Source organism: Rhinoraja longicauda, chromosome 2, assembly GCF_053455715.1.
Source record: "Rhinoraja longicauda isolate Sanriku21f chromosome 2, sRhiLon1.1, whole genome shotgun sequence".
Taxonomy (NCBI): Eukaryota; Metazoa; Chordata; class Chondrichthyes; order Rajiformes; family Arhynchobatidae; genus Rhinoraja; species Rhinoraja longicauda.
Genome location: NC_135954.1, coordinates 12,701,759 through 12,845,937, shown reverse-complemented (window position 1 = coordinate 12,845,937; position 144,179 = coordinate 12,701,759). Strand labels below are relative to the sequence as shown.

Genomic DNA, 144,179 nt, shown 5'->3' with positions numbered 1-144,179 from the left:
CTATCCTTAAGAGCTCTATCCAGCTCTCTCTTGAAAGCATCCAACGAACTGGCCTCCACTGCCTTCTGAGGCAGAGAATTCCACACCTTCACCACCCTCTGACTGAAAAAGTTCTTCCTCATCTCCGTTCTAAATGGCCTACCCCTTATTCTCAAACTGTGGCCCCTTGTTCTGGACTCCCCCAACATTGGGAACATGTTATCTGCCTCTAATGTGTCCAATCCCCTAATTATCTTATATGTTTCAATAAGATCCCCCCTCATCCTTCTAAATTCCAGTGTATACAAGCCCAATCGCTCCAGCCTTTCAACATACGACAGTCCCACCATTCCGGGAATTAATCTAGTGAACCTACGCTGCACGCCCTCCATAGCAAGAATATCCTTCCTCAAATTTGGAGACCAAAACTGCACACAGTACTCCAGGTGCGGTCTCACCAGGGCCCGGTACAACTGTAGAAGGACCTCTTTGCTCCTATACTCAACTCCTCTTGTTACGAAGGCCAACATTCCATTGGCTTTCTTCACTGCCTGCTGAACCTGCATGCTTCCTTTCATTGACTGATGCACTAGGACACCCAGATCTCGTTGAACTCCCCCTCCTCCTAACTTGACACCATTCAGATAATAATCTGCCTTTCTATTCTTACTTCCAAAGTGAATAACCTCACACTTATCTACATTAAACTGCATCTGCCATGTATCCGCCCACTCACACAACCTGTCCAGGTCACCCTGCAGCCTTATTGCATCTTCCTCACAATTCACACTACCCCCCAACTTAGTATCATCTGCAAATTTGCTAATGGTACTTTTAATCCCTTCGTCTAAGTCATTAATGTATATCGTAAATAGCTGGGGTCCCAGCACCGAACCTTGCGGTACCCCACTGGTCACTGCCTGCCATTCCGAAAGGGACCCATTTATCCCCACTCTTTGCTTTCTGTCTGTTAACCAATTTTCTATCCATGTCAGTACCCTACCCCCAATACCATGTGCCCTAATTTTGCCCACTTATCTCCTATGTGGGACCTTGTCGAAGGCTTTCTGAAAGTCGAGGTACACCACATCCACTGACTCTCCCTTGTCAATTTTCCTAGTTACATCCTCAAAAAATTCCAGTAGATTTGTCAAGCATGATTTCCCCTTCGTAAATCCATGCTGACTCGGAACGATCCCGTTACTGCTATCCAAATGCTCAGCAATTTCGTCTTTTATAATTGACTCCAGCATTTTCCCCACCACTGATGTCAGACTAACTGGTCTATAATTACCCGTTTTCTCTCTCCCTCCTTTCTTAAAAAGTGGGATAACATTTGCTATTCTCCAATCCACAGGAACTGATCCTGAATCTATAGAACATTGAAAAATGATCTCCAATGCTTCCACTATTTCTAGAGCCACCTCCTTAAGTACTCTGGGATGCAGACCATCAGGCCCTGGGGATTTATCAGCCTTCAGTCCCATCAGTCTACCCAAAACCATTTCCTGCCTAATGTGGATTTCCTTCAGTTCCTCCATCACCCTAGGTTCTCCAGCCCCTAGAACATTTGGGAGATTGTGTGTATCTTCCTCAGTGAAGACAGATCCAAAGTAACGGTTTAACTCGTCTGCCATTTCTTTGTTCCCCATAATAAATTCCCCTGCTTCTGTCTTCAAGGGACCCACATTTGCCTTGACTATTTTTTTCCTCTTCACGTACCTAAAAAAACTTTTGCTATCCTCCTTTATATTATTGGCTAGTTTACCCTCGTACCTCATCTTTTCTCCTCGTATTGCCTTTTTAGTTAACTTTTGTTGCTCTTTAAAAGAGTCCCAATCCTCTGTCTTCCCACTCTTCTTTGCTATGTTATACTTCCTCTCCTTAATTTTTATGCTGTCCCTGACTTCCCTTGTCAGCCACAGGTGTCTCTTACTCCCCTTAGAGTCTTTCCACCTCTTTGGAATAAATTGATCCTGCAACCTCTGCATTATTCCCAGGAATACCTGCCATTGCTGTTCTACCGTCTTCCCTGCTAGGGCCTCCTTCCAATCAATTTTGGCCAGCTCCCGCCTCATGCCTCTGTAATCCCCTTTGCTATACTGTAATACCGACACTTCCGATTTTCCCTTCTGCCTTTCCATTTGCAGAGTAAAACTTATCATGTTGTGATCACTGCCTCCTAATGGCTCTTTTACCTCTAGTCCCCTTATCAGATCAGGATCATTACACAACACTAAATCCAGAATTGCCTTCTCCCTGGTAGGCTCCAGTACAAGCTGTTCTAAGAATCCATCTCGAAGGCACTCTACAAACTCTCTTTCCTGGGGTCCATTTCCAACCTGATTTTCCCAGTCTACCTGCATGTTGAAATCTCCCATAACCACCGTAGCATTACATTTTTGACACGCCAATTTTATCTCCTGATTTAACTTGCACCCTAAGTCGAGGCTACTGTTTGGGGGCCTATAGATAACTCCCATTAGGGTCTTTTTACCCTTACAATTTCTCATTTCTATCCATACTGATTCAACATCTCCTGATTCTATGTCACCCCTTGCAAGGGAATGAATATCATTCCTTACCATCAGAGCAACCCCACCCCCTCTGCCCACCTGTCTGTCTTTTCTATACGTTGTGTACCCCTGAATATTCAGTTCCCAGCCCTGGTCCTCTTGTAGCCATGTCTCAGTGATCCTTACAACATCATACTTGCCCATGACTAACTGAGCCTCAAGCTCATCCACTTTATTTTTTATACTACGCGCATTTAAGTACAACACTTTAACTTCTGTATTTACCTCCCCTCTCACATCGTTCACAATTGGCCCTGCCCTTAATTTCTTTTCCGCTCTAGAACTTCTGTTCCCATTCTTCCGAGAGTCTTTTGCAATATCTCCTGTATTCCCTTTTACCTCATCTTCATATTCACAATTTGTTAACCCCTCCCCCCCACTACTTAGTTTAAAGCCACAGGTGTCACACTAGCAAACCTGCCTGCCAGAATGTTTGTCCCCCTGCTGTTAAGATGCAACCCGTCCCTTTTGTACAAGTCACACCTAGCCCAGAAGAGATCCCAGTGGTCCAGAAATCTAAATCCCTGCTCTCTGCACCAGTCCCTCAGCCATAAATTCATACCCTCTATCTCTCTGTTCCTGGCCTCATCAGCACGAGGTACCGGTAGCAGTCCAGAGATAACTACCTTCGACGTCCTACTTCTCAGCGTTTTTCCCAACTCTCTAAACTCCCGCTGTAGCACCTCCTTCCTCTTCCGCCCGACGTCATTCGTGCCCACGTGCACAACGACTTCAGGTTGATCGCCTTCCCTCGCTAGGATTTTCTGAAGCCGGTCTGTGATGTGTTGAACCCTGGCACCAGGGAGGCAACAGACCATCCTCAAGTCCCTCCTGCTGCCACAGAATCTTCTGTCCGTCCCTCGGACTATGGAGTCACCGACCACTACGGCTCTTCCAGACTTCGGTCTCCCCTGTCGTGTATCCTTGCCAACAGGTCCGCCACTCGGACTGGAAACGTCTTCTGCCCCGACAGTTCCCAAGAGGGTATACCTATTTGCAATAGGCACAGCCGCTGGGGTCTCCTGTAGTCCACGTCCACTCCCCCCGGAAACAGTCTCCCACCTTCGCTCGACCTGGACCCTTGGCGTGACAGCCTCACAATAGGTCCTGTCGAGGAAACTCTCGCATTCCCGGATGGCCCTGAGGTCATCCAACTGCCTCTCCAACTCCACCACACGTCCCTTCAGGAGCTGCACCTGGACACAGTTCTTGCAGGTGTAGCTCCCAGAAGCTCCCGCGACGTCCCTGTCTTCCCACATCCTGCAGGAAACACACCGCACCAACTTTTCAGCCATCACCTTGTGCCTATAACCAGCTCTGGCTTAAAGCAATGGTATCCTCCTCACCTCAGCCTCCTCGCCCTTCCCTCACTGGGCACTTCCCTCACTGGGCACTTCCCTCACTGGGCACTTCCCTCACTGGGCACTTCCCTCACTGGGCACTTCCCTCGCTGGGCACTTCCCTCGCTGGGCACTTCCCTCGCTGGGCACTTCCCTCACTGGGCACTTCCCTCACTGGGCACTTCCCTCACTGGGCACTTCCCTCACTGGGCACTTCCCTCACTGGGCACTTCCCTCACTGGGCACTTCCCTCACTGGGCACTTCCCTCACTGGGCACTTCCCTCACTGGGCACTTCCCTCACTGGGCACTTCCCTCACTGGGCACTTCCCTCACTGGGCACTTCCCTCACTGGGCACTTCCCTCACTGGGCACTTCCCTCACTGGGCACTTCCCTCACTGGGCACTTCCCTCACTGGGCTGCACCCTTTTGTGAGCCTTGCTTATATCACCAATTTAAATTGCCTGATTGTCCAATTTACCTGACTTCTCACTTAAACTGCCTGTTGAACTGTGATTAGCACTTACTTTACTGCTCAGCCAACGGGCGTCCTTGCTCTGCTCCCGGACTTTTCAAATTGACTACTACTTCCTTTTGGCGCTCTTTTTAAACTGCCTGTTCAACTGTGATTAGCACTTACTTTACTGCTCAGCCAACGGGCGTCCTTGCTCTGCTCCCGGACTTTTCAAATCTTGGATACACAAAAATCAAGTTAAAAATAGCAACCTCCCACTAACACCAATGCAACCACCAGGTAATCATGACTGGTGTTGTTAATATAATTATGAAAGTGGGATAAACTTTAGCCCAGAGAGAGCCCCTTTGCACCTCTTCAACATAGTGGCATGGGATTTTTACACCCAGCAGGAAGGACATATGAAACCTTGGTTTAATTTAGTTTAGTTTAGTTTAGTTTAGTTTAGATACAGCACGGAGAAAGGCCCTTTGGCCCATCGGGTCCGTGCCGACCAGCAGTTCCCACATATTAACACTATCAATAGACAATAGACAATAGACAATAGGTGCAGGAGTAGGCCATTCGGCCCTTCGAGCCAGCACCGCCATTCAATGTGATCATGGCTGATCATTCACAATCAGTACCCCTATTAGTACCACAATCAGTGTATCCTACACACACTAGGGACAATTTTTACACTTATACCAAGCCAATTAACCTACAAACCTGTACGTCTTTGGAGTGCGGGAGGAAATCGAAGATCTCGGAGAAAACCCACGCAGGTCACGGGGAGAACGTACAAACTCCGTACAGACGGCACCCATAGTGGGGATCGAACCTGGGTCTCCGGCGCTGCAGTCGATGTAAGTTACCTCCGGGCCACCGGTTAACATCTCTGCTGAAGAACGTTGAAGCATTCATCAATGCAACGTGACAGTGTGGTGACCTAGACTTGTGCTCCAGTCGCTAAAATAGCACATGATCCCACAACCATTACTGAACTATTATGTCTAACTCCACAATTCTGAGTCACTCGGTATCAAACTGTTCCTGAAAGCATGACATCATATTACTTTCATGAATCCATGCTGACTTTGTCCATTTGTACGAATACTTTTTAAGCGTTCTATCACCACGACCCCTGTAACAGGCTCCCAACACTCATGATTGATGTTCGTAGACCAGAGAACCTGTAACATAGAACAGTACAACCCAGGTGAGTGGGGCAGGGACGGGGGGGGGGGGGGGGGGGAGAGGGAGGGGAGGGGAGGGTAGGAGGAGTAGTGGGGGGGGGGAGATGGGGAAGGGGGAGGGGAGGGTAGGAGGAGGAGTGGGGAGGGGGAGATGGGGAGGTGGGGAGGGGGGAGAGAGGCTGTGTTGAGGGGGGAGAGAGAGGGGCTGTGTTGAGGGGAGAGAGGGGCTGTGTGAGGGAGAAATAGAGGCTGTGTTGAGAGGAGAGAGGGGCTGTGTTGAGAGGGAGGGAGAGGGGCTGTGTGAGGGAGAGAGAGGGAGACTGTTGAGAGAGAGAGAGAGAGAGAGAGGCTGTGTTGAAGGAGAGGGAGGGTGTGTTGAGGGAGAGAGGGGCTGTGTTGAAGGAGAGGGAGGGTGTGTTGAGGGGATAGAGGGGCTGTGTGAGGGAGAAATAGAGGCTGTGTTGAGAGGAGAGAGGGGCTGTGTTGAGAGGGAGGGAGAGGGGCTGTGTGAGGGAGAGAGAGGGAGACTGTGTTGAGAGAGAGAGAGAGAGGCTGAGGGAGAGGGAGGCTGTGTTGAGGGGGAGAGAGAGGGACTGTGTTGTGGGGGAGAGAGAGGGAGGCTGTGTTGAGAGGGAGGGAGAGGGGCCGTGTTGCACAGGAAAGGGCAGCACGAGGCTTTGGCTCAAGGGGCTTTGGTAAGAGGGCTGAGAAAAGGGTGTTAGCAGGTGAGGGTACAGTCTGCTTTTATGAGTTTCTTCCCAGGTTTTTGGAGTCCTGCACAAGAGGGACAGGTTGCATCTGATCTGCAGAGGGACCAATATCTTTGCAGGGTAGTTTAAACGAGAGAGGTAGGGGGTGCAAACCAGAACAGTGTCGGTAATTGGTAGGAGTGGTGCAAAGATAAAGGTCAGGACCAGCGTCAAAGGGAGAAGAGACAGGGAGAGGTGAAGGAGTATGGTGACGCTAATGGGCTGAAGTGCAAAGAGAATTGTGGAGAACGCAGGTGAACCTAAGGCCTGGATTAGGGCCTGGGACTAAGATGTTGTGGCCATTGGGGAAATGTGGTTGCCCGAAGGACATGGCCGGCAGCTCAGTGTTTCGATATTATTTCTGACGTGATCAAGAGGGAGGCAAAAGAGGCGGCACGGTGGCGCAGCGGTAGAGTTGCTGCCTTACAGTGCTTGCAGCGCCGGAGACCCGGGTTCGATCCCGACCACGGGCGCCGTCTGTACGGAGTTTGTTCGTTCTCCCCGTGACCGCGTGGATTTTCTCCGAGATCTTCGGTTTCCTCCCACACTCCAAAGACGTGCAGGTCTACAGGTAAATTGGCTTGGTATAAGTGCTAAATTGCCCCTAGTGTGTGTAGACAATAGACAATAGATAATAGGTGCAGGAGGAGCCCATTCGGCCCTTCGAGCCAGCACCGTCATTCAATGTGATCATGGCTGATCATTCCCAATCAGTACCCCGTTCCTGCCTTCTCCCCATATCCCCTGACTCCGCTATCCTTAAGGGTAGGGTAGGGATTAGGGCCTGGGACTAAGATGTTGTGGCCATTGGGGAAATGTGGTTGCCCGAAGGACATGGCCGGCAGCTCAGTGTTTCGATATTATTTCTGACGTGATCAAGAGGGAGGCAAAAGAGGCGGCACGGTGGCGCAGCGGTAGAGTTGTTGCCTTACAGCGCTTACAGTGCCAGAGACCCGGGTTCGATTGTGGCTACGGGTTCTGTCCGTACGGAGTTTGTACGTTCTCCCCGTGACCTGCATGGGCTTTCTCTGAGAATTTCGGTTCCCTCCCACACTCCAAAGACGTACAGGTTTGTAGGATAATTGGCTTGGTATAAATGTAAAAATTGTCCCTGGCGTAGGATAGTGTTAATGTGCGGGGATCGCTGGTCGGCGCGGACTCGGTGGGCCGAAGGGCCTGTTTCCGCGCTGTAGGTCAGACTGGAATTGGGAGGGGGGGTTGAGGTACTCAGCCACCGGGAGATCAGGTTGATTAAGGCAGACTAATGTAATGCTGAGGCTCTAGAAGTTACTGGTCAGGCCGTATTTGAAGTACTGTGAGCAAATTTGGGCCCCATATCTAAACTAAAAAACTAAAAGAGGTCGGGGAGTTACACAACTAATCAAGGAGACTGTCATGATGGCACTCAGAGAGGACACAATGGAGCGTTAGTTTGCTGAGGTGTTTGGGTAGAGTGCAAGAACTCTAATGGGAGTGTACTACAGGCCCCCACAAAAGCAAGCGGGAGATAGGGGAACAAATATGTAGGCAGATTACCACAAGATGCCAAAGCAACAAGGTTGCGTTAGTAGGTGATTTTAACTTTCCCGATTTTGACTGGGTCTTGCTCGGTGCCAAAGGCTTAGCTGGGGCAGAATTTGTGAGGTGTATCCACAAAGGTTCCTTGAAACAGTATGTGGACAGCCCAACCCGAGAAGGGAACATACTGAACCTTGTATCACAAAATGCTGGAGTAACTCAGCAGGTCAGGCAGCATCTCAGGAGGGAAGGAATGGGTGACGTTTCGGGTTGAGACCCTTTAGGGATAGTGATCACATCTCTATAAGTTTGAAGAAGGGACCCAACTCGAAACTTCACCCATCCTTTTTCTCCAAAGATGCTGCCTGAGCCGCTGAGTTACGATGTAATGCTGAGGTATCACAAAATGCTGGGGTAACTCAGCAGGTCAGGCAGCATCTAGGAGAGAGGGAATGGGTGACGTTTCGGGTCAAGGCCCTTCTTCAGACTGATGTCAGAGGAGCGGGCAAAGGAAGGATATAGGTGGAGACAGGAAGACAGTGGGAGAACTGGGAAGGGGAGGGGGGAGGGGGGAAAAAGAGAGAGACAGAGGAACTATCTAAAGTTGGGGAAGTCAATGTTCATACCGCTGGGCTGCAAGCTGCCCAAGCGACATATGAGATGCTGTTCCTCCAATTTCCGGTGGGCCTCACTATGGCACTGGAGGAGGCCCGTGACAGAAAGGTCAGACTGGGAGTGGGAGTGGTGCTGAAGTACTCAGCCACCGGGAGATCAGGTTGATTAAGGCGGACTAATGTAATGCTGAGGCTCTATAAGGCACTGGTCAGGCCGTATTTGAAGCACAGTGAGCAAATTTGGGGCCCCTATCTGACGAAGTATGTGCTGCCTCTGGAGAGGGTCCAGAGAAGGTTTACACGAATGATTCCAGGAATGAGTGGGTTAGCATATGATGAGCGTTTAACAGCGATGGGCCTCGACTCGCTGGAGTTTAGAAGGTTGAGGGGGGACCTCATTACAGAATAATGAAAGGCATAGATAGAGTGGATGTGGAGAGGACGTTTCCACTGGTGGGAGAGTCTAGGACCAGAGGTCATAGCCTCAGAATTAAAGGGCGCTCTTTTAGAAAGGAGGTGAGGAGGAACTTCTTTAGTCAGAGGGTAGTTAATCTGTGGAACTCATTGGCACGGAGGGCTGTGGAGGCCAAGTCAGGGAATATTTTAAGGCAGAGATAGACAGATTCTTGGTTAGAGCAGGTGTTAAGGGTTATTGGGGCAAGGCTGGAAAATGGGATTAGGAGGCAGAGATCAGTCATGATTGAATGGTGGAGTAGACTCGATGGGCCGAATGGCCTAATTCTACTCCTATAACTTGTGAACTTGTTACTCCAGGGCTTTGTGGTATATACCAGCATCTGCAGTTCCCTTCTACACACTCCATATACGTTTAAGATTACTTTGAACAGGGAGAAGGTTGGACCTTGCAGGGTGGTGCTGAATTGGAGCAAGACAAACTATAATGTTATTAGGCAAGAGTTTAAAGGAGATGTGTGGGGCAGGTGTTTTACACGGAGGGTGATGGATGTTGGAATGCGCTGCCGAGGTGGTACTTGAGGCAGATAGGTTGATGGGATTTTAAAGACTTTTGGATAGGCATATGGATATGTAGGGGTTGGAGAAATGTGGGTTATGTGCAGGTAGGTAACTGATCATTTGAGGAAGGACATTCTTGCTATTGAGGGAGTGCAGCGTAGGTTCACCAGGTTAATCCCTGAGATGGCGGGACTGTCGTATGTTGAAAGAATGGAGCGACTGGGCTTGTATACACTGGAATTTAGAAGGATGAGAGGGGATCTTATTGAAACATATAAGATTATTAAGGGATTGGACGCGCTAGAGGCAGGAAACATGTTCCCAATGTTGGGGGACATGTCCAGAACAAGGGGCCACAGTTTAAGAATAAGGGGTAGGCCATTTAGAACGGAGATGAGGAAAAACGTTGTCACTCAGAGAGTTGTGAATCTGTGGAATTCTCTGCCTCAGAAGGCAGTGGAGGCCGATTCTCTGGATGTTTTCAAGAGAGAGCTAGATAGAGCTCTTAATGATAGCGGAGTCAAGGGATATGTGGAGAAGGCAGGAACTGATTGTGAATGATAAGCCATGATCACAGTGAATGGCGGTGCTGGCTCGAAGGGCCAAATGGCCTCCTCCTGCACCTATTGTCTATTGTCTATTGATGGGATGGTCTTGATATCATGATTGGAGCGTCTATTGTGGGCTGAAGGGACTGTTCTAATGCTGTGCTGTTCGATGTTGACTCCATTTCTTCGAAGAAGTACTGTGGTTGTTCAGAAGGCAACAGTCTGGGCCAGGTGACTTTTACTTGTAGAGCAGCAAGTAATAATTAAGCCTTCCCAAGCAGCGTTCCAAGAGGTGCCCCAGTTGACGTGGTGTATTTGGGCTTTTCACAAGACCTTCCATAAAGTGCCCCACACAGGAGATTATTAATAACACGTAGAGCACGTGGGAAGCGCGGGCAACACACTGGTTGGAGGATTGGTCCGTTGACAACATGGGAGCTGATGGCTGAGAGCAGGCCACAGTCCATCTAGTTTTGCATCCATGTCCCGGCAATTAGGCACATAAAGATAATGAAGCTGTTGATTAATCAATTAGTGGCTATTGATCAACCTACGGCAGACCTAGCCGCAGCACAGTGAAATATTGCGGGTGGAAAGCTTTGGGAAGTCAATACTAGTTCTTCCTGCCAAACATGTAGTGCCCCTGCCACAAGTCATATATTGAATTACTCATACACCGTGACTCTGGCTTTTACTCCGTAAAAGCAATTTTCTTTGGTTTGGGAACAGTTATTAAATGCTAGCTGTCAGATTAATACATGAGCAACTCGCTCTATTTTGTTTGTTCCCCCCCATTTTGTACCGAACCGTGAAATGTCTGATTCTATTATTCTTTCACTCCCGGCCATTGTCATTACTTATTTTTATGAGCAGGCACACACAATCAAAAAGATCAATTTTCTTTTCGCAACTGTCCAATTGACAAACAGGAGCTGAGAAATGATTTGCCTCCTAGATGTCAGGTTCGTTAGTTTTAGCGAGCGCCAGCGTATTTTGAGACATGAGAGGGGGTGGGTTAACACTTTAGTTTATCAACGGGACCACACAAAAGAAAATGACCTAAGGTGTGGAACATAAATCAACAAGGGATTTGTTGGGGGGAGTCCAGAACCAGAGGCCACAGTCTAAGAATAAAGTGGACGGCCATTTAAAACTGAGGTGAGAAGGAACTTTTTCACCCAGAGAGTTGTGAATTTGTGGAATTCTCTGCCACGGAGGGCAGTGAAGGCCAAATCACTGGATGAATTTAAGAGAGCGTTAGATAGAGCTCTGGGGGCTAGTGGAATCAAGGGATATGGGGAGAGGTTGGGCACAGGTTACTGATTGTGGATGATCAGCCATGATCACGATGAATGGTGGTGCTGGCTCAAAAGGGCCGAATGGCCTCCTCCTGCACCTATTTTCTATGTTTCTATGTTTCTGAGGAAATATCATCTCAGTATTTACAGCCAGCCGAGCTTTATTTGGAAGAGCTTAACACAAAGGATAAAGACCCCCTGTGTCTACTGCCTGATGAATTTAGCTTCACATTTATTGAACCTGTCAGATTCAGTCAGTTTAATTAAACAGGCAATCGTCCATCTGTGAGGCATTTGCCCGACGTTTTGATGTCAGTATTTTTGGAAATGATGTGAAGGCTTTCATCTGATGGAGAAAGCTTATACTGTAATGTTAGCTATCTTGCTCTGACAAATCTTGAGCTTTGCGGATCAGTCACATTGAACACTGCACCCATTGCACCAAATCTGTACTGCCATATAGGGCCAGGAGGTCATAATGCAAAATGACTCATTGTAGACTCTAGAGATACAGCTTTAGGAAACAGGCCCTTCTGCTCACCGAGTCCACGCCGACCAGTGACACTAACTCTATCCAACACACTCGGGATCATTTACAGTTTTACCGAACGAAGCCAATTAACCTGCAAACCTGCACGTCTTTGGAGTGTGGAAGGAAACCGGAGCACCTGGAGAAGACCCACGCGGTCACAGGGAAAACATACAAATTGCGTACACAAAACACCCGTAGTCAGGATCGAGCCCGGGTTTCTGGCGTTGTGAGGCAGCAGCTCTATCATTACGCCAGCTCTGCCCAGGACAGGATGGCCCTGCAGAGAGTAGTGCGTTCGGCAGAACGCACCATGGGAACTACACTCGTCCCCCTGCAGGACCTATACATCAGGAGGTGCAGATCCAGAGCAAGCAAGATCATGAGGGACCCCTGCCACCCCAGTAACGGACTGTTCCAGATGCTACGGTCAGGCAAACGCCTCCGCTGTCACGCTGTGAAAACGGAGAGGATGAGACGGAGTTTCTTCCCACAGGCCATCAGGACTGTCAACTTTTATAACCCCAGAGGCTAAATTTGTGTCTACACTATAGTAACTTATTAACTTTATTTATATGCTGTAACTGTAATTCTTTTTTGTGCACAATCCGCAGGCATTGCCACTTTCATTTCACTGCACATCGTGTATGTGTATGTGACAAATAAACTTGACTTGACTTGACATCGCTGCACTGCCCTAACCAATTGTGGAAAGAACTTAAAGGGAAAAGAGAATGGGAAGGAACAGAAAGCAAAGATCTGATTCACTGTCACCCATTTCAGTCCTTCTCCCAATAACAATTTTGAACCTTCCCTCCAGAAGCAGAATTTCAGGAAACATATCCCGATCTAGTAGCCTCTCTGCGGCCAAACCTTTCTGATTGTCTCCTCCATAACCTACAATTCAGCAGCATTTTAGTTTAGTTTAGTTCAGTTTATTGTCACGTGTACCGAGGTTCAGTGAAAAGCTTTTGTCGCGTGCTAACCAGTCTGTGGAAAGGCAATGCATGATTGCAATCGGACCATTTACAGTGTCTAGATACATGATAAGGGAATAACGTCTGGTGCAAGGTAATGCCTGTGAAGTCTGATCAAAGATAGTCCAAGGGTCATCTGAGAGATAGATGGTAGTTCATCACTGCTCTCTGGTTATGGTAGGATGAGTCAGTTGCCTGATGACAGCTGTGAAGAAACTGTCCTTGAATCTGGGGGTTGTGCGTTTTCACACTTCTATTCTTTTTGCCTGATGGGAGAGGGGAGAAGAGGGAGTGGCCAGGGTGCGACTCGCCCTTGGTTAAGCTGCTGGCTTTGCCGAGGCAGCGTGAGATATAAACAGAGTCGATGGAAGGGAGGTTGGTTTGTGTGATGGTCTGGGCTGCGTCCACAATTCGATACAATTTCTTGCAGTCTTGGATGGAGCTGTTCCCAAACCATGCTGTGATGCATCCCGATAAAATGCTTTCTAGGGTGCATCGGTAGAAGCTTTGGCCCTGAGAATCAGAAGTTCACTGAGTAATGTGCTCAGCTTTCTTATCAAAGAAACTGAAGTGTGGTATTCTGGCATTCTTTCACTGAGACCATTTTCACCCTGCAATCTATCAATTGCCTAGCTCGAGAAAACACATCTTAAATTGTCCCTCAGGATTGAGGCTGCTTTACTCCCACTCCAATTCCGTGAGCTGAATGGTCTAATTCTGCTTCTATGTCTTATGGACTTGTAAAGGAGACACTGAGCCCACCGTTATAAGGCACATTATGCTGTTTAGTAATTTTGATGTGGGGCAGAGGGCCACACTGAGCACCGGTGAGGAATATGAATGGTTGGCAATCACAATTTGTGGATCTTATGATTTCCTTTCACAAATAGCACTTGCTGCTAGAATTCCTGATTGTAATCAACTCTCGCTATGTATCGCTGTGAGCTAGAAATAGTTGGTAAAGGTTAAAGGTTTGGCAACAGATTGGAAAAGGTTACCAACATGCTTATGAGCACCCCTTATAGACAGAACAAGGTAAATTATATGAAGGAACGATTCAGCAGCATTTTAGTTTAGTTTAGTTCAGTTTATTGTCACGTGTACCGAGGTACAGTGAAAAGCTTTTGTCGCGTGCTAACCAGTCTGCGGAGAGGCAATATGTGATTACAATCGGACCATTTACAGTGTATAGATCAGGGGTGGCCAAACCGCGGCTGGCGAGCTACATGCGGCTCTTTGACCTTTAATATGCGGCTCGTGGAAATATGTTGGCTGAGCTCCTTTTTTCATCACAGTTAATATCAAAAAGGTAAATAAGAAAAAATTTCAAGCTTTATAATTAGTTACAGGGTATGAATTGAGACCCCATTGGAATAAAACGTAAGTTTAATGTTCATGGTTAGTAAAAATATTTAAGTTCATGTCTTGCGGCTCTCAAACATCTGAACTTTATCGTATGTGGCTCTTACATTAAGCAAGTTTGGCCACCCCTGGTATAGATGCATGATAAGGGAATAACGTCTAGTGCAAGGTAATGCCTGTGAAGTCTGATCAAAGATAGTCCAAGGGTCATCATCTAAGAGATAGATGGTAGTTCAGGACCGCTCTCTGGTTATGGTAGGATGAGTCAGTTGCCTGATGACAGCTGTGAAGAAACTGTCCTTGAATGTAGAGGTGTGCGTTTTCACACTTCTATACCTTTTGCCTGATGGGAGAGGGGAGAAGAGGGAGTGGCCAGGGTGCGACTCGCCCTTGATTATACTGCTGGCCTTGCCGAGGCAGCGTGAGATATAAATGGAGTCAATGGAAGGGAGGTTGGTTTGTGTGATGGTCTGGGCTGCGTCCACAATTCGATACAATTTCTTGTGGTCTTGGATGGAGCTGTTCCCAAACCAAGCTGTGATGCATCCCGATAAAATGCTTTCTAGGGTGCATCTGTAGAAGCTTTGGCCCTGAGAATCAGAAGTTCACTGAGTAATGTGCTCAGCTTTCTTATCAAAGAAACTGAAGTGTGGTATTCTGGCATTCTTTCACTGAGACCATTTTCACCCTGCAATCTATCAATTGCCTAGCTCGAGAAAACACATCTTAAATTGTCCCTCAGGATTGAGGCTGCCTTACTCCCACTCCAATTCCGTGAGCTGAATGGTCTAATTCTGCTTCTATGTCTTATGGACTTGTAAAGGAGACACTGAGCCCACCGTTATAAGACACATTATGCTGTTTAGTAATTTTGATGTGAGGCAGAGGGCCACACTGAGCACCGGTGAGGAATATGAATGGTTGGCAATCACAATTTGTGGATCTTATGATTTCCTTTCACAAATAGCACTCGCTGTTAGAATTCTCGATTGTAATCAACTCTCGCTATGTATCGCTGTGAGCTAGAAATAGTTGGTAAAGGTTAAAGGTTTGGCAACAGATTGGAAAAGGTTAGCAACATGCCTATGAGCACCCCTTATAGACAGAACAAGGAAAATTATATGAAGGAACTATATACACATTGGTGCAGCGGTAGAATTTAGATTTAGAGAAACAGCGCGGAAACAGGCCCTTCGGCCCACCGAGTCCGCGCCGCCCAGCGATCCCCGCACATTAACACTATCCTACACATACTAGGGACAATTTTTACATTTACCCAGTCAATTAACCTACATACCTGTACGTCTTTGGAGTGTGGGAGGAAACCGAAGATCTCGGAGAAAACCCACACAAGTCACGGGGAGAACGTACAAACTCCGTACCGACGGCGCCTATAGTCAGGATCAAACCTGAGTCTCCGGCGCTGCATTCGCTGTAAGGCAGCAACTCTACCGCTGCGCCACCGTGCCGCCCTATGTTACTGCCTTACAGCGCTTACTGTGCCAGAGACCCGGGTTCGATCCTGGCTACAGGTGCTTATCTGTACGGAGTTTGTATGTTCTCGGCGTGACCTGCGTGGATTTTCTCCGAGAACTTCGGTTTCATCCCAAACTCCTGGGACGTACAGGTTTGTAGGTTAATTGGCTTGGTATAAATGTAAAATTGCCCCTAGTGTAGGATGCTGTTAATGTGCGCAGATTGCTGTTTGGTGCGAACTCAGTGGGCCGAAGGCCCTGTTTCCGCACTGTATCTCTAAACTAAACTAACCAAGGAATAAGGTGGAAAAAAATAAAGCAAACGTAGAAACATAGAACATAGAAAAATAGGTGGAAGAGTAGGCCATTCGGCCCTTCGAGCCAGCACTGCTATTCAATATGATCATGGCTGATCATCTAAAATTAGTACCCCGTACCTGCTTTCCCCCATATCCCTTAATTCCTTTAGCCCGAAGAGCTAAATCTAACTCTCTCTTGAAAACATCCAGTGAATTGGCCTCCACTGCCTTCTGTGGCAGTGAATTCCACAGATTCACAACTCTCTAGGTGAAGAAGTTTTTCATCATCTCAGTTCTAAATGGCCTACCCCTTATTCTTAAACTGTGACCCCTGGTTCTGGACTCCCCCACGTCGCGCACATTTTTCTGCACCTAGCCTGTCCAATCCTTTAAGAATTTTATATGTTTCTATAAGACCCCTCTCATCCCTTTCAATTCCAGTGAATACAAACCCAATCGATCCATTCTTTCATCATACTGTATCTCAGTCCTGCCATCCCAGAGATTAACCTGGTGAACCTGCACTGCACTCCCTCAATAGCAGTAATGTCCTTCCTCAAATTAGGAGACCAAAATTGCGCACAATACTCCAGGTGCGGTCTCACCAGGGCCCTGTATAACTGCAGTAGGACCTCCTTAGTTCTAGGAGCAGAATTAGGCCATTCAGCCCATCAAATATACTCCGCCATTCAATCATGGCTGAACTATCTTTCCCTCTCAGCTCCATTCTCCTGCCTTCGCCCCATTACCCCTGACACCCTACCGAATCAAGAATCTGCCAGTCTCTGCCTTAAACATTGACTTAGCCTCCATCTGTGATCTTATCGAAACGTATAAGATTATTAAGGGGTTGGACATGAAACATGTTCCCAATGTTGGGGGAGTCCAGAACAAGGGGCCACAGTTTAAGAATAAGGGGTAGGCCATTTAGAACGGAGATGAGGAAAAACTTTTTCAGTCAGAGAGTTGTAAATCTGTGGAATTCTCTGCCTCAGAAGGCAGTGGAGGCCAGTTCCCTGAATGCATTCAAGAGAGAGCTAGATAGAGCTCTTAAGGATATCTAGCTCAAGGGGTATGGGGAGAAGACAGGAAAGGGGGAATTGTTTGTGAATGATCAGCCATGATCACATTGAATGGTGATGCTGGCTCGGCCGAATGGCCTCCTCCTGCACCTATTGTCTATTTTCTAATTGATTCCACCGATTCACCACCTTCTGACTAAAGAAATTCCTCCTCATCTCCTTCCTGAAGGGACGTCCTTTTATTCTGAGGCTATGGCCTCTGGTCCTAGACTCTCCCACTAGTGGAAGCATCCTCTCCACATCCACTCTATCCATCTAGGCCTTTCACTATTCGGTAAGTTTCAATGAGGTCCCCCCTCGTCCTTCTAAACTCCAGCAAGTACAGGCCCAGTGCAGGTCAGGTAACATCTGTGGAAAGGGAAACCAAGGTACTGTTTCAGGTTAAAGATCCATTGTCAGAACTGGAAAAATGAGATAGTGGGATAGATTCGTATTACAGAAAGGACCGGGGAGAGATATTTAGGACAAAGAGAATATTTATGATCGTGCGCAAACAGGGCTGCCCTTGTGATATATAATGTTCGGAGCCATCTGGTTAATAGAATGATCAGAGCAGTGAGGGAGGGCAAAAACAAAGGGATACTTTGCAGCGGTGAACTGCAGGTCAGAGATGTGGTGCTGAGGTAGAAGCTCGATCCGAGTCTTTACGAAGCTCAACCTAGGCACGTGTGGTCAAATAGCCTATACTTGCCTCTCTTTAAATATTCTTGTACTCATCCTCAAAACTCATCGTTAAACTAAAGCATCTGGGATTCTCATGTCCTTTAACAAGCACTTGCTAAGTGAAAACAAAATTTGTTTTTTTTGTCTTATAGACAATAGACAATAGGTGCAGGAGGAGGCCATTCGGCCCTTCGAGCCAGCAACGCCATTCAATGTGATCATGGCTGATCATTCTCAATCAGTACCCCGTTCCTGCCTTCTCCCCATACCCCCTGACTCCGCTATCCTTAAGAGATCTCAGGATTGGGAATGTCTTACTCCCACTCCAATTCTTTGGGCTCCGAGGTCAAATGTGGGACCTCCAGACTCTATTTCAGACAAGACGGATGAGTGGGTTGTTGGGGAAGCGATGCGCTCCTTGCTCTATTTATGCTGCCCTTCCACACACTCCTGGTGATGGTCTTGAGGCCCCCAGTGCCACTCAGAAAGCACTGTGGACATTCATGGGCCGGGGGTATCTCGATTCTGCAAGGAAGTCTGAATGCATCCTTCAATGTTTTCCTCTGCTCTCTGTATATATGCTCTATAAACAATATAATAAACGAGAAAAAGAAAGTTCAATATATATATATATAGATATCTATATATATACACATATATATCCAGGGCCGTTTTTACAGCATTATGGGCCCCTGGGCAAAGCAGTGAACTGGGGCCCCTACCGTTACTCTCCCCCACCCCCCTTTCCCTACCAGCCCCCCCCCTGTCGTGCCGGCGAAAAGCACTTACCGAAAAGCACTTAGCGATGGACTTAGGGTGCTACATTGTTGCGAAAAGCACTTACAGATCGCTGTGAGAAGCACTTAGGGACCGAAAATGTTGCGAAAAAAGCACTTATTGAACCTACATTTTTTAAGTAGTATTTATTTATTGCAAGTCACTTAACATACACAGATCAGCATGGGGCCCCTATGCTCATGGGCCCCCGGGCAAGTGCCCATCAGGCCCATGCGTTAAGACGGCCCTGTATATATCCAGGTTGTACCTTGACCTCGGCTGCTGTCTGAGTGGAGTTTGCACGTTCTCTCTGTAACCGCGTGGTTTTCCTCCAGGGATGCTCCGGTTTTCTCCCACATCCTAAAGACGTGCAGGCGGGTTTGTAGGTTAATTCGCCCTCTGTATTTCGGCCTATCATGTCGGGAGTGGATGAGAAAGTGGGATAACATAGAACCAGTGTGGACGTGTGGAGGCCATTTTGTGGAAGCTAACAAAGTTAGCTTCCACAAACGAGTGATCAATGGTTGGCTGGACTCGGTGGTCCAACAGGCTTGTGGGAGCCAGCAGTATTTTCTTCATTAATTTTAGCCAAAAGTGTAGATAAATAGAAAAGTGTAGGAAAATAACTGCAGATGCTGGTACAAATCGAAGGTATTTATTCACAAAATGGCGGCATGGTGGCGCAGCGGTAGAGTTGCTGCCTTACAGAGAATGCAGCGGCGGAGACTCAGGTTCAATCCTGACTACGGGCGCCATCTGTACGGAGTTTGTACGTTCTCCCCGTGACCTGCGTGGGGTTTCTCCGAGATCTTCAGTTTCCTCCCACACACCAAAGACTTACAGGTATGTAGGTTAATTGGCTGGGCAAATGTAAAAATTGTCCCTAGTGTGTGTAGGATAGTGTTAGTGTGCGGGGATCGCTGGGCAGCGCGGACTCGGTGGGCCGAAGGGCCTGTTTCGGCGCTGTATCTAAAAAAAACTCAGCAGGTCAGGCAGCATCTCAGGAGAGAAGGAATGGGTGACGTTTCGGGTCGAGACCCTTCAGTGCCAAGTGCCAATATAGCCGTGTCTTACTTTTCTCTGTAATTCCTCTAAATAGTGATTACAAAAGACAAAGAGAGGGGAAATAAAGGTTCTTGCTTGCTGATTAAAAGTCATGTCAATAAAGTTAACGAATTTAAGCAGGTGTTCACAGCTGCAGTTAACAAATAATGAGCAATTTATTTTACCTTATCTAAATTTAGTGGGGCTAATGAAGGGAAAAACGTCCACAGAATAACGAAGCAGAGAAAGTGTAATGTGGCTGTTCAATCTGAATGCATGGCTGCGGCAATTAACAATGGGTGTGTTGTTGCAAATGAGAAAGTCAACTAACTGCTAGCCGAGAGTGTGGACAGACACAACACCGTGGTGAAGCAAGTTGTTGAGCAAGTTATAACTGATGGGTGGATGCTGGTCCTAGACCGGCTGTAACAGTCATTTCATAGGAGACCCTTCTTCTTGTGGCGTAAGAAAATAGCTGCAGAGGCTGGTACAAATCGAAGGTATTTATTCACAAAATGCTGGAGTAGTTCTGCTGGAGTCAGGCAGCAGACTGGACAGCTCTTCCCCCTTCTGTCGTGGAGTAGACTGAGACTGAGACTGAGACTGAGACTGACTCCACTCCCCCCCTCCCCACCCACTCCCCCCCCCCATCCACTCCCCCCCCCCCATCCACTCCCCCCCCCACCCACTCCCCCCCCCACCCACTCCCCCCCCCCCCACCCACTCCCCCACCCCCCACCCACTCCCCCCCCCCCACCCGCTCCCCCCCCCACCCGCTCCCCCCCCCACCCGCTCCCCCCCCCCACCCGCTCCCCCCACCACCCGCTCCCCACCCACTCCCCCCCCACCCACTCCCCCCCCACCCACTCCCCCCCCACCCACTCCCCCCCCCACCCACTCCCCCCCCACCCACTCCCCCCCCACCCACTCCCCCCCCACCCACTCCCCCCCACCCACTCCCCCCCCACCCACTCCCCCCCCACCCACTCCCCCCCCACCCACTCCCCCCCACCCACTCCCCCCCCACCCACTCCCCCCCCACCCACTCCCCCCCCACCCACTCCCCCCCCACCCACTCCCCCCCCACTCCCCCCCCCCCACTCCCCCCCCACTCCCCCCCACTCCCCCCCCACTCCCCCCCCCACTCCCCCCCCCACTCCCCCCCCCACTCTCCCCCCCACTCCCCCCCACTCCCCCCCCCACTCCCCCCCCCCCACTCCCCCCCCCCACTCCCCCCCCCACTCCCCCCCCCCACTCCCCCCCCACTCCCCCCCCACTCCCCCCCCCCACTCCCCCCCCCCACTCCCCCCCCCCACTCCCCACCCACTCCCCCCCCCCACTCCCCCCCCACTCCCCGCCCCCCACTCCCCACCCCACTCCCCACCCACTCCCCCCCCACTCCCCCCCCACCCACTCCCCACCCCCCCAACCCACTCCCCCCCCCCACCCACTCCCCCCCCCACCCACTCCCCCCCCCACCCACTCCTCCCCCCCACCCACTCCCCCCCCCACCCACTCCCCCCCACCCACTCCCCCCCCACCCACTCCCCACCCACTCCCCCCCCACCCACTCCCCCCCACCCACTCCCCCCCCACCCACTCCCCTCCCACCCACTCCCCCCCCACCCACTCCCCCCCCCACCCACTCCTCCCCCCCACCCACTCCCCCCCCCACCCACTCCCCCCCACCCACTCCCCCCCACCCACTCCCCCCCCACTCCCCCCCCACCCACTCCCCACCCACTCCCCCCCCACCCACTCCCCCCCACCCACTCCCCCCCCACCCACTCCCCTCCCACCCACTCCCCCCCCACCCACTCCCCCCCCACCCACTCCCCCCCCACCCACTCCCCCCCACCCACTCCCCCCCCCACTCCCCCCCCACTCCCCCCCCACTCCCCCCCCACTCCCCCCCCACTCCCCCCACTCCTCCCCCCCCCCCACTCCCCCCCCCCCCACTCCCCCCCCCCCACTCCCCCCCCCCCACTCCCCCCCCCACTCCCCCCCCCACTCCCCCCCCACCCACTCCCCCCCACCCACTCCCCCCCACCCACTCCCCCCCACCCACTCCCCCCCACCCACTCCCCCCCCCACCCACTTTCCCCCCCCCACTCCCCCCCACCCACTCCCCCCCCCCACTCCCCCCCCCACTCCCCCCCCCACTCCCCCCCCACCCACTCCCCCCCCACCCACTCCCCCCCCCACCCACTCCCCCCTCACCCACTCCCCCCCCCCACTCCCCCCCCACCCACTCCCCCCCCCTCCCCCTCACCCACTCCCCCCCCCACTCCCCCCCCACCCACTCCCCCCCCCACCCACTCCCCCCCCCACCACCCCCCCCCACCCCCCCCCACCCACTCCCCCCCACCCCCCCCACCCACTCCCCCCCCCACCCACTCCCCCCCCCACCCACTCCCCCCCCCCCCCACTCCCCCCCACCCCCCCCCCCCCACCCACTCCCCCCCCCACCCACTCCCCACCCCACCACACTCCCCCCCCCACCACCCCACCCCCCCCCACTCCCCCCCACCCACTCCCCCCCCCCACCCACACACTCCCCCCACCCACTCCCCCCCCCACTCCCCCTCCCACCCCCCACCCCCCCACCTCCCCCACCCCACACCCCCCCCCCACACCCCCCACCCACTCCCCCCCCCCCACTCCCCCCCCCACCCACTCCCCCCCCACCACCCACTCCCCCCCCCACCCACTCCCCCCCCCCACCCCCACCCACCCCACCACCCCCCCACCACCCACTCCCCCCCCCACCACCCACCCCCCCCCCCCCACCACCCACTCCCCCCCCCCACCCACTCCCCCCCCACCACCCACTCCCCCCCCCCCACCCACTCCCCCCCCACCCACTCCCCCCCCACCCACTCCCCCCACCCACTCCCCCCCACCCACTCCCCCCCACCCACCCCCCCCCCACCCACCCCCCCCCCCACCTCCCCCCCCCCCACCCCCCCCCACCCACTCCCCCCCCACACCCCCCCCACCACTCCCCCCACCCACTCCCCCCCCACCACTCCCCCCCCAACCCACTCCCCCCCACCACACCCCCCCCCACCCCCGACTCCCCCCCCACCCACTCCCCCCCCCACCCACTCCCCCCCCCACCCACTCCCCCCACCCACTCCCCCCCACCCACTCACCCCCCTACCCACTCCCCCCCACCCACTCCCCCCCCCCACCCACTCCCTTCCCCCCCACCCACTCCCCCACCCACTCCCTTCCCCCCACCCACTCCCCCCACCCACTCCCCCCCACTCCCCCCCCCACCTCCCCCCCACTCCCCCCCCCACTCTCCCCCCCACTCCCCCCACCCACTCCCCCCCCACCCACTCCCCCCCCCACCCACTCCCCCCCACCCACCCACTCCCCCCCCACCACGCACTTCCCCCCCCCACCCCCCACCCCCCCCCACACACCACCCACTCCCCCCCCCACCCACTCCCCCCCCACCCCTCCCTCCCCCCACCCCTCCCTCCCCCCACCCCTCCCTCCCCCACCCCTCCCTCCCCCCACCCCTCCCTCCCCCCACCCCTCCCTCCCCCCACCCCTCCCTCCCCCCACCCCTCCCTCCCCCCACCCCTCCCTCCCCCCACCCCTCCCTCCCCCCACCCCTCCTCCCCACCCCTCCCCCCACCCCTCCCCCCCACCCCTCCTCCCCCCACCCCTCCTCCCCCCCACCCCTCCTCCCCCCACCCCTCCCCCCCCCACACCTCCCCCCCCACACCTCCCCCCCCACCCCTCCCCCCCCCCACACCTCTCCCCCCCACACCTCCTCCCCCACACCTCCTCCCCCCTCCCTCCCCCCTCCCTCCCCTCCCCACCTCCCCCCCCACACCCCCCCCTCCCCCCCCCACTCCCCCCCCCCAAAATGTCACCCATTCCTTCTCTCCCGAGATGCTGCCTGACCTGCTGAGTTACTCCAGCATTTTGTGAATAAATCGATTTGTACCAGCATCTGCAGTTATTTTCTTATAGTATTACCTGTTAAATACCTTCGATTTGTACCAGCATCTGCAGTTATTTTCTTAAACATTTTGGAAATATACTTGTGATTTATTCATGAAAAATGCAAAATGTACAAACATATGAATTCAAAGTAGGAATAAGCCATTTGCTCTTCCATTTAATTTTGAATGTAAACTAAAATCTGAGTCCTTGTCTATCTGTGGTTACTGTTCCAATCCCCTGCTGATCAAGTACTCTGCCTTTAAACATATTCAAAGAGTCTGCTTCCACCACCTTATGTGGAAAATACTTCTAAATAATCTGGTTTATTCTTACTGTCACATGTACTAAGGCACAATGAAAAACTGTGTGTTTCAACCAGGCAGATCATTCAGTTCATCAGTACGTACATACATCAAGTTCATGTGAAAGAAAGTTAAAGCAAGTGTTACCATGGCATTTAGCGTTACCATGATGACTGGCTGAGAGAAAGAAAAGCACGTCTCATCTCCTTCTTAAGTGGAGACCCACGTCCAACCTCACAACTTCACTAAACAACATCCTTGAAAGTGGCGTCACGCTTGGATAGGATGGTCAAAAAGGCTTTTGGCACATTGGTCTTCATCAGTCGGCGTATTGAGTATAGAAATGTGTAGGAAGGAACTGCAGATGCTGATTTAAACAGAAGATAGACACAAAATGCTGGAGTAACTGAACGGGACAGGCAGCATCTCTGGAGAGAAGGAATGGGTGACGTTTCGGGTCGAGGCCCTTCTTCAGACTGATCGACCACAGTTCAGTCTGAGGAAGGGTCTCGACCCGAAACGTTACCCATTCCTTCTCTCCAGAGATGCTGCCAGTCCCACTGAGTTACTCCAGCATTTTGTGTCTATTGAGTACAGATGTTGGGAGGTCATGTTGCAGTTACATAAGACACTGGGGAGACCACATTTAGAAAACTGTGTTCAGTTTTGGGCACCATCTTGTAGGAAAGATGGTGTCAATCCAAAATATATCCAGCCTCTCCTTGTCGCTGAAACTACATTCATTGGCTGGCTTTTCATTTACTTTGTGAATGTTGAACTTTTTGATAGGGCTGGAGAAACGACATGGGAAGTAACTTGCAAGTACTGCCAGATCAAGTCATAGTCTTAGAGTCATAGAGTGATACAGTGTAACATAGAAACATAGAAAATAGGTGCAGGAAGAGGCCATTCGGCCCTTCGAGCCAGCACCGCCATTCATTGTGATCATGGCTGATCGTCCCCAATCAATAACCCGTGCCTGCCTTCTCCCCATATCCCTTGATTCCACTAGCCCCTAGAGTATCTAACTCTCTTTTAAATTCATCCAGTGAATTGGCCTCCACTGCCTTCTGTGGCAGAGAATTCCACAAATTCACAACTCTCTGGGTGAAAAAGTTTTTTCTCACCTCAGTTTTAAATGGCCTCCCCTTTACTCTAAGATTAATCTAAGGACTCGCCCAACATTGGGAACATTGTTCCTGCATCTAGCTTGTCCAGTCCTTTTTTAATTTTATATGTTTCTATAAGATCCCCTCTCATCCTTCTAAACTCCAGTGAATACAAGCCTAGCCTTTTCAATCTTTCCTCATATGACAGTCCCGCCATCCCAGGGATAAACCTCGTGAACCTATGCTGCACTGCCTCAATTACAAGGATGTCCTTCCTCAAATTAGGAGACCAAACCTGTACACAATGCTCCAGATGTGGTCTTACCAGGGCCCTATACAACTGCAGAAGAACCTCTTTACTCCTATACTGAAATCCTCTTGTTGTGAAGGCCAACATTCCATTAGCTTTCTTCGCTGCCTGCTGTACCAACTTTCAGTGACTGGTGTACAAGGACACCCAGGTCTCGCTGCACCTCCCCCTTACCTAACCTAACTCAGTTGAGATAATAATCTGCCTCCTTGTTTCTGCCGCCAAAGTGGATAACCTCACATTTATCTATATTATACTGCATCTGCCCACTCACTCAACCTGCCCAGGTCACCCTGCAACCTCCTAACATCCTCTTCACAGTTTACACTGCCACCCAGCTTTGTGTCACCCGCAAACTTGCTAGTGTTGCTTCTAATTCCCTCTTCCAAATCATTAATATATATGGTAAACAGCTGCGGCCCCAACACCGAGCCTTGCGGCACTCCACTCACCACTGACTGCCATTCTGAAAAGGACCCGTTTACTCCTACTCTTTGCTTCCTGTCTGCCAACCAATTTTCTATCCATGTCAACACCCTACCCCCAATACCATGTGCTCTAATTTTAGTCACCAATCTCCCGTGCGGGACCTTATCAAAGGCTTTCTGAAAGTCTAGATACACTACATCCACTGGCTCCCCTTCATCCATTTTACTTGTCACGCCCTCAAAAAATTCCAGAAGATTAGTCAAGCATGATTTCCCTTTTATAAATCCATGCTGTCTTGGACTTATCCTTTTACTGCTATCCAAATGCATCGTTATTACCTCTTTAATAATGGACTCCAGCATCTTTCCCACCACCGAAGTCAGGCTAACTGGTCTGTAATTCCTCGTTTTCTCTCTCGCTCCTTTCTTGAAAAGTGGGATAACATTAGCTATCCTCCAATCCACAGGAACTGATCCTGCATCTATTGAACATTGGAAAATGATCACCAATGCATCCACTATTTCTAGAGCCACCTCCCTGAGGACCCTGGGATGCAGACCATTAGGCCCAGGGGATTTATCATCCTTCAGTCCCATTAGTCTACCCAATATTATTTCTCGCCTAATGAAAGTTTCTTTCAGTTCCTCTACCCCCCTAGATCCTCTGTCATCTAGTACGTCTGGGAGATTGTTTGTGTCTTCCTTAGTGAAGACAGTTCCGAAGTACCTGTTCAACTCTTCTGCCATTTCCTTGTTACCCATAATAATTTCACCCTTGTCTGCCTTCAAGGGACCCACATTTGACTTTGCTACTCTTTTTCTCTTAACATATCTAAAGAAGCTTTTACTGCCCTTCTATATATTCTTGGCCAGCTTCCCCTCGTACTTCATCTTTTCAGTCCGTATTGACCGTTTTGTTACCTTCTGTTGTCCTATGAAAGTTTCCCAATCCTCTGGCTTCCGGCTACTCTTTGCTGTGTTATACATCTTTTCTTTTAGTTTTAATTCCATCCCTAACTTCCCTTGTCAGCCACGGTTGCCTCCTACTCCCCTTAGAATCTTCCTTCCTTTTTGGAATGAAATGATCCTGCGTCTTCCGGATTATGTCCAGAAATTCCTGCCATTGCTGTTCCACCGTCATTCCTGCTAGGATCCCTTTTCAGTCTACCTTGGCCAGCTCCTCTCTCATGCCTTCATAGTCCCCTTTGTTCAACTGCAACACTGACACTTCCGATTTAACCTTCTCCTTCTCAAATTGCAGATTAAAACTAATCATATTATGATCATTACATCCTAGCGGTTCCTTTACCTCGAGTTCTCTTATCAAATCTGGCTCATTGGACAACACTAAATCCAGAATTGCCTTTTCTCTGGTAGGCTCCATTACAAGCTGCTCTAAGAATCCATCTCGGAGGCACTCTACAAACTCTCTTTCTTGGGGTCCAGAACCAACCTGATTTTCTCAGTCTACCTGCATATTGAAATCGCCCATCACCACAGTGGCATTACCTTTCTTAACCCCTGCTGCATCTTACACCCTACATCCGGGCTACTATTTGGGAGTCTGTAGATAACACCAATTAGTGTCTTCTTGCCTTTACAATTCCTCAACTCAATCCACAGTGACTCTACCTCGTCAGTCCCTACGTCTTCCATCGCAAGGGACTGAATTCCATCCCTCACCAGCAGAGCTACCCCACCGCCTCTGCCCACCTGCCTGTCCTTTCTATAGGATGTATAACCCTGAATATTCAGTTCCCAGTCCCGATCCTCCTGCAGCCTCGTCTCTGTAATCCCCACAATGTCATATCTACCAACCTCTAACTGAGCCTCAAGCTCATCTACTTTACTTCTTATACTTCGCGCATTCATATACAGTACTTTTAATTCCTTACTCATCTCACCCTTCACATCGATCCCTATTACACTTGGCCATCCTCTCCTATCCCTTTGTGAGCTTTCGTTCCCGTTAATTCTGGGGTCATTAACTATCCCTTTACTCTCTTTCCCTTTAACTCCATCCTTGACTATCCCATTTGACAGCCCCCCCTCCTTATTTAGTTTAAAACCACCTGTGTAGCAGTGGCAAACCTGCCTGCCAGAATGCTGGTCCCCCACCTGTTAAGGTGCAATCCATCCCTTTTGTACAATTCCACCTTACCCCAAAACAGATCCCAGTGATCTAAGAATCTAAATCCCTGCCCCCCGCACCATTTCCTCAGCCACACATTCAGGTCGTGTATCTCCCTGTTCCTGCTCTCGCCAGCACGAGGAAATGGAAGCAAACCGGAGATAACCACCCTGGAGGTCCTGCTTTTCAGCATTTTTCCGAGCTCTCTAAAGTCACGCTGCAGAATATCCATCCCCTTCTTTCCGACATCGTTTGTGCCAACATGCACTACCACTTCCGGCTGTTCACCTTCGCCCTTGAAGATTTCCTGCACTCTGTCCGTGACATTCTGGATCCTGGCACCAGGGATGCAGCACGCCATCCTCAAACCCCGTCTGTTGCCGCAGAAACCCCTGTCCGTACCTCTCACAATGGAGTCTCCCACTACCACGGCGTAGAAACAGGCCCTTCGGCGCAACTTGCCCACACCGGCCAACATGTCCCAGCTACACTAGCCCTCTCTGCCTGCGCTTGGTCCATATCCCTCCAAAACCTATCCTATCTGTATACCTGTCTAACTGTTTCTTAAATGTTGGGATAGTCCCAGCCTCAACTACCTCCTCTGGCAGCTTGTTCCATACACCCACCACCCTTTGTGTGAAAAAGTTACCCCTCAGATTCCTATTAAATCGTTTTCCAATCATCTTGAACCTATGTGCTCTGGTCCTCGATTCCCTTCCTCTGGGCAAGAAACTCTGTGCATCTACCCGATCTATTCCTCTCATGAGGGGGGGGGGGGGGGGGCTTGTGGGGCTCTTGTGGTTTTTTAGGTAAATATTTTCCACTTTATTCCACTTTAGTTGCCAACTACTTTACATTCAGTGTAACTGCCCAATCCTTATCATTGCTCATTTATACCATTCCTTCCTCAAATTCCAAATGCAATGTTGAACAGAGAGTTAAGGAGTAGGATAACAAAAAAAGGGGAGAAGTAAGATATTTTGGGCAAGTAAAACATAGCTTCCTGCGTTAAATGGGGGACGTAGGCTATGTAGTTTTGGTCGTGCAGGAAGGAACTGCAGATGCTGGTTTACACCGAAGATAGACACAAAATGCTGGAGTAACTCAACGGGTCAGGCAGCATCTCTGGAGAGAAGGAATGAGAGACATTTCAGGTCGAGACCCTAGTTCTGGTTATAATAATGTAATTGTTGCTTAGAGGCCGCTGGCTCTTTATTTACAGTGTCAGATGGTTCACTGAGATACAACAGTGTTTGCAGAGGTACCACAATCATTACGGAGAAGCAGTTTGAATAAAAGATCACGTTTGTTGGAGCTTCTACATCTTCAAGATTCAAGATTCAAGATTCAAGATAGCTTTATTTGTCATCCAATATTGGACGAAATTCAGTCACCCACAGTCCAACAATAAAAGCATTAAATAGGCATTAAAATTACACAACCCCAAAAACACACAAAAAAAGAAACATCCATCAAGAAAACATCCATCACAGTGAGTCTCCTCCAGTCCTCTCCTCACTGTGATGGAAGGCCACAATGTCTTTCCCTTCTCCTGCCGTCTTCTCCCGCGGTCAGGTTGTTGTGGTTGCAGGCCGTGCCGGACGGTCCGCAGCGGGCCGGCCCAAGGCGAGTCCCAGCCGCTCCCGCAGCCTCCGAAGACGGCCGGCTCCGCCGATGATAAGTCCGATCCGGGCAGGCGAACACGCTGCTGCTGTTGCTGCACGTCGGGGCGGTCGTGGCTCTCGACATTGAAGCCCCCGCCCAGCAGAGAAACATCCCGCGGCATATTTTAGGCCGCGCCGGACGGTGAAATGTCCGCGACCCAAGCCCCGCGATCCGGGGCGGGCGAACCCGCTGCCGCTGCCGGAGCTCCCGATGTCGGCATCCACGCGGCCCGAGCCTAAGGCGAGTTGCAGCCGCTCCCGCAGCCTCCGAGGACGGCCGGCTCCGGTGATGGTAAGTCCGGTCCGCGGGCTCTGCGAACCAGAGCCCTGGAGGCAGCCAGCTCCAGGAGTTGGGCCGATGGTAGGCCGCAGCAGGAACGGAGACAACACCCAGAAAACAAAGGTCTCCGTTCGGAAGGGACACATATTTACAATTTTTACAGTTCCCCCCCTCCCCCCCTCCCCCCCACATACACACATAGTACACAAACACAAAAACACCACATCACAACTACAATTAAGACAAAAAAACAACAAAAACACAAAGACAAATGGACCGCAGGTAAGCCGCAGCTGCTATGGCAGCGCCGCCATTTTGGGCATCTTGGTGAGCTTGTTCACACTATAGTTACGCAGAGAACCCAGATGGAAACATTTGTAAGGATGCACACTATTTTTGCTGATTTGAATATTTATCTTCGCTGTGGCAAAGTAACAGATTGAGGTAAGATTTGTGTTTCTAATTTTGTTCACCAGCCGAGGGATATCAAGCATTAGTCACTGATCAAAAGCAAACCCGACAGATGTTGAATCTGACATGGGAACCGGTCGAATGCTCCCGACTGCATGGAAGGTTAAGTCTTCAGACTTGTACAGTTCCATTTCAAATGATGACAGTCTGAAGAAGGATTCCGACCCGAAACGTCACCTGTCCATGTTCTCCAGAGGTCCATGCTGCCTGACTCGCTGAATTACTCGAGCACTATGTGTCCTTTTGTATATTGCAACTTATGTGCTTTTCGGTGCATGCATATCTGAGGAAGGGTGTGCTGGTTTTGGAGATGGTCCAGAGGAGATTCACGAGAATGATCCCGGGGATTATTGGGTTGATGTATGAGGAACATTTGATGGCTCTGAGCCTGTACTTGGTGGTGTTTAGTAGGATGAGGGGGCATCTCATTGAAACCTACTGAATAATGAAAGGCCTAGATAGAGTGGGAATGGAGAGGATGGTTCCAGTAGTTTGTGGCACCATGGGCAGTGCAGTGGTAGAGTTGCTGCCTCGCAGCACCGGAGACTTGGGTTCGATCCCGATTACGGGCGCTGTCTGTATGGAGTTTGTACGTTCTCCCCGTGACCTGCGTGTGTTTTCTCCAAGATCTTCAGTTTCCTCCCACATTCCAAAGACGTACAGTTTTGTAGATTAATTGGCTTGGTAAACATAAAAATTGTCCCTAGCGTGTGTAGGACAGTGCTAGTGTGCGGGGATCGCTGGCCGGCACGGACCCAGTGGGCCGAAGGGCCTGTTTCCGCGCTGTATCTCTAAACTACACTAAACTAAACTAGTGGGAGAGTCCAGGACCAGAGGGCACAGTCGCAGAATGAAAGGACGTTTCTTTAGAATGGTGTTGAAAGGGAATTTCCTTGGCAAGAAGATGGTGAATGCTAACAGAGGAACTGGAGGAACTCCACATTAGGCAGGAAAAGGTTTTGGGTAGACTAATGGGACTCAAGGCTGATAAATCCCCAGGGCCTGATGGTCTGCATCCCAGGGTGCTTAAGGAGGTGGCTCTAGAAATTGTGGACGCATTAGTAATGATTTTCCAATGTTCTATAGATTCCGGGTCAGTTCCTGTGGATTGGAGGGTAGCTAATGTTATCCCACTTTTCAAGAAAGGAGGGAGAGAGAAAACGGGAAATTATAGACCAGTTAGTCTGACATCAGTGGTGGGGAAGATGCTGGAGTCAATTATAAAAGACGAAATTGCGGAGCATTTGGATCGCAGTAACAGGATCGTTCCGAGTCAGCATGGATTTACGAAGGGGAAATCGTGCTTGACTAATCTACTGGAATTTTTTGAGGATGTAACTAGGAAAATTGACAGGGGCCACAGGGGAGAGTCAGTGGATGTGGTGTACCTCGACTTTCAGAAAGCCTTCGACAAGGTCCCACATAGAAGATTGGTGGGCAAAATTAGAGCACATGGTATTGGAGGTAGGGTACTGACATGGATAGAAAGTTGGTTGACAGACAGAAAGCAAAGAGTGGGGATAAATGGGTCCCTTTCAGAATGGCAGGCAGTGACTAGTGGGGTACCGCAAGGCTCGGTGTTGGGACCGCAGCTATTTACAATATTACATCAATGACATGGATGAAGGGATTAAAAGTACCATTAGCAAATTTGCCGATGATACAAAGCTAGGTGGCAGTGTGAACTGTGAGGAAGATGCTATGAGGTTGCAGGGGGACTTGGACAGGTTGTGTCAGTGGGCGGATGCATGGCAGATGCAGTTTAATGTGGATAAGTGTGAGGTTATCCACTTTGGTGGTAAGAATAGGAAGGCAGATTATTATTTGAATGGTGTCAAGTTAGGAAAAGGGGACGTACAACGTGATCTGGGTGTCTTAGTGCATCAGTCACTGAAAGGAAGCATGCAGGTACAGCAGGCAGTGAAGAAAGCCAATGGAATGTTGGCATTCATAACAAGAGGAGTTGAGTATAGGAGCAAAGAGGTCCTTCTGCTGTTGTACAGGGCCCTAGTGAGACCGCACCTGGAGTACTGTGTGCAGTTTTGGTCTCCAAATTTGAGGAAGGATATTCTTGCTATTGAGGGCGTGCAGCGTAGGTTTACTAGGTTAATTCCCGGAATGGCGGGACTGTCCTATGTTGAAAGACTGGAGCGACTAGGCTTGTATACACTGGAATTTAGAAGGATGAGAGGGGACCTTATCGAAACGTATAAGGTTATTAAGGGGTTGGACATGTTAGAGGCAGGAAACATGTTCCCAATGTTGGGGGAGTCCAGAACCAGGGGCCACAGTTTAAGAATAAGGGGTAGGCCATTTAGAACAGAGATGAGGAAAAACTTTTTTAGTCAGAGAGTTGTGAATCTGTGGAATTCTCTGCCTCAGAGGGCAGTGGAGGCCAATTCTCTGAATACATTCAAGAGAGAGCTAGATAGAGCTCTTAAGGATAGCGGAGTCAGGGGGTATGGGGAGAAAGCAGGAACGGGGTACTGATTGAGAATGATCAGCCATGATCACATTGAATGGCGGTGCTGGCTCGAAGGGCCGAATGGCCTACTCCTGCACCTATTGTCTATTGTCTATTGTCTATTGTCTATTGTGAATCTGTGGAATTCATTGCCACAGACACCGGTGGAGGTTAAGTCTTTGGGTATTTTTAAAGCAAAGGTCGATGGTTCTCGATTAGTAAGGGTGTCGAAGGAGAATGGGGTTAAGAGGAAAACATAGATCTGCCATGATTGAATTGCGGAGTGGACTTGATGGGCCAAATGGCCTAATTCTGGCTTGTGATCTTATAAAAAAATTAACAAGCAAAAAACCAAAAAATTCAAAATAAAATGGAACGACACAAAAATATCGGGAGAAACCAAAGAAGCAATAGACAATAGGTGCAGGAGGAGGCCATTCGGCCCTTCGAGGCAGCACCACCATTCAATGTGATCATGGCTGATCATTCACAATCAGTACCCCGTTCCTGCCTTCTCCCCATACCCCCTGACTCCGCTACCCTTAAGAGCTCTATCTAGCTCTCTCTTGAATGCATTCAGAGAATTGGCCTCCACTGCCTTCTGAGGCAGGGAATTCCACAGATTCACAACTCCCTGACTGTATTCTTCTTTGAGAGTGAAAATGAAAGGGGAACTTTGTGAAAGTGTTCAGAATCATGAAGGATGTTGATAAGATTAAATATGGAGCAAATGTTTCCAGCACCAGATGGGTTCATAACCAGGGGACAAATTTCAAGATCATTTACAAAAATTCCAACAATGCAAATCAGCAGAATGTTATTTTTTAACTCAATGACCTATTATAATGTTGAATGCACCATCTGCAAAAAAAACTTCTAAAGAGGCCTGGATGAATATTTGAAACCAGAAACATAAAATTCAGTGCGGTGATTAAGTAGCGGAATGGGACTCAATGGAATGCTCTTTCAGAAAGCACATGGGGCCAAATGATAACCTTCCTTATGTTCATTTTTGCACTTGGGAAGCAGGCAGCAGCTCACTCAGTATTTTTATTGATAATTTCTCCTGCTGGCCTGATTTACCGAGACATTTGCCATCATTTCTTTCCGCCCATGACTTCTCCTCCATGTAGCTGATGGAAGGTAGTTGCAACATAGCAATGAGCGTTGATTTACAGCTTTGGTGGGAGCAGGGATTCAGGAGAGACTGGCATGCAGCTTCATGCACCATCATCTGAGCAGTGTTCTTCAGAAAATTATCATAAAGCCCATACTGCTCATCAATAATTTAACGTCACAATTCTTTTAATACTTTGTCACGAGCAGCGGATCAGTTTGCGAGCACAAGATCTACCTCATTGGTTTGTGCTGCGTGTGTTCAGATGCTCGTACCAGATTGATCCCTGGGATGGCAGGACTTTCATATGAAGAAAGACTGGATAGACTAGGCTTATACTCGCTGGAATTTAGAAGACTGAGGGGGGATCTTATTGAAACATATAAAATTATTAAAGGGTTAGAGAGGCTAGATGCGGGAAGATTGTTCCCGATGTTGGGGAAGTCCAGAACCAGGGGTCACAGCTTAAGGATAAGGGGGAAGTCTTTTAGGACCGAGATGAGAAAACATTTTTTCACACAGAGAGTGGCGAGTCTGTGGAATTCTCTGCCACAGAAGGTAGTTGAGGCCAGTTCATTGGCTATATTTAAGAGGGAGTTAAATGTGGCCCTTGTGGCTAAAGGGATCAGGGGGTATGGAGAGAAGGCAGGTACAGGTTACTGAGCTGGATGATCAGCCATGATCATATTGAATGGCGGTGCAGGCTCGAAGGGCCGAATGGCCTACTCCTGCACCTATTTTCTATGTTTCTATGTTTCTATGCAGTGAGCAATTTTCCATGCGAGTCTGTGTCTCTTTGCTTCATGCAGTTAGTACAGAATCACAGAGTCATAGAGCAATACGGCCCGGAAACAGGACTCTCGGCCTACCTTGCCTCTGCCGGGGTGGCACATTGGTACAGTGGTAGAGTTGCTGCTTCACAGCACCAGAGACCCGGTAACGCACAGAGCCTGCGCAGAGTTTGCACGTTTCACCCTGTGACCTCGTGGGCTTTCTCCGGGTGCTCCGGTTTCCGCCCACATTCAAGAGACAAGCAGATTTGTAGGTAAATTGGCTTCTGTACATTGCCCCCAGTGTGCAGGATAGAACTAGTATGCGGGTGATCGCTGGTCGACACGGACTTGGTTGGGCCGAAGAGCCCGTTGCCATGCTCTATCTCTAAACTGAACTAAACTAAACTAAATCAAACTAAGCTAAACTAAACACAAGGGGGGAAGGGACTGGTTTGTAGGTTAATAGGGAAGCCATTTAAAACTGAGGTGAGAAGGAACTTTTTCACTCAGAGAGTTGTGAATTTGTGGAATTCTCTGCCACAGAGGGCAGTGGAGGCCAAATCACTGGATGGATTTAAGAGGGAGTTAGATAGAGCTCCAGGGGCTAGTGGAATCAAGGGATATGGGGAGAAGTCAGGCACGGGTTTACTGATTGTGGATGATCAGCCACGACCACAATGAATGGCGGTGCTGGCTCGAAGGGCCGAATGGCCTCCTCCTGCACCTATTTTCTATGTTTCTAAGTATCTATTTAAATTAAGTAATTTAAATTGAAAACTTCCCAAGTATGAAGGAGGTTCTTGGCCCGAAACGTTACCTATCCATCCCCCCCACAGGTGTTGCCTGAGTCACTGGGTTCCTCCAGCCATTTGTGTTTTGCTCAAGTATGCCCTCCTCTGTTGAAAAGGAAACAACTCCAGCATATTGAACCTTCTTGTAGATTTGAACACAAGTTGTGGGATTTTAAACCACAAACGTCTGACTCAGTAGCTATGAAGAAAGCTTATGGGGCCACAATTTCATAACCAGTTCTTGTCCCAGCTCGCAGAAAATGTAATCAACCCAATTGCATTGTGACACGGTGGTGTAGCAGTAGAGATGCTGCCATATCGACCTGGGTTCGATCCCCACTACGGGTGCTGTCTATACGGAGTTTGTACGTTCTCCCCGTGACCTGCATGGATTTTCCCCCAGGTGCTCCGGTTTCCTCCTACACTCCAAAGGCGTACAGGTTTGTAGGTAAATTGGCTCCTGTAATTTGTGAATTGTCCCTAGGATAGTGTTAGTGTGCGGGGATCGCTGGTCGGCGTGGACTCGGTGGGCCGAAGGGCCTGTTTCCGCACCGTATCTCTAAATTAAACGAAGCTATTATTTGCACCAGAGCTTATTTTTTTTCAATCCAACACAAGTTGAAGAGAGAGGTAGGTAGAGAAGCAGGGAGATTTGAAATGGGAATTCCAAAACGTGGAGTCTCGTCGGCAAGGGGCAACTACAGGTATGAAGGAGCAAGGAAGTGGGAATGATCAGGGGCTGGGCTGTAAAATTCCCATGGGTTTGAAGCCTGGAGGTAGTTAAGAAGAATGCATAAGTCAAGTCAAGTCAAGTCAATTTTATTTGAATAGCACATTTAAAAACAACTCACGTTGACCAAAGTGCTGTACATCAGTTCAGGTACTAAGAACGAACATACAATGGCACACAAACATAACAGCACATACATAAGCAGTTCACAGCGCCCCCTCAGAGGGTCTCAAACGCTAGGGAGTAGAAATAGGTTTTGAGCCTGGACTTAAAGGAGTGGATGGAGGGGGCAGTTCTGATGGGGAGAGGGATGCTGTTTCACAGTCTAGGAGCTGCAACCGCAAAAGCGCGGTCACCCCTGAGCTTAAGCCTAGACCGCGGGATAGTGAGTAGCCCCAAGTCGGCCGACCTGAGGGACCTGGAGATAGAGAGGGGGGTTAGAAGATTTTTGATATAGGGGGGGGCAAGCCCGTTTAGGGCTTTGTATGTGAATAGGAGGAGCTTGAAGTTGATTCTGTACCGTACTGAGAGCCAGTGGAGAGAGGCCAGAATCGGGGTGATGTGGTCCCTTTTACGGGTACCCGCCAGGAGTCTCGCTGCGGCGTTTTGGACCAATTGCAGGCGGGACAGGGATGATTGGCTGATCCCAGTGTAGAGGGAGTTGCAGTAGTCTAGGCGGGAGGAAATGAATGCGTGGATGATTTTTTCAATGTCGTCAAATTGGAGGAATGGAGGAAGTGAAACCATGAGGGAGGTCTAGATACAATGGTGAGAAATGTAATTTTGAAGTCCCTTTTCTAGACCGTCTGCCAGTCACCAGAACACAAGATACAGGAGCAGCAGCAGGTATTTGGTCTACTCATGTCTATTCTGCCATTCAATAAGATCACTATTGACTTTATAATCTCAGCGCTACTTTCCTGACTAAACTTTGATTCGCCAATACCAGATCTGACCATCAGTCTCTGACTTGAATATGCTCAGTGACTGATACATAGATACATAGACAATAGGTGCAGGAGTAGGCCATTCGGCCCTTTGAGCCAGCACCGCCATTCAATGTGATTATGGCTGATCATCCACAATCAGTACCCCGTTCCTGCCTTCTCCCCTAGCCCTAAGAGTTCTATCGAACTCTCTTTTGAAAGCATCCAGTGAATTGGCCTCCACTGCCTTCTGAGTCAGAGAATTTCACAAATTCACAACTCTCTGTGTGAAAATGTTTTTCCTCAACTCAGTTCTAAATGGCCTACCCCTTATTCTTAAACTGTGGCCCCTGGTTCTGGGCTCCCCCAACATCGGGAACATGTTTCCTGCCTCTAACGTGTCCAATTCCTTAATAATCTTATACATTTCTGTAAGATCCCCTCTCATCCTTCTAAATTACAGTGAATACAAGCCCAGTTGCTCCATTCTTTCATCATATGACAGTCCCGCCATCCTGGGCATTAACCTCGTGAACATACTCTGCTCTCCCTCAATAGCAAGAATGTCCTTCCTCAAATTAGGAGATCAAGACTGCACACAGTACTCCAGGTGTGGTCTCAGCTGCACCTCTACAGTTCTCTTTGCGTGAGGATTCCAAAGATTTACAGAACTGGATGGAGTGGATGTGAAGAGGGTGTTTCCACCAGTGGGAGAGTCTAGGACCAGAGGGCACAGCCTCAGGATACACGAACAAACCTTTAGAGAAGAGATGAGGAAGAATTTCTTTAGTCAGAGGGTGGTGAATCTGTGGAATTCATTGCCACAGAAGGCTGTGGAGGCCGAGTCAATGGACATTGCAGATTCTTGATTAGTACGGGTGTCAGGGGTTATGGGGAGAAGGCAGGAGAATGGGGTTGAGAGGGAGAGATTGATCAGCCGTGATTGAATGGAAGAGTAGACTTGATGGGCCGAATGGCCTAATTCTGCTCCTACAACTTATGAATGTCTGCATGAAGAAATTTCTTCCCGTCTCCGTGCTGAACGGATGACGCATTGAGGCACTGGTCGTGGCATCCCATCCTCCACCTATCCTGTTCAGCCACGCAACCAGGGGGCACCGCACGATGGCTGCCTCGCCTGCAGTCTGTCTGTCCTTTTCGAACTCTTTTTGTTATTTTGGTAAGTTTGAAAACTATGTGTAAATGTTCTCTGGTCTGTTTTATGTGGGGGGTGGGGGAGGGGGGGGGGGGGGGAGGGGGAAACTTTTTCTCAATCTCTTACCTTGCCGGAGATGCAATTGTTTTCCGGATCGTATCTCCGGTCGCTCTGCGGCCTAACATCGTGGAGCTGGTGGCCCTGCCTGGGACTGACTTTGAGCCCTCACGGGCGTGGAATTACCATCTGAGCGTGCGATCCCTTGCCTGGGATCGACGCTCTAACAGCGGCCTGTGGACTGTAACATCGTGGAGCTCGCAGTCTCGGGTTGAGACCGGTCGGGAGCTCAAAAAGCCGCACGCGGTTCGATAGCCCCGACCCGGGTTCCGATCACCCAGCGCGGGGGAGCTGAAATCCCCCTCCCCCCCCCCCGATGCAGTAGCTGGATCGCCCCGACGAGGAAAGCCCGCCGCCGGCTACGGGACTCAAGATCGTCCCGTCAACGGAAGGTTCGAGGCCCCCGACCGCTGGGGGACAAAGAAGGGAGAGATTGAACTGTTTTTTCGCCTTCCATCACAGTGAGGAATGTGGAGGAGTCACTGTGGTGGATGTTCATGTTAAAATGTATTTTGTGTGCCCTGTTGCATTTTATTATTATGGCAAATGAAGTTCCTTGTTTGTTGCCAAACATACCTGGCTAATAAAGTATTATTGTGATTGTGCTTGTGAAGAACATTAGACATTTTAGTGAGATCGTCTCTCATTTTTCTAAACTTTAGGGCGTGTAGACCAGTTTTAAGCTAAAGAATGTTTAGGTGTTTCTGGAAGAAGCTGAACCCACCAGTCACATCCCACAATTTTAATGGTCTCTTCAAATCGCCATTAAGATCACAGTTGCCGCAGGAACAAGTGACCATTCTGGTCCAGAGTAATTGATTTTCCTTTAGGCAACAGATATAAACATTCTGAGGCAGCTTTCTTTAATTGTCTTTGCCCGTAGAGCAGGAGGCGATAGCCAAATTGTTTGCAAGAGAAACCATTTGCCCCAGGTAAACATTAACCTTCACTGCCCTGGTAGTCCTGATCGAACACCAATATCGACCCACCATTGTAGTGTGGTGTAGCTTTTGACTTTAGATTTTAGAGGTACAGTGCGGAAACAGGCCCCATCGGCCCACCAAGTCCGCGCCGCCGATCACCCCATACACTAGCACTACCCTACACACCACGGATTATTTAACAAAATGTTACTGAAGCCAATTAATCTACAAACCTGTACGTCTTTGGCGTGTAGGAAGAGACCGGAGCATGCAAATAAAACCCACGCGGTCACGGGGGGAACGTACAAACGCCATATAGACAGCGCCCGTGGTCAGGATCGAACCGAGTATCTGCCGCTGAAAGGCAGCAACTCTACCGATGCGCCACCTTGTTGCCCCTATTATTATAAAGGCCTAATATTACTCTTATATTACTCTAATATTACCATTTCACATCCAGATAGATCAAATTAGTAATACTTCTTGTTCACCTAGTTTTGGAATAATTGAAGATTAATGCCACATAATGAGGCCAAAAGTCTGGCTGCATCTGAGGGGAAGTAAAGAGTCAACATTCCAGGGTAGAATTGGCAAATGGTGTGCTGGCCATTATTCAATAGGATCTAAACCAGTCCTTTCCATGTACGTGTCTAAATATTTCTCAAACCCTGCGATAGTACCTGCCCCAACTACCTCCTCTGGCAGCTCGTTCCACACACCCACTACCCTTTGCGTGAAAAAGTTACCCCTCAGATTCTTATTAAATCTTTCCCCCCTCACCTTAAAGGGGTGACAATATATTACAATAAAAGCACCATTGAACCATTTCTCATCCCTCCCCTCTGTGTTCCCATCTGCCACCATCCCTCCTTATTTAGTTCTGTTCTTCGTCTTCTTTTCCTATTAGATTCCAGAACCTGCAACCTTTTTCTCTCTACTTATCACCTTCCAGCCTCTTACAATTTCCACCCTTCCCTACCCCTCCCCAACCCCTCCTCACCTACATCCACCTATGGCTTAGTTTAGTTTAGTTTAGAGATACAGCACGGAAACTGGTCCTTCGGCCCACCGAGTCTACACCGACCATCAATCCACCTTACACTAATTCTATATTATCCCACTTTCGCATCCAATACATACTAGGGGCAATTTACAGAAGTCAATTAACCTACAAACCCCGCACGTCTTTGAAATGTGGCAGAAAACCAGAGCACCCGGAGAAAACCCACGTGGTCACAGGAAGAATGTACAAACTCTGCACAGACAGCACCCGTGGTCAGGATCGAACCTGGGTCTCCGGCGCTGTGAGGCAGCAGCCACTGTGCCACCCACCCTTGTTAGCTCTCCCCTTATCCTTTCCTTCATCTCTTTACATTGGCGACTTCCCACTACTTTGTTTAGTCTAGATGAAGGGTCTCGACCAGAACATTGATTCACCATTTCCCTTCACAGGTGCTGCCTGACCTGTTGAGTTGCTCCAGCTGCTCTCATTTTTATTGCTAAAATACAGGCAACCTCAAATGCACCGCGGATTCATATTAAATTCATAAATAAATTCATAAATAATGTCCATAGATTTGTAGCGCATTTGACAATGGGAAACAGGCTCATGTTATTGATGGTGTTATTGAAGATGGCTTTGCAAAGAAGCAAAGCTTTATGTAGACAGCCTGTTCAGAGAACCGTTACTTAATTTTGGATGAAGAGGGCACAGGGAGAATTGAAATTGATGATAAAAAAAAGGTGATTCAATTGTTCAAACATGCTCTCACAAGCAGTTCAGTTTCATTAAAACAAGGAGCGAAGAATTCTTCCTTCCTCGAGATGCTTAAAATAAGATTGAAACGGCTGCCCTGAAGGGTTATCATTGATCTGCTTTTGAATCTTGCTAAGTGGATTGCCTCCAGCTATTTACATGAATTTTGCAAAATGACAGTGCTGTGGAGAAGACTTTCATCACTGTTCTTCCATTGCATTTTTCATCTCGTAGACTTTCATTAAGAACCTCCTGGAAAACGAAGTTCCTCGCTTTGATAGCGATGAGAAAAGAAAAAGTATTTGTTTCTTCACAGTTTGACTGCTGGATTACAAGGTCCACATTTCAATGGTGATCAAAAAAACAAACTGCTGGAGGAACTCAGCAGGTCAGGCCTCATCTGTGGAGGGAAATGAATAATTGATGTTTCAGGTTAGGACTCTTCTTCATTTCAGTTCAGTTTATTTTATTGTCACGTGCAGGGGGTATGGGGAGAAGGCAGGAACGGGGTACTGATTGAGAATGATCAGCCATGATCACATTGAATGGCGGTGCTGGCTCGAAGGGCCAAATGGCCTCCTCCTGCACCTATTGTCTATTGTCTATTGTTCACCGAGGTACAGTGAAAAGCTTTTGTTGCGTGCTAACCAGTCAGCAGAAAGACAATACATGATTGCAATCGATCCGTTTACAGTGTATAGATATACGGGTGCTGCACTGTAAGGAGTTTGTACGTTCTCCCCGTGACCTGCGTGGGTTTTCTCCGAGATCTTCTGTTTCCTCCCACACTCCAAAGACGTACAGGTTTGTAGGTTAATTGGCTGGGTAAATGTAAAAATTGTCCCTAGTGGGTGTAGGATAGTGTTAATGTACGGGGATCGCTGGGCGGCACGGACTTGGTGGGCCGAAAAGGCCTGTTTCCGGCTGTATATATATGATATGATATGATATGATATGATGAGGGAATAACATTTAGTGCAAGGTAAAGCCAGCAAAGTCCGATCAAAGAGGTAGATGGTAGTTCAGCACTGCTCTCTGGTTGTGGTAAGATGATTCTGTTGCCTGATAACAGCTGGGAAGAAAATGTTCCCGAATCTGGAGGTGTGAGTTTTCACACTTCCGTACCTTTTGCCTGATGATAGAGGGGAGAAGAGGGCGTGGCCAGGGTGCGACGAGCCCTTGATTATGCTGCTGGCCTTGCCGAGGCAGCGTGAGGCATAAATAGAGTCAATAGAAGGGAGGTTGGTTTGTGTGATGGTCTGGGCTGCGTCCACAATTCGCTGCAATTTCTTGTGGTCTAGGATGGAGCTGTTCCCAAATCAAGCTGTGTTGCATCCTGATAAAATGCTTTCTATGGTGCATCTGTAGATGTTTAGATTTAGATTTAGAGATACAGCGAGGAAACAGGCCCTTCGGCCCACCGAGTCCGCGCCGCCCAGCGATCCCTGCACATTAACACTATCCTACACCCACTAGGGACAATTTTTACATTTACCCAGTCAATTAACCTACATACCTGTACGTCTTTGGAGTGTGGGAGGAAACCAAAGATCTCGGAGAAAACCCACGCAGGTCACGGGGAGAACGTACAAACTCCATACAGACGGCGCCCGTAGTCAGGATCGAACCTGAGTCTCCGGCGCTGCATTCGCTGTAAGGCAGCAACTCTACCGCTGCGCCACCGTGCCACGCCCTGGTAGGGTCGCACTATCACCAATGATGTTGCCTGACTATGCTTTGCAGCCGGTTATCTTATTCAAACCATGCCACGTTCTCCGTGTGTCCAAGTGATTATACTGGAACTCAGGTTTGGCTCTCCCCGTTGGGTTGCAACCTTGTCGTGGTCGGGGAACTTGTGTGTCTCAGTGACCCCTAGAGCGATGCCAGCGGGAGATTCGTCTGCTGTTAGGGTTTCCCATGCTGGGCAGGCCGAAGGGTATAGACGAGACGAAGAGCGATCCACTGGTCCTCCGGGTCGGGGGTTGAGCACAGGGCTAACAACCCCGCCTCGTAAAACGAATATGTTACGGAAACAACTGAAGGAATCAACACTACTGGGCGTGACGGACTTCCAGGGCTATCGACAGACGCTGGGATGAATGTCAATGGTGAAAGCCGAAAGGAAGCCAGTGGCAGGAAGGTGGAAGTTTTGAATGCCAAACATAAGACTAGGGTAGGATTTTGGAATGTACGAACAATGTACGACACTGGGAAACAAGCACAAGTGACATCAGAGATGAGACACTACAACCTATACATTGTTGGAGTAAGCGAAAGCAGATGGACGGGATCAGGGAGACTTAGGACCAGCACAGGGGAGACAGTGTTGTACTCGGGAAGGGATGACGAGAATCACAGAGAAGGAGTAGCCATCCATTTAAAGAAAGGAGTAGAAAATAGTTTGATAGAGTGGGAACCTATCAATAGTAGACTGATGAAGATCAGAATGAAGGGGAAGCAAATTAATACAACCATCACCCAGTGTTACGATAGTGATGATGGTGTTAAGGATGAATTCTATGAACAATTACAGGCCGAGTTAGAAAACACACCAAGACATGAAATGAAGATTGTGATGGGGGACCTAAATGCAAAGGTTGGAAACAACAACACAGACGAGGATAAAGACATGGGCAAAGAGGGCTGTGGTTTTATAAATGAGAACGGTGAGAGACTAATAGAACTCTGCACCAATTACAATCTAGTAATTGGAGAGACCCTCTTTCCGCACGGAGACATCCACAAACTAACATGGTACTCTCCAAATGGAAGGGATAAGAACCAGATAGACCACCTGATGATATACGGCACATGGAGACGCTCATTACTGGATGTGAAGGTTAAACGAGGAGCTGATGTTGGCAGCGACCATCACCTGGTCATGGCTGTTCTCAAAGTTAAACTGAGGAAAACAGGGAGCAAAAAGACAAGCAGGCAACAGTTTGTCGTTGAGAAACTACATGACCCAAAAGTGAAAAGTTCTTCCGTGCTACAATTAAGGAACAGATTTCAGCCACTAGTAGATATGGATGATCACACAGAGCCAAATGCAAATAATATTAATATTAATACTGCGTGGGAACAAACCAAAATAGCTTATGTGAAAACCAGTGCAGCCTGCCTGGGGTCCAAGCAGAAGATAAAGAAGGAATGGATAACTGAAGACACATGGCAAACCATTAAAAATAGGAGAAAATTAAAGAAGCAAATAAATGAAACAAAATGCAAACGGCTGCAAGAAAGATACACAATGCAATATCAAGAAGCAAAGAAAGCAGTTCAGAGGAAAGCCAGAGCTGACAAACGGGCGTACCTGGAAGATCTAGACAATCAAGCAGAAGATGCAAATAAGAAAGGAGAGCAAGGGAAGGTCTGTCTACAAGATAACCAATATAATCTGTGGCAAACATCGTCGAACCACTGAGACACCAATTGTAGACAAAAAGGGCCGACTCCTAACAACAGAAACAGAACAAGAAGCCTGCTGGGTGGAACACTTTAATGAAGTATTGAATAGAACAGCGCCCATAACAGAGGCTAACACCCAACAAGCAGAGGATGACCTAGATATTAGCACTGAATCACCAACTAAGGAGGAAATTGTTATAGCCATTAAGTCCCTTAAAAGTGGAAAAGCCCCTGGCCAAGATAACCTCAATGCAGAACTGTTTAAGGCGGACCCAGAACTTGCAGCCAAAGCATTTGTACCACTTTTCACAGCTATTTGGGAAAGAAAGGAGATACCTGATGACTGGTCAGAAGGAGTCATCATTAGGATACCAAAGAAAGGCAACTTAAGAGAGTGTAACAATTGGAGAGGGATCACTCTTCTATCAATTCCAAGCAAGATTCTGGCAAAGATTATAATACAACGTACCTCAGAAGCAGTAGACAAACAGCTCAGGAAAGAGCAGGCAGGATTTCGTGGTGGGAGGGGATGCATTGACCAGATATTTGCCCTGCGTAACATTATAGAACAGTGCACAGAGTGGCAGAGACAGATATACATCAACTGTGTTGATTTCGAGAAAGCATGTGGCAGCATCCATCGGGACAGTCTCTGGGGCATGTTACGAATGTATGGGATCCCACAGCACATAGTCGAAGTAATTAAGAGCTTCTAAGCCAACTTCTCTTGCAGAGTAGAGAATAGTAACCACACATTCCAGGTGAAGACAGGAGTTCGACAATATTCACTCTTCAATATTGCTATTGACTGGGTGATGTGTCAGACAACGGAAGATCAAGCAAGAGGCATACAATGGACCCTCTTCTCAACATTGGAAGATCTTGATTTTGCTGATGACATAGCTCTGGTCTCCCACACTCACATACACATGCAGGAAAAAACATCCCATCTTAGTGACTTTGCACAACAAATTGGCTTGAAGATAAACCAGAAAAAATCTGAATTAATGACACCAAACATCCAAAACCACTTACCAATCCAAGTGTGAATGGAAACGACCTTCCCATAAATGAGGAGTTTATTTATCTTGGTAGTAAAGTCAGATACGATGGCAGAGCACAAAATGACATTAAGAACCGGCTAAACAAGGCGGGGAATGTTTTCAGAGTGCTGAACAATGTATGGAGTTCCCAGCAATATAGCACCAAGACCAAACTGAAGGTATACGGGAGCTGTGTCCTCTCCACCCTCTTATACAGCTGGGGATGCTGGAGAATGACAGCGAGTGACATCAATCAAACAGCTGTCAGTGTCCCATACTAAGAACCTGAGAAGAATCCTTGGAATATTTTGGCCAAACACTATATCCAACCAAGATCTCCTTGCTCAATGCCAGCAAGAGAGTGTGGATACCATCATCATGAGAAAGCACTGGAACTGGATTGGCCATGTACTGAGAAGAGAACCAGACAGCATCCCAAGAATAGCCCTGCACTGGACACCAGAAGGGAAAAGGAAAAGAGGGAGACCCAAAACCACATGGCGTGGAACGGTAGAGGAGGAAATGAAAACTACGGAATTAACCTGGGGTAGTGACCAGAAGGTAGCCCAGAGCAGACAGGAGTGGAGGGCCTTCGTTGTTGCCCTACATGCCAGGAGGCATAATGGGCAGTAAGTCAAGTTTGGCCCGGTATTGTTCGGACTGTTGGAGTGGAAGTGAGTGTACAAAATTGTGAGAGATATAGATCGGGTAAACGCACAGAGTCTCTTGCCCAGAGTAGGGGAATCTGAGAACCAGAGGACATAGGTTTAAGATGAGGGCAGAACATTTTTATAGGAACCTGAGGGGTAACTCTTTTACACAAAGGGTGATGGGTCTTTTGAAACGAGCTGCCAGAGGAGATAGTTGAGACAGGTACTATCAGAACGTTTAAGAAACATTTAGACAGGTGCATGGATAAGATAGGTTGGATGGGACATGTTGTTCAGTGTGGGCAAATTCTACCATCAGGCCTGTTTGCACACTGTATGACTCTGCAGAAACATAGAAAATAGGTGCAGGAGTAGGCCATTTGGCCCTTCGAGCCTGCACCGCCATTCAATATGATCATGGCCGATCATCCAGCTCAGTAACCTATACCTGCCTTCTCTCCATACCCCCTGATCCCTTTAGCCACAAGAGCCACATCTAACTCCCTCTTAAATATAGCCAATGAACTGGCCTCAACTACCTTCTGTGGCAGAGAATTCCACAAACTCACCACTCTCTGTGTGAAGAAATGTTTTCTCATCTCGGTCCTAAAAGACTTCCCCCTTATCCTTAAGCTGTGACCCCTGGTTCTGGACTTCCCCAACATCGGGAACAATCTTCCTGCATCTAGCCTCTCCAACCCCTTAAGAATTTTATATGTTTCTATAAGATCCCCCCTCAGTCTTCTAAATTCCAGCGAGTACAAGCCTAGTCTATCCAGTCTTTCTTCATATGAAAGTCCTGCCATCCCAGGGATCAATCTGGTGAACCTTCTCTGTACTCCCTCTAAGGCTAGAATGTCTTTCCTCAGATTAGGAGACCAAAACTGTACACAATACTCCAGGTGCGGTCTCACCAAGTCCCTGTACAACTATGACTAAGAGAGATTGATGGGGGAAGGGATGGGGCAATAGCTGGTGATCACAAGGTGCTGCAGATGCTGGAATCTTGAGCAAAACACAAAGCAATGCAGGAACTCAGCGGGTCATGTAGCATCTGTGGAGGGAATAGACAAATGACGTTTTAGGGTTTAAGACTCTTCAGACTGATTCACTCTGTCAGTCATTCCTTCCACAGATGCTGGCTGACCCGCTGAGTTTCTCCAGTACTTTGTGCTTCGATGGCAAGTGCTGTTGCCCCAGATAGTTTAGTTTAATTTAGTTTAGAGACACAGCATGGAAACAGGCCCTTTGACCCACCGAATCCACACCGACCAACGATCCCCGTACACTAGCACTAGTCTACACACCGGGGACAATTTTCAATTTTTACCAAAGCCAAGTTAACCTATTGAACCTGTATGCCTTTGGAGTGTGGGAGGAAACCGGAGCACCCGGAGAAAACCCACGCGATCACGTGGAGAACGTTCAAAGTCCATAGAGACAAGCACCCGTAGTCAGGATCGAACCCAGGTCTCTGGCGCCGTAAAGGCAGCAACTCTACCGCTGCGCCACCATGCCACTTTCAGATGGCGAGAAACACCGCATAAATGTTTTACAGCTCCGACTGTTTACAAAGTTCATGTCAAAACATCAGATCCAACATGCATTTGCAATGTGACATTAGTCACCATCAGTCTGAAGAAGGGTCTCGACCCGAAACGTCACCCATTCCTTCTCTCCTGAGATGCTGCCTGACCTGCTGAGTTACTCCAGCATTTTGTGAATAAATACCTTCGATTTGTACCAGCATCTGCAGTTATTTTCTTAAACTATAAACATTCTACACTCACTGCAAAGTCCTCTGGGGTTTTCTAAGATTGCAAAATCATAAAAGCAACTTTTACTTTCTTTCTTTTCTTTAACCCTGACTACCATTCAAAAGTGGTGAATTGGTTGTGAAGCATTAAGAACATGATACAGCATTAAATTAAGTTTCTTGCGTCTATCCTTTTATGTTTATGGTGTACTACACACAGCTTGTGTGTCAGCCTCCTTTGTTATGTAGGTGATGTGTGTTAGAGACCAGCTGTTTCGCCAATGCAAACAGAGGCTGAGGAACACAAAAGAACTGATGGTAAGGTGCAAACAAATCATCCCTATAGTTACCAGCAGCACAATGGAGAACCTGCGCCAACCATGTGGCTCTTGCTTTCTACCCTTTAATATCAGAGAGCCGAACTGTGCAATGGGGACGGACTGATGAAGCACTATGGTCTGCAAACATTTGACATAAGGCCCATTCACTTGTAAAAAGAGTGAATGAGTTGTCTATCGACTTGGAGATCAGTCTTCAAATGTATGGAATATAGGCTTGTATACACTGGAATTTAGAAGGATGAGAGGAGATCTTATCGAAACGTATAAGATTATTAAGGGGTTGGACACGTTAGAGGCAGGAAACATGTTCCCAATGTTGGGGGAGTCCAGAACAAGGGGCCACAGTTTAAGAATAAGGGGTAGGCCATTTAGAACTGAGATGAGGAAAAACTTTTTCAGTCAGAGAGTTGTGAATCTGTGGAATTCTCTGCCTCAGAAGGCAGTGGAGGCCAATTCTCTGAATGCATTCAAGAGAGAGCTGGATAGAGCTCTTAAGGATAGCGGAGTCAAGGGGTATGGGGAGAAGGCAGGAACGGGGTACTGATTGAGAATGATCAGCCATGATCACATTGAATGGCAGTGCTGGCTCGAAGGGCCGAATGGCCTCCTCCTGCACCTATTGTCTATTGTCTATTGAAAGGAACTGCAGATGCTGGTTTAAACCGAAGATCGACACAAAAAGCTGGAGTAACTCAGCAGGACAGGCAGCATCACTGGAGAGAAGGAATGGGTGACGTTTCGGGTCGAGACACTTCTTAAAAGAAGACCCTTCCCTCCTTTTAGGAAGGGTCTCAACCCAAAACGTCACCCATTCCCCCCTCCCCACAGATGCTGCCTGTCCCGCTAAGATACTCCAACTTTTTGTGACTATCTTCGGTTTAAACCAGCATCTGCACTTCTTAAAAGAAGGGTCTCGACCTGAAACGTCACTCATTCCTTCTGTCCAGAGATGCTGCCTGCCCCGCTGAGTTACTCCAGCTTTTTGTGTCTATCTTCAAATGTATGCTGCAATTTATTGACTACGGTTGGAGTGATCTTGTTTCTGGATTGGAGGTGGTGTAGTTTGTTAGTGGTGAAATTTAGCGTTTTGGCTGGAAAGGCTGAGAATTGCACTGAAGATGACATTTGGGCAACAAGGTTGATTTGGGCAAAGCCTACAGTATATGGACATCGGTAAGACATTTGATAAGGTTCCGCATGGTAGGCTGGTTTGGAAGGTTAGATCACATGGGATCCAGGGAGAGCTGGCCCTCTGGATAGAGACACCTTCGCTCAGTCCGCCTGAATCTACATGATCTCCCGGTTGCTAAACACTTTAATTCTCCTTCCTATTCCCACACTGACCTTTCTGTCCTAGGTCTCCTCCATTGTCAGGGTGAGGCTAAACACAAATTGGAGGAACAGCATCTCATATTTCACTTGGGCAGCTTACAGCCCAGTGGTATGAATATTGATTTCTCTAACTTCAAGTAACCCCAGCATTCCCTCCCTCTCTCTCTCTCTATCCCTCCCCCACCCAAGTCGCACGAGCTTCTCGTTTTCTGAGTTACTCCAGCATTTTGTGAATAAATACCTTCGATTTGTACCAGCATCTGCAGTTATCTTCTTAAACAGCTAACAGTGGTCTGTTTATTCACAAAATGCTGGAGTAACTCAGCAGGTCAGGCAGCATCTCGGGAGAGAAGGAATGGGTGACGTTTCAGGTCGAGACCCTTCTTCAGTCTGAAGAAGGGTCTCGACCTGAAACGTCACCCATTCCTTCTCTCCCGAGATGCTGCCTGACCTGCTGAGTTACTCCAGCATTTTGTGAATAAATCGATTTGTACCAGCATCTGCAGTTATTTTCTTATATAACAGTGGTCTGTTTCCTTTATCATCGTTACCCTTTTGCACGTCTTTCATACATTGTTCTGTATCTCTCTACATCATCGTCTATATCTCTCGTTTCCCTTTCCCCTAACTAGTCTGGTCTCGACCCGGAACGTCACCCATTCCTTCTCTCCGGAGATGCTGCCTGTTCCGCTGTGTTACTCCAGCTTTTTGTGTCTACCTCTGGATAGGGAATTGGCTTCATGGAAGAAAGCAGAGGGTGATAACGGAAGGATGTTTTTCGGACTGGAGGCCTGTGACCAATGGTGCACCTCAGGGTTTGGTGCTGGGCCCATTGCTGTTTGTGGTTTATATCAACGATTTGGATGAGAACGTAGGAGGTATGATTAGTAAGTTTGCACATGATACTAAAGTGGGAGGTGTCGTAGATAGTGAAGATGGTTATTAAAAATCATAGCCGGACCTTGATCAGTTGGGCAAGCCGGCTGAAGAATAGTTAAAGGAATTTAATGCAGATAAGTATGAGATGTTGTATTTTGGGAAGTCAAACCAAGGCAGGACCTTTCCAGTGAATGGCATGGGAGTGTTGTAGAGCAGAGGAATCCAGGAGTGCAAGTACACAGTTCCCTGAAAGTGGTGTTATAGGTTGATAAGGTGATTTATAGGTAGATAAGGCTTTCGGTATATTGGCCTTCATCATTCAACTGTGATCTTGTCATATTTTGTTCTTCTCAAGCAGTCTGCATGAGACATTATGAGATGCGCAGGTTTGTAGGTTAATTAAGTAGCAGTCTACTCTGCCATTCAGTCATGGCTGGTCTATCTTACCTTCTCAGCCCCGTCGAACCCTCGGATTGACCAGCGAGGTCACGTGGGAACGCGACCATGGGGATTGGTCCAGGGAGCGACATCGCTGATTGGCCAGCGATGTCATGTGCGCGTTTGGCGCCCGATTTAGTCAGTTCGGCGAAGTCTTCAAGGAAGACAGTAAGTTTGTGATGGTTGTCCTTTACCTTGTTGTTTAACTCTGTATTCGAATGTTGCGGCTGCAATAAACTTCTTCTACAACCAACAAGTTTCGGACTCGCCATATTGGTGACCCCGACGTGATCTGGACGATCACCGACTGAGCAGGAACCCGACGCCTCGTTGACGATGACCGAGCCAGGCACACCGGAGTTAAGCGCGGCAAGCGTTCACCTTCCGTTGTTTTGGACGCACGCACCGCAAGCTTGGTTTATCCACACCGAGGCTCAATTTCATATAAAGAAGGTGTTGGATGAATCCACGATGTACTACTACCTCGTCAGCGCTCTATCGCCGGACACAACCAAGCGCGTGATGCGGTTCATCGTGGATCCACCTGCGGAAAACAAGTACGAGGCCATGAAGAAAGTATTACTGCGAACCTTCGGGTTTAATAAGCATGGTGGTGCGGCAAAACTTCTGCACCTACCAGATCTTGGAGACCAACTGCCTTCCGTCCTCATGGCCGAAATGATGATGCTAGCCAGTGAGCATACGGATTGCCCTATGTTCGAACAGGCATTCCACGAGAAACTTCCCGAGGATGTCCGACTACTGCTCACGGATTGTTCTTTTAAGGACCCCGAAGCATATGCAGCGAAAGCGGACGCGCTCATAGCAGCAAAAAACAAGGCAAGTGGTTCGATCAACAAAGTCTCGACATCAGTGACCACGCCACAGCGACGGCAAGATGGCGCCACGTCTCCCGCCAATTCTCCGAAAGCCCGCCAAAAAGATCCGCACAAGCGCGGCTGGTGCTATTATCACCTACGATGGGGTAACGAATCCCGCAACTGCCGTTTGCCTTGTACCTTCGCGGGAAATGCCTCAGCCGATCGTACATAGGGGCAGTTACGATTGGCCAGAACCGGCGCCTCTATGTCCATGATCGATTCACGGACACAGAATTTTTGGTAGACACGGGAGCCATCGTCAGCATAGTGCCGCCGACTGACCTCGAAACCAGATCGGGTAAGACAGGTCCCACCCTCATCGCGGTTAATGGCAGCCCAATTCGCACTTTCGGTACACGGAAGATGTCCCTTGTGTTAGGCCTCCGCACGTACGAATGGCCATTCATCATAGCCGGCGTCAAACAAGCGATCCTGGGCGCAGATTTTCTCTGGGCTTTTTCACCGGTTCCTGATGTCCGCGGTAACGACCTCCGACCCTCCGCCGAAGATGAGCACGTCGCTCCGACAATCGCCTCCTCGCCCAGCCCTACTGTCCAGGCCGTCGTCGCGGCCCCCGACTCGTATGCTGCGATTCTGGCAGAGTTTCCGGAGCTGCTCGTCCAACGTTTTGACACGCCTTCGGCTAAGCACGGTGTGGTCCATCACATCCGCACCGAAGGCCCTCCCGTTTTCGCGCGGGCCAGGAGACTACCGCCAGACAAACTGGTGGTGGCAAGGGCGGAGTTCAGGAAAATGGAAGAAATGGGAATTGTCCGTCAGTCTGACAGCCCGTGGGCCTCGCCGTTACACATGGTCTCCAAAGCATCTGGGGGGTGGAGACCATGTGGCGATTATCGGCGTCTCAATGCTGTCACCACGGCTGATCGCTACCCCATACCGCACCTACAGGATTTTTCATCTGGGCTGGAAGGAGCGGTGGTGTTTTCCAAAATCGATTTGGTGCGAGGATACCATCAGATTCCGGTGCGACCGGAGGACATACAGAAAACTGCAACAATTACTCCGTTCGGGTTGTTTGAATGGTTGCGTATGCCTTTCGGTTTAAAGAACGCGGCACAGGCTTTCCAGCGACTGATGGACCGCGTGGGCCGGGGTTTACCGTTTTTGTTTATTTATTTAGACGACATCCTGGCTCCAGTTCCGACTTCACGTCATGGGTGTCCCATGGTACATGAACCACCTTCCCTGAAGGACTGTGAGTTCGTTTTTCTGCGAAAAGATTCCCATCGCGCCCCGTTGCAGAGGGTCTATCAAGGGCCATTCCGGGTTTTGCGTAAGGGAACGGCTACCTTCACCTTAGACATGGGCGGCAAGAGTGAGCTCGTCTCGGTGTCCCGGCTAAAACCTGCCCATTTAGATCCGGATCAACCAGTCCTGGTCGGTCAAACCCCTAGGAGAGGCCGACCTCCGTTAGTTCCGCTCAGTCCAGGACCCCCCGTTCCGGCAGCTCCTCCAGGACCCCCCGTTCCGGCAGCTCCTCCAGGACCCCCCGTTCCGGCAGCTCCTCCAGGACCCCCCGTTCCGGTAGTTCCTCCAGGACCTCCCGTTCCGGCTGTTCCGCCAAGTCCGGAACCCCCGGCTCCTGTGGTTCAGGCTGTCCCTCTCCGTACTCGTTATGGTCGCGAAATCCGGCTCCCTGTTAGGTTCCGCACCTCGGGTTCTGGGGGGGGTCATGTAGCGACCATAGAGAATGGTCCAGGTCGTCGAACCCTCGGATTGGCCAGCGAGGTCACGTGGGAACGCGACCATGGGGATTGGTCCAGGGAGCGACATCGCTGATTGGCCAGCGATGTCATGTGCGCGTTTGGCGCCCGATTTAGTCAGTTCGGCGAAGTCTTCAAGGAAGACAGTAAGTTTGTGATGGTTGTCCTTTACCTTGTTGTTTAACTCTGTATTCGAATGTTGCGGCTGCAATAAACTTCTTCTACAACCAACAAGTTTCGGACTCGCCATAAATGAATGATTTATTCTACACCGCCAATCCCCCCCCCATTATTTTCTCTTCTTCTTAGGCCCCCTCTGTCACGGCTGACCATGGGTGAATGGCCCAGTGGTCCAGGCTGCAGCATTGCCTAAAACCATTACCACAGGCTCCATCACGTCCAGTCATCATCCACTAATGGAAGAGCCCAAGAGGCTGTGGCGTGTCCTGTTTGGAACAAGTTTCAGCTCATACCCAGGACGACACAGTTAGCCCAACTGTTCAAGCCTGACGCCAGCTGATAATCCCTTACAGAGACATTGGTACGGCGCGGAAACAGGCCCTTCGGTCCACCGAGTCCGCACCGACCAGCGATTCCTGCCCATTAACACTATCCTACACATGCACCAAGCCAATTAACCTGCAAACCTGTACGTCTTTGGAGTGTGACAGACTGCACCCGTGGTCGGGATCGAACATGGGTCTCTGGCACTGTAAGGCAACAACTCTACCGCTGCGCCTGCGTTCTTGATTGATGCAATCTTCAATGAATACAATATTTATTTGTAACTAAAAGCATCCTGATCCATCAAAACTGCAGTCACGAGTTTGGCTAGTGGTCTGCTTGTTATTGATAGCGTGAGTCCTGTGGAATTTTAGACCTGAATGTGTTAAATTTTGTGAGAAAAGAAATCCCTACAATTGGAGTATAGGAAGGAACTGCAGATGCAGGTTTATACCGAAGATAGGCACAAAGTGCTGGAGTAACTCAGCGGATCAGGCAGCATCCCTGGAGCAAAAGGATGGGTGATGTTTCGGGTCGGGTCCCTTCTTCAGACTGAAAGTAGAGGGGAGGGGACTGGAGGTAAGAAAAGGCCAGGCCAGAACAAAGCAGGGCTGGCAACACATGACCAAGGAAGGGTGGAGCCCATAATGGCCCATTGTTGGGAAGAGGTGATAATGAAGGGATCTTTTTCTCCACAGATGCTTGGGGGGCACGGTGGCGCAGCGGTAGAGTTGCTGCCTTACGGCGAATGCAGCGCCGGAGACTCAGGTTCGATCCTGACTAAGGGCGCCGTCTGTACGGAGTTTGTACGTTCTCCCCATGACCTGCGTGGGTTTTCTCCGAGATCTTCGGTTTCCTCCCACACTCCAAAGACGTGCAGGTATGTAGGTTAATTGGCTGGGTGAATGTAAAAATTGTCCCTAGTATGTGTAGAATAGTGTTAATGTGCGGGGATCGCTGGGCGGTGCGGACTCGGTGGGCCGAAGGGCCTGTTTCCGCGCTGTATCTCTAAATCTAAATGCTGCCTGACTCGATGTGAACAGTGAAACTAGTAGGATGACTATTGTCTATCTAATGTCTATCCCAACAATTGGAGCTGAACAATCTGAAATACAACACTTTTTGCAGAATATGAGATTTCTTGAGATTACGGGAGAGTAAGAGTGGGGGGGATGGGGGGGGATGGGGAGGGTGGGAGGAGGAGAAAGTGGGGGTGGGAGGGAGAGTGCAACTGGGGAGGGGGACGGTGGGGGGAGGGGGGTTGGTGGTGGGGGAAAGGGGGGTGGCGGGGGAAAGGGGGGTAGTGGGGAAAGGGGAGGTGGGGGAGAGTAAGAGTGGGGCTGGGGGAGGAGAGAATGGGGGGATGGGGGAATGGGTGTTTGTATCTATATATGTATTTCTGTGATTTTGCCAAAACGGTACACCATAGCTCCACAATGTTTGCGCCACCATAATCACCACTCTCCTGGCGACTGTTTCCAATAGGTTTTATTTAAATTGGTCATATATTTTTTAAGTTAGAGAGGTTTTAAAGTTAAAACATTTCATTTCACAGTTTAAGAATAAGGGGTAGGCCATTTAGAACGGAGATGAGGAAAAACATTTTCAGTCAGAGAGTTGTGAATCTGTGGAATTCTCTGCCTCAGAAGGCAGTGGAGGCCGTCTTTGAGTGCATTCAAGAGAGAGCTAGATAGAGCTCTTAAGGATAGCGGAGTCAGGGGGTATGGGGAGAAGGCAGGAACGGGGTACTGATTGTGAATGATCAGCCATGATCACATTGAATGGTGGTGCTGGCTCGAAGGGCCGAATGGCCTCCTCCTGCACCTATTGTCTATTGGCTATTTCTAACCGATTTCTTGAAGGTCTTCAGCGTGTGACGTCACAATGGGACCTGTGAGAGATGAGTTTGCGCTCCCCCTCCCCCCCTCCTCTCCCCCCTCCCCGTTCCCTCCCTCCCCCTCTCCTCTCCCCCATTCCCCCCTCCCCCTCATTCCCCCCCTCCCCCTCTCCTCTCTCCCCCTCCCTCCAACCCTCCCATCTCTCCCCCTCCCCCCCATCCCCCCTCCCCCCGGTATTCAGCATGTGATATCACAATGGAACCTGCACGTCTTCAAGAGATGAGCTGGCTCCCCCCCCCCAAGATCTTTAACTAATGCGCTCTCCCCCGACGACCACCGCCCGTCCCGGCATGCCTCGCGTCTGACATTCCTCAGATCGGGCAGCTGAGTTACTCCAGCTTTTTGTATCTATCTATTGCAGGTTAATTGGCTGGGTTTAACTGTAAATTGTCGCTAGTAGGTGTAGGATGGTGTTAATGTGCAAGGATCGCTGGTCGGTGCGGACTCGATGGGCCGAAGGGCCTGTTTCCTTGCTGTATCTCTAAACTAAACTAAGTGGCAGGCTTAGTCCATCACGGGCACAGCTCTCCCCTCCATTAAAAATCTTCGACATGAAGTACCACCTGAAGATCATGGCATCTACCACCAATGAACCCACCACCCGACAGCGCCCTCTTCTCATTGCTACTATCAAGCAGGAGGGACAGAAGATTGAACACCCACACCACCAGGTGAAGGAACAACTACTTTCCTACAACTATCAAATTCTTTGATCAACCTACTCCAACCTAATCCTAGCTCCACAACAAAACTGTATGGCCCATCCCTTGCACAACTATGGTCTGAAGAAGGGTATTGACCCGAATAAAAAAAATTCTGCTTTCCGCAGAGACCGTTCCCTCCGAAACTCCCTGATCATCTCGTCCCTTCCCACCCAAACCACCCCCCTCCCCAGGTACTTTCCTCTGCAACCGCAGGAGATGCAACACCTGTCCCTTTACCTCCCCCCTCGACGCCATCCAAGGACCAAAACAGTCTTTCCAGGTGAGGCAGAGGTTCACCTGCACCTCCTCCAACCTCATCTGCTGTATCCGCTGTTCCAGATGTCAACTTCTCGACATTGGCGAGACCAAGCGCAGGCTCGGCGATCGTTTCGCTGAACACCTCCGCTCAGTCCGTCTTAACCAACCTGATCTCCTGGTGGCTTAGCACTTCAACTCCCCCTCCCACTCCCAATCTGACCTTTCTGTCCCGGGCCTCCTCCATTGTCCAGACTGGGGTTGGAATTAACTCACAGTTGAAATTGGCTATTTGTTTAAAAAGTTCCCCCATCTTTAGTTTTAGAGATATAGTGTGGAAAAAGGCCCTTCAGCCCACCAATCGATCGCCCATTCACACTAATTCTATGCTATCCCACTTTCACAGCTACATGGGAGAGAGGGGAGGAGAGGGTGCTGCACTAATGCAGGAGAGGTTTGGGCCCAACTTGGTCTAGTAATATCTAAAGGGAACCTTATGGACATCTAATTAAAAATATATGAAAATATTCACTGGTCAAGGAGCACCTACTTAGGGAGAAGCAGAGTAAATGTTTCAGGTTGATGATCTTACGAAATTGTTCCGATTTTCAAAAGTGTTGGCAAACAAAGATAACTGTACTCTTTGAAATCCATCCAAGAAACGCACACCATGATCTTGGGAAATGTGAAGATGTACGGGTCATGTTGACCTGACTTCATGTGAAGATTCCTTTAGTTTAGTTTAGAGATACAGCAAGGAAACAGACTCTTTGGCTCAGCTGGTCCACGCACACCATCATTCACCCGTTCACGTTAGTTCGATGTTATCCCACTTTTTCATCCATTCCTTGCACAAAAGGGGCAATTTTACCGAGGCCAATTGACCTAAAAACCTGCATGTCTTTGTGATGTGGGAGAAAACTGGAGCACCCACAGCAACTGGGTGCTTGTTCCCAGGCTGGAGGATTCTAAAACTAGAGGCAGAGGGTGAAGGTGAGGGCAGCACAGTGGTGCCGCGGTAGAGTTGCTGCCTTACAGCTCCAGAGACCCGGGTTTGTTCCTAACCATGGGCACTGTCTGAACGTAGTTTGTACATTCTCCCTGTGACCTTGTGGGTTTTCTCCGGGTGCCCTGGTTTCCTCCCACACTCCAAAGACGCACAGGTTAATTGTCTTGTGTAAATTGTAAATCATTCCTAGTGTGTAGGATAGTGCTATTGTCCCAGGTGATCGCACAGACTTGGTGAGCGGATGGGCTTTTTTTTCCATGCTGTATCTCTAAAGTCTAAAGAAACCCAAGCAGTCATAGGGCGAACATGCTAACTCAGCACAGACAGCGCCCAAAATCAGGATTGAATCTGCGTCTCTGGTACTGTGAGACACCAGCTCTACCGGCTTATGTTCCTGCCTTATGTCCAAATCCACCTCTAATGGTGATAGATTCTAATACAAACACTCAGTAAATATGACTGGATATTGCAAAAAGTAATTTCCTGAAGATGTTACGATTTAAAATCATATAATAAAGATTAAATGCTGTACATGGAGATCTTTGATCAAAATTAACTTTTGAATATTTTAATACATTTTTAAACAAGTCTCAGTATTAAAGAAACTTTAGTCATCATTATAGATGAAACACTGGAATATAATTATTAAAACGTCAGTTTGGATAGCTTCCAATATGTTCACACTTTTCATGATTTGTGACATTAAACATAGAAACATAGAAAATAGGTACAGGAGGAGGCCGTTCGGCCCTTCGAGCCAGCACCGCCATTCATTGTGATGATGGCTGATTGTCCCCAATCAATAACCCGTGCCTGCCTTCTCCCCATATCCCTTGATTCCACTAGCCCCTAAAATCTAACTCTCTCTTAAATCCATCCAGTGATTTGGCTTCCACTGCCCTCTGTGGCAGAGAATTGCACAAATTCACAACTCTCTGGGTGAAAACGTTTTTTTCTCACCTCAGTTTTAAATGGCCTCCCCTTTATTCTAAGACTGTGGCCCCTGGTTCTGGACTCGCCCAACATTGGAAACATTTTTCCTGCATCTAGCTTGTCCAGTCCTTTTATAATTTTACATGTTTCTATAAGATCCCCTCTCATCCTTCTAAGCTCCAGTGAATACAAGCCTAAAATTAGATAAAATAGGCAGAGAATTTTCTTGGGAGGCAAAATTATTGAGAAATAATCTTGGGTTTAGGTTCACAATTGTCACATGTACAAGTTACAGTGCCGAGGTACAGTGAAAGGCTTTGTTTTGCATGCTATCCAAACAGATCAGATACCATTCGTAATTACAGTCAAGTCAAATTCGAGTATAATAGATAGAGCAAAGGGGAAGATACAGAGTGCAGAATATAGTTCTCAGCATTGTAGTGCATCAGTTCCATAAACAAAATCCAATGTCCGCAATGGGGTCGAGGTGAATCTGGCAGTAGATGGAAGCTTCGGGAAGGACCGTTCAGAAGCCTGATAACTGAGGGGAAGAGGCTGTGCCTGAGTCTGGTGGTGCACGCTTTCTAGCTTCTGTACCTTTTACCTGATGGGAGCAAAGAGAAGGGGGAATGAGTGGGGTGGGATATGTCTTTGATTATGTTGGCTGCTTTTCCAAGGCAGCGTGAAGTGGAGATGGAGTCAATGGTGGGAACAGTATGCTTTTGATGGTGCAGCTCATCTCCAAAGAAGGGTCTCGAAACGTCGTCTGTCCATTCCTTCCACAGATGCTGCCCGACCCGCTGAGTTCCTCCGGCAGTTTGATTTTTGCTCAAAGTTTCAGCAGCTGCGGTCTCTTGCGTTGTCATGCATTTGAAAGTTCCCCAAACATATTCTAAATGCAGGCTGCTCCAAAATACAAGCTTAGCTCCATACTTCCAGTGTTAGTATGAATGATTGCCTGTTATGAAAATGGTGCCTTCATTTGTACATAGACCTCTTTTGGGTGCCCATGTGTTTATTAATGTGAGGCGTGTTAAAAACTTTGGCATTCAATGTAGGCATTAAGCATTCACAGAACAATGGATCAGGTTTTACGAGCAAACACTCAAAGCTCTTATAATTGAATTTAATAGGAATCTGAGGGGTAACATTTTCACACAAAGAGTGATGGGCGTATGGAACAAGCTGCCAGAGGGGGTAGTTGAGGCTGGGACTATCCCAATCTTTAAGAAATAGTTAGGCAGATACATGGATAGGACAAGTTTGGAGGGATATGGACCAAACGTAGGCAAGTGGGACAAGTGTGGCTGGGACATGTTTTCCCTTTCACCTTAAACCTATGTCCTCTGGTCCTCGATTCCCTTATTCTGGGCAAGAGCCTCTTTGCGTCTACCCAATCTATTCCTCTCATTTAATAGACAATAGGTGCAGGAGTAGGCCATTTGGCCCTTCGAGCCAGAATCGCCATTCACTGTGATGATGGCTGATCATCCACAATCAGTACCCCGTTCCTGCCTTTTCCCCATACCCCCTGACTCCGCTATCCTTAAGAGCTCTATCTAACTCTCTCTTGAAAGCATCCAGGGAATTGGCCTCCACTGCCTTCTGAGGCAGAGAGTTCCACAGCTTCACAAATCTCTGTTCTAAATGGCCTACCCCTTATTAGTTGCCAAATATTGGAAACAAGTGATAAAAGGAACTTTTGCAATCTGCAAAACCATTTGGTTTTCCATTCTCGGGGTGCAATTCCCAGACTTATCATCAAAAATGTTGAACAATGATCACAATTATAAGCAGACAAAGTAAGCACTCAATGTTGGACAATGTACCAATTAAATGAATGCATATATCTTCCTGCTTTTAATTTTGAGATACAGTGCAGAAACGGGCCCTTCGGCCCACCAAGTCTGCACCGACCAGCAATCCCCGCACACCAGCACTATCCTATGCATACTGGAGATAATTTTACAATTTTATCAAGCCAATTAACCTACATACCTGTACGTCTTTGGAGTGTAGGAGGAAACTGAAGATCTCGGACAAAAACCCATAGGGAGAACGTACAAACTCCGTACAGACAGCACCCGTAGTCGGGATCGAACCCGGGTCTCCGGCGCTGCAAGCGCTGTAAGGCGGCAACTCTACCGCTGCACCACCAAGTCTAAATGATAGGAAAAGCTCTTTTCTTATGGGTCAACTACAAAGCAAAAAGACACGAGTACTGTTATTCAATAAAATGATGGATTTTGTTTGTTATGAATGGGAGCAAAGATGATGAAGAAAACAGCTTTTCAAATGGGCTCCTATTGATTTCCTTCTCGAGTGTACACTGCTGGTTGCTAGACAATATATCAAAGAAAAGGATCAAACTGGAGTAATAAAGGACAGGCAGGAAACATGTTCCCAATGTTGGGGGAGTCCAGAACAAGGGGCCACAGTTTAAGAATAAGGGGTAGGCCATTTAGAACGGAGATGAGGAAGAACTTTTTCAGTCAGAGAGTGGTGAAGGTGTGGAATTCTCTGCCTCAGAAGGCAGTGGAGGCCAGTTCGTTGGATGCTTTCAAGAGAGAGCTGGATAGAGCTCTTAAGGATAGCGGAGTGAGGGGGTATGGGGAGAAGGCAGGAACGGGGTACTGATTGAGAGTGATCAGCCATGATCGCATTGAATGGCGGTGCTGGCTGGAAGGGCTGAATGGCCTACTCCTGCACCTATTGTCTATTGTCTATTGACAGTAATACAAAATATAATATCCAGACACAGGCTTCTCATATTCAACAAAATCTATTAGATTTCATGCAAAAGGTATAATAAATCCTATATTCTTAAAAAAAAATAGTTTCTTGTTATCCACAAACTCTGCAAATCACTTACAGCCAACACATATGCACAGATGGAAGGATGAATGAAATTATAGCTCCCTCATTAACTTTAAATAGTTGGGGAAATCTCGTAAAGAGCGGCTATGTTTCATTCCTCCAGAACATAAAACAGTACAGCACAGGAAGAGGCCAAACATGATGCCAAGATATACTCTTATCTACCTGCACGTGATCCATATTTCTCCATTCCCTGCATATCAGTGCTAAATGGTAGGACTGAGATGAGGAAAAACTTTTTCACCCAGAGAGTTGTGAATCCGTGGAATTCTCTGCCGCAAAAGGCGGTGGAGGCCAATTCACTGGGTCCTTTCAAGAGAGAGTTAGATTTAGGTCTTAGGGCTAACGGAATCAAGGGGTAATGGGAGAAAGCAAGAACAAGGTACTGATTTTGGATGATCAGCCATGATCATATTGAATATGATCTGGCTCGAAGGGCCGAATGGCCTACTCCTGCACCTATTTTCCATGTTTCCATGTTCTATGTTCATATCCAAAAGCCTCACATGCCACTATTGGCTATTTTTTAATTTCGTTGTACTCGTTGCAATGACAATAAATGAATATTATTATTATTATTATTATTATTATTATTATTATTATTATTATTATTATTGCATCGGCTGCCACCACCAACACATTGGCAACGCGTTCCACGCACTCACCACCCTCTGTATAAAAATCGTGTCCCACTTATCGTCTGTAAACTTTGCACTTCTGTCCTGAAAGCTGTAATAATAATAATAATAATAAACATTTATTTTATATAGCGCTTTTCCAAATGCTCAAAGACGCTTTACAAAAACAGCCAAGACATAAAAACAAACAGACAAACTATCCTGACGGAGAAGCGGCGAACAAAATAGCGCCAGCGTCCTCTCACGTCAGGGTCCGGCAGTAGACAATAAAGAACACAAGACACACAATTATAATTTTTTAAACACAAACAGCCATCACAGTGATTGCTCCAGGCACACCCTCACTGTGATGGAAGGCAAAGAAAAGTCTTATCTCCTCCTCATTCTTCTCCCGTGGTGCCACGAGGCGATCGAGGCTCCCGACTTTTGAAGCCCCCACCGGGCGATGGAAAGTCCCAGGGCCGAGCCGAGCAGGCCGATGAAGGTCCTGAGCCCCCACCGAGCGATGGAAAGTGCCGCGGCCAGGCCACGCAGGGCGATGAGGGGCCTGCGAGCGGGTCGATCAAACCTCGCGCTTCGGGGTGCCATCTAGTATTTGATATTTTCATCCTGGGAAGGAGGTTCTGGCTGTCTGTGCCTCTCATTGAACACAGGACAGTGCTGCACATGGCCTTCAGCCCACAATGTCTGTGCTGAATGCTTATCTGCCTACACATATCCATACGCCTCCATTCCCCACATATCCATGCGCATATCTAAATGCCTTTTAATTCTGAAAAATCTAAAACTCTTTTAAAGATAGCATGGTATTGTTGCTGCCTTACAGCGCCAGAGACCCGGGTTCGATCCTGGCCACGGGTGCTTATCAGTACAGAGTTTGTATATTCTCCCCGTGACCTGCGTGAGTTTATCTGGGGTCTCCGGTCTCCACCCACACTCCAGACATCGGCTTGTATAATCGTAAATTGTCCCTCGTGCGTGTAGGATAGCGTTAGTGTGCGGGGATCACTGGCCGACCTGGACTCAGGGGGCCGAAGGGCTTGTTTCCGCGCTGTATCTCTCAACCTAAACTAAATGCCTCAGAAGTCTCATAATTTTATAAACTTCTAAAGTTCTGGGAAATCTTCACCGAGAATCGCTCCCATTTTGCAGATACCTGGAACACACAACGCAAAATATCACAGAATGACGTCTAGTTCAGACAGTGGGTATTGGTTCCTTGGCAACTGATAAGTACTGGGAGAAAAGGGGTAAATTTAGCTTGATCATCTCATTGACTTTGACATTTGCATTGTTCTGTTAACTTCATACATTGGTGAGAGAGAAAACATAAATGCACTGTATCTGACAATGAGAGTAGCAAACAACTCCAGGGTGATATAGTGTTGGAAACTGACAGTGAATTAGCTTCAAGTGCAATACAACTAATTATAACTCATCAATTCTGAATAATTTCACACACCCTGGATATTGACCCTAATCACCCACACATTCTTGCTGCAGCCACTTTCTCGTGTGGACTCTGGATGTAGGTTTTAATTATACTGCAAATGTTAACTGACAGATCGTCACAATGAAAAGCTATCAAAGCGATCACTCAGTGCATGCAAGTGTCAAGGACATTAACGCACACGTGTTCCCGGTTATGGTCTGAAATATAGTGGAAGCACTTAGCTTATTAGTAAGCACCAAACCAAAAGGGTTCAAGAGTCCTGTTACTCATGGAATCCATTTCTAACAATTACCAGCGTTATCACTCATCATTGTCAGAAATGGATTGCACCTCAGCAATCTGCATAACGATCATTTCCACATGTGTAGGAAGGAACTGAAGATGCTGGATTAAGTCGAAGATAGATATGAAATAGATGCTGGAGTAACTCAGTGATAACTCAGCAACTTAATACTTCTCAGTTTTGTACAGGATGCCAATACAAAAATATCGTAGTAGAGGGCATAGCTTCAAGGTGAGAGGGGCAAAGTTTAAAGGAGATGTGCAGGCCAAGGATTTTTGGTGGTGGGTGCCTGGAAAGCATCGCCTTTAGGCACAAAAAGTTGGAGTAACTCAGCGGGACAGGCAGCATCTCTGGAGAGAAGGAATGGGTGACGTTTCGGGTCGAGACCCTTCTTCAGAGTCTCGAGCCGAAACGTCGCCCATTCCTTCTCTCCAAAGATGTTGCCTGTCCCGCTGAGTTACTCCAGTGTTTTATGTCTATCTTCGATCATTTCTACATGTTTGTGCACTGCAGATTGAGCATTAATGAACTGGCAGGAGGGATGGGGAATGAAACATGGTCCAAATACAATGTTGTTGATCGGAGGTGGCATCGTGGCACAGTGGCAGAGTTGCTCCCTTACAGCGCCCGAGACCCGGGTTCGATCCTGACTATGGGGAGTATACGGAATTTGTACGTTGTCCCTGTGACCACATGGGTTTTCTCCTGCTGCTCCGGTTCCCTCCCACATTCCAAAGATGTGCAGGTTTGTAGGTTGATTGGCTTCTGTAAAGTGTCCATAGTTTAGCTTAGTTTAGAGATACAGCGCGGAAGCAGGCCCTTTGGCCCACCGAGTCCACGCCGACCAGCGATCCCTGCAAATTAATTCTCTTTCCCCTCCCCAGTTCTCCCACTAGTATTCCTGTCTCCTACTACATCCTATCTTTGTCCCGCCCCCTCCCCTGACATCAGTCTGAAGAAGGTTCTCGACCTGAAACGTCACCCCCCCATTCCTTCTCTGCAGAGATGCTGCCTGACCCGCTGAATTACTCCAGCATTTTGTGTCTACCTTCGATTTAAACCAGCGTCTCATTTTCTTTCCCGCAAATTAACACTATCCTACACACACTGGGGACAATTTACACAGACACCAAGCCAATTAACATACATACCTGTACGTCTTTGGAGTATGGGAGGAAACCGAAGATCTCGGAGAAAAACCCACGCTGTCACGGGGGGAACGTACAAACTCCGTACAGACAAGCACCCATAGTCAGGATCGAACCCGGACTCCTAGACCCAGGAGTTTTGATGGGATTATGGTGGTGTAGACAGAGTTATAGTCAATATACAAGTCTAAATTAAGTGCCCTTGCTGTTTAGGTGTTTCAGAGATGAGTTTCGGGTATGGGGAATGGCATCTGCTGGGGGCCAACCTGCTGTGGACCTGTTGCACACTACCTTACTTCACTTTTCTTTGGCACAAGATGCTCCTTCTAAGCTAGTCCACATTTGCCTCACACCCCTCTGAACCTTTCGTAGAGGAAACAGGCCCTTCAGCCCAACTTGCCCACACCGGCCAATATGTCCCAGCTACACTAGTCCCATTTGCCTACATTTGGTCCATATCCCTCCAAAACCTGTCCTATCCATATACCTGCCTAACTGTTTCTTAAATGTTGGGATAGTCCCAGCCTCAACTACCTCCTCTGGCAGCTTGTTCCATTCACGCACCACCCTCTGAGTGAGAAAAAAATTGCCCATCAGCAGCCCAGTAAATTTTGCCCCTCACCCTAAACCTCTGTCCTCTGGTCTTTGGTTCCCTTACCCTGAGTAAAAGATTATGTGCATTCACCGTATCTATTCACCTCATCATAAGATCATAAGAGATAGGAGTAGAATTAGGCAACTCAGCCCATCAAATCTACTCCGCCATTCAATCATGGCTGATCTATCTCTCCCTCCTCACCCCATTCTCCTGCCTTCTCCCCATAACCTCTGACACCCGTACTAATCAAGAATCTTTCTATCTCTGCCTTAAATATATCCACTGACTTTGCATCCACAACCTTCCCTAGCAAAGAATTCCACAGATTTACCACCCTCTGACTAAAGCAATTCCTCCTCACCTCCTTCCTAAAAAAACATCCTTTAATTCTGAAGCCATGACCTTTCGTCCTGGACTCTCACACTAGTGGAAACATTCTCTCCACATCCACTCTATCCAAGCCTTTCACTATTCTGTACATTTCAATGAGGTTCCCCTTCATTCTTCTAAACTCCAGAGAGTACAGGCCCAGTGCCGTCAAATGTTCATCATTTGTTAACCTGTTCATTCCTGGAATCATTCTTGTAAACCTCCTCTGGACCCTCTCCAGAGCCAGTACATCCTTCCTCAGATATGGTGCCCAAAATTGCTCACAATATTCCAAATGCGGCCTTACCAGCGCCTTATAGAGCCTCAGCATTACATCCATTTTTGTATATAAGCCCTCTCGAACAAAATGCTCGCATTGCGTTTGCTTTCTTGATTACCGATTCGACTTGCAGATTAACTTTTTGAGAATCCTGCACTAGCATGCCCAAGTCCCAATGCACTTCCAATTTCTGGATTCACTCCCCATTTAGAAAATACTAGACCAAGTGGACCCGTTGGGCCCAAACCTCTCCTGCATTGGTACAGCACCCTGTCCTCTCCCCCTCCCCTCAACCCCCCCCCTCTCCCCCTCCCCCCTTCCTTCCAAACTTTAAAATGTGAATAACATTAAAAATATAAGACCGATTTCAATAAAACCACTTGCATTATCACTAAAATGACAATGGTGAGTAAGGTGGGCCTAAAATTGTCGCGCTATCGTGTACTGTTTTGGCTGAAGTTCAGTCACAAACAAGATAACAAACGAGAGTTTTAGTATATAGATTCTACGCCTTTATTCCTAATACCAAAATGTATTACTCCACACTTTGCTACACTCATGATGTTATAGAGTTTGATAAGATCACTGCTCAACCTCCTGCATGTAAAGTAAAAAAAGCTCTAACATGCCCAAACTTTTCCTATAGCTCAGGCTGTCTGTCATGTCCTGACAGCATTTTTGTATACAGCAACACTCTTTCCAGATTAATGACATAAATTAATGATTTAACAGTCAAACATTTAGGACCCTGTAGCCAGTAATTGTGTAACGATCCTGCTTCAAAGTGATTTCCTGTTGTAATGTGTAGATGCTGGGTCCGGGATGTTTCTATCTGGAGAGAAAGACTGAAAATTCTGAAAGAAACTGGGCAGTAAATGGTCGCTTGGATTCTCTGAACATCTTTCAAAGGACATCCATTTAGCGTGGGCACAAAAAAACGGAGTCACTCTTCGTCAGCCCTGTTGTAACTGCCAGGTAATTTAGTTCATCTGGAGCATCTACTTTGTTTGACAGCTGGGACGAGAGAAAACAATTATCTGATTTAACTCCCATCCATATCTTTTCTGGGAGGCACTCCCAGAATGCTAATGTACTTTAGCATGCACATTAATCTGTCCAAGATCATCTGACTAAACACTCAAGGTATTGTTGCAATTATCCTGAGAAAGGATAATGAAAAATGCTGTAAATAGACTAGAAATGGCAACGACCGCTGGCATTAACAAATCTGCTCTTGTGTTTAGTTCTTTCGTGTCAACGGTCTACTTCATAGTGTAATTATTTTTTGTAGAGCTCAAATGTAATTATCTATAACAACTAGCAGATCTGTATCAGAGCTGGCAGCTCTCATACTTAATCACGTGTAAAGCCAGGTACAGGAGAATAGAAAAGGGCGAGGGTAAAATTCCACAGCTTGAGTGGAACAACTGCAAGAGGTTGCAAACTCTTTTGTTTTCTGTTGGTTCCTGGAAACTAGGCAGTATATTTCTGGACTTACCTAGATGAGACAGAGACCCTTCTCCCCCGTAAAACATTTACACTACATGAACTCCTTGCTTGTAGCATGGAGGAATAAGATCTTTACCTTTATTGCCCATTTCATGGGCTGACGGGTTTAGTAACCATGCAAGAAGAACACTGAAAGATGGATTTCACTTACAATTTTCCTTTACTAGTTATTCATTTATTACAGCTTAGCATTGTCAAAATAGGCAGTAGAATTGAGCAGATATTGTGCATGGTATAATCATTTGCAATTTAAGATACACTTCCCAAGTCTCTTTAAACTCACTCCATGCCTTGATTTGATGCCTTGCACAAAAAAAGATCAGTGTTAAATAGTGGAACGCAATTAGACACATACAATACGATAGAACTTTATTTATCCCAGGAGGAAAATTGATCTGCCAAGTCATAAAAATTAAAGCGACGAGTGGAAGCCATGAAATTAAAATGATGAGTGGAAAGGATTGAGGATGTGCAAAGATTGGGGAGTCAGTCTCAGTCTACTCCATGATAGAAGAGGGAGGAGTTGTACAGTTTGACAGCCACAGGGAAGAAGGATCTCCTGTGGCGTTCTGTCCTGCTTCTTGTTGGAACCAGTCTGTTGCTGAAGGTACTCCTGAGGTTGACCAGTGTGTCATGGAGGGGGTGAGCTGTATTGTCCAGGATGCTCGGCAGTTTGAGGAGCATCCTCCCCTCCAAGACCACTTCCCATGAATCCAACTCCGCCCCCAGGACAGAGCCAGCCTTCCTGATGTTTGTTAATTCTATTAGCTCCCTGCTGCCCCAGCACACGGCAGCGTCGGATTCATTGCGTTGGCTACATTGCTCACGCGATCAGTGCTAGCATCCAGAAGCTGACGTTCTATTCAAAACTCTCTCATAGGATTACCAATGGAGAGGGAAAGCAAAGATGTACTTACTCTAAGCTTCTTTGGAGAAGTGCAACATCACGTTTGATACCTGGGAACCTCTGGCCCAAGACTGTTTAAAGTGGACCAGCATTGGGGGATGTATAGTACCCTTAAGGTGATGCTCTGGAACCCCAAAGAACTTCCAAGTACAGAATACCAATCAGCAAAGTAAAATTGCAGTTAATTAAGTTAGGATTCCACAGAAAGTCTTTAAAACATTTGGCCCTCCTTTCTAAACTGCCTTTCATTATTTTCTATGACAACTGGCATTTACATCAAATTATTATTGTCTTGTTATTCTTTCCCATTTTATCATCTGTGCGAACAAACTAAATTTATTGTTGTGACTAACTGGGCACTTTGTGCCTGCAATTTTTTTCACAAATAAATATGGACAGCTGTCAATTAGAAAGGACTGCAGCCTTGTTCTTTACACCTCTGAAGCAGTCAAACATTTCAGAATAAACAAAGAGAAATCTTTGTGTGGGAAGGAACTGCAGAAGCTGGTTTAAATCGAAGAGACACACAAAAAGCTGGAGCAACTCAGCCAGTGGGTCAGGCAGCATCTCTGGAGAAAAGGAATAGGGGACGTTTCAGGTTAAGACCCTTCTCCAGAATCAGAATATAAATCTTTAATATTGTTATACAAGAAACAGGAGGGGTGGACCATCTCAAAAATTACCCACTTACTGGACCGTCCGTCACTTCCAAGCCTAGAAGAGCTCACAGTTCCCGCATTTGCCCCTTTAGCCACTCAAGAAAACTAGAATGGAAGCACGTGATTCTTGATTCAGTGGCAGTGGTTTAGATCAAGAAGGGATCAAGTTAAATTTTACTTGTTGAGCTGTTTGTTGGCATGTTTGTCTCCATTGCAATGTGGATTATACCTGCAAAAAAATGGCAAAGGGGAAAGTGATGAAAAAACAATGGTGAGCTGAATGATCTGTATTATCACTCAAGCTTGTGCTGTCATTCAAAACAGCGGCTGATCCAGTGCTTCAAATCCACTTTCCCACCTAATCTCCATTTAGAAGGGATAATTCAGACTTGAACCTCAAATCAAAAATTTCAGCAGCTGGAACATGTTGCTGGAGAATTTGTATTTTTGGTGAAATACAAGTGATGAAAGGATCTTTGAAAAATTACATGTACAACAGATGGAGTTGAGTACCTGAATTGAGTTGAGTGACTGAACGATACAGCCTGGAAACAGGCCCTCTGTTCCACGGAGTCCACACCGAGGATCGATGACCCGTTCACACTATTTCTGTTATCCCACTTTCGCATCCATTCCCGACACACTAGGGGGCAATTTACAGAGGCCAATTAACCTACAAATGCCTACATGCATGCAATGTGGGGGGAAGCCAATGCACCCAGATGAGACCCATGGGGGTCACAGAGCAAATGTGCAAACACACAGATAGCATTAGGTCAGGATTGAATCCAGGCCACTGGCACCGTGAGGCGGCATCTATATCAGCTGCGCCACTGTATTGCCCCTAGTTAGGATGGTGCAAATAAATAGGCTGCAGTCTGGATCGGTTGAGGTCAGTTATTTTCTAATTGACAGCTGCCCACATTTATTTGTGCAAATAAACAGCAGACTCAAATTAACCAGTTAGTAACAATGAGAAATGTGTGGGTTTTTTTTGCACTGAAGATAAAATTGGAAATTACAAGGCAATAATCATTTAAGGATGCAAATGCCAGTTACCATAGAAAATAATTAATGAAAGGAAGCTTATAAAAGAGATTGTTTCATAAGGATTAGCAGTGGAATCCTAACAATTAATTTTAATTCCAAAATTGTAACCAGCATCAAAATAGAATTTATATAGAAAGGAAATAATGAATGCAAAGAAGGAGACCAGGGGATAAAAATGAAATATAACTCAATCCTTAGGCAATTCAACAAAAAAAATCTGTAAATTTCCCCCATCATAACATTTGGCTTAGACCAAGTTTTCCCCTATCTATTTTCCTATCAAAAGCCCTTTCCACCTGTAATTCACTCAAGAATATCTTGATGACAACAGCCCTAAGTTTGCAGGTTCTAATCGGTTTTCTCTTGTCCCAATGTCAAAGGGAGAAAAAAAAACCCACGTTTGATATGAAGACTTAGGAACAACAGGGAAAATAGCTATTTATCCAAGTCCAGTTTATACATTTCTAGAAAACTGTTGGGATGGAACAGCAGAATGCAGTGCAAATTGAACATGTGCTAATAAAGTATGGAGAGACAAAATCATTCCATGACTCACAAGGAGTGTGGTACTTTAGGAACCATGTAGCAAATGCTGAGATAGATCTACATTATGTTTTATTAGATTTGTTTAACCAACTATCAGAAATTTGAACTCCTGATATATTTTAATTTACAGCAGTGACTGTATTTCAAAACTACCTCATTGTCAAAACCTTTCGAAGATCCTTAGATTTCAAATGGCACAATCATGTGCAAGTCCACCCCCCCCCCCCCAATGATCATGTCTAATGCACTAATTACATTTGTCTACATGTCAACAAATATTAAAAAAATAAACCATTAGCACTGCTGTACATGATCTACTATTAGCAATCATGCTGTTGTTAACTAATCACAGCAATTAGGCTTCATCAATTTATCTCGAACCGAGACATGATGCAAAAGTCGACCCAAAAAGATTTGACACTCACTTCACTGCAGCATAAGAGACCATTTAACCCATTGAAACCGTGCCAGCTCTGAGCAAATTTATCTATCCCATTCTCTGTTATTTTCCTGTCATTTATTCTCTCACACATGCCCATTAACCCTCTCTTGATTTTGCCTCCACAGGTAATTTGGAGGTGCCAATTAAGCTCCCAATCTTTGGTATGTGGGAAGAAACCAGAATACCCAGAAGAAACCCATAATAACAGAGAAGTTGTAAACTTCTCAGACAACAGGCGGCTAGAATCAAACCCAGTCACTGGGCCAGGTGCTACCAACAGTCCCTTTCTAATTCAATGTAATTGTCCTCCCTAAAGTGCTTCAAATTGCTTATTTCTGTAAGTTTTGTTGTTGAAGTTCAATCAGTGCATGAACATATCACCTTTGAGATGGTTTCCATTTTGAAGCAGTTTATATTAGACAATGTGCATAAGAATGTTTTATAATAATACATTAAAAGGAGCCAAAATAAAAATAGCAGTTAAAGAGACAAGATGACAAGAGAACCAAGATCGAGGACAATATGTAGAACATACATTTTTCCATTTAATACAAGTTAGTGTGTAGTTAGTTATTTGGCACGTGTTTAAAGCTGGAAAAAAATTGGACAAAAACTATGTGAACAATCTTCAAACATTCTATGATGGCATCACACATTTGGGTTCAAAATCTTTTTATGCCAGTTATCACAGCATAATCAAAAATTATCCAACTTAAAATTCTTCCAACTGCAGTTCACATTAAAGTACAAAATAGCTTAAATGTAGGTAGAAAAAAAAATCAGACATGGACATACATATCTAAAAAAATTTGATTAAAAGAATCAACAATGATACGCAAAACGAATTATACAATTGTTGACATTTAATCAACGATCCCAATAACGTCTGTATTATTCCTTTCCGTTTGAATCATATTAAAGTGTTTTGTTTTTTTTGCTCAAGTTAAATGTCATTGCCTGCAAGCATCAAGCAGGTAATATATAGCAGCATAATCAGAAATACATTTGAAATTATTGCATAGTGTGTTCTGGTACCTCCAGTGCATCAAATGGCAGTTTACACAAACATATGTTCGTAAATTTCAACCTGGCATTTTCTCAAATCAACTCATGTACCAGGACAACAACTTTAGAAGACTCGATAACTGCACAGATAGACTTTGTGTAAACTTTGCTAGCTCTTGGATGGACTAATGAGTGGGGAAGTTCCCCATGGTGGAGGGGTTGCGGCAAGACCTATATTAACCCTTAAAAATAAGCATTGGCTGATGGAGAGCAGCAACACAAATTAATAATCTATACATATTTTATACATATCTCCACTTATCCACAAATAGTTGCTATATGCAATTTCTTAAAAGTAATCTCAAATCTAAACTGTACAAGCAAAATCCCACACATGAAAAGGCTTTTCTGCAGGTATAATGTTTTTAAAGGGGCTTGAGGCATCTTTTCAATCATGAAAGAACAACTTCAAGGCAGTGCTGATTTTCATAAAACATTGGATAATTCATTTTCCAAAATGGTTTACCATGTTCCCCCTTTCACCCAAAGTTGCTGCTGGACTAATCTGTATACCTTTGCTTAAAAACATTTACGCCAGAAAACATATTTGTCAGTGCCCTGACTGCTTAGTAATACAAAGTGTCATTACATATTTGCACTTGATCAATACTCATTCTAGGATGAGATAAATTGTAAATAAATCTGGTTAATAATGGTCTCCAATCTGCTTTAACAGGATATGAGGCGAGTAGCAGGCATCTGGTTGCCAGGTTCGTAGATCAACCAGAACTCTATTCAGCTTTTGCATCCAGAGATTGCGTTCATCCTTGGTATCAGCAGACAGCCAGTTTCTGGAACGGGTGGAAAATTGGTAAAATTGCTTCAAATATAAAAAACACACATTGTACAGATTGAATTTAAATTACTCATTTAAATTATAATAATTTTAAGCTTTGTCCTCAGTTCTAGTTGGCATTCAAATTACTCTGCACACAGGCAATCTTATTCTCTGCAGACTACAATGCCCTTCAATTTTTGAAAGGGTTTCTCCCCAAACATCCCTTCATCTTAATAAATATTTTAATTAGGCCACCACTCAATTTGTAAAGTCAAAAAGTAAACAAGTTTTGTCAACATGTCCTCAGAAACCCGAGTATCCATTCTGATAATGTAATGTATAGAGTAAATGTTTCAAGACAATGTCATAAAGAGATTGATTCTATTACTCACTTGGTGACACAGAGGGTGTTCTTGCATTGACTAACAAGCGTCTCCCGGTCATCTTCTCGCTGAGGTCTAACAGTGACGAGTTCAAATGTATGGGGTCGAGCACAGAACTCACGGTTAGCAGGATCTATTTTTCTGCTAGTACAATTAGCCAAGTTTATACGGCCAAGTGGATGCTGCAAGTAAATAAAGTGCCATTTTATCATACTGACTCTCATACGTTAATGTTAAATAAAACTTAAAATGAAATCCATAAGTGCAAAAAAGATTTTGTACATCACTAAATTTAAGACACTTCTATGCACTTGTAATTTTTTGCCAATCTAAATTTGTGATGATTTCCATTAATTTCACTTATTACATACCAGATTACTCAAATCTTACAAAACTCCATAAATGGACCTTCACTTAAAGAAGTTAATGCTTTAAAGTGGAACTTAGAAGTCAATAAACAATTCATGCAGCCACACAACTTGATAATTTTTGAAAAGTGAAACAGGACTTGGTAGCCTGGAATGAAAAATTGGTGGGTAAATCATTAAATAACCAATGGGAGCTTTCAAGAACAGTGCTCATTGCTGCAAGGAAGGAAAGAGGCAGCAAAGACTAGAGGTCCCATACAATTAAATCTATTGAGAGTAAAAGATATAAAGAAAAGCCTTTTAACAAATAACTGGCTTCTATTAAGAAATCAAAGTAGAGCAGAGCCGATGTTCGTCAACAGTCCAGTTCTTTAACCAAGTTGGCAGAGTTTATAATCTGGACTAGTATCAAACCTCTGAAATGGGGCTTCAGCACCAAATGTTATGAGCAATGAGAATAGACCATTGAGATTCCTCTGCCATTTAAAACAATTATGATTGATTTGTGAATGACTGGATGACAGATAAACAACTTGTAAATGGATAAGCAGCTACTGATGCTGGATGCTTTGGAAAAGCTACTGATGATGGATGTTTTCTAATAGAAAAGGCATGGAAGCAGCGATAACATGCTATTTTGTATGAAAAATAGATCACACCAGCAATTTTGTTTTAGATGAAAAATGCTACTGGTATTAATGGGGAGCCGAAAAAATAATGAAAGGTGCATCTGGTAATTGAATCAGATGAACAATTTTTCTCTGCTCCCAGGATATAACACCACAAAAAGATTACCGATGAGACGCTTCAATTTTACAATAAAAAAACTATTAAGACTCACTGTTTCTATGTACTGTTTAACAAGAGCACCTTCTCTACAATTTCAAATACAGAGATTGTTAGTGGTGGCTAAGCATTCATTGCTTTGTGCTTTTAAGAGGTGCATAATAAGGTTATAAGTGATATGAGCAGAATTAGGCTATTCATTCATGGCTGATCTATCTCTTCCTCCTAACATTCTCCTGGCTTCTCCCCATAATGCCTGACCCCCCGTACTAATCAAGAATCTAACTCTGCCCTAAAAATATCCATCGACTTGGCCCCCACAGTTTTCTGTGTCAAAGAATTCCAGTTTCACCACCCTCTGACTAAAGAATGTAAGAAAACCTTAAAAATAATAATTGCATGCAGAGATGGCTTCAAGCTGAAAAGCATTAAGTTTCACTTCAGCTGACCATTTCTGTAGCAATTGCTTCTGCACTACAAACCTTGGATTTTTCATCATCTGGATAGGTCCAATAGGAGATGCAATTCCCCGATAAGACACACCAACGTCGATGCCATGCTCCAAAACCACTAACATCATCAAACATGGTCTGCAAGGAGAGAAATCCATTGAGTTGCATCAGGAGAATTAAGAACCTTATCACTACCCATGAGATATTGCATAAGCAGATAAATATTTGTGATTTTGTCTGGACCAAAGTGTCTACTCCTTTCATTGCATTGCACATTTTGCAATTAATATGCTTTATATTTTACCAGATAAATCTTTCCAGAATTTTTTACTAATGCACCTTCTAAAGAAATAGACACTTTAGTTTAGAAATACAGCGCGGAAACGGGTCCTTCCCCCAACAGAGAAAACAGCTGGAAGAGGGGTGGGGGTTTCAAAGCCAGGTAAGTGATAGGCTGCCTGGGTTTTGGCTTGGCAGATGGCTGAACAAAGGCCAGAGATGAAGTAGGCATGAGATAAGGAGAAGAGGCATAAAATGTGAAGTCGGGGAAAGAATATTCATGGACGTAGAAAGGGAGAAATGGGTGCACAACTAGGTGGAGCACATGGAAGAGAAGGGAAAAAAGGGAGAGAGGGTGTTTGGAGGTTAGTTACCTAAAATTGGAGATTTCAATGTTCTATCCTTGGGTTGTAAGCTACCAGAGTGCTGTTCCCCCAGTTTGCATATGGCTTCACACTGGTAATGAAGGATGTCCAGGACAGAAAGGTTGGTATGGGAAGGGGAGTTTAAATGTCTTGTAACCAGGAGATCCCACAGGGCTTGGAGGTCCAGAACCTTTCTGTCAAGGTTCTGGACTTTCATGTATGAGCATGCGGCTGTTTAGCTGCCGAGGCTCCCAAGGCCTGAGAACTAGCAGTCCAGAGGTTAAATCTATTTCCAGAATTAATGAAGACATACAGTTTTATAACAATAATTAAACATGCAGTCTGGCACCCAAAATCACTTGTTTCATTAAATTGCTATAGATTTAGGTTTACAATTTGAATTTCCACATCGTAATAGACCCACAACCTACTGGTTTTGAGAGCTTAAATCAAACCCAAAACAAAATCTTTCAACAATTTATTTTTGACACGCACATGGATAATCCAATCTTTTAAAATTATGTGCAGATTGGGGTACTCTCTTTGTATCAAGTTTTTATATTGGACAGAGGTAACCATGATGCGATTTAAATATTGGAAAAAACTTCAATACCACTTCTCAAAAGCAGACAGCAAAAGCTGTGACATCGCTATGGGGAAGCTGTGGGGAATAAAGGATTCTGTTGGTTGCTCTAAAAGAGACAATATTGAAAATAGTTGAGATTACTCTTTGATTCAGAGGAAAAGATTTGCCCATTGGAAATATCATATCAATTTAATTCCAGAATATATACCAAGTTTGATAAAAATGTCACTAGCTGGTGCTATTGGATTTTTACAACACAAACAACTTTTGATAAATATCTGAATATCAATGAAGCACTCCAGTGCATGATAAAATCCATGATAGTCATTAGAGTAATACTCCTACAAATAAAAATGCTGGAGTAACCCAGTGGGGCAGGCAGCATCTATGGAGAGAAGGAATGGGTGACGTTTCGGGTCTGAAGAAGGGGCTCGTTCTTAAACTTCCTTCTCTCCCGAGATGCTGCCTGTCCCGCTGAGTTAGTCCAGCTTTGTGTCTATCTTCAGTGTAAACCAGCATCTGCAGTCCCTTCCAACACACACCTACAAATCAGATAGCTTTGGAAAAACATCAAACATCTGAGAACAGATATCTAAATAGGGAGAGCTATCAACAAATCAGTTACACACTGCAATTATACATATATCATAAATGATAGTTAATGTCCTAGGCTTCCCCATCACAATATCTGGGAGTGCTCTATGCCACAGGGATGACATATCTGCCAGAGACAGAAGCATATGGATAAACAACCAAGGAGTGCCTTGGTGCATGTTGAGACAAAATCCATTCTTAACAAAAAATTCCATGGTATTCATCTCAAAAGAAAACAGAGTTGGATCATGTATTTGACACTGCTGCAGTTGTGAATACTTCAGTTATAGTTTTTTGTTGGGATAGGTCGGGTCCCACCTATGGATGCAGATGCTGGCTAGAGAGGGAGAAGCTGGATTCCACTTACATGGACTAACAGGCTGAATGTACTTTTTCTGCATCAGAGTATATGGCATGGAAACAATCCATTCAGCCTAGCTCATCCATGCCGACCAAGATGTCCCATCTAAGCTCGTCCCAATTTGCCCACTTTTAGCCCATTTCACTCAAAACCTTTCTTATCCCAGTCTGTCTCAACTACCCCCTCTGACAGCTCTTCCATATACCCATCACCCTCTGAATGAAAAATTGCCCCTCCATGTTCCTATTAAAGTTTGCCCCTGTCACTTTGAAGCTATGTCTTCTTTGTTTATGATTCCCCTGCCTTGTGTAAAGAACTGCACATTCACCCTATCTATTCCTCCAATGATTTTATGCTACTTAATTTTGCTCTATCTATTGTACTTGAGTTTGAACGGACTGTGTCTATGTATGGTATATCTGATCTGCTGCATAGCATACAAAACAAAAGGTTTGCATTTTTGGTACATGTGACAATAATAAGCCCAAACCTATACCTCTATAAGATCACCCCTTAGTCTCCTGCACTTCAATTAATAAATTCCTAGCCTACCCAATCCCTCCCTATAGGTCCTGAGAATCCTGGCAACATCCACAAAAATCTTCTCTCTGCTCTATCTATTTTAATTATATTTAAGACACTAATGTTGGGGGGGAAACAACGGTGGTGCAGCAGTAGAGTTGCTGTCATACAGCGGCAGAAACCTGGGTTTGAACCTGACTACGGGTGCTGTCTGTACGGAGTTTGTATGTTCTCCCTATGTCCCTGTGGGTTTTCTCTGGGAGCTCCAGTTTCCTCCTACATTCCAAAGATTTGTAGATTAATTGGCTTCGGTAAAAATTGTAAATTGTCCCTCTTGTAGAATAGTGTTAGTGTACGTTGATCAGTGGTTGGCATGGACGTGGTGGGCCTAAGGACCAGTTTCCACGCTGTATCTCTAAACTAAAAACTAAACAGGGTTTTAACCATTTGATGGTTGTAACCATTTTTGTAATTTTGTGATAATCTGGGGATGTGGGAAATGCCATCTGAATTTAATCTTGTTCATTCTTTCTTTTCAAGTGAATCCTTTGTACTTTCGCAGAGACTTGTTAAAGAAAGTAACTTAACGTGACAACCAAAGAAAATCGTACCAAAAATCCACGCTCTTCAATCATGGATCCAACCTGGCACTGCAGTTTTACACAAATGTGACCTTCAAGTGGAGACAAGAAAGGAACCTGCAAAAGTAGTTGTAATAAAGTGCTTAAGTACACGCTAAGATACAACGCATCATTTTATTGAAGCACTTACATCATAGGACCTGCAGTACATTACACCTCCGAGCTGCTACATCTACTTCCTGACGTAGGCGAGTTCTTAATATTATAAAGCACATACTAGGCGGGACTACTGCTAACAAGCACTACGATTGGCTAGCATGCAATAGCCCATCTACATCTCTTTGTTACTCAAATGTAATATTAGAGAACAAATTCCTATTTAAGTCACCTGCTCCAAATACTAAAAACGTGCACCAAAACTCATTTTTTGATGAAGCACATTATAATAGCATGAAACATAACAAGCAGTGGAAAATTACACCATTGATTAAACAAACAGAGCCATGAAGCATGTTAAATCAGCAGAAAAAAAATACCACTGTCCAGTATTGGTATTAAAATAAAGACAATAAAGCTTTTACATTAAGAATATTTCCCTGAAAATTGCATAGATCAAAGTTGGCAGCATCAGTGCGCCAAAACAATTATCCAATTATTTTATAATTAAATGTGTTTTATTATAGTCACCTTTTTCAAGTTATGAGTTTCACTTCAACATACCTCATAAAATATAACTCACAGACAAGCTCTGCATGATTGGAAGAAGGATTGGCCAAAAATAAACTTGGTCGCATTGGTAACCAAACAATATTAAAATCTCAGGACATGTTTTTGAAATGTAAACACATTTTCTTGATCAAGATAATTTCTCAACTCAACATTCAACTCAAAATTAAACACACAAAAGATTGAATGATTGCAGATTAAATAACGGCTCCTTTATGACTGCAGTGACAAATGAAATGAAAAGTGAAATGTGACAGCACATTTTAAAGACGCTTCCACTGCTAAAAATGTAGTCTAAAACAGACCGCAATCTATTTTTAGGATTCCAATATACAAACCTTTGTCAGTTGGAATTTAGAATTTCCCACAGAAGAGAGAGCGAACTTGTAGGATCCGACCATGCTGAAGTTACTGGTGCGCACTGCATTGGGTCCTCCAGGACTTGCCAAAGCTACATATGAAAACAATATTTTTTGAGGAAAATTGCTAACAGACAGCCTCAAAGATCTACCTGTGAAGGAAATCAGCATGGAATGACTGTGCTTAGGAGCAGGAAGATGCACCTCAATAGCATTGAAAAAATATATATATAAAAATAAAATGAAAATTTAAATTAAAAATAAGAAAGAAAAATAGAAATATAAAATCTCCCTTTTGATCATCTCGCTCTTGATTAGCCGCATCACACATGGATATCCTCAACAAAGCTAGCAGGTTCAAGGCCTACTTTAGATTGCTGCCTCAAGGGGACTAGATAAAATTAGATAGGGTCGGGACCCTTCTTCAGAATGTACAAAGTGGAAGTCTGTGAAAGGCATTGAGAGCTGAATATACAAGAAAGTCTGGAAAAGAGTAGGAATGAAGTTGGATTGGAAATAAGGAAAGCAAAGATTTATTTGAAAATACTGGCAGTAATATTAAAGAAAATGTTTTACAGCGTTTTTTAACTACAATTTTCTAACCCTCCCCGACTGCAGTACTACCACATGATTGGAGGACTGCTAACATTGTACCTCTTTATAAAAAAAAAAAGGAATAAACCAAACAATTACAGACCAATTACATTACATTGGCGGCCAGAATAAAGCTTTTTTCATGTTTCAGTTACCCAGAGAGTGGATATCCCTGGAAAACTATTGACAGGCATTCCGGGATAAAGTCAAATTGAATATATTTATACTCAACTGAAGCAACTGTGGTCCTTCAGGATGCTGACTGGACTCCCAACATTAATTTATTTTCAATGCTTTCTGTCTTTTAAACTGCCCTTACAAGACACCAGTATATTGCAACCAAAATGTAATGTTTTCTAATTTTATTTAATAAAATGTGTAATAATTGAAGGCATTATTCCATGAGTCCAAATACACATGCATTAGTTCCTCTTATTTATTCTGGAAGCAAAAACTTAAGCAGATTTATCACAGTATCTTTCTCATAATCCTTTGCTGACTGCCCATTCTCAATATTATTTCAAAAGTTCTCCACTACGATTTCCTCAATAATGTATTCTAGCACTTTTCCAATGCTATTGTCATTATTCCCAAGAGACAAACCCCCACTTATATTTTAAACTGCGTGTAACCTACCTGGTGTGTGCAAGTTGGTCTTCTGTTTGGAAAGAAGGAAGTCATTGTTAAAGTGGTAATAAAATACACACACAAGAATAAAAAGCACAGCAAATTGTATTTAGCATTAGGTTGTTTGTTTTGAAGAAAATTTCCAAAAATCATCATCATCTTTGGGAATTATTGAAGAACACCAGAATAAACAAGAACTCAATTCACTGATCTTTCTATTGCTCTTGAACAATTTTGGATGAAAACCTGGCAAGGAATTACAGGTATGTTTCTCCTAGTGTACGTTTTCATCAATTACTTTAAAATGTCCCTTTGAAAAATCTACAATGACAACATTATATCATGGTCCTCATCTGATGTTTTATTTTGATTAAAGGCCATGATTTATTCTGTATTACAGAGGGACTTCCACTATACTCTGTTGATCAGAAAGAAAACAGAAAACGTTTCACTAGACATGAATTCACAAGTCCATAACAAACAATCCACAAGATATAATGAAGTATGAAACATCAAGGCTTAATTGAGGGATCACCTGGTGACTGTCCCTTTGACTCACTTTACTGTATTAATAATTCTATGACTTTATTAAGAAAAATTCTAGATATACAGGCAATATTTGTCTTTCCAACAATTTCACCAGCATAATTAGAGAACGACATGTTTATTTAAAATCACATGGCTGCTGGTCACAATTTACCCGCAAAATAATACTGCCATAAATTTCTGTTTGAGATCCTGACAATAGACAATAGGTGCAGGAGTAGGCCATTCAGCCCTTCGAGCCAGCACCGCCATTCAATGCGATCATGGCTGATCACTCTCAATCAGTACCCCGTTCCTGCCTTCTCCCCATACCCCCTCACTCCGCTATCCTTAAGAGCTCTATCCAGCTCTCTCTTGAAAGCATCCAACGAATTGGCCTCCACTGCCTTCTGAGGCAGAGAATTCCACACCTTCACCACTCTCTGACTGAAAAAGTTCTTCCTCATCTCCGTTCTAAATGGCCTACCCCTTATTCTTAAACTGTGGCCCCTGGTTCTGGACTCCCCCAACATTGGGAACATGTTTCCTGCCTCTAATGTGTCCAATCCCCTAATTATCTTATATGTTTCAATAAGATCCCCCCTCATCCTTCTAAATTTATCTGCTGAGGTGATTTGTAAATCTACATTCCATTATTTATCTTTAATTAATCTTTAAGACAAATTCAGTCATAACTTTATGCCATTTCTTTTCTTTGTTTGGTAGAGTTGTAAGAATTTAATGCCAGCTAATTTATCCCAACTATATTTTATTTATTCCCATACAGTCACGTTACACTTACTGTAATTGAAGTCAATAGCCTCTTTGGAGTAATGGCCTAAGAAAGAAAATAATCATTTAGTTACTGAATGAAGTAATGTTGAGATTAAAATTGCTCTCCTGGTTTTTGCATGCAACTCAAACATCACCAGATGTGTGAAAAACAACATGAACACTTCTGTTAGTTTGAATTAGTTAAAAAGTTATTATTTTTGTTTCTCCACAGAGGATCGGGGAAAGCAAGTTCCTTTTTAAAAAATATTTCAATGAGAGATGAAATAACAAACCTGTACACACTAGCATAGTCATTATCCATACAGAGATGTGTGGATAATTTATTCAGAGAATTAAATCTGCTAAGTGAAACTGCCAGCCAACTAGGAACCCAGGAAAAAGATGTTGGAGGGTGGGAAGTCTTAACTATTACAAGAATACTAACACTACCTTTTGTTTTTCACTTACAACATTTTCCAGAAAGCTACTTTTATTATTGCAAATGTTTAATAATTACCTGCTTTGGCTCCCTTTTCTGTACAGACCTTACAGGCTGAAGGGACAACTAATGCCTAGCTGACTGTTGCTTAGAGAGACGAACATTTGTGAATGGAAAGTTACTATAGAGTGTTCGGAGGGATAAGATATACATGCATGTAGATAGACAAGAGCAGATTAAGGATAGTCAGCACGATTTTGTGGGAGATCGTATTTCACAAGTCTGATTTAGTTTTTTGAAGTGATGAGGGCAGAGCTATAGGCATTGTATTTATGGATTTTAGCAAGGCATTTGATACGGTTCTGCACGGTAGACTGCTCTGGAAGGTTAGATCGCATGGAAGGAAACAGCAGGTGATGGTGGAAGGTTGTTTTGTGGACTGGAGGCCTTGCCTCAGGGTAAGGTGCTTGGCCCATTATTGTTTGTCATCTACATCATTGATTTGGGATGAAAATGTACAAGTCATGATTAGGAAGTCTAATGGAGTTTAATACAGATTAGTGCGAGGTATTGCATTTTGGTAAATCTAACCAGGGCAGGACTGACACAGTGAATGGCAGGGCTGTCGATACATTGGCCTTCATCAGAGTAATGAGTATAGAAGTTGAGAGGTCATGTTGCAGTTGTACAAGACATTGGTAAGGCTACCTTTGGTGTATTGTGTTCAGTTCTGGTCACCCTGTTATAGAAAAGATATTGTTAAACTGAAAAGGGTGCAGAGAAAATTTACAAGGATGTTACCAGGACTCGAGGACCTGAGCTGCAGGGAGAGGTTGAGTAGGCTAGGACTTTATTCCTGGGAGTGCCGGAGGATGAGGGGTGATCTTATAGAAATGTATAAGATCACGAGAGGACTAGTTAGGGTAATCGGATTAATTAGTTGCCGTGGCGCAGCGGTAAAGTTGCTGCCTCACAGCGCCAGAGACCCGGGTTCAATTCTTACTACGGGTGCTGTCTGTATGGAGTTTGTATGTTCTCCCCATGACCGCATGGGTTTCTCTAGTTTCCTCCTACACTCCAACACATACAAACTCCACACAGACAGCACCTAAGTAAAGATTGAACCCGGGGCTCTGGTGCTGCGAGGCAGTAGTTCTACCTGCTGTGTCATTGTGCCGCCCAGTGACTGGTTAAAGCCACTTATTCCTTTCTGTTCCGGCATTATTTAATTTTAACAAAAGTGAACAAGCAATGAAAAACAATAATGCAAGTATCAAGTATTAATTCAGCGTTTAATTGATACTTCCAATGAAAATATAGAGCCAGTTTTGCTACTTGATGTGGATTATAATGGGGCCAAAAAACACACAGATTAGCAATCATCAACATTATCTTAACTATTATTCTGCAATGATTTGTCTGGTATGACAAAAGGTTAATTTACAAGATGGATAAATTAATTCAGGGTATATTGACTTTTGCATGATTGAATTAAAATAGTAGTACAGGAATCGTCTGAGGTTCTCAATCTTTTTCATGCCATTCATAGAAACAAAAAATAAGTGCACGAGTAGGCCATTCGGCCCCGAGCCAGCACCACCATTCAATATGATCATGGCTGATCATCTAAAATCAGTACCCCATTCCTGCTTTTTCCCCATATCCCTTGATTCCATTGGCCCTAAGAGCTAAATCTAACTGCCTCCAATGAATTGGCCTCCACTGCCTTCTGTGGCAGAGAATTCCACAGATTCGCAACTCACCGTGAGAAAAAGTTTTTCCTCATCTCAGTCCGAAATGGTCTACCCCCTTATTCTTAAACAGTGACCCCTGGTTCTGGACTTCCCCAACATGGGCATCTAGCCTGTCCAATCCCTTAAGAATTTTATATGTTTCTCTCAGATCCCCTCTCATCCTTCTAAACTCCAGTGAATACAAGCCCAGTCGACCTATTCTTTCATTATATGTCAGTCCTGCCATCCCGGGAATTAACCTCGTGAACCTACGCTGCACTCCCTCAATAGCACAATATCCTTCCTCAAATTAGGACACCAAAACTGCACACAATACTCCAGGTGCGGACTCACCAGGGCCCTGTACAACTGCAGTAGGACCTCCTTGCTCCTAAACTCAAATCCTCTCGCCATGAAGGCCAACATGCCATTAGCTTTCTTCACTGCCTGCTGTACCTGCATGCTTACTTTCAGTGACTGATATACAAGAACACCCAGGTCTCATTGCACCTCCCATTTTCCTAATCTGACACCATTCAGATAATAATCTGCCTTCCTGTTCTTGCCACCAAAGGGATAACCTCACATTTATCCACATTACACTGCAGGTCACCCTGCAGCCTCATAGCATCCTCCTCACAGCTCATACTGCCACCCTGCAAACTTGGAGATGTTACATTTAAATCCCTCGTCTAAATCGTTACTGTATATTGTAAATAACCGAGGTCCCAGCACTGAGCCTTGCGGCACCCCACTAGTCACTGCCTGCCATTCTGAAAAATTCCTACCCTTTGCTTCCTGTATGACAACCAGTTCTCTATCCATGTCAATACCCCACCCCCAATACCATATGCTCTAATTTTGCACACTAATCTCTTGTGTGGGATCTTGTCAAAGGATTTTGAAAGTCCAGATACATCACATCCATTGGCTCTCCCTTATCCATTCTACTTGTTACATCCTCAAAAAATTCCAGATTAGTCAAGCATAATTTCCCCTTCATAAATCCATGCTGACTTTGACCAATCCTGTCACAGCCTTCCAAATGCACTGCTATTACATCTTTAATAATCAACTCAAGCATCTTCCCCACTACCGACGTACGGCTGTCTTACAATTCCCTGTTTTCTCACTCCCTCCTTTCAGATCATCATACCCTGGGGATTTATCTTCCTTCAGTCCCAACAGTTTACCGAACATCATTTCCTGACCAATGTGGATTCCCTTCAGTTCCTTCCTCCCACTAGACCTTCGATACCCACTGCTTAATTTAAAAAAGGTACTATTTCCCAAATTTCCATTCCCAAATTCTACAGTCAAGTGGCTTCTGCATCTTGTTCTTACCCAGCTGTTTATCCATCCCAGCATTCCCTGGATCAAAGCCGGGTCTCTGGCGCTGTAAGACAGCAACTCTACCTCTGCCCCACCATAACCAATTTATGAGATTACATAGTGATTTTATACAACTCCCAATGACAGCCACAGCTTGGATACTTAAACCAAAAGTCTTCTACTCATTATCCTTAAGCCACTGGCACCTCCCCGACAATCGTTATATTCAATCTATTAGTATCAGTGTCTACTACACCTTTACAAAATATCTAACATTACAATATTTGACAAACACACATGGTACAACTGCTGGCCAAACTAGATCTCCATCAAAAGGGAGGAAAAATATTAACTCCAACTTGTATGCGAACTTCTATCTCGAAGTGAAAGCACCAATGCTGCAATATTTAACATTTAGAGTTACAAAATGAACTTTAAATACAGATCTTAAAGGAAAGGGAATTGGAAAAGCAAGTTCAGCACATAAATCCAGTGTGTGTACTAAGCAGTCAAAGATATTTACTATTGATGGTGGATAAATGCAAAGTACACTGATTTGATAAGGGAACTCAAGGTAAAAGAGCCATTAGGAGGCAGTGATCATAATATAAGTTTTAATCTACAAATTGAGAGGGAGAAGGGAAAATCAGAAGTGTCAGTATTACAGTATAGCAAAGGGGATTACAGCGGCATGAGGCAGGAGCTGGCCAGATTTGACTGGAAGGAGACCCTAGCAGGGAAGACGGTGGAACAGCAATGGCAGGTATTCCTGGGAATAATGCAGAAGTTGCAGGATCAATTCATCCCAAAGAGGAGGAAAGATTCTAAGGGGAGTAAGAGGCACCCGTGGCTGACAAGGGAAGTCAAGGACAGCATAAAAATAAAAGAGAATAAGTATAACATAGCAAAGAAGAGCGGGAAGCCAGAGGATTGGGACTCTTTTAAAGAGTAACAGAAGAAAACTAAAAAGGCAATACGGGGAGAAAAGGTGAGGTACGAAGGTAAGCTGGCCAATAATATAAAGGAGGATAGTAAAAGCTTCTTTAGGTATGTGAAGAGGAAAAAATACTAAGGCAAATGTGAGTCCCTTGAAGACAGAAGCAGGGGAATTTATTACAGGGAACAAGGAAATGGCAGACGAGTTGAACCAGTCCTTTGGATCTGTCTTCACTAAGGAAGATACAAACAATCTCCCAGATGTTCTAGTGGCCAGAGATCCTAGGGTGACGGAGGAACTGAAGGAAATTCACATTAGGCAAGAAATGGTGTTGGGTAGACTGATGGGACTGAAGGCTGATAAATCCCCAGGGCCTGGTGGTCTGCATCCCAGGGTACTTAAGGAGGTGGCTCTAGAAATCATGGACGCATTGGTGATCATTTTCCAATGTTCTATAGATTCAGGATCAGTTCCTGTGGATTGGAGGGTAGCTAACATTATCCCACTTTTTAAGAAAGGAGGGAGAGAAAACAGGAAATTATAGACCAGTTAGTTTGACATCGGTGGTGGGGAAGATGCTGGAGTCAATTATAAAAGACGAAATTGCAGAGCATTTGGATAGCAGTAACAGGATCATTCCGAGTCAGCATGGATTTATGAAGGGGAAATCATGCTTGACTAATCTTCTGGAATTCTTTGAGGATGTAACTAGGAAAATAGACAGGGGAGAGCCGGTGGATGTGGTATACCTTGACTTTCAGAACGCCTTCGACAAGGATTAGTGTGCAAAATTAGAGCACATGGTATTGGGGGTAGGGTACTGACATGGATAGAAAATTGGTTGGCAGACAGAAAGCAAAGAGTGGGGATAAATGGGTCCCTTTCAGAATGGCAGGCAGTGACTAGTGGGGTACCACAAGGCTCCGTGCTGGGACCGCTGCTATGTACAATATACATTAATGACTTGGATGAAGGGATTAAAAGTAACATTAGCAAATTTGCAGATGACACAAAGCTGGGTGGCAGTGTGAACTGTGAGGAAGATGCTATGAGGTTGCAGGGTGACTTGGACTGTCTGTGTGAGTGAGCGGATGCATGGCAGATGCAGTTTAATGTGGATAAGTGTGAGGTTATCCACTTTGGTGGTAAGAATAGGAAGGCAGATTATTATCTGAATGATGTCAAGTTAGGAAAAGGGGACGTACAACGAGATCTGGGTGTCCTGGTGCATCAGTCACTGAAAGGAAGCATGCAGGTACAGCGGGCAGTGAAGAAAGCCAATGGAATGTTGTCCTTCATAACAAGAGGAGTTGAGTATAGGAGCAAAGAGGTCCTTCTGCAGTTGTACAGGGCCCTAGTGAGACCGCACCTGGAGTACTGTGTGCAGTTTTGTTCTCCAAATTTGAAAAGGATATTCTTGCTATTGAGGGCGTGCAGCGTAGATTTACTAGGTTAATTCCCGGAATGCCGGGACTGTCGTATGTTGAAAGATTGGAGCGACTAGGCTTGTATACACTGGAATTTAGAAGGATGAGAGGGGATCTTATTGAAACATACAAGATTATTAAGGAGTTGGACATGTTAGAGGCAGGAAACATGTTCCCAATGTTGGGGGAGTCCAGAACCAGGGGCCACAGTTTAAGAATAAGGGGTAGGCCATTTAGAACAGAGATGAGGAAAAACTTTTTCAGTTAGAGAGTTGGAAATCTGTGGAATTCTCTGCCTCAGAAGGCAGTGGAGGCCAGTTGTCTGAATGCTTTCAAGAGAGAGCTAGATAGAGCTCTTAAGGATAGCGGAGTCAGGGGGTATGGGGAGAAGGCAGGAACGGGGTACTGATTGAGAATGATCAGCCATGATCATATTGAATGGTGGTGCTGGTTCGAAGGGCCTACTCCTGCACCTATTGTCTATACCAGGAGCATTGTCTGGAGAGTTCAGAAGTGAAAAAGTCAGATGTTCAGATGAGCAGTGGAATGACTATAGCAATCAATACAACAAATTTAAGGCTACGGGTCTTATGCAACAAATATAGGCCTCCACTGACAGCTATCAACGGCGACATAATTAGAAACACAGCATAGACATAGATTGAAGATTGGGTTCAGGAATGATCATTTGGAATTGTGGTTCTTTATTAAATATTAGTCGATTACACACAAGAAATAATGGCAATTACAGAATCTGTGTGTAAATTCTGTCTTTCTCACTCAGGCGATCTAAACATGTGTTCAATACCCTCACTTGTATGTAATTGTAGTGGAAGGCAATCAAGAGCAAAGATATTTCTTCCATTTTTTCACATCTTTCCCAGGATACCCAGTGATGTTTGCAGTGTCCCACAAATACCACCAATTGATACCAGAAAGTTAAAAATCAAACACGCGATGAGCAAAACAGTGCCACCCTATTGAGAAACAGCAAGAGGTTCATAAGGCTTTTGCCAGTCAGTTTTCATATACTTTTTTTAACATTCAAAGGTAGCCTTCACTTTCACTTGCCTAAAGTTCACTTTCTGATACATTTCAAACACATTTGCAGTTTATCTGAAGAACCCTATAAAGAAGTGCTGCGTGAATTCCACCCATTCATTTCACGTGACTTGCAAAACTAAAACTCTGAAACATTTTCACCTGAAGGCCTGTCAGAAATTGAGTACATCAAGTTGGGGTTTTGTTATTGAAGTGTAAGCAGAACTTTGTTATATTGTGTTATAATCATACCAAACAACAAATCAGTTCTCGAAAGTAATGAAATACTCCCAGATGAAATGCAGATGTTTTGCATAGAAACTATAAAAGAAAATATATTTAGCTGGCTTATTCTAGGCAGATTTTTAAAAGACTAAAACAGTTTCAGACACTACAAAACAATGTTTCAGACACTTTCCAAAACAATGCAAATGTTTAAATGGAACAGACAATACAAAGAAAAATTGATTTATTCACAAAATGCTGGAGTAACTCAGCAGGTCGGGCAGCTTCTTCAGAAGAAGGGTCTCGACCGGAAACGTCACCCATTCCTTCTCTCCCGAGATGCTGCCCGACCTGCTGAGTTACTCCAGCATTATGTACCTGATTTGTACCAGCATCTGCAGTTATTTTCTTATAATACAAAGAAAAATTCAGGTTAGACTATATCAACCATAAAAATGTAGAAACTTGAATATATTGCAAGAAAAATTAAAATATGCTGTAGCAGCTCAAAACAATTATTATTTCCTAGCCTCTCTTTTTAATTTGTGTTGCAACAACAAATTGTCCAAAATGAAGACTAACCAACTTAAGATATAGTATTGTTATATGCGAGATAAATTTCATGGAATGGTGGGAAAAGCAAAGAAGCTCCAATATTTTTCAAGGCCCAAATCTCAACTCTTTCAAGCAAAATTTAGCTTCTCACTTTCTAGCAAATTCCTAGATGCAATTTGAAGTCAAAATTTTCTCTTCCATGAATTTCACTGGGCAATTTTATGTACATCCTACCTGATCACCCTGCATTATAGCCACTGAAAATGTATTAAAAGAAATAGAAACAATTTCATGCAAAACCTTTCCATTACCTTAGATTTGTTAGGTTTCTTTTTCTTTTCTGCAATGCCACTCTCCCGGTGCAATGCCTAAATAAAAACACCAGTCAGAAAAATTGCAAAAGGTTTGATCCTTTGAGAATTATTACAGGTGACCTCTGCATTACTGCCATCTGGTTCGCAGAAATCCGCTCATACAGAATCTATAAATCAATACCCACAACCCAATAATTTGAGATTTGAAGTCTCATTTTTTTTACACACGTGCAGATAATGTGACTTCGGGTTATGGAAAATGGCAACAGGGGCCTTTACTAAGTACACAACTCCACCCTGTCCCGCTGAGTTACTCCAGATTTGTGTCTATCCACCCTATAATGCAGGGGGTTGCCTTATCATAGACTTACCATACAATAAACCTCTATCTCAATTTCAAAATCATTTGAGACATCTTGCCTAAAATAAAAATAGAACAAATTTAAAGCACATTCATTCCCATAAAAAAGAAATTAACTTTTGCAAAGATTCAACAAGTGAGAATAAAGCACTTTCTTCAAAACAGAGAACTTTAACTTACAGTATGATCTTGAATGAAAAGTTAAAAGCCCATTTATTTGCTTGCTTTCAGATCCCTAATCGTGTGAACCAGCAGTCAGAATTTTTAAAAATCCTAACTAAACCACAGGATTATAGCATAAAAATTAGGCTTTTTTATAGTTCACAAATAAACTAATTGAAAGCTATAAGAGTGGCATTGCTCCTTTGATTGCAGGAAAGCACAACTTTAAACTGGTCATTTTATTGAGTTGCATGACACCTTTGCTCAGCTGACCCAATAACTTGAATACAAACCAATTTATAACCCCAAGCTAAAAAAGAGTTTTAGTTAGATTTTGAAAAGCAAGTTGAAACCATTTTTGTCATGTTTGTTACTTACAGAGTGAACTTTGTGGGAAAACTAATAGCGTCGCCACTGAGAGCATTTTGGATGGAGGCCAATGGTGTAGCCACTATATTTAACGCTCCTGCTTTAATTAGCATGAAAAAATAGTTGGTAACATCTGAAAGAGATTGATAAGAGATATGTTAAAAATCTACCTGCTGATATATATATTTTAAACCATGCTCACTATTCAACTGAAAGAATGAATATCCAGTATTTTCCAAGGATGTACATATTTAACTAGTACCAGTTCATCTAAATGATTAAAACAAATTTAAAATAAATGTTAAAACTCCAAAACTTATTTTACCTTGTAATCCATTAACTGCTGATATTCAAGTTAAGTTTTAGTTTATTGACATAGTGATATTCATGTTGTACATAGAATTTGCACAATTGTTTAAAAACTGCATATGTATGTTTGCGTTTGTGTATATATATATATATATATATATATATATATATATGTATATATATAGATGAGATAAAGTTTGTGAATTAATTGATGAATAGCAGAGAAGTGGTAGGAATAAATAAGTGTATACTTTCTCCTACTCCTTTTCGAACATGTAAGATTTAATTTGTGTTGTTTATGAGAATTTATTCATTGAGTTGTGTATAGGTTTATCGTTCATTTTATTGTTATATTGTTTTTATCTTTTTCTGTTTTACATGTTCGAAATAAAATATAAACAAAGTATAAAGCAATATAATTTATTGGTTTCACTAACTTACAGTTGCACATTCATTACTTAATTCATAATATTCTTAAGATTATATACCAGCCAAATTCCATTTTGTAGTTATGATGCCTTTGAATCGCAAAACAGTGATTCAGAAACTGACCTACACTGTTAAAAGAATGCAAAAGGGTGGCACAGTTCACCAACAACTGTTGTAGCCTTAGTACTACCACTGCAAAAGTCGATAACACTCAATGACAATCGATCATGTTTTGTGCCCTCTTTGAATGAGGACAAAGCATGAGTGGCAGCAGGAGTGGATCCAAGGAGACAGAGTGGGAGAAGAGATGGGGAGCAGGATTTACACCCATCAGGAAGAGAATGGATGAATTAGATTCAAGATTCAATTTAACTATCACATGCACCAATTAAGGTACAGTGAAATTTGAGTTACCATACAGCCATACTAAGTAAAAAGCAACAAGACACACAGCCACATAAAATAAAATTTAACATAAACATCCACCACAGCGGATTCCACATTCCTCACTGTGATGGAAGTTAATAAAGTTCAATCATCTTCCTCTTTGTTCATCCACGGTCGGGGCTGTTGAACCATCCGCAGTTGCCGCTGCCGACTGTCCACGGCCCTCGCATCTGGTTAATCGAAACTCCGGCGTCGGGACGGATTGAAACACTCTCCGCAGCATGGAACTCCCAAGTTGGCCTCTTCTTACCAGAGACTGCGGGCTTCATGGTGTTAAGGTCCACAGGCCTCGACTCGGCCTGTTGAAGCGCCGGGCCGGTCTCCAGGAAAGGCCACCAACTCCTCGATGTTAGGCCGTAGTGGGGACGGAGATACGATACGGAGCAAAAATCGCATCTCCGTCGAGGTAAGAGATTGAAAAAAAGTTTCCCCCAATTTCCTTCCCCCACATAAAAAATCAAGAAACACTAAAACATACTTTAACGCATACTTAAAATAATAAAAAAACAGTAGAAAGGACAGAGACTGTTGGCGAGGCAGCCAGTGTTGGTGGCACCACCCGGGGACATTCATTGTGACTTTGTACACAACAGGTCAGGTGTTAACCAGTGGAGTTCCACAGGAATCTGCACTGGGACCTCTGCTGTTTATATACAAACGACTTTGACGTAAACGGTGTTGCACTTCGGGAGGTCAAATGCAAGGGGAAATTGTGCAATTAATGGAAAGGCTCGAGAGCATTGTTGTATCAAGTGATCTTGGGGTCCACGCCCATAACTCCCTGAAAGTGACAAAACAAGTAGATAGAGTGGCAAAGAAGGTATATGATGTGGTATGCATACTTTCATTGGTCGAAGCATTGAGTGAGGAAGTCATGATGGAGGAGGCAGATAAAATAGTGGCATTTAAGAGATTTATGGATGGGCACATGGATGTGCAAGGAACTGAAGGATATGGATTATGTGCAGGCAGATAAGGGTTGGGCTTGGAATCATGTTCAGCACAGACAGTCGGCCAAATGGCTTGTTCCTGTGCTGTACAGTTCTATCTTCTATAAGAGGGGAATGTGTCCAAATTTCTATATTTTAAACATACCACAAATTTAACCTGTTAGTGTAATGGAATTTGAATAAGAGCAGAGAACACCAAATCGCAGTTATTAATATTTATGATCCTAATTCAATTTTCTTGAGGCATGGGTCTAAGCGTCTTTGAGTATATGAAAAGCGCTATATAAATGTAATGTATTATTATTATTAACAGCAAACTGCAAGTTCCAAGTTAACATGAAAATTAGTCCTACCCGTTTTCTGAGCTGTTGAACAGATGAAATCTGCCTTTAAAGGAAGTCGGATATCTGAAAGTGCAAAACAGCCTCTAGATGGAGCAAATTCACCAGCTGATTTTGCTGCATGGCCGCCTCTCTTATGGACAGGTACTTCTTCACCCTTTAATTTGTTTATTTCAGCAAGAAGTGCCAATCTCTTTTCACCTATGTAAAATGAAGCAAAATAGACAAATTAAAGAAACCAATTTTTCTGCACATCAGAGAAGAAAAAAAGAATAACCCCAGGCAAAAATCACATTATTTGAAAAAGCATGATGAAAGTTAGAATGATTCACAAAGTGACAATTGATCACGATCATCTAAATGCAGGCTATCCCCATGATAAAGAGTTGCTGCGTTCTTAGAAATTGTGATTTTCTGTAGTGCAAAACTATTTTCCATTGAATCATATACAAGTGGAGATGCATTCCTATGGGATGAGTACCACAGCTTTTGGTTCACAGCAGAGGCCACTGAAGAGATTTGCATTGGAAACTGACAAGTAGTCAGTTATGTCGCCTGCGGCTGTGTTTGAAGATACAAGCGGCTGCAGATTCTCATCATCTTCCAGCCTTTAGTTTGAATGGAAGCACACACTTTTTAATGCATATCAAATATAGGTAACATAGTTTAATGAATACTTAATAAGTGGTTGTTTAGGTATACAAACAGGGTGGCACGGTAATAGTTACTGCCTTACAGCACCAGAGACCCAGGCTCGATCCCGACTACAGGTGCTGTGTGTACAGAGTTTGTACGTTCTCCCTGTGACCTGGTGTGTAGGATAGCGTTAGTGTGCGGGGATCGCTGGTCGGCGCGGACTTGCTGGACTGAAGGGCCTATTTCCGCGCTGTATCTCTAAACTAAAACTAAACTGTACTTAAATTTCATAGTCCTGTTTTAGACATTTTACAGGTAAATAAAATGATAAACTACTAAAAATAAACTGTTTGGAAACTGAACGAACTGCGCAAAAAGCCAATGGTATTATTGAAGCATATATCATGAGTTAAAAACAACATTCACAAAAATCTGTTGTTTCTTTTGCATTTTGTGCTAATTTATTTAATTCCCTCCACCCCACACACAAATTCCATAAGAACAAATTTTATTCCACATCTTGGATTTTCTGGTAATGATTTGTGATTTCTGTTAGGTTGAGTTTCCATAATCCAAATGGCCGCAACAAAGGGATTGTTTGTACTTACTATATAAAAAACACAATTTGCTGTTATTTGAATGCCCAATGCATTTATAACTACTAGTGAATTCAGGCAGATTGATTTGAATTATATATATATTGAAAATTTTCCTAACAGCAGATTCAATAAAGCATGACTGCTCACACATTTTCTGGTTAAAATCTGCTCAAGCCTTTCCAGAGGCCATGATATGTCAACTTTGTATTTAAGAAAATTGTATATTCTGAAATGATACTTAATCTTTTGTGTTGCGTTTCTTACTGGCAATCAGTAGCAGCCTCTCAGCTTCAGCCTCCTGCTGAGATCCTTTCCCATGATCTTCATCTGTACAGCAGTTTAAAGCCTGGCTTGCCTGGTGGATAACACTTTGCTGGATATTTATTTCATTGTTCAGATTCTTGGAATAATAAAGTGAAACAAATTAACATACAAGAAAAAGATTATTAAATTGAAGGATTTTACCGCCCATATCGACAGAAAATGTCACCTCAAAGAACACAAACGAAACTGCAACTCGCAACATAAAACCAAGTTCTGTGTCTGATCAATACAGCAAACTCCAGTTATTTTCTTTCCACTGAATTTTAATGATGTTATTTCAAAATTCATAACCTGAGAGGCATTTAGGCCGATGTAGTGTCCATCATGGTATAGTCTTCTTGCAATTAAGACATTACCTTCATCTTCTGTTTTATGCTAATTGAACTTGGCGTTGCATTAATTTTCTCAAGTCTTTGCGAAACATCCTCTTTACGGACAATGACTTGTTTCACTGAAGGACGCTCAATATTTTTAATTCTTTGCGATCTGTAGGCATCAATACTGGACAAAGAGGTTGGTGGTCGAGAAGACAAATTAAAAAAGAAAATTACAACAAAATTAATTAAAACTCAAAATACACTCTATTTTTGTATTCTTCTATTTAATCAGATAGCACCCCAGATTACAATAATAAAAGCTTTGTTATACCTGTATAACAATTTGTGTTCATCAGTTGAAGATCCTACATTGTCAGCCGACTCTGATCTGGTTATGGATTTTAGCTGGCATTTGCCCTCCTTAGTACTGCTTGAAGGCTTATCATTCCCCTGTGTAGCAAAACACATTGAAGTATGTGTGGAATTAAGTTTCCGTATAAAGAAAGCAAAATCTGGCAATTGATGCCCTCAGTAACTTGCATTTTATTAAAATTGAATCCCGCCAAAATGGTCCTTTTTAAAATATGCTAAACAAAAATGCAATTGTTGAATTCAAAGCAATTATTACATTTTACTTCAAAAACAATTTCTCCTGAAAATATACAATTGTGAACCTTCCGCATGACAGAACACAAAATATTAATAAAGTGTAGGGAATGAAATAGATCTTTGACAAGAACATATTTCATTTGTCATTAAATTTTTAACAGTTTATACAGATTGGGAAAAGCTATTGACGTTACCAAAGTGGCCATTGAAGTCCAAATATGTTGTGAATACAGAAAAAAAAAAGTTGCAAACAAGATTCTATACAGAACAAAACCTGACAAGAAGGGAATTGAGGGAGAGAGAGAGCAAAAGAAAGGTGGCTTTCCTGAGGCATCGTGTATTGTAGATGCCCTCCAAGGCTGGTAGCTGTGTTCCGATAGTCTTCTGAGCTCTATGGACTACCCGCTGAAGAGCTCTCCTCTCTGCCTCCGTGCAGCTAATTTGCAAGTACACTCTGGATCCTATGTAATCCAACTTTCCAAACTATCTATAATGCAGGAGCTTGTCAAATTGTTTAAATTCATGTTGACACAGAGCTAACTATCTGTGCAACTGTCCCTAAACAATCCCTGCCCATCCATATGTTGGTAGCTCCTGTCCTTCAGAAACCCCTCCAGTAAATCTCCCACCACTGATGTTGGGCTCACCAGCCTATAGTTTCCTGGCTAATGCCTGATTTTCACAACAACACGTTACAAGGAGGAATTCAAGAAACAAAAAAAGGTCAGATGTGCTTGCTTTAAGATAGAGTCTAGCACCAATTGTGCCAAGCCTTGGGGCAGACATTACACTGACCATAGCTGCCATTTGCAGTGCAGCCACATTGATTCCAATGGAAGATAGACACAAAATGCTGGAGTAACGCAACGGGACAGGCAGCATCTCTGGAGAGAAGGAATGGGTAACGTTTGGGTTGAGTTGCCATTCTGCACTGAAAAGCTAAATGCTTTATTTTTTAAGATTATTCAAAATCAAAAAACCATTAAGCCAGTTCCTCGGGGTGCATGGTTTCATGAAAAATATATGGGTGAGGCTGATAACATTTGGTCCCACAGGGCCACCAGAAATAAGGGGTGTCACAAAAAAATGGGCAAGGGTAATTTATTATACTACTGTGTAACGCGAAAAATGTGAAGTAAAAGTGCGTTTGGGAGTAGATAGGACCAAATCAATTCCCAAATATTTTTATTTCAGTTTTGCAGATTTTGCTCATTTTGGCTCTGCAAAATCTGCTAGTGTCTCGCACTCCCAAAGTTCCAAAGATAAGTGTTTTACTTCATTGTTTGCACTATTCACCTTCTTTCTTTATGGAAGACTACAAATGCATTGGAAGCAGTTCGATGCTTAAAAGAATAAGGCTGTCTTGTGAAGGACAGCTGGATAAGCTTTCCTTTTATCCACTGGAGTTACAGGCAACTTCATCTCATACATGGAGTTTTTTTTTGTGCCGTTAAATATTTTTAAAGCCTTTAAATAAGAGAATAAAGCCTTTAAATATTTTTATGGTAAGAATTCGACTCTTGATAAGCAGGGAGGTGATAGGCTAGTGAGGGTGGGATGGAATTTAGAGTTGAAGTTACAAACAAATCAGCCATGAACTTATTGAATGCCTGAGCAGGCTTGAGGGGCTGAGTGACCTATTTCTGCTCATAGAGAGCAAGCACTAAATCACACGTGATTTAATGGCAGTTTCCTTGCTACTTAAAATAATGCCTTAAAAAAAAAAAAAGTTCAAAAAAACAAGACCCAATTTGATTTTACACCTGATTGCAGCATTTCTTCAAATGGCTTTAGGTAAAATTCCATGTTCAAAATGTTTTGGTACTTTACATGTTACAAGCATTTTAGTGGAAAATAGAATTGTCACATCGGTGCATTTCTCCTCTGTAGAAGAAAATAAAAGTGAGGCAATGGATGATGCTTAAGCAATACAGAGTGCTTCTAGTGCTCTGCATCGATTTATGCTCCAATTTCTAGCATATCAATTGCTACTTGAGCATACAAATTCACCAGGAGGAAAATAAATGCACAAATGCTCAGTACTCTCCAAAATTAAATCCCACCTTTTGATTTGTGACTGCATCAACGGTTTCTTCCATTGGCGTGCACGCCATTTTCTCATTCATCTCATCATCTTCCTCTTCTTCTTTCTCCTCCTCCTCCTCTTCCTCCAGGACATCGAACAGTTCATCAATGATGGCAGAACAGTTAATTTCATCCTCATCGTCATCATCGTAATCATCATCAACGCTCATCTCAATCTCATGTACCATTTCAAATTTATCTGCCAGAAAAACATTGAGATTAACTATTTAAGCACCACTTAGTTTATAAACACCCAAAACAATCATAATGGAAATAATTTCACACATTACTGCTAGATGCAGACTAAAGATCCGGCTGTCAAATTCTTCAGTGACTTAAAGTAATTTTGTCCTCATTATAGTTTCAAATGGAGCTGCCAATGGAATGTCGGACTGGGGAGTGATGCATGTTATGAATATGCTTTAATGTTACAATTTGTAGACAGGAAATGTTTCCAGTCCTACATATTTGAGTAAATTTAAATCTAATTTTAAAGATATACTAATGGTTGACCAACCTGCTCTGCTACCAACTTCACAACTCAGATCATCTTCCCTTAGCATGAACACAATGTAGCATAAGCGGTTACAATGTTGTGTATGAAAAATGTCGTGTATGAAAATTCCTAATACATGGTTTTTCATAAGTGTCTATGGGACATAGATATAATCTTCAACATTGCAGATTGCTCTGTTCCTTCCTTTCAAAAGTAAGTGCTGTTCTTCCTCAGCTGATGATTCAAAGCTGATGTTAATCTGCAGATTTTTTAAACTCATTTCCAAATGATTGCATATATCTAGAATCAAGGACGACAAATTCCAGACCATTCTGTCCCAAATATATTGAGTCGGTCATCCCGCTCATGTGGCAGAGATTCTAATAGGAAGAGAGTGAGATATTAGCAATAACTGAAATGAAGGAGTACTTAGGGTAAAAATGGTGTTCCTTGGTTAAAAGTCTGATGTCTTGTTCAATAATGATGGTTCATCTAGCTGTATTCTTATATTTTGATACATGGCAGATTTATATAATGGCAACCAGGTTGCTGAAGGTCTTGAGTCAGAGGCCAGACTTGCTGAGGATAGCAAGCTTAATTTCCAGAAGAGCAGCAATGAACTAGATGGCTTCCAAAAACAAAAAAGCAGTTATATAATTGTCCTACAAGTGATGAAAAAACAAGGAACCACAGATGCTGGTTTACCAAGGAGACAAAATGCTGGAGTAACTAAGCGGGTCAGGCAGCATCCATGGAGAATATAGATAGGTGACATTTTTGGGTCAGGGCCCTTCTGATTGATTGCAGAAGAGGTGGTGGGGGGAAGATAAGGCTAGAAGAGTGGAGGGGCAGGACAAGGCATGGCAGGTGAACACAAACATGGGGCGGGGGGGGATTGATGGGCAGATGGTTGGACAAAGGTAAGAAATGAACACACAAAAGGTGCAAGGCAAAAAGATTAGAAAGTTGCAAATTGTGAAACTAAAGGATTGACGAGGTGCAATCTCTCTTCTATTCCAGTCTTGAAAAAGAGCCCCAACTCAAAATTACATCTGTCCATTTCCCGCCACAGGTGCTGCCAGATCCACTGAGTTCCTCCATCAATTAGATGTTGCAACTGTACAATTCACTGTTGAGACCACACTTGAAATATTGCATGCAGTTTTGGTCGTCCAGCTAAAGGATATCATTCAGCTGGAAAGGATGCAGAAAAGATTCACAACAATGTTACCAGAAATGGAGGGCTTGAGTTATAAGGAGGGGCTGGCACTTTTTCCACTGGAGTGAGGGAGATTGAGTGGTGGCCAAATTGAGGTAGTTAAAATCAAGAGGGGCAGAGATAAGGTGGATAAGGTAATCTGAAGAAGGGTCTCGACCCAAAATGTCACCCATTCCTTCAATCCAGAGATGCTGCCTGTCCCGCTGAGTTACTCCAGCATTTTGCGTTGATCTTAGGAAGGGCAATGTTTTCACACAAGGGGCGACCAAAGGATATTGTAAAGGAAGGTAGAATTACAATGTTTAAATGACATTTGGACAGGTATATGGACAGAAAGGTTTAGAGATACAAAGGTCAAGTTACAGGCAAATGGGACTAGCTTACCTTGGTTGGCATGAGTGATTCGGGCCAAAGGCCCTATATCTGTGATATATAACTCATGGTTTTACGACCGTCAAATTGCCCTTCTGCCTTTATAAATGTAATTCCTTCATTGCAGCTGAAGGTCTCAACAATTCACAAAGCTGGCTTATGGGTCAAGTTGTAAATGGACATTAGATGATTAGATGCCGGCTTTGCCTGTAACATTCACATCCCAAAAACATACAACTTTTTGCAGGATTTCTAAAAACAAATTGTGGGAAAATCGGGAACCAGTACCAACAGCTCACAAACTTTGGAAGAATTAAGTTTCCCCCAAATAATTATATTTTCAAAGATCTTCAAACTATTGCTACAAACAGCAAAAGGCATCTTACCTGAACTTCCACCATCGCCCTTTTCTGTTTTACATATACTGACATCCAGCTGCTCAGGAACAGCAGACACCCTTTTGAAGGGGCTAAATTTAGCAGGATTACTAGCAACCTTCCTCACATTTAGCTCTTTGGATGTAACTATAAGATTGAAAAAAACAAATGTGTTAAAATCCAAATGACCCATCCACCCACCCACCCATCCATCCAACTAAAACTCTCTGTCCGTGAGTATGTGTGTTTGTGCAAAGCATAACTTTTATGGTTCGCACAGCCAAAACGGTACACTGTAGCGCCACCATTTTTGCACCACCTTACTCACCATTATCCTGAGCATAATATGTAACAACTCTCATTCAAATTGAACCTACATTTTTAAAGCTAGAGATTTTAAAGTTTAAAAAGTCACTTTCTAAGCCATTTCCTGAAACTCCTCAGCGTATGACGCCACAATGCTCCATGCTTCCGTTGTATACACTGGAATTTAGAAGGATGAGAGGAGATCTTATCGAAACGTATAAGATTATTATGGGGTTGGACACGTTAGAGGCAGAAAACATGTTCCCAATGTTGGGGTAGTCCAGAACAAGGGGCCACAGTTTAAGAGTAAGGGGTAGGCCATTTAGAACAGAGATGAGGAAAAACTTTTTCAGTTAGAGAGTTGGAAATCTGTGGAATTCTCTGCCTCAGAAGGCAGTGGAGGCCAGTTGTCTGAATGCTTTCAAGAGAGAGCTAGATAGAGCTCTTAAGGATAGCGGAGTCAGGGGGTATGGGGAGAAGGCAGGAACGGGGTACTGATTGAGAATGATCAGCCATGATCACATTGAATGGTGGTGCTGGTTCGAAGGGCCTACTCCTGCACCTATTGTCTATACCAGGAGCATTGTCTGGAGAGTTCAGAAGTGAAAAAGTCAGATGTTCAGATGAGCAGTGGAATGACTATAGCAATCAATACAACAAATTTAAGGCTACGGGTCTCATGCAACAAATATAGGCCTCCACTGACAGCTATCAACGGCGACATAATTAGAAACACAGCATAGACATAGATTGAAGATTGGGTTCAGGAATGATCATTTGGAATTGTGATTCTTAAAGAGAGTTGTGAATCTGTGGAATTCTCTGCCTCAGAAGGCAGTGGAGGCCAATTCTCTGAATGCATTCAAGAGAGAGCTAGATAAAGCTCTTAAGGATAGCGGAGTCAGGGGGTATGGGGAGAAGGCAGGAACAGGGTACTGATTGAGAATGATCAGCCATGATCACATTGAATGGCGGTGCTGGCTCGAAGGGCCGAATGGCCTCCTCCTGCACCTATTGTCTATTGTTCCACTTCATTTGCTCTTCACTCACCAAATGGGACTAGCTTATCTTGGTTGGCATGGGCAATTTGGGCCAAACGCCCTTATTCTATGATACATTACTTGTATGATTATATGACCTTTGTTACTCTTCTGACTTGAAAATATATCATTCCATCATTGCTGCTGGATGAATCTAAATTCTGTAATGCCCTCTTCAACAAAACTGTGCGAGTAACTTTGCCAGAAGATCCTCAACAATTCAAAGGTGGCATGCATCCAGTTATAAATGGACATTAGGTGTTGGTTGGCTTTGGATGAAATGTTCACAACTAAAAAAATCTACTGAAATCTGAAAAAAAGGCAGGTAAATTATGACTTCAAAGATCTTCTAACTATTGTCACGAACAGAAATAGCTTCCTACCTCTATTTCTTTCAGCATTTCCTTTGCCACCAGTGAGATCCAGCTGCTCAGAAACAGCAAACAGCTTTTTGAAAGGGCTTAATTTGGCAGAATTACTAGTAATATTCCTCACATGTTGCCCTTTGGAAGTAACTATAAGAGTGAAAACATACGTTAAAATCCAAATAATGACAAAATCACAAGCAATTTGTAATATTTTAAACCCAAGTTATTTTGTTGATTCTGCAAAAGTGCTCCACCACAACTCTCTGGCTTCTATTAGTAAACCAGTTTTAAATGCATATTGTCAAGTCAATCATAAGATCATAAGTGTGTAAGATGGAAGTGCAGATGCTGGTTTAAACCGAAGACAGACACAAAAAGCTGGAGTAACTCAGCAGGACAGGCAGCATCTCTGGAGAGAAGGAATGGGTGACTTTTCGAGTTGAGACCCTTCTTCAGATCATAATTGATAGTAGAATTAGGCCATTCGGCCCATCAAGTCTACTCTGCCATTCAATCGTGGCTGATCTACCTCTCCCTCCTAACCCCATTCTCCTGCTTTCTCCCCATAACATCTGACACCTTAGAATCTATCTAACTCTGCCTTAAATATATCCACTGACTTTGCTTCTCAATGTTCTGGATCTGTCTGCTAGGAGAGTTTATCAAATTCAATATCAAAACCCCTGTAGATAACATTCACTGCCTTATCCTCATCTATCGGCTTTGTCACTTCCTCAAAATACTCAGTAAGACACGACCTGCCATGTACAAAGCCATGCTGACTGTCCCAAATAGGAGTAAATCCTATCCTGAAGAATCCTTTCCAGTAGCTTCCCTAACACTGACACGTGGCTCAGAGGTCTACAATTCGTTGGATTCTATGCCTAAAGATATAAAGATCTTCATCAAGACTTTGGTAATCTCCACTTGCCTCTTAATAAACTGCGATAAATCCAATTAGGTCCTGCTCTTCAAGTGTCTCAACACTACCACCTTCTTGATTTAAAACTGCCCTCGCAAATTAGTTTTCTCCCCACTGTCCTCCACGTCCTTCTCCTTGCTGAATGCAAATGCCAAATACTCATTTCGCACCCGAGCTTCATCTACCAACTCCAAGCACAAATTCCGTCCTTTATCGAGTGGTACTACCTTCTCCATAGTTACCCTTTTTTTCCCTCCAATGTACGTATAAAAGCATGGCATTTTCATTAATACGACTCACCAAAGCCATTTCATGAGCCCTTTTGGGCCTTCTTATCGCCTGCTTAAGTTATTTTCTATTTGCTTTATATTCCTCAAAAGCCTGACCTGATTTAATCTTTTTAAACCTTACATACACTTACTTTTAGGGCAAATTTACAACCTCTTTGGTCATCCAAGCTTCCCTTACCTTGACATCCTTATCCCCCCCTGGAACATGCCAGTCCTGAACTTTGATCAGCTGACCTTTGATCAAATTTATTCTCCCTAGTTCCTGCTGGTAATGTTGTTATCTGTCTTACACCAATTGAGTACCTTCCCCATATTCAGATTTATCCCTATTCAAAATGATCTTAAAACTTATGGTCTAGTCAATGGTTTCTTCTAAAACAAAAAATTTCAATGGAAAATCTATTTTGTTTTCATCTTTACAAAATAAGGAGAGTTCAAGATTATTCATCCTAATCATACCATAGTACGTAGACCACCATTTAACCTTAAATGCACAAATCTCCCCAAAAATGGCCAGGACGTTAAGTGATCCGTGTGAGTTTGAGACAGTCAATCTAGGGAGACAGAGGAACTGAAAGAAATTTGCATTAAGCGCGAAATAGTATTGGGTAGACTGATGGGACTGAAGGTTGATAAATCCCCAGGGCCTGATGGTTTGCATCCCAGGGTACTCAGGGAGGTGGCTCTAGAAATAGTGGACGCATTGGTGATCATTTTCCAATGTTCAATAGATTCAGGATCAGTTCTTGTGGATTGGAGGGTAGCTAATGTTATCCCACTTTTCAAGAAAGGAGCGAGTGAGAAAATAGGGAATTATAGACCAGTTAGCCCGACATCGGTGGTGGGGAAGATGCTGGAGTCAATTATTGAAGTAATAACGGCGCATTTGAATAGCAGTAAAAGGATTGGTCCAAGTCAGCATGGATTTATGAAGGGGAAATCCTGTTTGACTAATCTTCTGGAATTTTTTGAGGATGTGACAAGTAAAATAGATGAAGGAGAGCAAGTGGATGTAGTGCATCTGGATTTTCAGAAAGCCTTTGATAAGGTCCCACACAGGAGATTAATGGGCAAAATTAGAGCAAAATTGGGGTTAGGGTATTGACATGGATAGAGAATTGGTTGGCAGACAGGAAACAGAGTAGGAATAAATGGGTCACTGTCAGAATGGCAGGTAGTGGCCAGTGGAATGCCGCAAGGCTCGGTGCTGGGGCCGCAACTATGTACAATATATTAATGATTTGGATGATGGGGTTAAAAGTAACACTAGCAAATTTGCAGATAACACAAAGCTGGGTGGCAGTGTGAACTGCGAAGAGGATGCTAGGTTGTTGTAGGGTGACAACTTTTTCACCCAGAGTTGTGAATTTGTGGAATTCTCTGCCATGGAAAGGCAGTAGAGGCCAATTCACTGGATGAATTTAAAAGCGAGTTAGATAGAGCTCTAGGGGCTAGTGGAATCAAGGGAAATGGGGAGAAGGCAGTCACGGGTTACTGATTGTGGATGATCAGCCATGATCACAAAGAATGGCCAAATGGCTCCTCCTGCATCTATTTTCTATGTTTCTATGTAAACATGTAGAAACAAGGATCTGCAAATGCTGGTTCACAAAGAAAGACAAAGTGCTGGAGAAACTCAGCAGGACAGGCAGCAATGCAGGAGAACATGGACAGGTATTGTCAGGTTGTGTCTGAAAATTCACTAATCCATGTTCTCTGGAGATGCTACCTGACCCACTGAGTTACTCCAGCACTTTGAACCAGTGGAAACAGTTAAGATTTGACAAAACTGGATGAATGGATAAAAATAGGATAAACAAAAAGGAACTATGCAGTTAAACAAGTGATTTATTTTAATTAAATTTTGTACCTGTGGATTCTGCGCTGGATATTTTCGCAGATGAAGGCTCATGCACCCTTGTTAATGCAGACTTCACTGGCGACATTGTGTTTGGTTCTGATGATTGCAGTGCATGCTGCGGAGTATTCATCTGGGTTTGATGAACTTCTGCACTCCGCTGCTCAGTGAATTTAGGGAGAGGTTCACTAGAATCCTATTTTAAAATTAAAAAGGTGCGATTAACACCGTTGTACATTCTCATTTACAAATGGAACATGAGAAATAACAATTATAATTTTACATCAACTGACATATACACAATTTCTCACAACCAAGATCAATACTGTAAAAAATTGCAATGTCCCACACGATTGTAATATAACATGCGCATCATAATCACAATACTGCAGGTGGCATTAATATAGTTGAGGCATCTTGGTCAGCAAGAGCAAGTTGAGCCAAAGGGTCTGTTTTAGTGCTGAAAGACGATAATATAGCACACCTCAAGTATTTGATAAGGAGAATATCAGGTTAAGGAGAACATCAGGGCAGTAGTCCGAGATGACATTACTGAAGGGCGTAGAGCTAAGAAATACAAAGAGTATGATCACCGTGTATATATAAGCCCCCAAAAAGGCAACAAGAATTAGAAGAATTAATATGGCAGGAGATTGTAGGCAGCCGCAAGACTTATAGGGTTGTCATTGTGGGGGATTTTAACTTTCCCAATAGTGCATCATGCTATGCACCATAGAAAGCATACTATTGGGTTGCATTATTTTAGTTTTGATCAGCTCTACCCAAGAAATTTTAGAGTTGTAGCTGTAGCCCAGTCCATCACCGAGACTAGGCCCCCCACCATTGACTCCATCAACTCTTCACGCTGCCTCAGAAAAGCAGCCGATATGATCAAACACTTGCTCCATATTGGTCAGTCCTTCATTCCCTGCTCCCACACCACAGAAGCTTTATAGCACATACCACCAGTCTCAGGAACAGCTTCTTCCCCAATGTTATCAGGCATTTGAATGGCCCTTCCGGATAGGGTACCGTCTGATTCACTCCTACCCCATTGTGAACATTGGACTTTGTCTATGGAACTATCTTCTGCTCTATGGCAGTTCCAGTCTAGATTTAGGTTTATTATTGTCACATGAATTGAGGTACAGTGATAAGATGGGTTTTGCATGCTATCCAAACAGACCAGGTATATTAAACACAATATCATCAAATTGCTATGTTCTGCTCTCTGCATCTTCCAGTTTGCTCTATCTATTGTACTTGAGTTTGATTTGATTGCATGGGACTGCCATGGTGCCAAGGGTTTAGGGCGAGTGGAATTGATGCAATGTTCCCATTAGAGTGGAAGGAAATGTCGGTGGGTTTAAGGAACCCTAGATGTTGAGGGAAATTGAGGCTCTCACAAGGAAAAATGAGACATTGGTCAGGTATAGGCAGATCAGATCAACTGCATCCACGGAGGAGTGCAGGGAATTAAGGAGCATGCTTCAGGAGGAAATCAGAAGAGCAAAAATGGGACTAAGATAGCACTAGCAGATAAGATTAATGAGAATGGAAAGAGATTTTATAAGCATGTTAAGGGAAAGTGGGCAACTAGAGAGGGAATGGAGCCCCGCAGACACCAAAGTGATCTTCTACATTGGGAGTTGCATGAGATGGGCAAGGCCCTCAATGAATCTCTTTCGTCTGTTATGATACTTGGACAATTATTGAAGATGTCTTGAGGACACTATTATAGTTGAGGTGGTGCTGGACATCCCAAGCCACATCTGATCAAAGATAGACACAAAATGCTGGAGTAACTCAGCGGGTCAGACAGAATCTCTAGAGAAAATGGATAGGTGATGTTTTGGGTTGGGACCCTCGATTTAGAATGATTGCAGTAGGGACACCCACCTCTGTCACAGGGAACCTCCTTGCAAGACCAGGCCTGATTTGTCCTTGTTTTCGCTTCAAGTCGTCGTCGTCCCCCCCCCCCCCCCCCCCAACACTACAATCAGCCTGAAGATCGTTTCCAACCCGAAACATCATCTATCCATTTTCTCCAGAGATGCTGCCTGACCCGCTGAGTTACTACAGAATTTTGTGTCTATCTTTCGTATAAACAAGTATCTGCAATTAAGATTTAATCCCATTCAATATGATGAATTCAAATTTGTACCTTGTTCAAATTAAAATGGGGGCTATAAAATTAATATTTATTTCCTGGCACAGTCAAGCATCAATAGCATCCCTCATTACAGTTCAGGTTTTAAGAGAAGTGTCACATACACACCTCAGGCAGAGTGGAAGTACAATTTTCTCTTTTCTTATCAACACTCCACAAGTTGCTTCTCTGAATCCGATTGCGAATAGTTGCCAGCTCTTTTTCCCGTTCCTGAAACAACAGCAAAATCATAGCAAGGGACTATTTCAGCTTGAAAAAAAAAATCTATTCAATATGCTGTAGATTGAATTCAAAATAATAGTTTGGTACACTAAGAAAAGCACAATGTTAATTTGGCAGCCAGAATTTGTGAAACATAACTCAGACGAGTTAACAAAATTTTTATTTGAGAAAGGCACATCTCAAAATACCATAATAGACAATTGGTGCAGGAGTAGGCCATTCAGCCCCATGAGCCAGCACCGCCATTCACCATGATCATGGCTGATCATGCACAATCAGTACCCCTTCCCTGCCTTCTCCCCATACCCCCTGACTCCACTATCATTAAGAGTTCTATCTAACTCTCTCTTGAAAGCATCCAGAGAATTGGCCTCCATTGCCTTCTGAGGCAGAGAATTCCACAGCTTCACAACTCTCTGAGTGAAGAAGTTCTTCCTCATCTCCGTTCTAAATGGCCTACCCCTTATTCTTAAACTGTGGCCCTTGGTTCGGGACCCCCCCAAAACCGGGAACATGTTTCCTGCCTCTAGCGTAATAAAGTAATCTTGCACCTTAAAATACCCATTTATATTTGCAAGTCCACAACCTGAATTGAAAGTTAAGAAAAGCAGCATCGTTCTTCCAATTAAAATGTTGGCCGTTGTGGGCAAGTTGGACCGAAGGGCCTGTTTCCACACTGTATCGTTCTATGACTCAAAGATAAAATTCTATCTTTGTTAGAGTACTACATTAAGCAGATCCCAAATAGAAACAAAACCACTAAAATAGCTTGTTTCAAATATCGTTTGAATAATATCTGCAAAAATAAAAACATTCAACAAAGGTTTGAAATTTAGAGATACAGCACGGAAGTACCCTTGGCCCACCGAATCCGTGCTGACCAGCGATCCCCACACACTAGCACTACCCTTCACTCACTAGGGACAATTTACAATTTTACCAAGCCAATTTGCCCACAAACTTGTACGTCTTTGGAGTATGGGAGGAAACTGGAGCTCCCGGACAAAACCCTCTCAGGTCACGGCAAGAACATACAAACTCCATACACACAGCACCCTTGGTCAGGATCGATCCAGGTCTTTGGCATTGGTAATAAATACCATTTGGATGGAATATAATGATACTGCTTTAATTTGCACATTATGATAAAAATAAAGGTTCAAAATTTAGGTCTGAGTCAATAAGCAGCAATCACTCCATGTATCTATATACTAAAACTCTCATTTGTTTGTTTATTTGTGATCGAACTACAGCCAAAACGGTACACGATAGCTTGACAATTTTAGGCCCAACTTACTCACCGTCATTGCTTTACTAGTAAAGCAAGTAGTATTATTGAAATTGATGTTATATTTTTTAAGTTATTCCCATTTTAAAGTTTAAATCTATCTCCTAGGGAGGGAGGGGGAGGAAGGGAGAGGAAGGGAGGGAGTAGGAGAGGGTGCTGCACCAATGCAGGAAAGGTTTGGGCCCAACAGCTCCACTTGGTCTAGTAATACAATATAGATGAACTGCCCAGAATGGAGTTTCATAAATATATAATACCTCCAAGCTTAGACATCAGGCAGCTATGAAGCTTACTGCAAACAGGAGATGGCCACTGTAAACTCTGCAACATGGGAGAATTGAACTTTCCAAAGCAAAGCAAGGTCAGGACAAAGCAATTTACTATGAGACAGTTCACATACCAATTTCTTGGGTTAAATTTCCACTTCCCATTTAAACACAATCAATTGGAGCAGAAAAATAAAGTTGCCCTGGCGGGTAACATGTTAATCTGGTTACATCAACGCCCTGTTTTCATTCAGATAAATACAAAATATCCCATGAAACCATTTCCAAGAAGAGCAGGGAACCATTCTGGCCAATATTTATTTCCCAATCAATCCTAAACCAAATTAACTACTGAATTTACATTGCAGCTTAATTAAACAGGATCAGTGAGGAATGATCATACAGTTAAAGTACTTTAGTCTTATGAAATGATGCAATGTAATAAATGGGGCTTCAAATATGCCACCTTTTTCTCCACTCCATTCCTCCACCCATTCCAAGATCAAACATAGGCTGAGACATTGTGCTCTCTTTCTAGGGCCTAAATGAATCCTGGAATTAAGTTCAAATCCACACCTGTTTAAATTGCTGAGTTAGATGTGCTGTAGCGGAAGGCTCCTGTTGTTTAAATAGCCGCTCCTGTATTGCTTTTGTGCTGGGTGTGACATTGAGGGTTCTTTGTCCAGGAGTAGATGGAGCAGGACTCGACACACTGTGTTGTTGGCAACGCTCACCAAAACATTCTAGGAAAGATTTGACTCCCGGACCACCTATAATATATTAGGAATTTAAAAGTGGAACGTTTTAGTTTAAAAAAACAACAGCAGGTGAAAGGTGCATTAATACATGTAATATTCCAAATAGCTTCAACTAATTTTGAACAGAAAAAAAAATCACCAACAATAACAGTAAAAAAATCTGGATGCACAGAATACATATGCTCATAAACGGTTGATCACACCTGGAATCCTTGATATTGAACCTTCAGTTAACTGTCCATTAACTGAAAGTATTCTATCTTTCTTGCTGCATTCCCCAATATTTCTAAGAGTACAAGAGTAGGCAGCCCCGCAGGCCTGCTCTGCCATTCAATATGATCACGGTTGATCTGCCCCAGGCCTCATCTGTAGCAGTTTCCCATGCCCCTCAACTTGTACATCTTTCAAAACTATTTAGCCATCTCCTCTTTAAATACTCAGAATAATATCTACAACTCTCTGGGGGATGCATTACCCTCTTGCATGAAATTTCTGCACACCTTAATTTTAGATCCTCATCCCAAATCTTGTATCAATGTCTCCCATTTAAGATTCTCGCTCTTGTAGAAATATCTTGACAGCTATCCTGCCACTATGTTTTAATGAGATCACCCCTCATTCTCCTAAACTCCAAAATATAATAATAATAATAATAATAATATATTTATTTTATATAGCGCCTTATCACATGCTCAAAGCGCTTTACAAATACATTTAACATAGAGACAAACAGACAAACTATCCTGACGGAAAAGCGGCGAATACTCAACGCCAGCGTCCTCTCACGTCAGGGTCCGGCAGCAGACATCAAAAAGCACAAGACACACAGATACAATTTTTTACACAAAACAGCCATCACAGTGATTGCTCCAGGCATACCCTCACTGTGATGGAAGGCAAAGTCTTATCTCCTCCTCATTCTTCTCCCGTGGTGCCACGAGGCAGTCGAGGCTCCCAACCCCTTGAAGCCCCCACCGGGCGATGTAAAGTCCCAGGGCCGAGCCACGCAGGGCGATGAAAGTCCTGAGCCCCCACCGGGCGATGTAAAGTGCCGCGGCCGAGCCACGCAGGGCGATGAGAGTCCTGAGCCCCCACCGGGCGATGTAAAGTGCTGCGGCCGAGCCACGCAGGGCGATGAAGGGCCTGCGGGCGGGTTGATCGTACCTCGCGTTTCGGGGCGGTCGAAGCTGCTACGGCTGGAGCTCCCAAACACCGGTCACCAGCCAGGGACCTGCGAGCTCCTGATGTTGCGGTCTGCAGGGCCCACGGCCGAAGCCTCCGAGATGGTAAGTCCAGTCCCTGCGACCGGAGTCTTCGAGGTCGATCCCAGCTGGAGGCCGCCGACTCCACGATGTTAGGCCGTAGCGCGAACGGAGATACGACACGGTAAAGGTCGCATCTCCGTTGAGGAGGAGATTGAAAAAAAGGTTTCCCCCAACCCCCCCCCCACATACACAGAATTAAAAATAAAACAAAACGTACATTTAAGAACGACAATGACAAAAAAACACCAAAAAAAACGGAGAGACTGCCGGTGAGCCGCAGCTGCAGAACACAGCCTCTTGATAGGACACCCCTCTCATCCCAGAAATGAGCCTAATTAACCTGATTTAGGCTGCCACCAATGCCAGTAGCTCAGAGAATACTTTCTGCCAGAGAACCAGGTTCAATCCAAACCTGTATGGAGTCTGCACAATATCCCTGTAACTGTGTGGGTTTTCTACAGGTAATCCACACACATTCCAAAGATGTGCAAGTTGGTTAGCTGTGTGGTGATTGTAAATTGTCATATATATATATCAGCAGAAACTGGGGGAGTCAATGAAAATGTGGAGGGGGGAAATGGGATTAATGTAACTGGGTGGTTGATAACTTGGTAGGCTGATGGGCGCCAGATTCTGTGCTGCATCACTCTACCACTCTACTCCAGAAATGGCCGCGCCAACACCATGTGAAGATGTAGTAATATTTCCCATTTCAACATTTGACAGAGGTAAGGCACTATCCTGTACTCTACAGATTACATGTGATCTCCAATCTCTAGCAGCACAACTTCCAATACAGTCAGGCAATTTCAACTCGAACATCTGATATGGGAAAAGATTGTAGAGTGAAGGAAATAATTCAACTCGAAAGCCAGTTATCAAATCTGCAAATGTTAATGCAAAAGTTAAAATAGTGTTCATTGGCCTGACAAATGGTCCTGTGAGTCACATTCTAAGGTTTTGGAAAACAACTTACCTGGAGTGGGCAGATTGCCCCCAGGCTGAACCTGAACAGAGGAGTCTTTTTTTGGTTGATCTCTAAACACGATTTGACGCTGGGAAATTGTCACCTTTGCTGCTAATGGTTGGTCCTGGGCTCCTTTGGTTGATGGCAACTTAATCGCTTCAACTTTCTTTGAGGTGGGTGGGATCACCTTTGTTAAATGGACATCAGGCTGAACAGTCTCCTAACAAAATAAATTAACCTGAATAATTAGGGTAGCAGATTAACGAATGTGAAAATCTTACATTAAGAGCTGGAGATTTTACTCGAATTTCAATACATTTAAAATGTCAGGAAATGTTGGGCATTGATTGTACTTAAAAAAATGTTTAAACTTAAACTATACCAACATCTCCAGCGATTATATATTTTCACCACACTCAAGACTATATTAATGGTGATTTACCAGTCACCATGTAACCTGGATGAAGTTCCAGATTGGATGTCATTGGACTTTGATTAGAAAGCTACAAGTGCTCCATTTCCTTGTGAACACAAAATCCCAGTCAATTGTTTCCTGTCAAAAAGTACAGGAGGAAATTCAGTGAAGATAAATAACCTAATTCTTGGTGGCAAACTCAATCTTGCATCGTTTACTTTTTGAGCCATCTTTAAAAATGTATTTGGAGCAATAAAATTGAATGTAGTTGGCACAAATAAAATGCAAGGGAGGGGAAAAAAAGCATATTTTGCTTTGCAGCAAATTTAAGAAAATGGGGGGGGGGGGGGGGGGGGGGGAGTATTCAAGTAATATATCTGTCCAAGGACAGGCAAACCATTTTATTTTTTAAATGAAATGTAAAACAAAAGCATTTGCTGTAAGGATATCAGCGGATAAGTCATCACCCTTTAAATCTTACAGCAAATGCTTTGGGTTCGCAGGGCAAGTTGAAGGCACACACCCCAGGATTACCAAGTTAGAAAAACTCTTAGGAACGCACCGCTTTAAAAATAATTATACTTCCCTATAGGGATTCTTGAGTTTATTTATAAATATCTTCACCTACCTGTAAGGCTGGAGAGTTTATTTTAATAACTGTATTTTCGGGAGGTCGTTGTGTGGAGATTACAGCTTGCTGGTTAGGACAACTGCTGTCAACAGGAGGTGGAGCCTTGTTTGTTGCAGAGGAAACTGGTAAACAAGTAGTACCAGGCTGTCCTGATGACTTGTTATGCTTAATGATCGGATGGCTCAAATCGTCGTCCCAGGAGTTAATCGTTGCAGCAAGATTTGCAAACCTCCCTCTCCTTCCAACTGGAGTTTTGGACTCAACAGTACTTACTGTTTGCTGAGGTGGAGGTGAAACAGACTTCCATGATTTCACAGGCGACACAGGGGAATCAATTTCATTCCCTGTTAAGAAAATCATGAAAAAAGAGACACGTCAAGATTTAAATTCTTTATTTTAACATGCGACTACTGAATATTAGGTCCTCTGCTGATATTTCATCTAAACAGTAGGATTTGTTAAAGTTGAGTCGATAAATGAAAAGTTGGCTTCCTTGAATTATCACCAGTTTACACTGAATATTTTTTCAAGTATAACAGACACAAAAATATTGATAGTATATCTATACAACTCTCTCTCAAACAACAAAAAAAAGGCTGGAGTATTTCTAACATAAACCATTCCCATCAAATTAATAGATCACTACTTCTAGATCAGGAAACAACTCCAATTTTAAATCATTTCCTCAGGTCCGTTGAGAGCTCTTATTTTGGCCTTCAAATGAGGGAGAGGCTCCATTTTGAACCAAATATTCTCTCCTTGCAATTACTGTTACCGTTAACCATTGCATTGCACCCAGCAAGCAATTTCGTTAAACCAAATTAAACTGTGCGTCTTAGACTATGAAGTACACCAATCTACATTATCACGATAATGATAAACCAATCGGGGATTATAGAAGCTTAGATTTTACATATGCCTATGGATTTTATCCTTTTTGCTCTCCATACAAATCTCACTCCAAATTTGAATTCTGCAAATTAGAACCATTGGAGCACTACTAAGATTTGTTTGCTGCTACTACTTTCTGAATAACCATTCATTATTTAAATGAAAACAAAACCTTCTTCAAATGGCATTGACTAGAATAACACAAATAAATGAATCAATTCATTGCATCCACTGCATAACATGACATGAATCAAGGACATCCACAGTTAGACAGGTTTACTGCCGTTGGCTCTTCGAGCTGAATTTAGGAAGCTTATGATTCTTCATAACGAGAGGATCCGAGTATAGGAATAAAGAGGTCATTCTACAGTTGTACAGGGCCCTGGTGGGACCACAACTGGAGTATTGTGTGCAGTTTTCGTCTCCTAATTTGAAGAAAGACATCCTTGCTATTGAGGCAGTGCAGCGTAGGTTCACGAGGTTAATCCCCGGGATGACGGGACTGTCATACGAGGAAAGATTGGAAAGACTGGGCTTGTATTCACTGGAATTTAGAAGTTTGAGAGGGGATCTTATAGAGACGATTAGAATTATAAAAGGACGGGACAAGCTAGATGCAGGAAAAATGATCCCAATGTTGGGGTAGTCCAGAACCAGGGACCACAGTCTAAGAATAAAGGAGAGGCCATTCAAAATTGAGGTGAGAAAAACCTTTTTCACCCAGAGTTGTGAATTTGTGGAATTCTCTGCCGAAGGCAGTGGAGGCTAATTCACTGGATGAATTTAAAAGAGAGTTAGATAGAGCTCTAGGGGCTAGTGGAATCAAGGGATTATGGGGAGACGGCAGGCACAGGTTACTGATTGTAGATGAACCATGATTACAATGAGTGGCGGTGCTGGATCGAAGGGCCAAATGGCCTCCTCCTGGACAATTTTCTATGTTTCTATGATCATTATAGCTATTACCACGAATCACAGCAGGTGCAGGGCCACACCACTACCTGCAAGTTCACCGCGCCCATACCCTATTCTATTTTAGAAACACTTTGTCTCTAGACGTTCAAGATATCTAAATTCTGTAATTTTGTCACCAATAGTTCTATGGGATATTTTGATTAGATAGCCAGAAGTTCAATCAGACACATGCAAATCAAGGGAAAATCCTCACCGTTATCACTGCATGCCTGTGCTTTACTCCCCACCCAAACAATTATTGTTCATTTTATCATGCTGTGTCCTTTACAACTCTCCCTTAAATTGTCCTTGCTAAGTCCCCGTTTCATTATGCGAGTGAGGTTTTTTTTGCACCTTCAAAGATGAGCTCCCCGAATTTGGTCCCTGTATAGATTTAAATCAATTCTCCCACTGGGGAATGATGAGGGAAATTATGATCGATGATTGAAATGGTATCACGTTACAGAGCCACCAGGTGGCCAATATTGTCTGGTACAATTTGTAAAGGAAACACTTTTGTAATACTAATGTGATACTAATACTCATCTTTGTAATGCTCATCTATATCTACCTTTGTCCATTCCCCAGTGTTAATTCCAATTTAGCAAAAGCTCAAGGATCTCTGCCATTCACCAGTGATACCACAAAGCTGAATGAATAGTTACATTGAAATTTCATAAAAAGGAAACAACTGGGGACAGACTTCCGACCAACACCAGCTATAAACCTATTCACTCTGGACAACATCTGCTCCCACATCCTGCTACTTTCTTGCAAAGATGCCACACCCCTACTCTCAATTTCTTCGTCTCCACCACTTCTGTTCCAAATACAAGACATTTTGGGAGCTTACATGCCTCTACCACCCATTCCTTATTTCCATCCAAACTAATTCCACGTCACAATCCATCACATCTATATCACTGAAGATAGACACAAAAACCTGGAGTAACTCAGCGGGTCAGGCAGCATCTCTGGAGAAAAGGAATAGGTGACATTTCAGATTGAGAACAGAAATGTCACCTATTCCTTTTCTCCAGAGATACTGAGTTACTCCAGCTTTTTGTGTCTATCTTTGGTTTATACCAGCATCTACATCTACAGGAGGAGGCCATTTGGCCCTTCGAACCAGCACCGCCATTCATTGTGATCATGGCTGATCATCAGTAACCCGTGCCTGCCTTCTCCCCATACCCCTTGATTCCGCTAGCCCCAAGAACTCTCTAACTTTATCCATTAAATATTAAATTCCTCCAGTGAATTAGCCTCCACTGCATTCTGTGGCAGTAAATTCCACAAATTCACAATTCTCTGGATGAAAAAGTTTTTTCTCATCTCAGTTTTAAATACCCCCCCTTATTCTTCGACTGTAGCCCCTGGTTCTGGACTCTCCCAACATTGGGAACATTTTTCCTGCATCTAGCTTGTCCCGTCCTTTTATAATTCTATATGTCTCCATAAGATCCCCTCTCAAACTTCTAAATTCCAGTGAATACAAGCCCAGTCTTTCCAATTTTTCCTCATATGACAGCCCCGCCATCCCAGGGATTAACCTCGTGAAGTTACGCTGCACTCCCTCAATAGCAAGGATGTCCTTCCTCCAATTAGGATGTCCTTCCTCAAACTATCTTCGGTTTATACCAGCATCTGCCGTTCCTTCCTACACCTCTATATTACCAGTCATTTCTGCGCTATCTTCCTTGACTTAACAATGCTATCCCATCTCCTTTCCCTCTTTATCTGCTGTTTTGGAACATTGAATAATCTGGAATAATGATTCATCAATCTTAACCCCCCCTACAATCATGGAATAGCTATTATCTATTAAATCAAACCCATCCATCACTATTTGTTACAAATCCTGCATGCATTCAGATAAAATGATTTATTCTTGGGCATCTTATCATTTTTATTTCTGGTTCCAATTTCTGCGGCTCACTTTTGTTTATATGTTCTGCCACCACATTTGATTTTCAATCGCTCCTTCGCTAGCCTGTGCCATTGTTTTCTCATTTCTTTCATTTATTAAGCTTCCCGTCACCTTAATCCTACTCTCAACCACCCACCCCATCCAATTAGTTTCAAGCGCTGTCTACAACCTCAATTATGTAATTCACCGGGGCACTGTTTCTAGCTTAACGTACACAAAGCCCGGGATAAATAAACTGTTACTATATCGTAAGATAATCATTTTCCTGGTTCTACTATCAAATTGATCACCTGGCATTTAAACAACTTCCACGTGTCTATCCATATGTTAGATGTGGACTAGCCCAATAACAATTGCTCCCAATGTATCCTCCCAAGATCCTGCCTAATAATGTTGGAAATTTTACTCCAATTTAGTACTTTACTACAAGATCCAGCCTTCTCCCTATTCAAACAAGTTATGGAGTTGTGACTACTATCCCCAAAAATGCTCTTCCACTGCAACGCCAGTCAACTGGCCGGGCTCATTTCCCAACACAAGGTCCAGTATATTCCCTTATTGAGTTTGACCATCCACATACTGTTTCAAAAAACTCTTGAATACACCTAACAAATTCTGCCTGTCTAAACTTTTGGCATTGAGCATGTTCCAATCAATAATTGGGAAGTTAAAGTCACCCACTAAGACAACCCTCTTGCTTTGTCATCTTTCGGTAAGCTCTCTACATATCTGTTCCTCTATCTCCCACTTGCCATTGTAAAGCATATTGTGCAATTCCATTAGAGTGCTTGCACCTTTCACAGATGGACCCTACAGAGTGGTCTCTCGGTGCCTGTGACAGCCTCCCTGATTAGCAGCACAACTCCTCTACCTCTTTTGCCTTCCCCTCGATTACATCTGAAACCACCCTCCTGCACATCTAGGTTTAAGCCCTCCCAAGTGGCACTTTCAAACCTCCGTGCAAGGCTATTGATACCCCTGCAGTTCAGATGCAACCCATCCCTCTTGTACAGAACACGTCTGCCACAGAAGAGATCCCAAAGGTAAAAAAATCTGAATCCCTGTCGCTTGCACCAACTCCTGAGCTACTCATTCACCCGTCCCATCTTTCTATTCCTACCCTCACTAGTGCGCGTCACCGGGAGAAAACCAGAGATTACTACCCTCGGGGTTCTTTATATTCTTCTGCCTAACTCCCTATATGCACTCTGCAGGACCTTATCCCTTTTCCTATCCATGTCATTTGTACCAAAGTGCACAACTTCCAGCTAGTCCCCCTCCCTCAATGTTCTGCAGCCGCTCTGAGATATCCTGGACCCTGGGAGGCAACACATCCAGCAGTCTCATTCGCTGCCACAGAATCTCCTAGTCTGTCCCTCTAACGAGTCTCCTATCACTATGGCTCTGAATTTTCCCTTCCGCACTGTGCCTCAAGAGGCAGGCCAGACACCGCATTCCAGACAAACAGCATCGCACATTTAAGATATACTGGCATTGGAAACAACTCAGAAGAGATCAATTCCTGGGAAGACAGGATTGTCCTGACATGAATGGCTAAAAATAAGTTAGACCTGATTCATTGGCATTTAGAAGAATGCATGGCAATTTTATTGAGTGTAAAAGACATGAAAATGACATGACAAAGCACATGTTGAGATATTTCCAGTGTTGGGGCTTCAGTAACTATTCTTTATTTTTTTAAAATTCCACCTCACATTCTTGATTAAATCATGAGATTGCATCCGATTCATTCTCAAATTTTCAAAGTAGCAAGCCTCCATTTTGTTAGTGTTCTGGTGACTACAAAACCATTCATTCTAAAATATATTATCATGAGATGTTACTCCATCTCTCACCTTACATGCAATAAATACGTTTTCATTTATTAGTTCTGGTTGTATACAAACTGCCCATATTTTAAAACGCAACGACGTTTGGAGTGCTGTGTATAGTTCTGATTACCCAGCCACAAGAAGGAGGCCGTTGGATTGGAAATTGCAGAAGCAATTTGCCACTATTTTGTCTGGGCTTGGATTGTGGGGAGGGATTGGATTGGCTGGGGGCCGGGCGCAGGCAAATGAGACGATCTCAGAACACCAACTTCGTCGTAATGGACAGGGTGGGTTGAAGGGCACATTTCTGCGCTGTACAGTTATTTAATTCTACTTCAGAAGTTCAGCATTTGCACAAAAAGCTCATTGGGCCATTCATGTGTGTCAAGGCTACTTAATGAATGCATGCTCTTGCTTCCATTAACACATGACGTAGACAAATCAACAACAGCATGTTCTTTCCTAGAAATAAGATCATGGGAAAATTAGGTAATTCCGGTTCCGTTCCAATGTTAGGTCACTAACTTTGAATAAGAATGTTTTAACCAAGATCAACTTTCAAAGGAATTACTTTTTTTTTTTAGATTTATAAAGTCAGAAGGTCATAAGTGAAAGGAGTAGAATTAGGCCATTTGGCCCATCAAGTCTACTCCACTGTTCAATCATGGCTAGACACAAAATGCTGGAGTAACAGCTGTATTGGCAGCATCTCTGGAGAGAAGGGTCTCAATCCGAAACATCACCCATTCCTTCTCTCCAGAGATGCTGCCTGTCCTGCTGAGTTACTCCAGCATTTTGTGTCTACTTTCGATTTAAACCAGCATCGGCCGTTCTTTCCTACACATTCAATCATGGCTGATCTATCTCTCCCCCTCCTAACCCCATTCTCCTGCCTTCTCCCCATAACCTGTGACACATGTACTAATCAAAAATCTATCTCTCTCTGCCTTAGAAATATCCACTGATTTTGCCGCTGCAGCCTTGTGTGTTCTGCAAAGAATTACAGATTCATCACCCTCTGACTAAAGAGGGTTCAGCTCTTACGTTCAGCTGCTGGCCACCCTGAACCTTAAATACATGCCTATTGTCCAACTCAAGTTTTCTCTCCTCCATTCTGCATATTCTTGATTAGTTAAATTATGAAGAAGGGTCTCAACCCGAAATGTTACCCATTCCTTCTCTCCAGAGATGCTGCCTGTCCCGCTGAGTTACTCCAGCATTTTGTGCCTACCTCTGATTTAAACCAGCATCTGTAGTTCTTTCCTACACTCTTTCCTCCTTGACGGGTAACTATATCTTCAGTTGCCAAGGCCCAAGTTCTGAAGAGCACCCTTAAGTATTTCCACCTGTTTATCCTCATTTAAGGCACTCCTTAAAACCTAACACCTTGTCTAAGTTTTGGCAGTTCTATTATCCCTAGCCTTGCCCTCATTTATCTTTTTTAAATGCCCCAGCGAGATATTTTGGGATGGTTTATCTTACCAAAGGTGTTAAACAAGTACAAGTAATTATTGTGACATTAAGATTGGAAAAGATAATTAATTCCAGTGTTATCATGTTAAAAATTTGAATAAAGTATTATTTTTTAAAATGAAATCAAGAAATATAAAACAATGAAATTGAGCATCATATTCCAACACAATTAGACAATACCTTCACTGTCCCATTGGTGTAACTGTTGTGCCAGCCTGTGCATCCGATTCTTCAGGGATGCAGGTGGGGTTGGATCTTGGATCACCTTCTGATCTTCCTGTTCCCTAATTAATCGTCTGGGTTGAGTTGAAGGTTGTGCAACAGAAGTAATCAAAGATGTAGATTGTTCAACACAATTGATCGCAGGTGGAGATCGTGCAACGGAATCGATCACAGGTGGAGATTGTGCAACTTTGTTTTCTACCTCGTCGATTGGTGTTTCCATTTTATCTGAACAACGTTTTTTGGATGGAGATGGCTTGGTTGATATTTTTGCTAAATACAAAAATAATTTTGTTTAGTACGTCGGCAAAATTATACCCAAGTACAACATAAAATGCAAGTATAAATTACAATTAGAATGTCTTTGTATTCTAATTACTTTTAACAATTGTCAGAGGCTAACGTTTTCAATTGCATACATCTTCCATTTCTCCAAGTCTTTTTAAAAGCTTCCAATCAATAATCCATTCTTAAGGGGAAAGTAACAATTATTGTTAATTGTATCATTCATATATTGCAGGACCACCTTGAACACAATTTTTATTTTATTTTGCAAAAATAATTATGCATCTCAATGTAATAGCAGTAAATAGTGGCAATAGCTTGACTTACATATGCAGGCAAAAAGGATTAGTTTAATTTTGTATTATATTCAGCCCAGGCCTGTTCCTGCTTCAAAGTTTGTTATATGTTAAAATCACCCACACCAAAAAATATTTTGACATGTTCTCCACAAAGGATGAGGTTGCCTTTAAGAAGTAATAACATATTTTACATATTGGCTCACAAAAACTTGCCTATGTAATCACTTACTTCAAGTTTGCAAAATGTTCTAACCAAAGTAAACTATCCTGTTTCCATTTCCCTTCAATATTTTTATTTTGTGCTACAATGCAATTTAAATCAGGAATATTACACATTTCTGCCTCAATAAAGAACCAGAAATGAAATCCTCACCTCTAACTTTTTGCTCTTGGCCACTATTTAGGAAAATCAGTAAAAGCTGGCTTTGTAATAAATAACGGCTATGTCAATTACAGGCAGATCCTCCAGAGAATGAAAACTAAACTACTCAAAAGCTCAAGTTCTATCATCTTTTTCTTTCTTTGTTTTAAATACTTCCACCTTATTTCCCCAGAATCTGTTGATCTAATGGAGAAAGATTTACACTCTTCATATTTGCATTTTGTCATTCCCAGCATTACATGAGTGAATTGTGTTGACCCTACAACAACTGGCTAGGTATCAGGAGTAAAGGCACTTTTCACCAATATGCCACCACAGTATGTTCTGGTTTATATTGTTAAATAAATGACAAATATTCCAGTCAGTTGGCTCTGAGCTCAATGCCAACAGTTCCAACTACAGCTGCGTAGGGATACAATAGGATACTTTGTTTAACCCAGAAACTCACTTAGGAGATTAAAGATCCAGATGTATTGAGTTTCTGATTTCATGTCACTAATCACGTCTGAAACAGCATTAGCCAAACACAATTCCCAATCCAGTTTTTCACCCATTCTCTTGATTCCAGCAGGAAGTCACAGTTTTTCTCCACCTGCCACCCATGAATTTAACCTTGAACCACACAATTTCAGACTTGACTGTTCTTTTATGTGCAATTTAGACTTTGAAAAAACTATTTATTAAATTACATACTATAAGGCTTATCGCAGATCATTACAATGGTAATGCCTCAAAAAGGTGAAGGCTGTTTCATAGAATGTCCCTCTCCATTCCAAATCCAGATTTGCTGCTTTTTAAAGTAAATTATTATTGTGCTGATAATCTTTATGTTGACAACTGACAATCAATTTGTTTACGTAAAATACAACAGCAAACAAATTAGTTTAGTGTACTGGAAAGTGGATAATATGTTTCCTTTCTTTAATGTGCCCATTGACATACTTGTGTAGTGACCTCGTACTGTAGTGAACAGTACATCTGACAAAAGGTCAAAATAAATAAAATATTTTAAATATGCCTCCAGTCCCCCATATCCAACTGACTAAATTAAAAATCAGTGAAAATGTCATGCCTTCATTGAGCCATTCCCAATTATTGTGCACGTGTAAAGGTATTTTCCTCATTAAATTGATATATTTTGTGATATCACGGCTATTTAAAAAATTCCCCCTAAAAAAAGCACATTTGAAAAATCTGCCCTAATCAGTGGACAATCAATACCAAACCATGTTCTGCCCAGATCTTTATCCCATTGAAACAAATCTTGGACCAATGAAAAAGATCACAAAAACGTAAAATTCATTTTGGGGGTTGTGGGGAGGGGGTCATGGTAAGTGATTACCATTTAAAATCTTCAAACACTTTGCACGATTCTAGCAATATCTTCTGCATTGGACTGTTTATGATCGTAAAAATAAGTGAAAATTCAATCAAAATAGCTGGTCCTTTAACCCATTTGCTTTAATCCTATTCTACACCGCTTCCTTGGACATCTTGAACCCATGCTTAATCTGAATTTCATTCTGAGGGCACATCACATAAATTTAGTACTATGAATGAGTCAGCAAATAATAAACCAGATGAAGCTAAACCATTAAAATAATTTCAGTCAATTGTAAGTAGTTGTAACATAACTGAGCACCTTCATATTTCGTGATTGAGGTTTTAAGGTTATACCAGTAAATAAAATGCAAATTCCCTTTAAACAGGACATTGAGTACATCAAGTGAAACTACTATTACTTCTTCAGAACAGAAGGAAGACTGTTACAATTTATATAAAGCCTGCAGTACTTCTTTCCTCAAAATCAAATACAATTGAAGGAAGCTCCTACCTTCCTCAGTGACTTCCAATGGCTGGTTGCTAGCTTCAGACAAAGGTTCCCTGGATCTTTTTCCAACAGTTTTTGTTGGCCTCTCAGCCATTTTCTTCTGCAGATTCTCTCGCCGAGCACGAGTTCGTTCAAGTAGTTTCTAGAATAGGTAACAATTCAGTGTATTGTCCACAGCCTCATAAAATCAGATTACATTATACAATCATTAAACAAATTGCATTACTTCATCCAAATAAAACAATAAGCAAAGCACATTACTTCATTCAATTAAAACAATAAGCTTTTATTTTGTTTTAAACAGACAAGCAGATCACAGAAATAGTCCTCATACATCAGGAATCACATGTAGAACCACTATGAGGAATCAGGCCATATTTCCTCTTAGCTTGACTAGAATTGGTACATTTTGCAATTTCACTGTTATACTAAAGTTACATAGTGCAAAGTGCATAATCTAAGGTTTAAAAAAGTGTGTTCCTACAATAGTTTTTCATCATCATAAATGCTTCCAATAACTCAATTAATATTGCAGGGTGGGCTCTTCACTAGATTTATAGCTATCTAGAGAAAGGCAAGAAAACTATAGGACCACATTTTAAACTTGTGATCTAACAAAAAGCAGTGTCAATGAAAATGATGAATAGCATCCTAGTTGAAACACATCCAATGATCTACAATAGATCACAAAAAGCTGGAGTAACTCAGCGGGACAGGCAGCATCTCTGGAGAGAAGGAATGGGTGACGTTTTGGGTCGAGACCCTATTTCAGCTCTACAAAACTTAGTTCTCCCTTAGGAGGGAAGAGGAAGTGAAGAAAACATTCTTGCTTATTTGTCAGTGTCAGATTGCATCACAGCTTAGTTTGGGAACCGCTCTGGTCAAGACTGCATGAAATTGCAGTGTTGTGGATGCAGCCCAGTCCATCACACAGGTCAGACTCTCCCCTCCATCAACTCCTCATGCTGCCTTGGGAAGCCAGCCAGCATAATGGCTAGACCCATTGCACCCGGTCATTCTCACTTCTTTCATGGTCATACCATTGGGATGCAAGCTAACAATGTAATAATATAATAATAATAATATGCCTTTATTGTCATTGTACGAACAGTACAACGAAATTAGAAGTGCTACATCTGAAACAGTGCGACAGTGCAAATCTTTCAAAGACAATCGCACAAACATAGGAACCAACACAACAAGTACCAATATCAATAAAAAACAATAAAGACTAATAAATAATAAATGAGCTTTGCACCTAAGATGCTGAATATATTTTAAAAAGTGCAACGAAAGTGAGAGTCACATCAAGTTAAGTATTTCCATTCACAGTTCTTATGGCCCAGGGAAAGAAACTGTTTTTAAGTCGGTTTCTTTCCCTGGGCATATGTGGAATATGAGGTGCTGTTCCTCCAATTGAGTGTATTCTCACTCTGGCAATAGAAGAGGACCAGGACAGAAAGGACTGTATTGGTATGGGAAAAGGAGATCCAGTTGGTCTTGTTGAGAAAGTGTTCGGCAAATCAGTTTTTGCCTAGTCTACACTTGGCAACACCAATTTAGAGGAGGCCACATTGTGAGAACGAATGCATAGACAAATGTTGAGGAGGTGCATGTGAACCTGTCTCACCTGGACAGGCTGCTGCAGTCCCTGGACGTCAGTGTAGGGACAGGCATTAAACCTTCTGCAGTTGAAGAGGAAAGTACCTGGGGTGAGGGCAGTTTGGGTGGAAAGGAATGAGTGAACAAATGAGTTGCAGAGAGAGTGGTCTCTCCGGAAAGCTGAAAGAACTGGGGATGGTAAGATGCGATGCGGCAAGATCATATTGAAGGTTACAAAAATGTTGGAGAAAGATGTGAGAGGGGGGAGGGGGAAAGAGGAGCAAGCACACATGCAGGACACAGAGGAGACTAATCCATACAGAACAACAGGTGGGGAGCCATGTTTACTGAAGGAAGACATCTCGGATGTCCGGGAGTGGAAAGCCTCATCTTGAGGCTCAAAGAGGAGGGCATATTAGGAACACAGCAGTAGTCTGTGCATGAAGCCAGAGGAAATGGTTAAAATCTTAAATGAATGCATCTGATTTCTATGCGCTAAAGAAAGGGACTCATACCTGGCACATTCATGAGGGGGACAGTGAAATTCTATAACAATTTTTTTGAGGATGTAACTAGGAAAATGGACAGGGGAGAGCCAGTGGATGTAGTGTACTTTGACTTTCAGAAATCCTTCGACAAGGTCCCACATAGGAGATTAGTGGGCAAAATTAGAGCACATGGTATTGGTACTGACATGGATGGAAAATTGGTTGACAGACAGAAAGCAAAGAGTGGGGATAGATGGGTTCCTTTCAAAATGGCAGGCAGTGACTAGTGGGGTACCGCAAGGCTCGGTGCTGGGACTGCAGCTATTTACAATATACATTAATGACTTGGATGAAGGGATTAAAAGTAACATTAGCAAATTTGCAGATGACACAAAGCTGGGTGGCAGTGTGAACTGTGAGGAAGATGCTATCAGGTTGCAGGGTGACTTGGACAGGTTGTGTGAGTGGGCAGATGCATGGCAGATACAGTTTAATGAGGATAAATGTGAGGTTATCCACTTTGGTGGTAAGAACAGGAAGGCAGATTATCTGAATGGTGTCGTTAGAAAAAGGGGAAGTATAACAAGATCTGGGTGGCCTAGTGCATCAGTCACTGAAAGGAAGCATGCAGGTACAGCAGTATAGGTAAGTATAGGAGCAAAGAGGTCCTTCTGCAGTTGTACAGGGCCCTAGTGAGACCGCACCTGGAGTACTGTGTGCAGTTTTGGTCTCCAAATTTGAGGAAGGACATTCTTACTATTGAGGGGGTGCAGCGTAGGTTCACGAGGTTAATTCCAGGAATGGCAGGACTTTCGTATGTTGCTGGAGCGACTGGGCTTGTATACTCTGGAATTTAGACGGATGAGAGGGGATCTTATTGAAACATAAGATTATTAAGGGATTGGACACGCTAGAGGCAGGAAACATGTTCCCGATGTTGGGGGAGTCCCGAATCAGGGGCCACAGTTTAAGAATAAGGGGTAGGCCATTTAGAACAGAGATGAGGAAGAACTTTTTCACTCAGAGCTGTGAAGCTGTGGAATTCTCTGCCTCAGAAGGCAGTGGAGGCCAATTCTCTGGATGCTTTCAAGAGAGTTCTTAATGATAGCGGAGTCAGGGGATTTGGGGAGAAGGCAGGAACGGTGAATGGCGGTGCTGTCTCAAAGGGCCGAATGGCCTACTCCTGCACCTATTGTCTAAATTGTCATGAAAAGGAGATTCAAGTATATTAGTCGATTTACAGGTGAATAAATCCCTATGGCTGATGAAATACACACATGACGAGATGACTAAGTTTTATGATAAGGATTTGAGTTTTGGAAGGGATTTCAGAAAAAGAAATTCAGTTGGAGGGTAGTTGAGCAGGCAAGTACATTTAAGTAACATTTAGATGAGTACTTGTCAATACTTAAGCAAGGAAAGCTCTGGGCATTGCTGGGAAATGGGATCAGCAAAACCAGGTATTGTTCAGCATAAATATTTTGGACTGATGGCCTTTTTCGGTGGTAAATGGCTCTGTGGTTTTTAGAACTGTATACATCAGTGTTTATGCTCAAATGCATCAATCTACCATTGTGCCACATTTGAATTTATCTAGTGCCTCTGTTCACAATCACTCTCTATGTAAAGAAGTTTCATTTTAATTCTTTTAAGGGTGGCTATTAATAAATCTAATGTTTATGACGGAGTGAAATACCCCAAATAGACACGAGTATTTCTCTAAAACCCAATCTGACAACTAAAAGAAATTTAAATTTCAAGCAATTAATATTGTTACAATTTGGCAAATGCAATTTTCCAATGGATTGCTCATAATCAGTTACATTCACAGCATTTCACTTTGTCGAAACACATACCTGGTCTGTTAGCACTACACCAGAATATTTTTTGTTGAAACAGCTGGATCTCATTCAAGAATGTACAGTTCAGCATGTGACTAAAAATTCAAATTCCATTGGAGCAAACAGCATGCTGATCCACAATTTTAAAGGCATTGGGTGGTGCACAAAATTTAAATCTTTTTGGCTACAGCAACATTTTCCATTCCCTCAAAGACCCAAGCTACACAGTTAGGCACCAATCACAATCATTTCATTCAAAGCATCGTCAAGAAAGGGAAAACGCCTCAAATCAAATTATATATTACTTTTCAAATGAAAAGGAGTTGGAACACAAAAAGGAAAGAGGAAATATACCCTGCACAATTGTACCGCTCAGTGAAGTGTACTTTGCAAACAGTATTACTCAGTTTTAAACGTTACTGAATTCTGAGCAAACAAAACTAATTAATAATGACCAGGATGGATATAACCATGCCAATGTGGCCTCATCCTATCAGAGATATTCCCTTTGTTCTACTTAACCCTCCCACACCTTCTCTGCAACCTTAAATGATTTTTTTTCCTTTCCTAGTTCCAATGAAGTGCACCGAACTCACAAATGTTATTGGTTTCTCTTTCCAGAAATGCTGCTTGACATGCTTGGCGTTTCCAGAATTTTCTGCTTCAATTGCAATTTCCAACATCTAGTTTTCTGATTTTTAGGACTGTGACCAGCAGGCACTTGTTAACACTATCTTTAGAGAGGATGAATGATAGAATAGTATCGTTAAGAAATGTCATTTTCTATATCTTTATCACATACCAAATGCTCATTTTCTGTGAAGTACCTACAATCATTTTGATTGATAGAAGCGAAGAGCCATATTGATCACAATATTACTTTCAAAAACTCCCAACAAGTGCTTCTTAAAATCCAACTTGGTTAAAGATAATTATATCAGCTCCCTACTCCTGAATAGCAAAACTGATACGAAAAAGAGATGCAGTCAAAAGTTTGGAATATCAGAGGGCGGAACAGAATCGGGGAGGGGTGGTGGTGGGGGGAACACTGTCACCTTTCAAACTCCATTATAATCAGAGTCAGGTCTCAATCTGAACAAAAAGTATCAAGTAAAATACAATTTTACCCAAATGTCATTGTTAGAATCTGTATTTTATTAATTCTAGTATATTATTTGTTTGCATGTAATTATTATTTTGAGGATTTTGATGGTGGAAAGTTGTTACAGTATATACAAAGACCCAAATTATATTTGACAGATTTATTTTCTAGATTAGTTTATGTATGTAGAAAGCATCTTGAGCTATGGTAAAGAGGCACAAGTAGTTTAATTATACTGGGGTAAAAAATTAACAGGTTAAAAATGTTAATAATCATTTTCCTGATGGCAATGGTACTGACACAATACTTGTAGAAAGTGACAGCAAATCAATAATCATGGGTAAACAGAAAATGCTGGAGTAACTCAGTAGATCAGGCAGCATCTCTGGAGAAAATGGATAGGTGACGAATCACATCTTCAGACATCCAACCAGAAATGAAATGAAACCTATCCATTTTCTCCAGAGATGCTGCCTGATCCATCATTTTGTGTCTATATTTGGAATAAACTAGTATCTGCAGTTCATTTTATTACAACAATCATGTGCAATTCACACTAAGCTTCCTCAATTTTAATATTAACTGTTGATTGTGTTTCCCATTATTCTATACATGATACAAGAATAGTAAAAAATGGCTTAAGATGGAAAATTTGGAATCTTAAAAGAATTGCCTAAAATCACTAATAAAACAAATTTCTTAAGTTAAAATTACATTTTTTAAAGATACTATTCTATCATTCATCCTCTCTGGTCAGTCTATTTCCTAAAAAACAGAAAACTGTAAATGTCACCTTGCAATATTTCAATTTGATCAGACGATCTATTATGCTTCACAGTTAACTATTATTGCGGAGATAGTTAGCACCTGTTTGAAGAAAAGCAGCTATTTTAATAGACAATAATTTAACAGATTTAACCCATCTGTGACAATTCCATTCTCCAGTTATGGACCTTATAGTTTCCCTAACAATGACTTTGAAGTCTGCATTATCCAAGATGACAATCTGACTTTAGTTCCTTCCTTACTGTTAAACCTCAGCCATACACTCTACTGGACTATAGCCTTACAACTGTAGATAAAGATTGCAACAGGAGGGAAACCAACATTTTTTTTAAAGCATCAACATAAATGCAAATACAAATGTACTAAAATTTAACCACACACTAAATGTAAATTTAATCTTATAATTTAAAGCAATAAAAGACTTGATATATCTTTTCCATGTCATTTGTGCAATAACGGTCAGAATCTAAAATCTGAAAATTTCTAGCATCTTTTCCAAGCCTACATAGAGATTCTGTTATTCTTAATTGTTATGGATGTCATACTCCCAACCAAACTTTGTGATATTGCCGATATGACAACCAAATGAATAAGCGACTGTATGTCTGCAATACAAGTACATCTGTAAGTTTGCCAGTTAGATAGTGTATGCAATTATACTTCGAAAGCATTCCCTCATACCACCTCCTTTCCTTTTGAACTAATCTTAAAACAAACACTAGACATAACGGAAATTTCAAATTAAATCCAACCAATTGTGCTTCTCCCCATGTAAGGAAACATGACTCAATTTCAGGCTGTGTCATTATATTGCCAGATGTTCTTGAACTGAGTAAAAATGTGTATCACCACCAACTTCCCTCTTTACCAAGTACATACTCTCTATTAAGAATAAAATATATAACAATATCAATTTTAAAATATGTGCTCCAACACTCCTTAATTACTAAATTCAATTAATTCCAATTGAAAAAAAACACTGACCATTTATTCCCTAATGAAGTACTAGATTTAGGCGACGCAATGCTGCTGCCTCATACCCCAGCTTTGATCCTGACTCTGGGAGCTGTCTTTGCACTTTGTACCTTCTCTCTGTGACCACATGGGTTTATCGACGCATCACAAAGAGGTGGCAGCAAGTTAACTGGTTACTGTAAATTTTCTGTAGGTTAATGACAAAAATAATAAGGGGAGTTGCTGCACATGTGCGAGGATAAATTGTGGGGTACAGGGAATTCAGGAGAGGAGTACTAATTGGATTGCTCCCCTGGGGGGCAGCATGGACCCAAAAGCCTCCTACTGTGTCACAAAATGAGACCGAAGTAAAATCAAATCATCTCTATGACCAGCACAGCTCAAGAAAACAATGTATTTATCTCTGAAGAACATGGATATATTTTATCCAAAGACAAACACAAAAAGCTGGATTAGCACAGCAGGACAGGCCACATCTCTGGAGAGAAGGAACGGGTGACTTTTCCGGTCAAGACCCTTCTTCTCGACTTGAAATGTCACCCATTCCTTCTCTCCAGAGATGCTGCCTGTCCCGCTGAGCTACTCCAGCTTTGTGTCTATCTTCGGTTTAAGCCAGCATCTGCAGTTCCTTCTTACACAACAGACTTTATCCATTGGTCTCCAGAGATGCTGCCTGACCTGCTGTTACTCCAGCACTGTATATTTTTTATAAAGCAGTAAATGCAGTTCCTTGTTTCTCCATTGTATATTTATGACTCATCCAACTTGTTCAATAAAAAAATAATTTAGTAGTTTATATAAGAAACACAAAAATAAATGTTAAAAATTCAAATGGAGTGCAGAAAGTGCTAGAAACTGTCATGTCTGTCACCATCAATAAAGACAGTAAACAAATGAAGTTTACCTCTCGGTACAAACTCAAAACTACTTGACTGCCATTTCAATTTACAGAAACTGAAGCAATGCTACATTCCCAAGTGAAGATGTCCTGCCGTTTTTGTAGACCATCACAGATACCTGCGACAACTGTGCTTCCCATCACTTTTGGCATCCACAGAATTAAATTTTACTGAATCTCTCCTGCACTAGATAAGAGATCATTGACCCTAAAGACTACTGCATTAACAAGTGATCTCGAAGTCTGTCCAATAATCACCTTATTATGCTCATTTGATCTCTGTTTTGAGAAAGATCTAAATGTAGGAATAGGGGAACCTCGCCCCTGAATTTAGGCGAAGGACTTCATTATGCAGCGTTAGGGGAATCTATTCCCCGATTATTTTAAATGGAGAATGGGATCTGATGGATGGGGTGTTATTTAGTGAAATTACTAATATGAGGACGGGGGCTTATTAAGGATTAAAGGGATCGAATTCTTATAACAGGGGTCCGTCATTCTGCAGGACTAAAGGATCCTAATACTTGACATTTGTCCTGCATGACAAGGGCTGTTAGCTCATGGGGGCGTGAGAAAGACAAAGTACCGAGAATCTGCATCGCTGGAGGACATGAATAGGCGACGTGCCACGCCTGTTTGTTCACGATATGGGAGAACCTGCGCATGTTCCATCCCTTTTATCCAGCTAACTACTACCTCAGCGTTCAAGCCAATCCGAGTACCCTGTGCCCCAACCAAATTAGGAAGGTTCAGTGCCACTGCTGCCGAGAATCTCAGCAGAAAGAAAAATAAAGACAAAGTACAGGAGTAACACAGCAGGTCGGTCAGTATCTCTGGAGAACATGGATAGATGATGTGTCCATTGGTCTCCAAAGATGCTGCCTGACCCACTGTTACTTCCGTTGCCGTGCCCTTGTTTCCTTCACAAAAGGATAAGTAAAAAAGACCTTATGTAGCAAATCACTGAGGTCAAAATGTATTTCTGGAGTCGGCGGTGAAGTCAGATTCAATGGGACCGATTAACCTTCGCAGACACGATTTGGGAGAACTTGTACATTTCCCATCCCTGTTATCCAGCGAACTAGCACCCCAACGTTCATGGTAATCCAAGAGCCCTGTGCCCCAATCGATTTAGGAATTTAAAAAATACTTTATGCAGAAAGGTGCCGGGGTCAGAATGTATTTCTAGAGCTGGCAGTGGAGCCAGATTCAATGGGACCGATTAAGCTTTACAGTCACGGTTTGGGAGAACTTGTGCATTTTTCATCCCTCTCATTCAGCTAACTAGTGTGATGACAGAAGTCCATTTGGCTTACCCTACCTCAGTGAAGAGGTTGCTATCACAATGGGAAATTGTAATAAAACTTTATGCAGCAAGGTGCTGGGGTCCGAATCTTTTTCTACAGCAGGCGGTGGAGCCAGATTCAATGGGAGTAATAGACACAAAATGCAAGCAGAATTCAGCAGGACAGGCAGCATCGCTGGGGAGGAAACCTCCATTGTTAGCTGTGATAACCAGTTAGGTGATAACAAGTCATACTGTCAATGAAACTCACCAGGAAGACAGTGGGACTAGTACAGCGACTAGGGTGGGGAGGGACAGAGAGCGACACACACAGAGACCGACACACACAGAGACCGACACACACAGAGACCGACACACACAGAGACCGACACACACAGAGACCGACACACACAGAGACCGACACACACAGAGACCGACACACACACAGAGAGAAACAGACACACACACAGAGACAGACACACACACACACTGTATGTTTCTTTTTTTTCCTAGTCAGATGTGCAGCACTTTGGTCAACGTGGCTTGTTTTTAAATGTGCTATACAAATAAATTGACTTGACTTGACACACAGACAGACAGACACACACACAGAGACACACACACAGACAGACACACACACACAGACAGACACACACACAGAGACACACACACACAGGCAGAGAGACACACAGACAGAGAGACACACAGACACACACACAGACAGACACACACACAGACAGAGGATGCAAAGGTTACTGGAAGATATTGAAATCAATGGGAGCGATTAGGTTTTGCACGGTCGCAATGTTCCATTTCGCTCACCCTAACTCGGTGAGGGGAGGTCGATATCGCAAAAGTGAAGTTAAAAAAACCCATTTTGTTCAGCAAGGTGCTGGGGTTAGTGTATTTCTAGAGCCAGATTCAATGGGAGCGATTTAAGTTTTGCGAGGGACACAGCCGTCCATTTCGCTCGCCCTACCTCGGTGAAAGGGGGGGGGGGGGGGGGGGTCCATGCCGCAAAATGAATTGCAATTAAAAGAGACTCGATGCAGCAGCAGTAAGACGTGTTTGGGGGGGGGGGGGGGGGTGGTCAGGGTGCATTTCTAGAGCCGGCGGTGGAGCCAGATTCAATGGGAGCGATTAGGTTTTGCAACTTCGCTCGCCCTACCTCGGTGAAGGGGTCCATGGTGCTGGTGGTGAGTGTGTTGGCGTCGACCAGGATCACACTGGGTCGCTCCGACTCTCCTCGCGCCGCCGCCGCTGCTGTTGCCTCGAGCCGCCGCTCCCACCGTTCAAAATTTGAAATTGGGCGCCGCCGAAGGGACCAACCGCCAATGGCGAGGCGGGAGGGGAAGCAAACGGTCCGCCCGGACCACACCCGCGCCAATAGACAGCGCGAGCGGCAGCAAGCGGCGCCGCCCTGCTCCCCTGACAGACTTGCACCCGTCTACAATCATGCAGCCACTTCACAAGTTTGGCGGGCTGGCGTGAGGGCGGCGGAGGAGGACTTCAATTTACCTCAGGTTACCTCAGGTTTTTTTTTTCCCCCCTCCAACTGTTGTTGACTGGATACGACTATAAATGGGAAAGTTTTGCAGGAGCTTGACTGCGAAACCACAACAACGTGCAAGCAAGCCGAAACTAAACGGGCTGCTTCATCAGAGCACCGCAGCGAGTCTGTCTCCCCCGCCTTCTCTCTATTACATGGCAAATTATATTTTCCTCTCGGGGAAAATAACCCAACTCTCGATAGCCACCATTGAATCCGGCTCTAGAAATAGATTTCAGACGCCCAACGCCTTGTTGCATAAAGCTCCCCCCTCCTTCCTCCTTATTTTTGCCAATTAACTTGGTCTCCCATTCCAGGAATGACTTTAATAAAGATCTTATTCGTCTTTGAACACAACGCGGAAGGAACCCGCTTGGCGAAAGTAAACTGTCTATTTACAAGACCAATGCAACGAGCTCGACACCCTCGCCCTCTGCAGACGTGGCAAATTATTGCCACAAGCGGCTGTGGAGGCTCTAAGTCAATTGATATTTTTAAGGCCGAGCTTGACATATTCTAGATTAGTAAGGATGTCAGGGTTTATGGGGAGAAGGCAGGAGAATGGGGTTGAGAGGGGAAGGTAGATCAGCCATGATTGAATGGTAGATTAGACTTGATGGGCCGAATGGCCTAATTCTGCTCCTAGAAGTTTGAATTCTTTCCTCTCGGGAAAATTACCTAGCTGTTGAAAACTACCGCTGAATCTTGCCCCAATTTGCTCCAGAAATTGATTTCAGATGCCCAATACCTTCTTGCATAAAGTTTTTTTTCTTCTCTGTTGCCAATTTGACAATTTGCCTGATCCTCCTGGTGGGAAATGATTATCTGAATCCACAGTAATTTTTAATACTTCTGTCAGATCCTCTTGTAGCTTTCTCTTTTCCAAGAACAACCCTAAGATTCAAAAAAGTAAAAGTCTCTCATTCCTGGAATAACTTTAATAGATCTCATTCACAAAATGCTGGAGTAACTCAGCAGGTCAGGCAGCATATCAGGAGAGAAGGAATGGGCAACGTTTCGGGTCGAGACCCTTCTTCAGACCTTCTCCAGTCTGAAGAAGGGTCTCGACCCGAAACATCGCCCATTCCTTCTCTCCTGAGATGCTGCCTGACCTGCTGAGTTACTCCAGCATTTTGTGAATAAATACCTTCGATTTGTACCAGCATCTGCAGTTATTTTCTTAATAAATCTCATGTTCATCTTTGTAAAAGCCTTTACATTCGTTCTTAAAATGTGCCCAGATATTTGCACACTCCCCCAGTTGCACTAACTAAGGGTTTTTGCTTTGCACCATATTGGGTTTTGTTATATGGTGAACTTTTTTTGTTTGTTCAAAATGCTATCTTTTAAGTACAGTGTTTTTGTAGACCTATTCGGCTGCAGCATGTAAGAATTTCATTGTTCCGTTTCAGTACATATAGACATATAGCCGAACGTCGAAAATGTGTCGAGATTTTAACTTTCGTGACCCATCTCTGGTATCTACTTGAAATTTGGCACAGATTTTGATACAAAATCATTGAGAAGGAATTCATAACTTGCCAGTGCAAAAAGTTGCACCCTAATTAATTAAGCTAATTAGAAAAAGTCAGCTCTGTCGATCCGCGAGACCCCACTCTGGCCTGCTCCGGCCCCGGCTTCTCCGCGGCTTTCCGGGAGCTCAGAGAGAGAATTCTGAACACGCACAGAAGGGTTTTGCCAGGATTTACTGCAGATATTCTGTTTGTGTTGAAATGAAAACTAAATTGGACAGAGAACTTCTTAATCTGTGAATTTGTGTTCTTAAATTGGTATCGGTGAATGCACTCTATATTTAAAACATTCATTCAAGGGATGTGAGCATCACAGGCTGTGTCAGCATTGAATACTCATCTCTTGATGTTCTTGAGAAGGTGCAGGTGAGCTGCCTTCTTTAATCGCTGCAATCCTTGTGTTGTTCGTGAGTGAGTGAGTTCCAGGACTTTGACTCATCAATAGTGAAGGAACAGCAACACGTTTCCAAGTGGGGATGGTGCCTGGCTAGCAAGGCAACTTCCAGCTGGTGGTGTCCCCATGATTTGGCTGCCCTAGTCCTTATGGATTTGAAAGGTGCCTTCTCAAGAGTTTCAATGACTTGCTCCAGAGCATCCTGTAGAGTAGATGGTGCAAACTGTTGCCACTCTGTGTCAGGGGTGGGGTGAGTGGATGAATGTGAATGGGTGTCAATTAAGAGAACCACTGTGTCCTGTTTGGTATCGAGGCTCTTGAGTATTGTTGAAGATGTGCTCATCTGGACAAATGGAGAGTATTCCATCAAGCTCCTGACTTGAGCTTTGTCGATGGGGACAGGTTTTGCTTGCTGCAAGATTACTAGCCCCTAACTTGCTCTTTTAGCCACTTTGTGTAAATAGCTAATCTAGTTCAGTTTCTGGTTAATGATAATCCCCAGATATCTATATTGTGGATTCAGTTAAGAAAATCCCAGTGAATGTCAGGAGATGATAGTTGGATTTTCTCGTTTGTTATTGTCACAGCCTGGCACTTGTGCGGGTGAATCTTACTTGTCGCCTAACAGCCTATTGTTAGACATGGTTCAGGTCTTTCGGCATTTGGACGTAGAATGGCTTCAGTATCTGTGGAGTCCCTAAATGGTGCTGAACATTGTGCAATCATCAGCGCACATCCCTCCTTCTAAGCTTACGACTGAAGAAAGGTAATTGATGAAGCAGCTGAATATGGCTGAGCCCTGGACACAAAGCTGAGGAACTCCTGCAGAAATGTTCTGTGGCTGAGATAACCTCCAGTCACCACAACCATCTTCCTTTGTGCTAGTGTGTAGGAAGGAACTGCAGATGCTGTTTAAACCGAAGATAGACAAAATACTCTCCACCATGATCCCAGTGGGCTCCCTGCCTAGCTAGCCTGAAACAAAGCACGTGATTGGTCAATTGGCGTCCGACTCGATGACAAACGGGCTTTGATTGGACAATTACTACTCGAAAAATTGACAAGATTTTGGAGGTTTTTTCCATATTTTAAAAATATGTGCAGATTTTGTTCTTGATGAGTTTCAGATTTAATTTATATAATATTTTTACACAATATGTGTCAGGATGCTATTCATTGACTGCAGCTGGCAAGTTCACAAGGATTCTTTTGAACCTTTACAGATACACTATAGAACGCATTCTGACAATATTGTAACTGCTACTTCTATCCTCTCTGGAATGGTAAGTGCTCTGCTCTTCACTACCTGATTCTGCAGAGTGGTGAACACAGTCCAGTAACGGGTTCGTCACTTCCTACAATCCAAAAGGCTGGAAGTATTGCCAAGGATGCCTACCACCCTGGTCATTCCCTTCTATCCTCTGGGAGAAGATACAGGAACTTGAAAATTCAGACATTTCCAAACATCTCTTGTAAACAATTACAAGAGTTATGAGCAGCTTCATCCCCCCACAGCTATCAGACTGTTTAAAAAATGCATTGGTACTGGCTTCGAACCATTTTCATATGCTGTAAATTTCCAAGGTATCCATTAGAAATGTAATAATCAAACTTACTTGCAGAGAGAGCTGGAGATATTTTGTTATGGATATACGTAGTAAACTACATCAATATTGTTAGGTGACTGGCTTATAGGAGTACTTATATGGGACTGGCTTATTGGAGTACCGTCTGAAGAAAGGTGTCGACCTGAAATGTCACCTATTCCATTTCTCCAGAGATTCTGCCTGACCCACTGAGTTACTCCTGCTTTTTGTGTCTATCTTAGGAGTACTTTTAATCTGTGTAAGTCATCTTGGAAGGGTTGTATGGCATCTCAGCTATTCTTAATAGCAGAATTGCAGATTTAAAAAACAAAGAATTAAATATTGCCGTGTATTTGAGAATTAACTTTTATTGTTCTTCCGGTTTTATGGCTATGATGGACAAGAATCCATTTTAGAAACAAAATAGATGTCTATATCTCAAGTTAATTTTTGTAGATATTGTACATTTCTTGTTTAACGGGTACATTTTCACAGTGATTTTAATTCATTAATTTTCTGTGATGATGATACACAACCTGTGACTTTTCTGTTTGAGTTAGGTGCATTAATGTTATGGGCTGGGAAATATGCAAACATATGAATTCTATTACCCCTGGACGTGGCAGTTGAGCAGTCACAATCTCTCGATGAACGGCAGAATTGTGGTGCCTGGAAAATAATGTTACAAACGGAGAAGTGGAAAACATTGTTTCTGCAAGCCAGTGAGGAGAGAAGGAGAGTGCTTGTCACTGTTGTTGAAAATCCTTTTCAGAGAGAAATTAGATTAAATAAATTTAAAGTTGACTTTTGAGTCTGACATTCTGTAAAGTTCTCAAACTGCTGTCAATGTTAGAATTTCTATAAAATTTACTAGCTTTTTGAGACATTGTTTACAAGAACATAGAAGATAGAAAAGTAGAAGTCAAGAGATGTATGGAAAAGTTTAACTAATTAGAGACAAGTTGCATTCCTCCATAATTTGTTCAAAGATGTTTACTGATGTCGAGTGAGATCTCTGCTGAAGGAATCTAATCACTCAACAAAGCTATTGGGTTTTATGTAATGCCAGTTAACCTTTACATCCCCAAATCCAAAATGGAGTATTGACCCATATTGGTGACAGTGAGAGACACAAAATGCTGGAGTAACAACAGGCAGCATCTCCGGAGAGAAGAAATAGGTGACGTTTCGGGTCGAGACCCTCCTTCAAACAGTGACAGTGATGGTCATTAAACACAACAACTTGCATGTTACTATGTCTAGATTTCAAGATCAGAACAGACAGAGGTCACATGCTCTACTGACCCCCCCCCCCCCCCCAACACCTTCAGATTAGTTAGTGCCATAGGTAGTTCTCTAACTGCTCTTTCTGTCCTCTCTGAAATGATTATATATGTCCTGGTCAATGCTTCTAAATTTTTCCTTTCCCAGAACATTGCTTGTCTTTTTTCTAGGCTACATGGCCTGTGTAACAATTACAAATTTTCATAATTTATCAACAATTCCCATTGTCCAGTTATGGAGGAAGCACAAAATCGATCACCCTTCCCAGCATTAATTGTTTTGCTGCACCCATTTTATTTCACTTAAATTCTAAAGATGGATGCAGCGAAGCAGTAGAATACACTGCCCTTGTTTATTGGTGTCCCAAAGGTAGACGGCTTGATCATTAGTCTAAAAGCTGTCTGTGGATACTCTCTTCATAGATGCTGCCAGACCTCCTGAGTATCCCCAGCATTATCTGTTCTTATTTCAAGTTCTCAGCATCCACAATCTTGCATTTCAATAGCGAGCTTCCCTGAAACAGGACCGTTGTTTGTTATACTATCTCCCGGATTTCGCTGAACAAGCTTGTATCAAGTCTCCTAAACAAACTACAACCTCAGGATCATGTAATGGTGTCCTTTGTAATTTGATGAAACAGATTCAATGTCTATATCAATAATCTCCCACTTCTCAGCTACCTCCTAATGGCATTTCACATACTTGAGCAAGTTGCAGTAATCATGACCATTGGCAAGAAAGAAGACAAGTGTCCGTCTGGGGAATATTATTGTTCGGATCTTCCTCAAACCTCTCCTCCTGGTGGCTGAAGAGTTCCTCCCAGGGTTACAATGTGGACTGTGCCGATCAAATAATTCTTCTGGGAATTCTCCTGGGGAGCCATGCGCGCGGCAGGAGTGGCCTGGGGAGCGATCTACCAGCTGAACAACCGCGCCCTGGTAGGCCCGACTGGCCCCATAGGCCTCCCGGGGACTGCGGAAAAGCTGAGGCCTGTCTGGGCCGAAGGAGCCTCAGCAGTGGCGGCGATGGGAGCCTCGGCAACAGCATGAGCTTCGACATAGGCGGCGGCAACGGGAACATCAGCGGCAACAGGAGCCTCGCTGGCAGCGGTCGATGAGCGTGAGGTGGGGAGGGGAAGACAATGGGGACCCGGCATGGGGGGACCGCCGCGAAGAACACTGGAGGACCCGGTGTGGTGGGACGGCCGTGAGGGACGGTGGGAGAACAAAGGGGGACCCCCATGTGGGGGAGGGCGGGCACTCTAGTTTTAGAATCCTCTGTCCAGGGGATAGGCCTGCATTTGTTCGTTCGTTCCGGTTAAGGTGCTGTGCACACGGCAGCTTGTCTTTTTTTTCACCTGTAATTAAATTTTACCTTGTGTGTTGTGACCATTGGCAGACCAATTTCCCTCTGGGGAAGAATGAAGTTTTATCGTATCATATATCGTAAAGCACGGATCCTCTCAGATGACAGCTAATAAATAAGCATGCACAGCCATCAAAAGACCAAAGATACTTTTGAGATTAAAAAGTATGAAGTTCATTAATGTACTTTGATTGGGCCCAAACACAGGCAAATCATTTATTTTATCTTTTTTTTCCATGTGTAGGAATTACACATATTCAAAAGGAATGTTCACTTTGATCCTCAATTTAAACCTTGCAGGGTAAGAAATGAAAGAAGACAGTCACTGCAATCCCCTATCTGCAGAGTTATTGACATTCAATTTTCTCCAATCTTAAGTAAGAAATTATTTAGTTTTGGATGCCAACATTTCTCACTCAAGCTGAAAGTTATTTTTCAAAGGCATGATTCCAGGTAGGAAGTATCAGCAACTATTCGGAATGAGAAATCACACTTCATGAGGAGTCCATACTGATCAATAGTTGATTCAATTCATTTTCCTTCCTTCCGTCTCCTTATTTCTTGCCTTCACTTACTGCCTCGGGCTGAACAAAAAAAACACTGCATGCAAGGAGTCCTCAGTCCCCTGCTTGTTTCTGACTTCAAATCCTTTATATTACAAAGCTACTTTATATTACAAAGCTACTTCCCTCTGAAATATCAATCACTTCCAGTTCAGCCTTACCCAATCTGCAACTGAATCATTCATTCGTACCTTCCTCACCTCTGGACTCGATCTTATTCTAGTGATATCCTGGCCGATCTGCTATCTTCCACTCTCCATAAACATAACCGTATCCAAATGTCTCTAACTAGTCCTTGCTGATGTTATTCATATAGGCTGCAAAACATCAATACCTGAAATTTTAATTCATGTGTTAAGCTCACTTTTTTTCACCTCACCCTAGGCCTGTGACCGCATCTTGCTCTACTACTCTCACCTTATTCTGTTCCTTTCACTCTGGCCTTTTCTGTATTTAGCTGCTTTGCCCTACTATTGGTACAGTGCTGTGGGGACAGATTTCTTTGAAATTCCCTGCCTAAATACGTTTGCTTTCTCAACTCGCTCTTCTTCCTTGATAATTCTTTAAAATGCAAACATTGCTATCCCTTTTAGTCTTGTTCATTGGTTTATTGTCCACTTCACAAATAATCTTGAAACAATTGTTCTACATTAAAGTCATTACACATTGCAAGTTGTTGCTTCTTCCCTCATACTCTCTCCCTTGCTTTATCTTCTTCCACTGATCTCTTCCCTTTTACATTCTTCAATGGTTTCTCCGTTCTGGCCTTCAGAAGCCTTGTCCCAACCACTTCTCTTTTTGGCTTTTTAGTCCCCTTCCCTCCTCCAACCACTTCCTTCCCCTTTCAACGTTTTTTTCCTGCCATCTCATGTCCTTTTTCACAAGTCTACCTGCTTACCAATGGTAATATTAGAATTTTAAGGCGGATACACCTAGGTAACATTTTAATGAGCTGCTTTATTATTGGGTTGACAATATTTAAATGGAAATGCTCTATCTTGTGTGGAGGGGGAGCTGTGAACTGTTTATGTATGTGCTGTTATGTTTGTGTGCCATTGTATGTTCGTTCTTAGTGCCTGAACTGATGTACAGCACTTTGGTCAACGTGGGTTGTTTTTAAATGTGCTATACAAATAAAATTGACTTGACTTGACTTGACTTGAGTAAAAATTATAGATCAAAATAGCTTCATGTTCAATTCCTCATCTGCAATTAAATGGCTATATCAGGTGGTAAGTTACAGTTGAACTCAGAGCTAGTCTTCACGATTCAATGAGTTTCACATTTGATTTGTGGTATTGATTATTACATTGAAAACAATCAATCATAAAAGTAAGCATTGTGGCATTAATAATTACATGTGAAACATGTCAGCCTTCCATCTCAAAGCCTTCCTTTCTTAAAATAATATTTACAGAGCTTTATTTGTCGTTCGGTACCGAAGTACCGAACGAAACTACATAGCAGTCATAGAAGAAAAAAAAAGAACACAAGACACATAACCCCAACACAAACGTCCATCACAGTGACTCCAAACACCCCCTCACTGTGATGGAGGCAACAAAACTTCCACTCTCTTCCCCACGCCCACGGACAGACAGCTCGTCCCCGACCGACCCGCACAGTCCCCGCACCGGGCGCTGAAACGTCTCGCGGCCGAACCGGGCGATGAAAGGCCCGCGACCGAGCCTTGCGCAGCTAAGTCCCGTGGTCGAGCCGCACCGGGCGATGTCAAGTCCCGCAGCCGAGCCGCACCAGCGGTGAAAAGTCCCGCAGCCGAGCCGCACCGGGCGATGTAAAGCCCCGCGGCCGAGCCGCACCGGGTGATGTTAAGTCCCGCAGCCGAGCCGCACCAGCGATGTAAAGCCCCGCAGCCGAGCTGCACCGGGCGATGTTAAGTCCCGCAGCCGAGTTGCACCGGGCGGTGTTAAGTCCCGCAGCCGAGTTGCACCGGGCGGTGTTAAGCCCCGCAGCCGAGCTGCACCGGGCGGTGTTAAGCCCCGCAGCCGAGCTGCACCGGGCGATGTAAAGCCCCGCGGCCGAGCCGCACCGGGCGATGTTAAGTCCCGCAGCCGAGCCGCACCAGCGATGTAAAGCCCCGCAGCCGAGCCGCACCGGGGGATGTTAGGCCCCGCAGCCGAGCCGCACCCCGCGCCGTGAGGAAGAGAAAAGTTCCCCCACACCCACACCACCACCCCCTCCCACACATACACAACCAAAAAAATATATATAAAAACCATCCCAACACCGTGTACACACAACAAAAAAAGGAAAAAAAAAGACGGACAGACTGCTAGTCAGCCGCTGCCGTTAGGCGCCGCCATCTTTGTATTACCTTTGCTTTCAGCTGAAAGCTGATTTCCTCGTGGTGTATTTTAATTACAATTTCTAGATGACTGTCCAATCTAAAAAAATAAAAGCTCATTTATTCGAGAAAAGCATTCCTAATACATCAGGAAAACCACACAAGGCAATTATGACTGATGTTATTTCATCAGAAAACATTAAGGGGACCAGGATGCCCTCATACAATAATTGCAAAAAAAGAAATAAGATAGATACAATCTAGAATTAAGAAATACTCTGAAACATGATGCTGCTGTTGTGTTTTCTTTAAGAAAGGTAAACTTCAAAAGTATGTATCCAGACATGTATACAGATCTGAGAAAATCTGTAAAATAGAGCAGCTTGCTAAATTGTGGTGTAAAGTAGTGAGAATAGAAATTTCAAAGGTAAGTGTTGCAAATAAACTTAATCACCATGGCAACTGTATTATAGCAAATAATAATAATTCACAGAAAGATTAAAGAACTCCAAAGATTCCAAGGAGACATCGCATGCAGATTTATATTCCCTGTAATATAGAAGATTGAAGAGAGATTTGATTGTGGATTTTAATATGTTCCTTTAGTGGGCAGAGAAAAAAAACCTTTTCTGCTGATAGAGGAATTCATGACAACGAGAGTTAACCTTACAATAAGAGCCAGAGCAGTTAGAAAATAAATTAAGGAACAGTTATTCACACTAAAGGAATAGAGATTTTGAATTATTCCCCACAAATTTACATTAATGTGCATTTGAATTAAATTTATGTCAATGCATTCCCCTTTCACTCCATTAATCAGGAATGTTAACAAAAAAGGCATAAAAATAACATTTAAATGGTCTGCAAATTCTCTCCACGTTTGATGAAGCCGTTGGCTCAGGTGCAGTAAATTCTGACATTTCTTGGGCGTCGTGTAGGGCTGCTGAGAGATAAATTCGGAGCAGCTTTGCTTCTTGCAGCCTGGAAAAATAAATCTTCAAATGGAGAACGGCTACATAGCTGCTAAACACTTCTCATCTCAGTGTTAGCAGAATTGATGCATGGGAGTCAAGTTTGCAACATAGTGTGTGCCCACTGTTCATTTAGTAGTAAGCGATAAACATCAACAAGAATTGATTGACTGAATAATACTTTATTGTCAAGTGTTCTTGATACAGTGAGATTCTGTGCTTGCATACAGTACAAGTAAAAAGGGCGCTGACAAAGTATCAAAAGTATTCCAAATAGT

At 44.1% G+C, this 144,179-nt stretch overlaps 1 protein-coding gene across 2 annotated transcripts; it reads right to left on the bottom strand.

The window, feature by feature from the left end:
* Positions 1–71,813: 71,813 nt before the first annotated feature.
* Positions 71,814–133,619, bottom strand: anln (anillin, actin binding protein). Of its 2 annotated transcripts, XM_078427201.1 has the most exons (26): positions 133,521–133,619; positions 123,379–123,517; positions 120,537–120,851; positions 113,550–113,620; positions 112,240–112,450; positions 109,817–110,010; positions 107,573–107,674; positions 105,307–105,490; positions 102,240–102,371; positions 100,520–100,657; positions 98,025–98,245; positions 95,684–95,802; positions 95,392–95,536; positions 94,976–95,111; positions 93,489–93,677; positions 91,010–91,133; positions 90,480–90,528; positions 90,106–90,162; positions 89,267–89,335; positions 82,134–82,169; positions 80,816–80,837; positions 79,565–79,677; positions 78,531–78,617; positions 75,243–75,350; positions 73,616–73,788; positions 71,814–73,236 (listed from the first exon to the last, which is right to left on the bottom strand). In XM_078427201.1, exons 1-26 carry the CDS (start codon positions 133,536–133,538, stop codon positions 73,092–73,094), a joined length of 3,297 nt encoding a protein of 1,098 aa, XP_078283327.1. In that variant the 5' UTR covers positions 133,539–133,619; the 3' UTR covers positions 71,814–73,091. The 2 variants fall into 2 exon arrangements, with proteins under 2 accessions (XP_078283327.1, XP_078283318.1); XM_078427192.1 differs by lacking the exon at positions 89,267–89,335 and having other exon boundaries at positions 113,274–113,620.
* Between the last annotated feature and the right edge of the window lie 10,560 nt (positions 133,620–144,179).

Bases quoted from the DNA above. Each gene is read 5' to 3' on its own strand.
- anln (XM_078427192.1), bottom strand. The intron at 95,112-95,391 runs GTAATGTCTTAA...TATTATTCCAAG, and splicing joins GCATAAAACAGAAGATGAAG to AATCTGAACAATGAAATAAA. The intron at 79,678-80,815 runs GTAGGTTACACG...TTTCATATGTAG, and splicing joins GACCAACTTGCACACACCAG to CTTTGGCAAGTCCTGGAGGA.